Source organism: Cottoperca gobio, chromosome 9, assembly GCF_900634415.1.
Source record: "Cottoperca gobio chromosome 9, fCotGob3.1, whole genome shotgun sequence".
NCBI classification, from domain to species: Eukaryota; Metazoa; Chordata; class Actinopteri; order Perciformes; family Bovichtidae; genus Cottoperca; species Cottoperca gobio.
In genome coordinates, this window is record NC_041363.1 from 60964 (window position 1) to 192500 (window position 131537).

Sequence of the window (131537 nt, forward strand, 5' to 3'; positions counted from 1 at the left end):
GGTCCTAAAGTCCCGCCATGTCGGAGGAAGTCCGTCCTGCAGGAAACGACCACAGCGTTGACACGAAGACTGGAAGAGCTTAATGTAGCTCCGTAACCAGGTCTGAGAGAGACAGGTGGAGAGAGAGACAGGAAGAGTTTAGTGTATCTCTGTAACCAGGTCTGAGAGAGAGAGACAGGTGGTGAGGGAGACATGGAGAGCTTAATGTATCTCTATAACCAGGTCTGAGAGAGAGACAGGTGGAGAGAGAGACAGGGAGAGTTTAGTGTATCTCTGTAACCAGGTCTGAGAGAGAGACAGGTGGAGAGAGAGACAGGAAGAGTTTAATGTATCTCTGTAACCAGGTCTGAGAGAGAGACAGGTGGAGAGAGAGAGACAGGAAGAGTTTAATGTAGCTCCGTAACCAGGTCTGAGAGAGAGAGAGGTGGAGAGGGAGACAGGAAGAGTTTAATGTAGCTCCGTAACCAGGTCTGAGAGAGAGACAGGTGGAGAGGGAGACAGGAAGAGTTTAATGTATCTCTGTAACCAGGTCTGAGAGAGAGACAGGTGGAGAGAGAGACAGGAAGAGTTTAATGTATCTCTGTAACCAGGTCTGAGAGAGAGACAGGTGGAGAGGGAGACAGGAAGAGTTTAGTGTATCTCTGTAACCAGGTCTGAGAGAGAGACAGGTGGAGAGAGAGACAGGAAGAGTTTAGTGTATCTCTGTAACCAGGTCTGAGAGAGAGACAGGTGGAGAGGGAGACAGGAAGTTAGTGTCTCACCATAAAGGACCGTACTACGACGTCTGGCATCTGGGGCAGCTGGTAGTGCAGCAGGGCGGTGGTGGCATGGTCCGTTACCTAGCAACAACACAACTAATCAGAGCGCTGCACACTGAGCTCAGGTGTGCAGGGGTTTGGGGAGGACAGGTGAGTCTTACCTTCTGGAACACCTGGTACTGAGATTTGGTCCAGATGTCCAGCTGAGGGAGACAGACAGACGGGTTACCATGGAGACAGACAGACATCAGGAGTCACCTGTCAGGTGAGTTTGACCTCTGACCTTTCCGTCCTCGTTGTGAATATTCTCGTTGAAACCTCGAACGACGGTTCTGTCAATGAACAGTGAACGCATCACCACGATCGCCTTCAACACCTTCCCCAGGGTCACCTGGGAGGGAGACAGGTGAGAGGATGAGAGGGTGAGACAGGGAGACACCTGTGGTCTGTCTCAACCTCAGAGTCTTGTGATTTATTGTCTGAGTAAACTCCAGATGAGTTTATGTCTCAGTCTGTAGTTTCACGTCTTCTTCATCACATGATGTCACTCAGTAACTTTTGGTCCTTCAGAATAAAACAGACGAAGCATCGTCTGTTTTAGGGCGGGGCTACCTGTGATTGACAGGTCGCCACCGGTCGTCCGTGTTTTAGTCTTTAACTTTAACTCTGTCAGTTTGTCTAAATGCGTTTTATTTAATCACCAGCAGTACAGCAGAGGTCCCGTTGGGTCTGAAAAGCTCGATGGTCATATCAGGAAACATCCTGCCAATCCGAGAGATGACATCATCCACATACCTGAACACAGAACAGAGTATTATAGGTCTATAACAGCAGGTATTACAGCTCTATTACAGCAGGTATTACAGCTCTATAACAGCAGATATTACAGCTCTATAACAGCAGATATTACAGCGCTATTACAGCAGATATTACAGCGCTATTACAGCAGGTATTACAGCTCTATAACAGCAGGTATTACAGCTCTATAACAGCAGGTATTACAGCTCTATTACAGCAGGTATTACAGCTCTATAACAGCAGGTGTTACAGCTCTATTACAGCAGGTGTTACAGCTCTATTACAGCAGGTGTTACAGCAGGTATTACAGCAGGTATTACAGGTCTATAACAGCAGGTATTACAGCTCTATAACAGCAGGTATTACAGCTCTATTACAGCAGGTATTACAGCTCTATAACAGCAGGTATTACAGCTCTATTACAGCAGGTGTTACAGCAGGTATTACAGCACTATAACAGCAGATATCACAGCACTATAACAGCAGATATCACAGCACTATAACAGCAGATATTACAGGTCTATAACAGCATGTATTACAGCTATATTACAGCAAGTATTACAGGTCTATAACAGCAGGTATTACAGGTCTATAACAGCAGGTATTACAGCTCTATAACAGCAGATATCACAGCACTATAACAGCAGGTATCACAGCTCTATAACAGCAGGTATCACAGCTCTATAACAGCAGGTATCACAGCTCTATAACAGCAGGTATCACAGCACTATAACAGCAGGTATCACAGCTCTATAACAGCAGATATCACAGCTCTATAACAGCAGATATCACAGCTCAATTACAGCAGGTATTACAGGTCTATAACAGCAGGTATTACAGGTCTATAACAGCAGATATCACAGCTCTATTACAGCAGGTATTACAGGTCTATAACAGCAGGTATTACAGGTCTATAACTGCAGGTATCACAACTCTATTACAGCAGGTATTACAGCTCTATTACAGCAGGTATTACAGGTCTATAACAGCAGGTATTACAGGTCTATAACAGCAGGTATTACAGCACCATAACAGCAGGTATTACAGCACCATAACAGCAGGTATTACAGGTCTATAACAGCAGGTATTACAGGTCTATAACAGCAGGTATTACAGCACTATAACAGCAGGTATTACAGCTCTATAACAGCAGATATTACAGCACTATAACAGCAGATATCACAGCACTATAACATCAGATATTACAGGTCTATAACTGCAGGTATTACAGCACTATAACAGCAGGTATTACAGCTCTATAACAGCAGGTATCACAGCACTATAACAGCAGGTATCACAGCACTATTACAGCAGGTATTACAGGTCTATAACAGCAGGTATTACAGGTCTATAACAGCAGGTATTACAGGTCTATAACAGCATGTATTACGTCTATAACAGCAGGTATTACAGGTCTATAACAGCAGGTATTACAGGTCTATAACAGCATGTATTACAGCTATATTACAGGTCTATAACAGCAGATATCACAGCACTATAACAGCAGGTATCACAGCTCTATAACAGCAGATATCACAGCTCTATAACAGCAGATATCACAGCTCTATAACAGCAGATATCACAGCTCTATTACAGCAGGTATTACAGGTCTATAACTGCAGGTATCACAACTCTATTACAGCAGGTATCACAGCTCTATTACAGCAGGTATTACAGGTCTATAACAGCAGGTATTACAGGTCTATAACAGCAGGTATTACAGGTCTATAACAGCAGGTATTACAGCACCATAACAGCAGGTATGACAGCACCATAACAGCAGATATTACAGCTCTATTACAGCAGGTATTACAGCGCTATAACTGCAGGTATTACAGCTCTATAACATCAGGTATCACAGCACTATAACAGCAGATATTACAGCTCTATAACAGCAGGTATTACAGCTCTATTACAGCAGGTATTACAGGTCTATAACAGCAGGTATTACAGGTCTATTACAGCAGGTATTACAGCTCTATAACAGCAGGTATTACAGCTCTATTACAGCAGGTATTACAGCTCTATTACAGCAGGTATTACAGCTCTATAACAGCAGGTATTACAGCTCTATTACAGCAGGTGTTACAGCAGGTATTACAGCAGGTGTTACAGCAGGTATTACAGCACTATAACAGCAGATATCACAGCACTATAACATCAGATATTACAGGTATATAACAGCATGTATTACAGCTATATTACAGCAAGTATTACAGGTCTATAACAGCAGGTATTACAGGTCTATAACAGCAGGTATTACAGGTCTATAACAGCATGTATTACAGCTATATTACAGCTCTATAACAGCAGATATCACAGCACTATAACAGCAGGTATCACAGCTCTATAACAGCAGGTATCACAGCTCTATAACAGCAGGTATCACAGCTCTATAACAGCAGGTATCACAGCTCTATAACAGCAGGTATCACAGCTCTATAACAGCAGGTATCACAGCACTATAACAGCAGGTATCACAGGTCTATAACAGCAGGTATCACAGGTCTATAACAGCAGGTATTACAGGTCTATAACAGCAGGTATTACAGGTCTATAACAGCAGGTATTACAGGTCTATAACAGCAGGTATTACAGCACCATAACAGCAGGTATTACAGGTCTATAACAGCAGGTATTACAGGTCTATAACAGCAGGTATTACAGGTCTATAACAGCAGGTATTACAGCACTATAACAGCAGGTATTACAGCTCTATAACAGCAGATATTACAGCACTATAACAGCAGATATCACAGCACTATAACATCAGATATTACAGGTCTATAACAGCAGGTATTACAGCACTATAACAGCAGGTATTACAGCTCTATAACAGCAGGTATCACAGCACTATAACAGCAGGTATCACAGCTCTATTACAGCAGGTATCACAGCTCTATTACAGCAGGTATTACAGCTCTATTACAGCAGGTATTACAGGTCTATAACAGCAGGTATTACAGGTCTATAACAGCAGGTATTACAGGTCTATAACAGCAGGTATTACAGGTCTATAACAGCATGTATTACAGGTCTATAACAGCAGATATCACAGCACTATAACAGCAGGTATCACAGCTCTATAACAGCAGGTATCTCTATAACAGCAGGTATCACAGCTCTATAACAGCAGGTATCACAGCTCTATAACAGCAGATATCACAGCTCTATTACAGCAGGTATTACAGGTCTATAACAGCAGGTATTACAGGTCTATAACTGCAGGTATCACAACTCTATTACAGCAGGTATCACAGCTCTATTACAGCAGGTATTACAGGTCTATAACAGCAGGTATTACAGGTCTATAACAGCAGGTATTACAGCACAATAACAGCAGGTATGACAGCACCATAACAGCAGATATTACAGCTCTATTACAGCAGGTATTACAGCGCTATAACTGCAGGTATTACAGCTCTATAACATCAGGTATCACAGCACTATAACAGCAGATATTACAGCTCTATAACAGCAGGTATTACAGCTCTATAACAGCAGGTATTACAGCTCTATAACAGCAGGTATTACAGCTCTATTACAGCAGGTGTTACAGCAGGTATTACAGCTCTATTACAGCAAGTATTACAGGTCTATTACAGCAGGTATTACAGCTCTATTACAGCAGGTGTTACAGCAGGTATTACAGCTCTATAACAGCAGGTATTACAGGTCTATAACAGCAGGTATTACAGGTCTATAACAGCAGGTATTACAGCTATATTACAGGTCTATAACAGCAGATATCACAGCACTATAACAGCAGGTATCACAGCTCTATAACAGCAGGTATCACAGCACTATAACAGCAGGTATCACTATAACAGCAGGTATCGCAGCACTATAATAGCAGGTATCACAGCACTATAACAGCAGGTATCACTATAACAGCAGGTATCACAGCACTATAACAGCAGGTATCACAGCTCTATAACAGCAGGTATCACAGCTCTATAACAGCAGGTATCGCAGCTCTATAACAGCCGTTATTGTAGCTCTACAACAGCGTTATTATAGCTCTATAACCACAGTTATTATAGCTCTATAACCACAGTTATTACAGCTCTATAACAGCCGTTATTGTAGCTCTATAACCACAGTTATTGTAGCTCTATAACAGCAGGTATTGCAGCTCTATAACAGCACCATAACCGTAGTATTACAGCTCTATAACAGTAGGCATTATTAGATAGTGCAGTACTTACTGAGGAGGAAGGACCAGAGTACTGGGTTGGACTTTGGGTCGTCTCTTGGCTGAAGCTCCCATCTGATTGGCCGATCTTTTGAGTGACTGCTGATTCAACAAACTGGAGGCCAAACCAGCGTGGTACTGCAACTACGCACACACACATTTTACATTGACTTATTAGGTAAATTATCATTGCCATGTGCAATATTCACTTTTACAACTTTTCGTCAACCACTTTGTAGCCTACTTATATTACTTTTATTCAATTTAACTGTTGTATACTCGACACTTTACTTCATATTTTCTGTTGCTGTAACAAGGTGCATTTCTGATTCTACCTTGTTGGACCACTTGTAGGCTTGCAGCAGCTGAGAGTAAAGCGGGGTTTTGTCCTGAACTGGATCCAGACTGAGCAGCCCGCTGTTGTGGAGAGGGTGAGACTCTGAGGGACGACCCACCAGACCGCTGAGACGCTCCAACTCACTGACAGACAGACAGGTGGAGAGAGACAGCGTATTTATGGTGAGACAACAACTGCGTGTGTTTGCTTTATAATATATCTAAATGTGAACACAGTCTGGTGGGACTATGACCCTATACTTTATACTATCTAAAATCAATATAGATTTAAATGTAGTCTGATGGGACTACGAGCCGCAGTATTCTTAAATCGGCAGAAATGTGGCTGCAGTCTGGTGTGGGGAACTCACTTCAGGTCTCTGTTGACTGCCTGCAGGTTGTCCTGGAACTCGGCTATAAACTGCTTCTCGCGACCCTCCAGGGTCTCCCGGTTCTTCATGCCATCCTTCAGAGACTCGAACACGCGGCTCACGCTGGAGCGGAGCGCCTGGATGCCGTTGATGGCGTGAGAGAAAGCGTCCAGATTCACCCCGACATTCACCACGTCCGCCATCTTCTCTGTTTGTCTGCTGCTGCTGGCGCTTACCTATGACGTCACAAGGACTTCGTTTCGATATTATTATAAAAACTTATAAACCAAATGTTCCATGTAAAACATTAACACGTGTTTTATTTCATTGTCTTTAAGGTTATTTTCTTTGATCATGTTGATCATTTAATGTGTTTATATTCGCTTTTTTTCAATATTCATATTCATAAATCATATTCTGTATTTCTAACAATAAAACTTTTAGCAAACATGTGTGACATATTAACAGCTGATCAAGGAAATACATTTGAAATATACAATATATATATACATTTATATTAAATGTACATAATATCTATTTATATACATAATATATATTTAAGTATTAAAATACACAACTTCCACAGTCTCTCTCACACACACACACTCACACACACACACACACACGCACACACGCACACACACACACACAGCCAGAGTTAATTGTTTTTTGTGCTGTTTTTAAATCACATTATTGCGGAACGCTTTGACACTATTGTCCTTGTTACACTCGTTTCAATAAAGCATGAGAGCGAGACAGGCAGACAGACAGACAGACAGGTAGAGAAAGACAGACAGGTAGATAGAGACAGATGGAGGTGGAGTTTAGAGTTTAGGGCGGAGAGAAAGAGTCCGTTGAGCTGTGAGAGGTTTATCTTCAGCAGAGAAAAGAAGAAGAAGAGGGGGAGGAAGGAAGAGCAAGAGAAGAAGCAAAAGATACAGAAGAAGAAGCAAAAGAAGAAGAAGAAGCAAAAGAAGAAGAAGCAAAAAAAGAAGAAGAAGCAGACAGAGGAGTACAGAGAAGAAGACATAAGGACATTGAGTTTTTTATCGTCCGTTTAATCAGCTTATCAAGAATCAACCTGAAGACAAAGACACAACTAACAGGTGAGAAACACTGAGAGACAGACAGGTACAGAGACAGACAGGAGACACCACTCACAGGTGAGAAACACTGAGAGACAGACAGGTACAGAGACAGACATGTAGAGACAGACAGGAGACACCACTAACAGGTGAGGAACAAAGAGAGACAGAAAGGTAGAGACAGACAGGTAAAGAGACAGACAGGAAACACAACTAATAGGTGAGAAACACTGAGAGACAGACAGGTACAGAAACAGACATGTAGAGACAGACAGGAGACACAACTAACAGGTGAGAAACACTGAGAGACAGACGAGTACAGAGACAGACATGTAGAGACAGACAGGAGACACCACTAACAGGTGAGAAACACTGAGAGACGGACAGGTACAGAGACAGACATGTAGAGAAAGACAGGAGACACCACTAACAGGTGAGAAACACTGTGAGACAGACAGGTACATAGACAGACATGTAGAGACAGACAGGAGACACCACTAACAGGTGAGAAACACTGAGAGACAGACAGGTACAGAGACAGACAGGATACACAACTAACAGGTGAGAAACACTGTGAGACAGACAGGTACATAGACAGACATGTAGAGACAGACAGGAGACACCACTAACAGGTGAGAAACAAAGAGAGACAGACAGGTACAGAGACAGACAGGAGACACAATTAATAGGTGAGAAACACTGAGAGACAGACAGGTACAGAGACAGACATGTGAAGTTATTCTGTATTTATGTGCAGTCTGTGTTTTAATAAAGAAAAGAAACAAGAAGTCTCTGAGTCTTAAATTAATTATTTTACAGCAGTCAGACACAAACAGAGGGGGGGGCAGAGAGAGAGACGGGGGAGAGAGAGAGAGAGAGACAAGGGGGCAGAGAGAGAGACGGGGAGAGAGAGAGAGACAGGGGGGGCAGAGAGAAAGACGGGGAGAGAGAGAGAGAGAGAGAGATGGGGGGGTGCAGAGGGGGAAGAGAGAGAGACGGGGGGGAGGGGCAGAGGGGGAAGAGAGAGAGACAGGGGGGAAGAGAGAGAGACGGGGGCAGGGAGAGACAGACAGGTAGAACTCATGCTTGTAAAACATACAAATTATAACTTCAGCAGGAGGAAGATCATGTGATCAAAAGCTCCAGAACAGAGACTAAAAGATCTTTAACATCAGTAAATATTACATTATTGTATTATAATTATTGATGCAGTGTTGAAGCTGGTGAAGCTTATTTACTTAAATATGTAATAATACTTCATTATTTATATTATATGTTGTATTAATAATCTGTAAAGTAAAAAGTAATTTAGCTGGTTTCTGTTGTTGTGCCAGGCCGAGGGGGGGGTGGGCGGAGCCTCTTCAGGACTCAGGTGTAAACCTTCACCCGGTTACCATGGCCACCACAAGATGACCAGCTGTAACTATGACAACGGCCCGTTTGAAGAAGAGCGAGCAGAACTCAACCTGTGGATTAAAACTGTGATGTGACCTCCCGAGGAACTTCCTATCTGACTGTCAGTCCGCCATGCCCGTCCCCCTCCCTCACCTCACCACCCTCCTCCCCCTCCTCCCCCTCTTCCTGCTGCCGGCGGTGGCCTGGTGTCAGGCTGGCGGTCAGTTTGACTTGTGTCGGTCTCTGCGGGGCTCGGAGGCGGGGCCGGGCTGGGAGCTGTACCCCTGTCAGCCTCCACCTGCCAACATGAAGGAGGTGATGCAGATCAGAGTCGACCCCCCCGGCATCACCTGTGGAAACCCTCCGGAGAGATTCTGCACACTGGTCAGTCACACACACACACCTGAACACACAGCTGTACACACCTGAACGCAAGATGATTAAAAGCAGTAATAACAGTGAATAAAGCAGTTTGAGGTTAAACATCAGTTTCTCCTGCACGCTGTTCGGCTGTCGCTAACGTTTGTTCAGCTTCTCTGAGAACTTAAGATCCAGACGTCCGAGGACTAAAATCCTTCATCCTTCAAATATAGAGTTAAAAACACCAGGATGTAGAAAGTGTCTTTAAACTGGATAAAAAGTCAGTTTATGAAGCTTCTGGCTACAAACACAACACTGACGCTGCTCAAAGGGGAGACGACGCCATGGCAGGAGAGAGGAAACGTTACCTTCAGGGACATTACACATGTCTCTGTCTCACTACATATACAACACAGGACTGATGACACCATGACAGGAGAGAGGAAACGTTACCTTCAGGAACATTACACATTTCCCTGTCTCACTACATATGCAACACAGGACTGATGACACCATGACAGGAGAGAGAGGAAACGTTACCTTCAGGAACATTACACATGTCTCTGTCTCACTACATATACAACACAGGACTGATGACACCATGAAAGGAGAGAGAGGAAACGCTACCTTCAGGAACATTACACATTTCTCTGTCTCACTTTTCAGCCATCCCTGTGGAGGTTGGGGGCATTGAACCTGAGTGGGCGATGTTCAAAACCTCTATTGCCGAAGCTGCGGTGATGAGCTGTGGTCTCAAGGTCTTAGGTGCCTCAAGGGGCGGTAACCCTCGAACACCGTGGTGGACCCCGGTGGTCAGGGAAGCCGTCCGACTGAAGAAGGAGTCCTTCCGGGTTATGTTATCCGGGAGGACTCCGGAAACAGTTGCAGGGTATCGAAGGACTAGAAGGGCGGCAGCTTCTGCCGTGTCAGAGGCAAAGCAGCGGGTGTGGGAGAAGTTCGGAGAAGCTATGGAGAAGGACTTTCGGTCGGCACCAAGGTGCTTCTGGAAAACCATCCGGCACCTCAGGAGGGGGAAGCGAGGAACCATCCAAGCTGTGTACAGCAAGGGTGGGACCCTGCTGACTTCAACTGAGAAGGTTATCGGCCGCTGGAAGGAGCACTTTGAGGAACTCCTGAATCCGACTAACACGCCTTCTATGGTTGAGGCAGAGCTGGAAGCTGATGGGGGATCATCGTCAATTTCCCTGATGGAAGTCACTGAGGTAGTCAAACAACTCCACAGTGGCAAAGCCGCAGGGGTTGATGAGATCCGTCCAGAAATGCTGAAGGCTTTGGGTGTTGAGGGGCTGTCTTGGTTGACACGCCTCGTCAACATTGCGTGGAAGTCTGGGACAGGGCCTAGGGGTTGGCAGACTGGGGGGGTGGTTCCCCTATTTAAAAAGGGGGACCAGAGAGTGTGTGCCAACTACAGGGGTATCACACTTCTCAGCCTCCCTGGTAAAGTCTACTCCAAGGTACTGGAAAGGAGGGTTCGGCCGGTAGTCGAACCTCTGATTGAAGAGGAACAATGCGGATTCCGTCCTGGTCGTGGAACAACAGACCAACTCTTTACTCTTGCAAGGATCCTGGAGGGGGCCTGGGAGTACGCCCATCCGGTCTACATGTGTTTTGTGGATCTGGAGAAGGCGTATGACCGGGTCCCCCGGGTGATACTGTGGGAGGTGCTGCGGGAGTATGGGGTGAGGGGGTCACTTTTGAGGGCCATCCAATCCCTGTACGCCCAAAGCGAGAGTTGTGTCCGGATACTCGGCAGTAAGTCGGACTCGCATCCCGTGAATGTTAGCCTCCGCCAGGGCTGCGCTTTATCACCAATCCTGTTCGTGATTTTCATGGATAGGATATCGAGGCGTAGTCGTGGAGGAGAGGGGTTGCAGTTCGGTGACCTGAGGATCTCATCGCTGCTCTTTGCAGATGATGTGGTCCTTATGGCATCATCGGTCTGTGACCTTCAACAGTCACTGGATCGGTTCGCAGCCGAGTGTGAAGCGGTTGGGATGAGGATCAGCACCTCCAAATCTGAGGCCATGGTTCTCAGCAGGAAACCGGTGGATTGCCTACTCCAGGTAGGGAATGAGCCATTACCCCAAGTGAAGGAGTTCAAGTACCTCGGGGTCTTGTTCGTGAGTGAGGGGACAATGGAGCGAGAGATTGGCCGGGGAATCGGAGCAGCGGGGGCGGTATTACAGTCACTTTACCGCACCGTTGTGACGAAAAGAGAGCTGAGCCAGAAGGCAAAGCTCTCAATATACCGGTCGATCTTCGTTCCTACCCTCACCTATGGTCATGAAGGCTGGGTCATGACCGAAAGAACGAGATCACGGGTACAAGCGGCCGAAATGGGTTTTCTCAGACGGGTAGCTGGCGTCTCCCTTAGAGATAGGGTGAGAAGCTCAGCCATCCGTGAGAGACTCGGAGTAGAGCCGCTGCTCCTTTACGTTGAAAGGAGCCAGTTGAGGTGGTTCGGGCATCTAGTAAGGATGCCACCTGGGCGCCTCCCTAGGGAGGTGTTCCAGGCACGTCCAGCTGGGAGGAGACCCCGGGGAAGAACAAGGACTCGGTGGAGAGATTATATCTCCTCACTGGCCTGGGAACGCCTCAGGATCCCCCAGTCGGACCTGGAGGATGTGGCCCGGAGAAGGGAAGATTGGGGTTCCTTGCTGGAGCTGCTGCCCCCGTGACCCGATCCCGGATAAGCGGTAGACGATGGATGGATGGACTACATATACAACACAGGACTGATGACATCATGACAGGAGAGAGAGGAAACGTTACCTTCAGGAACATTACACATTTCTCTGTATCACTACATATACAACACAGGACTGATGACACCATGACAGGAGAGAGGAAACGTTACCTTCAGGAACATTACACATTTCTCTGTCTCACTACATATACAACACAGGACTGATGACACCATGACAGGAGAGAGGAAACGTTACCTCCAGGAACATTACACATTTCTCTGTCTCACTACATATGCAACACAGGACTGATGACACCATGACAGGAGAGAGAGGAAACGTTACCTTCAGGGACATTACACATTTCTCTGTCTCACTACATATACAACACAGGACTGATGACACCATGACAGGAGAGAGAGGAAACGTTACCTTCAGGAACATTACACATTTCTCTGTATCACTACATATACAACACAGGACTGATGACACCATGACAGGAGAGAGAGGAAACGCTACCTTCAGGAACATTACACATTTCTCTGTCTCACTACATATGCAACACAGGACTGATGACACCATGACAGGAGAGAGAGGAAACGTTACCTTCAGGGACATTACACATTTCTCTGTCTCACTACATATACAACACAGGACTGATGACACCATGACAGGAGAGAGAGGAAACGTTACCTTCAGGAACATTACACATTTCTCTGTATCACTACATATACAACACAGGACTGATGACACCATGACAGGAGAGAGAGGAAACGCTACCTTCAGGAACATTACACATTTCTCTGTCTCACTACATATACAACACAGGACTGATGACACCATGACAGGAGAGAGGAAACGTTACCTTCAGGGACATTACACATTTCTCTGTCTCACTACATATACAACACAGGACTGATAACACCATGACAGGAGAGAGAGGAAACGTTACCTTCAGGGACATTACACATTTCTCTGTCTCATTACATATACAACACAGGACTGATGACACCATGACAGGAGAGAGAGGAAACGTTACCTTCAGGAACATTACACATTTCTCAACTCACTAAAGGGAAAGTGGTTTTACACTTTAATGTGAAAATGTTTAATATTATTTGTTTGATTCAGAAAACTACCCTGGCTGTATATTAACAGGCCCTTGGCTCTTCTCTCTGTACTGAGACAGACTGAAGATGCAGTGACTCACTATCGCCTCTACAGGAACATGTAGTTTTAAACCAGGACGAGCGGCGCTAGCTGTTAGCATGCTAACTTCAAATCAATTCAAATGTATTTATATAGCCCAATATCACAAATGACACATTATTCTCAGTGTTTACAGTATGTACATACGACCCCCTCTGTCCTCAGACCCTCACACCACACAAGGAAAAGCTTCCTAAAAGAAACCAACAATTAAAGTGGGAAAAAGTGGAAGAAACTTCAGAGAGAGACTGAGGAGGGATCCCTCTCCCAGGACGCACTGACTGTGATAGATGACGTGTGTACAGAATAAACAACATAGTAAAAATACAAAATCCATGTGACAGAACTGATGGTGTGATCAAATTTATGAAATCCCACCGTCACATTTTTATATATACTGTATATATATATACAGTATATATATATTGTATATATACATATATATATAGATGTATATATAAATATATATATATATAGATATATAATATAATATATAGAATATATAGAAGATATATATATAATATATATATATACATATATATATATATATATATATATATATATATATATAGATATATATATATATATATATATATATATATATATATATATATATATATATATATATATATATATATATATATATATATATATATATATATACTATATATACATATATATATATATATATATATATATATACATATATACATATATATATATATATATATATATACATATATATATATATATATACATACATATATATATATATATATACATATATATATATATATATATATATATATATATATATATAGTATATATACAGTATATACAGCATATATATACAGTATATATATATACGGTATATTCTGCTGATAATGTTAGCTCGTGTTCACCTTTAAAGGAAAGATGATCTCCAACTCGTCTCAGCTTTTAAATGTCAGCTGTGATTTTGTTTCTCGGAGGTCAGCATGTGTTGTCTTATTTCAGAGCGGTGATTAATATTCACACAGAAAGATGAAGTTATTCCTCTCATGGGTCCTGCTGGTTGTCTAATTGTTCCTTCGGGAAGCTCCAGTCTGAATTATTGATAAATGTAACAGAAAAATGTTTGTTAATAATTGATCAGTTAGAAACAAGACAGAAAATAACCATGAAACCTATTTCATAAATATAATTAAAAGCACTTTGTTTTAAGTTTAAAGTCAGTGTTAATCTGTTAAAAGTGTATAAATAAATAACTCCTGGTTAATCAGGACGTGACTGAACATAATACATGTAAAGTATTCAAACACAATCAGATCCATACTTACTCAGTGTGTTGATATAACAACAGCAACGCAATAAAAGTATGTTTATTATATTATAAATATATTTATAATGCGTTATAGAGATGGCCCCGCCCCCTGCTCCCGGGCGCTGTACAGTCTGAACTCACTGTGTGTGTGTGTGTGTGTGTGTGTGTGTGTGTGTCTGTGTATTCAACTGGTGGACTATTTTATACTTGTGACGTCAGAACACGGCGTTGGGTGTTTCCGGTAGCGGCAGTGTAAACATCGGTGGTCGACATACTAAATCATGATTTATTAAATACTGCGATCATTGTGTCATAAATAACACATCATTTTACACCACAAATAGCATTTACTAGCATCAGTACAATCATGTTTATCATTTCGTAGGCCCTTTAAAAGAGGATTCAAAACCCTCCATTTCTATTTTAAAAGTTATATAAACATAAACGTATTTAGCGCATAAAGTTATATATAAACGTGTTTAGAGTATAAAGTTATATAGAAACGTGTTTAGAGTATAATCTACAGTGGTTAGGGGTTGTTGCAGTGTGACAGTTGGCGGCTGCGGTTGAAGATAAAGGTTTAACCTCTAACGCAGATCAGATTAACTTCTCAGTTAATCCTTCACACAGTGCGCAGGATGTTTGGGGGACACTCAGTAAACTACTGAAATCAATAACTGAGCACAGATATTTAACATTTATAGCAGATATAACTCACAGGTTTTATAAGATCACTGACTGTGTGTACATGGACAAAAAATTCAATCTGCTCTTCAACAAACAATATTCCTACTCATCTATTTACACGGCTACTGAACATTAATATTCCCGTTAACTCCCATTAACGTAAGACGCCCCCGTGACGTACGTCCTGCACGCTTTAAATAACATTTCCTCCTTTTAAATTATTATTTTTATTTATAAAGCCGAATATCACTAATTACATATTAACCTAAGGAGGCTTTACAGACTGTACAGCGTACAACTCCCTCTGTCCTTAAAGCCTTGCAGAGGAGAAACAAAGCCTCCCAAAAAACCCTCAATAACAGGGGAATGTTGTCTCAGTGAGAAACCGAGGAGGATCCTCCCCCAGGACAGACTGTAGTAGATGTGCACAGAATAAACTACATAAAAAATACAACAGAGACAACAATGGTACATGATTAAATCAAATAATAGATCAAGATACAGTAAAATATGTTTATAAAGGTATCTATAACTGCACAATACGTTAAACAGCGTTAGCAGCACAAATATAATCATAAAGAACGTTTCTTTCCTCAGAACTTCTGGTGAATGTGTAGTTTGTTCCAGTTTCACACAGCTGTGTGAGCTGTTTAATATAATCACACGTCTGAAGATACTACATTCAACATTATTAGGTTATTGAAATCAATAATAAATAACAAATTATATTTAAAAATATATATTTTAGCACTTTGAAATAAAATGACACCTGCCCTCGTTTGTTTGTTCTTTTGTTCTTTGTTTATTTGTTTGTTTGTTGTTGTCATGCAGGAGAACCCGTACCTGTGCAGCGATGAGTGCGACGCCTCCAGCCCCGACCTGTCTCACCCCCCTCAGTTGATGGGCGACAGGGAGCGGGGGGGGCTCATCACCTACTGGCAGACAGTCACATGGTCTAGGTTTCCTGAGCCCCTATTGGCCAACATCACTCTGTCGTGGAACAAGAGTCTGGAGGTGGTGGATGACATCGTGGTCACCTTCGAGTACGGTCGACCAACCAGCATGGTGCTGGAGAAATCTATGGACAAAGGTGATTGGTCCGTGAGGGGATGTGCGGGGGGGTCAGCCAATCAAACTCCATCCCGGTTCCATTGTAGCGAGCGGATATCCGGCACAGACTTCCTGTTCCCTGCGCCGCTCATTGTTTACGGTCCTATTAGCAACTCCAGGAGTTGAGAGACGACATCGACACAAGAAGCCAGTTTACACTCAGCCAACAGTTTATTTTGATGCTAATAAAAAGTTAATCATCGTCAGACAAGAGCCGATGGGTTCCGCCTCTCTGTTTACCTGCAAGCAACCAAAGCCTGCTCAAACGTGATTGGTCAATAGTCCTCGGACTACAAACGGAAACATGATTCAGCAGCACAGGGCTGCACTAGGACATGCAGTTGCAGTCCATTAATGTTACGTGAGAAAAAAAGACAAAACAAAACAGTATGGAATATAAACAGCAGCAACAAAAATAATCTGTGCAGATAATACGGCCGGTGTTTGTGTTTCAGGTGTGACGTGGCAGCCGTATCAGTACTACGCTGACGACTGTCTGGAGGCATTCGGGATGTCTCCTAAACGGGTCTCTGATTTAGCGCCGAGTAATTTAACCCGGGTCATCTGTACCGAGCAGTACTCGCGCTGGGTCGGAGCAAAGGTGAGTACACTAAAGATGCACAGTGTACAGCGAGGTGTGTACACAGGTGTAAACTATACATACCTGAGTTTATATTGTTATATTTAAATACTTCGACACTCATCACAGGGTGCATGTTGAGTCAAGTAAGCAGAGAAATGTAAACTAATAAATAAGAATATACAGTTAAATAGTTAGCTAACTAAAATTGATGAATGGTTAAAACAGCTAAATGTCCAGATTCTGCCACTAGTAGTACAAACTCCACCAAACCAACCTGAAGGTTGACAGTTTAGCTGCAGAGCTATTGGTTCATAATATTAATATTTATATATGAGCTATATAACAGTCTGTGTTCGACCAATAGGAGGAGAGGGTTGTGGTGTTTGAGGTGCGCGCTCGGTTCGGGGTGTTTGCAGGTCCAAAGTTGATCAACATGGACGCCCTGTACACCCGGATGGAGACCATGAAGGGTCTGAGAGACTTCTTCACCTTCACCAACCTCCGCCTGCGACTCCTCCGACCGGCGCTGGGAGGAACCTACGTCCAGAGAGACAACCTGCTCAAATACTTCTACGCTATTTCTAACATTGATGTACCTGCCAGGTACGCCCATTAACGAGCAGCTACACCCACTAATGAGCAGCTACACCCACTAACCAGCAGCTACGGCACTAACGAATGACCTGTAATGTAACGAGCAGCTTCGCCCACTAAAAAGCAGCTACACCCATTAACCAGCAGCTTTGTTTGAGGAATGTAATGTAAAGCAGAACTTGTGTGTGCTTGTGTGTTTCCTGCAGGTGTAAGTGTAATCTGCATGCGTCTCAGTGTGTGTTACGTGATGCAACGCTGCAGTGTGAATGCGACCACAACACAAGTGGACAGGACTGTCAGCGCTGCAGCCGAGGGTTCGAATCCCGCAGCTGGAGACCGGGATCATACCTGCCGTTGCCGAAAGGCACTGCCAACACCTGTACGTACCTGAACACACACCGCCAACACCCGTACGTACCTGAACACACCGCCAACACCTGTACGTACCTGAACACACCCAACACCTGTACATACCTGAACACCGCCAACACCTGTATGTACCGGAACACACCCAACACCTGTATGTACCTGAACACCCGTATGTATTTCTGTTGTATATTATTCAGGTGAAGCAGCAGAAACGGCAGCCAGTGAGTACTGTTTACCTATTTACCTGTCTGTCTGCTCACCTGTGTGTTTCATTTCATTCCCTCCCCCATCTCTGCTTTCTGGTCAGTTTTGCATCATGGAAAGTACAACTCTTACATATTATTATTTCTTAATTAAACATTCACCTTTCACTGCAACACTAAAGGAAAATTATAAATATAGCCTATCCCTAAACCTTTCACCACATGGGATTAAAAAAAAAACCAAGATTAATAAACAACACAACTTCAACATACATAAATACAATAACAATACAGTAAAATAAAATAAAATACAAAAATATATTATAATAAATATTATTATCTGTTTACCAGGTGAGTTTCAATGTGCTATTTTATATATATATATTTATATCAGGTGGAGTTAAAATTAACGTCAACACTGATTAGTTGTATTACATCATCACATACTCGCTCTGATTGGTCTATCATATGAATGGGTCAGTTAAATATCAGAGTGCATTCTGAGAGGAAGGTCTCAACGTTAATCTGATAACACTAACAGATGGTGTGTGTTTAATCTGTGTCAGTCTGTTTAACCTGCAGGTCACTTAGTCTTAAATCACTATAGAGCCTTTAGACAACAGAGTAATGAGTGCTTCAGAAAACTTTAAAAGCATGATCCCTTTTGTTTTTAGATCCTACAAGATGCAACAGTGATCCAAGTAATAATAGAGTAGGCAATAGAAGAAATAGAAGAATCTGTAACTGAGCTGAATCCACATGACTCTGGAGAAATACAAAGTCTCTATTTAGAAAGTTGATATTGAGCTTCTTAAGCATCTGAAAGTTCATCTTCTTTCTGTAAAAAAATAAAATAATAAATGTGTGAAAATGTGGAAATGTGGATTTGCTCAGCAGTTTGTGGATTTGGTTACAGAAACATTTGAGAGCTTTGAGTCCAGTAAAGCTCTCTGCAGATCAGAACTTACTGTTGAACTACTGATGGCAGCAGTGGGCTCCAAAATAAATTAAGTATGTAAGTTTCTACACACAGGTGTAAATGATGAGTTTACTACAAAAAATATAGATTGTGTTTGGACTGTATGAGTTTCTGGGGGTTTGGGAGGGGGTTCAAGAGGAACAGGTACAGGAGGATGTTAAAAAAAAAAAATAATAATAATAATTATGTTCTTTGTATGTTGCACTTACATTGGTTTGGCTATTTGTAGCTAACGGTTGAATTCGTATTCTATTGTTTCTGTATGTTCTGCACTTAAGAAGTTAAAGTTCATGCAAGATTCTTGCTGTTCGGAGTTGTATCCTCATGATTGTTTGCACTTATTGTCGATTTGGAGAAAAGCGTCAGCTAAATTAACTGTAATGTGATGCAACGTTCAGGATGAGGTTCAGAAGAGGGTGCAGCTAACAAGATATCGCGGTTAATGTCATAGAGTAGTAGTTTTACTGCTGTATGATACCTAATGGTTAATAATACAGTATAAATGAAGAAAACAACTTCTCAAGTACTGTACTCATTTACCTCCAGGCTGTTTTCTGTTCAGAACGAGGTAACTACGCTGCTAAAAAGCGTTCTGTCTGATTGTGACCTTACACAATCCAACAAGAACTTTAAAAAAAATCTGGCTGACTTGTTTATAATGAATTCTTATTGAAGACATATCATTTATATTGGAGTCTGCTGCTGGACCGAGGGTCTGGGTGAGGTTTCTGGGATTCCTCATTTCCCTCTATTCATATTTCAGTCAAATGAAAAGCGTGCAGTGTTTTATTGTCTGCAGAGAGTTCAGTCAGTATCTGTCAAGAACAGAAAGCTGAGATTCACTAAAGAGACGTAACTCTTCTTCTCTGACAGCGGCTGGTGACTCTAACTCAGCAGCAACTGATAGACCGTCTGATGGAGTGACTGACACGACTACTAGTCCCACCCCTACTGATAGTACTACCACTGACAGTATTATAACTACTGACACTACTACGACTGGCGCTACTGTACCTGATGCTACTACCCCTCCTGAGAGTTTTACCACTACTGACCTTACTACAACTACAGACAGTTTTACAACTATATTTATGTATACATTTACTTCTGATGCAGCTTCTACAAGCATAGTGAGTCCAACTGTCACAATTACAGCCAGTACTTCTACTTCCACTGACACATGGAGTACTGCAGAAACAAGTACTAGCAGTTATACTATCACTGACACATGGAGTATTGCAGAAACAAGTACGAGCGGTGATACTACCACTGAAACATGGAGTACTGCAGAAACAGGTACTAGTAGTGATACTACCACTGACACATGGAGTACTGCAGAAACAAGTACTAGCAGTTATACTATTACTGGCACGTGGAGTACTGCAGAAACAAGTACTAATAGGGACACTACTACTGATACATTGAGTGCTGCAGAAACAAGTACTAGCGGTGATACTACCACTGACACATGGAGTACTGCAGAAACAAGTACTAGTAGTGATACTACCACTGACACATGGAGTATTGCAGAAACAGGTACTAGTAGTGATACTACTACTGACACATGGAGTACTGCCGAAACAAGTACTAGCAGTTATACTATTACTGACACATGGAGTACTGCAGAAACAAGTACTAGTTGTGATACTACCACTGTGTTTGACACGGACAGTGTTCTTACTATCACGACTGATACGATTCCCACAACTTACTTCATTAGTAGAAGTGATACTGGGGACTTTCCTGAAGTTGGTGTAGCTTCTACTACTGCACCAGTTGACACTGGTACTACAGTTTTTACTACTGTTAGTACTACCGACTCTGATGCGTTTCCAGACTTTAGCAGTACAGCAGGGCCTTCAGCGGACAAAGCTCTGGAGACAGGAGACGCTCTGTACAAAGATCCCACAACTCCCAGTAACAGTATTAGCCCCTCCAGTCCCACCAGTTACACCAGTACCAACAGCCCCACTATCCCAGGCCGCAGTACTGACTCTGAGGTGTCTATTTCTGACCCAGTGACTCCGCCCTCTGACTCCACTTCCTCACCAGACAACACAGACTTCACCCTCTCTGGGATTAGTACTACGTTACCTGGTGATGGGACAACAACATCAACCGGAGCACCATCAACCACAACAACGATAATCCCAGAAATAACCACAGCCAGTGACAAGGCTTCATCTGGAGGTACTGCATCCACTGGGGTGGCTGGAGATGCTCCACCTACTGCACGAGCAGGAGCTGACAAGACTTCTCCTGATGTACCTCCTCCTGATGTTCCTCTTGATGTACCTCCTGATGTACCTCCTCCTGATGTATCATCGTTTGATGTACCTCCTGATGTATCATCGTTTGATGTACCTCCTGATGTACCACCTCCTGATGTACCTCTTGATGTACCTCCTGATGTACCGCCTTCTGATGTACTACTTCCTGATGAACCACCGTCTGATGTACCTCCTGATGTACCATCTCTTGATGTACCTCCTGATGTATCTCCTGATGTACCGCCTTTTGATGTATCTCTTCCGGATGAACGACCGTCTGATGTATCTCCTGATGTACCACCTCCAAAAGTAACATCTGTTGATGTAGCTCCTGATTTACCTCCTGATTTGGCATCTCTTGATGTACCTCCTCTAGATACTCTTTCTCCAAATGTTTCTCCAGAAGCTCCCTCCTCTGGGACTCCAGATATTCCGATAGATGCACCTCCTCCTGATGTACGTCCTGATGTACCATCTCTTGATGTACCTCCTCCGGATGTTCCTTCTCCGAATGTTCCTCCAGATGAGCCCCCCTCTAGGACTCCAGATATTCTGATAGATGCAGCTCCTCCTGATCTACCACCTCCTGATCTACCTTCTCCTGATCTACCTCCTACAGATGTACCTATTCCTGATATACTTCTTCCGGATATTCCTTCAGAAGCGCCCTCCTCTAGGACTCCAGATATTCTGATAGATGTACCTTTTCCGGATGTTCCTTCTGAAGATGTACCTCCTGCAGATGTACCTCCTTCAGATGTACCTCCTGCGGATGTACCTTCAGGTGATGTACCTTCTCCAGACTTACCAACTCCGGATTTACCCCCTCCCGACGCTCCTGTAGATTCCTTGTTGCCTCCCTCTGTAGGAGGAGGGGATGCTGCACTCGAAACAAGCTCCACCACCATAGAACCGTCTGGCCCAGCTGGTGACTTGGCCCGTGTGGACTTCAGCTTCCCTATCCCTGGACCAGATTCTGGACCGTTGCCTGCCGGTGATCCTGGGAACATTACAGATGACTTCCGTGGATCGTTTGATGTACCTGGATCAAATTCAGTCGAATCTGGACTTGATTCTGTCTCAGCAGAACTAGATGCAGAGGAGGTTGGAAAAGGTGGAATGGAATCACCTTCACCTGAAACCCCTCCACCAGATAGTACAAGGCCTGGTCCAGATTATAGACCGGGTTTTCCTCAAGCAGTAGATCTTTCCACAGCTCGGAGGGAAGGAAAGTCTTCTGGAGAGGATTCAGCTGCCGGTGAACCAGTAGGATATTCCGAGTCAGATGAAAAGAAAGACTCTAAACAAGAGAAGACAGGAGAGCAAAAAGAGGACAAAGGTACAAAATGAGCGACACAAATACAGTGTACAATATGTTTAAGAACACTGGCTAAACATTCAGAGATTTACTTTTACATCTTAGTTGAGTTTGAGTTTTTTTCTTGATCTTAGAAAAAGCAGCTTGACAAAAGAGACGTAAGAAAAAGTACAACTTATATGTTGTCTCCAAAGCCTTTAGCAAAATATTGTGGCATTCCTGAGTGTGAATACATGTGGATGATGAATCACCACAAAAGATAACATGACTTCTATATCACTAAAACATTGTCCATTGTGGTAGATTATTGACATGAAGCAGTTATCATGTCAGTGCACATATTTTCATAAAGGAAATCAGGTCCATCACACTCATTAGGCTCTGCGGTCCGTATTTTTATACATATTTCACACTATTCCTTCTCTGTTAACCTGACAGTCACTGAGGCCGAAGAGGAAACAAAAAAGGAAACAAAATATGGAAGGGAGAAAGATAAAAAAGGCAACGAAAAAAAAGGTACAACGCTGGCTTTAGTAACAACAGTACTAGTATTAGTTTATGTATTAGTATAAGTATTAGTATAAGTATTAGTATTAGTGAAAGTATTATTATTAGTATTATTATTATTATTATTAGTCATAGTATTAGTATTAGTCATAGTATTAGTAGTAGTGCTGGTCTAAGTATTAGTGAAAGTATTAGTGATAGCATTAGTGACAGTATTAGCATTAGTATTATTACTAGTATTTGTATTAGTGATATTATTATTATTATTAGTAGTAGTAATAGTATTAGTCATAGTATTAGTACTAGTATTAGTATTATTACAAGTATTTGTATTAGTGATAGTATTATTATTAGTATTAGTATTAGAGATAGTATTAGTATTAGTGCTAGTATTAGTAGTAGTAGTAGTGCCTGTATTAGTATTATTACTAGTATTAGTATCGCGAGTAGTATTACTATTAGTTACAGTATTAGTATTAGTAGTAGCGCTAGTATTAGTATTATTACTAGTATTAGTATTAGTGATAGTATTGGTATTAGTATTAGTATTAATATCGGTAGTAGTATTAGTATTAGTAGTACTAACAGTACTTCTGATACACAGACCTGTTGGTCTAACCCTGTCTCCCACATAATTATGTTATTACATTATTACATTATTTTTGTTATTTTGTTCCATTAACGTTGTACATTTAAACAAAACAAAGCACAAACGCAGAAACCTACTTGGTTATGTTTTGGCATTAGTTTGATTATTGAAGTAATGTACGTAAATTAAAATTAGTGAACGTTGATGACAATATGAAGTGAAAGATAAGGTCAGTAGCTGAGCACTGATTGGTTAGTGCCTGTTGCCATGGTTACAATCCTGGTTCTGTGTCCAAAGCAACCCAGAAGATTCTGATTCCAGGAGGACCAAAGTTCAGTCAGCTGTCCAAAATCGCCTACGTCACCTTCCAGGGTAAGACCACCTCTGACAAAAGGACCTCTCCCCTGTAAACAGACCACTCTCCTCTAAAGAGACCTTTCCTCTTTACTCCACCTGTCTGTCTGACACCTGTCTGTGTGCTGTATGTTTAATTTCCTCCACACTGTGAAGTGGGCGCTGCTGTGTGAGCGTCATCACACTGATCCGATTGGGCAACGATCAGCAACCAGCATCGGAGCACCAAGGCTTCATCTCCAGGTGTGTGTGTGTGTGTGTTTCTCCCTCAGACTGCGAGTGTAACGCTCACTCTAACCGCTGCAGCTACATCGACTTCATCAACGTGGTCACATGTGTGAGCTGCAAACACAACACACGAGGACAGAGCTGCCAGTTCTGCAGACTGGGACACTACAGGAACACCTCACTGCAGCTGGACCACCAGGACGTGTGTGTGGGTCAGTAACACAGAGACACAGAGAGACAGAGAGATACAGAGCGGCACACACAGAAACACACATACAGAGACACAGAGAGACAGACACAGAGACAGACACACAAAGACACAGACAGAGAGAGACAGCGACAGAGACAGCGAGACAGACACAGAGACAGCGACAGAGAGAGAGAGAGAGAGAGACAGCGACAGAGAGACAGCGACAGAGAGACAGAGAGACAGCGACAGAGAGACAGAGAGACAGCGACAGAGAGAGAGAGACAGCGACAGAGAGAGAGAGAGAGAGACAGCGACAGAGAGAGAGAGAGAGAGACAGCGACAGAGAGAGAGAGAGAGAGAGAGAGACAGACAGAGACAGACAGAGAGATACAGAGCGGCACACACAGAAAGACACACAAAGACATAGAGACAGAGAGACAGACAGAGAGAGAGAGAGACAGAGAGAGAGAGAGAGACAGACACAGACACAGACAGAGAGAGAGACAGACAGAGAGGGACAGCGAACAGAGAGGCAGAGAGACAGACACAGAGAGACAGACAGACAGACAGACAGACAGAGGCTTTGTTGGCTTGAATGTTTCAAGAAAGTGTTGTCAAAACAGAAAAATAACAAAGTGCACAGTATTACTGAATATAACCCCACCCCACCCCAGAGTGCGGCTGCGACCTGCAGCGCAGCGTGTCTCCTCACTGCTCAGACTCCGGTCTCTGTCAGTGTCGAGCTGGAGCCACAGGGCGGCGCTGTGACGCCTGCCTACCTGGATACACCTGGAGAGGAGGTGTCTGCACAGGTACACAGAAGCACCTGATGTTAATGTTTAAATAATATAATTTTAAATGTTATTAATAGCCCCCCCCCCTCCCAGTGAACGTGTGTGACGAGGAGCGCTTGATTTGTCAGAATGGAGGAACCTGTGTTGACCTGCAGCGCTGCATCTGTCCAGACAGCTTCACAGGTAAACACTCACCTGGATGATGTCACAGCTCAGGTGTGTGATGATATCACTAATGATGTCGTTTGTGCAGGTGTGTTCTGTGAGAAGAGAGTCTGTCTGAAGAAGGGCGGTTGCCAGGACGACTCTGAGGGCTCCTCCTCCTCTCTGACATCACACCTGTACCTGCTGACCCTTGGCCTGCTCTGCTCCACCCACTGATGACATCACAGAGGGCTGAACATTAATGATGTCATTACACCTGTTATTTCCTTTAACGTATGGATTTATATAAACAGAAACTTCAGATATTAATGTTTTTATTTTTAATTGCAGTTGTATTTTTGTTTTTTGCTTCGTATACCCTCCGTCCCAAAATGTGCTTTTTATCGGTCAGATGAAGACAAACACTTCCTGTCAGGACACGGATGAAGCTTCTGATTGGACAAACACTTCGAATCATCGGTGTGTCTCCTACTCTCTGATTGGCTGAACGTCTCCCCTCAGCCCTGCGTTCTGATTGGTGAAGACTGGTGACATCATACAGACAAACGGTTACCATGGAGTCACACTGAGTTGTTGTGTTTTTTGTACTTTTTTTTTACAGTTTTTTTGTGTGTTTGTTGTGACTGAAAAGGTTAAAACTGTAATTAATGGAGAGGAAATGCATATAAAGATAAAGACGAGGAAACAGCACCACCTGCTGACAAACTGCAGAATAAACAATACAAATGACATGTTTATGATAATTCAGCTGCAGGAAGTAAAATTTTAAATGTTTAAAATAAATATATATCTGATTTAAAGTAATAAAACTCTTCACCTGTATTCTCTTGTTGTCTCCACGAATTAATAAAGATTTAAACTAATTTCACTTTTATTCACAACTTTTAATTTATTTTATTTGTGTTTTGCTGTAATTTGTGTGTTTTCTTTTTTTAACAATTAGAATAACACATTTATTAAAAATTGTATTTTACCTTCATTGTTGTTATTATGACAAAGTCTGCATGGAGGTTGCCAATGCAAGTAATTAACGTGTAAATAAATACATTTGATAAAAAATAAAAAGATAGTAAATAACATTGTTATTCTGGGGACATTTTATATGGGTGATTCTTCAACTATCGACACTCACTTAACACCAAAAGGAACATACAAAAATTAAATCATAGACCAGTCATTATTTTTAATACATAAAAAGTGACCTTTTATGTGTTGTTCTTGCTGTATATTGTCCCTGGGACTGATTTTGGATATTGAAACCTGCTAAGTTTTGAATTTAATATTGACCTAATATTAATTGTATGTGCAAATGATAGATAAATGGCCATTTTAATGAAATGTATCATGTGTTGTAAGATATATTAGTATCTCATGTCCCTTGGGGTCCCTGTCATTTCCATCACACCATGCAAAATGTGAATTTGGTGAGTTTTTTATAAGGTTTTTAAACTTGGTGATCAACCTCTCTGGGAACCATCACCTTATCGTGGTGGAGAGGTTTGTGTGTCCCTATGAACCTGAGAGCTGTGTTGTCTGGAGCCTAGTGCTCCTGGTAGGGTCTCCCAAGGCAAATTGGTCTCAGGTGAGGGGCCAGACTAATAATGGTTCAAAGACAACTTCATGAAAAAAAGGGAAAGGAAAGGAGAGACCCTGCCCGAAGGAAGCCCGGGGCCCCCGTCTGGAGCCAGGCCCAGAGGGAGGGCCCGACAGCGAGCGCCTGGTGGCTGGGTTTGCCACGGAGCCCGGTCGGGCACAGCCCGAAGAAGCTACGTGGTGCCTCCCATCCATCCATCCTGTGGGCCCACCACTCATGGGAAAAACCACTGGGGTCGGGTGCGCTGTCACACGGGTGGCAGTGATGGTCAGGGACCTCGACGGACCAGACCCGGGCAGCAGAGGCTGGCTCTGGGGACGTGGAACGTCACCTCTCTGTGGGGGAAGGAGCCGGAACTAATGCGGGAGGTGGAGCGCTACCAGTTGGATCTACTTACCTCTACGCACAGTATTGGCTCTGGAACCGTACTTCTGGATAGGGTTAGGGTTAGGGACACAATGTCACCCCATCACAACACATATTTAAACTAAAAATGCATACAAATTGACATAATCACATTAAAAATGTTTTGTAGTTTGGAGAATTGTGCAGTTATAAGTACCATTAATTAATATTTTTTGAAAACACAAGGTATATTAAATATTTTTTCTTTTAAAACAACTTTTTTGTGGTGTGATGGAAGTGATGATTTCCTCTGACTGTTTTAATAAAATCACAGAAATTGTATATTATTTAAAGAAATTCAGCATAGCCACTATCAGGAAGTTTTAATTCACAGAATGTAGAAATATAAACATATCAAAACATTTCTCTAAATACATTTAATTTCTTCTCAAAAGTTCCAGACCAAAATGGTCCGTAGAAATATATTAAAAAGAAACTTAGATTCAGAGAATATAAAAATGTAATAGATTTGTTTAGTAGGTTAAAGAAGCATTCAGATGTTGAATTGCAGTAAAAATATAAAAGCATTATAATCCAAAAATATTTAAAGTAAAAGTCGTCATACTGATATATATATATTATTGTATTATAATTATTGATGAATTAAAGTGTCACGCAATTACTGTATAATAATACATCATCATTTTTTATATTATATATTTGTTCTATTTTGTATAAATAAAGTGAATCTGTAAAGTAACTAATGTTGCACTTTAGTACAAGTTCCACAAACTTGTACTAAAGTGCAGTATTTGAGTAAATGTACTTAATTACTGTCCACTACTCGGTTCAGCAAAATAGAAAAATGATATTAAGTGTATTTATATATCTGTATGAAGCTCATATGTTTATTCACGAGAAACTATTCAGAAAAGAGAAAAAAGCTCAGGGAAGTCAGATGACGTCATCAGAGAGCGTCTCGAGCAACTGATCACCGGAAGCAGCATGAGGCTGTGGTGTCGGACCGGAGCGACCTTGGTGCTCGGAGCGGGACTGGGAGCCGCAGCGAGCCGCCTGCTGAGCGTCAGAGGCGGGGAAGAGGAGGAGCAGAGACCCGAAGGTCTGCCGGAACTACTGAGCAAAATCCCGGTGCTGCCGGTACCGAGAGTGGAGGCGTCCGAGCTGACGGTGAGTGTGTGATGTGTGTGTATATACGTGTGAATTTATATATGCTATGTATTCAGTGTGTTTCGCTGCAGATATAAATATGTGTGTTTCAGCAGGTGAGTCCAGGTGGGTCCGGAGCGCTGATGAAGTATGGCTTCCCTTCATTGGCCAACATCAAGACCAGAGAGTCCTACATCACCTCCTACGACCCGCGCACACGCACTGCATCCTGGGTAATAGAGAGGCTAAACCCCGCCTCCTTGAACGGCCCGTCAGACAGGAAGTACTGCGACTTCAAAGAGGACGACAGGTAGATACAAGACTCTAATTTTTACTGTCTTTTAACCCTTAAACTTTATTTAAACTTTACCCCCCCAGCGTGCACGTCTTCCACCGGTCTACTAACGCTGACTACAGGGGGAGTGGCTTCGACAGAGGTCACCTGGCTGCTGCAGCCAATCACAAGTGGAGCCAGAAAGCCATGGAGGACACCTTCTACCTGAGCAACGTCGCCCCACAGGTACACACACACACACACCCCCAGGTACACACACACACACACACCACTTTAATATAATGGAAAACAGCACATTTCCATATTTGAAGCATTTAAAGACAAAAGTACTTTAAAACAATTTAATGATCAAAATGTATTTACATATAATATATATTGTATTATATGTGTATATGTAAATACATTGATGTTGCGTGTTGTGTGTGTGTGCAGAACCCTAACCTGAACCAGAAAACGTGGAACAATCTGGAGAAACTTTGCCGCTCTCTGACCAAACGTCACCTGAACGTCTACGTCTGCACCGGGCCACTCTACCTGCCCAGGTAACGTCCGATTCTTCTTCTGTGGTGTGTGAGCGCTGTGGCTACAGGGTGACATCGTGTGCGTGTGTGTGTGTACGTTCCAGGCAGGAGGCTGACGGGAAACTTTACGTACGATATCAAGTCTTAGGACGAAACCACGTTGCCGTGCCGACGCACTTCTTCAAGGTGAGTGACAACATACACGGTTACCAACTGAATAAAAACAATGTTCAAAATCCCTAAACTGAAAATATATAAAATATTAATTATATAAAAGAAAATATATAAAAAATGAAATAAATACAATTAATGAAATATACAAAACTAAAGAATAGAAATAAAAATATAACTAAATGTATAAAAAAGGCTTAAGATAAAATAAAGTGTACTGATACTCTAGATATTATAAATGATATTACTGGATCAAGCTTCTTTACATGACATGTCGTTCAGCAGTGAACTAACTCCAGGCAGTCCTGGAGCAGCTTCTTCCTGCAATCTCAAAAGATAAAGAAAGGTTACTGGCAGAGCAGTTATTTACTTCATCTCACAGAACCTATGAGGAGAATAGTTGATGGTTATAATATGAGATCTCTTAATAAACTTCCCCAGTAACCATAGCAGCAGTTATAAAGAAACCTCAGAATGTCGAATTGACCAATCAGAATGGACTATTAAACTCAGCCATAAATAAATAAAAACTATAACTAAACTAAAAGTAGCAGACGCACTCTGAAAACTAACTAAAAGCTGATTGGTCCACCTGTGATGATGAGCTGACAGCTGATTGTTTGTCTCCTCAGGTGTTGATCCTGGAGCAGGCGGAGGGCAGGGGGGTGGAGCTTCGGTCTATGTTTTACCAAATGAACCAATCGATGAGAAGATTCCTCTGGAGCGTTTCCTGGTTCCCATAGAAACCATCGAGAGAGCGGCGGGACTTCAGTTTGTCCCAAACATCATGAAGAGGACGAGCAGCCTGCAGGCCATCACTGCACGATGACTACACTACCCACAATGCACTGCACACAGGAGCAGCTGTGGCTCAGCACGACGAAGTGTCCCTGACTCTGAATGAATGCTAACATGTGTTGTAAAGCACTCTGAGTGATCACAAAGATTGGAACAGCACTTTATAAATGCAGTCCATTAATATTTACATTATTAATAATTGATGCTCGACTCGTCATGTGATCTGTGAAAACTGAAATGTTTCTTATATCTAAACCTGCTTTCATGTTAACTGTACATTAACATATTGATTCATAAATACAATAATTACATTTGGGTTGAGCTCCTGAATAGATCGTGTGCATGTGACGTCACGCTTACGTCCCAACCAGTAATCAGCCATGTTGGACGGCGCCCGTTCACATGTGAGTTGCTGCAACGCTTCGTAATTTTCTTTGTATTTAAACGTCTAAGATTGAAAGAAAATGCCAATCTTGTGCGCAGTGTATAGTTGTGGTCATAACGCTACTCGTGACCCAGAGAAACGGTTCTTTAGATTTCCTACAATCATCAAAAACAACGATCCACAAAAGAGGGATGAGTTGCTGTCTACCGAACGCCGTCAGCTGGTTTAGCAACATAACTCGTGAGGTTTAACAGAAGAAGAAGCACAATTCACCCGTGTGTGTGGCGTCCACTTTATATCTGGTAAGAGCTCATGCTAAAGCTATGTTTTCAATGTTTACGTTAAACATTTGTGCTTATGATATACCCGGACACTGTAAGACCTTACTTCTCCATATCGCTGACTGGTAAATAAGGCACTTTCTTTACATGTGATGCCATTTGCTCTTTTCTTCTGTGCATGTTTTTGTTTGGCTTATTCTTGAGACTACTTCACTTGAGAAAAGCAAAGCACCAATGTGAGAACATGCTTCTCTTACTCCAGCCATACAATCACAGTGTGCGAGGATAACATCGCCGCTCTTCTCACTCACAAACCGCGGCTTGAGCGGTGCATCTCGAGCTCTTTGAGAGTGATCTACACGGGCATGGACGAGCACCCTGTCATCTTTCAGTGGTTTGGTAAGAAGACTACCAACCCAGCCAGAAACAAAGACATTAGAAGCATCTAAGCTCTTGTACGCCTTCATTGGTGCGTTGGTTGCCCACGACGTTTGTAGCACAAGGTAGTTCACAATATCCGGATATTCAATCGGCGGTAATGAATCTAAATCTTGCCTTTGCAGAGGACTCCAGAGAGTCACAATACTTTGAAGAAGTCAGAGTTGTATTGCTGTTGTTCGCTTTAGAAGCCATTGTTGATTTGTATATCATCCAACATGGCGTCGCACGCATACGTCACACAGTTTTGTCACGTGTTTGCACACTATCTATATATACACAAATCTTTTTAATCCAATAAATAATCCTTTCATGAAAATAATGTTTGATTCTATTGTCAAATGTAAGAGTGTTTAACTGTAATCCCTTAATATTTCATCATTATTATTATTATTATTATTAGTCTTAAATGTGATTAAATACATAATGAGCATCTCTTAAAGCTCCATTCAGGTACTCATTATATATATTCTGGTGCTGCTCAGACACAAATCATGACAGTTTTTGATTAGAAAGTTTATAATATCAAACATCCGGACCTTCAAAATAAAAGCCTCAGTAATAATCCACTTCCGGTCAGGATCTCAGTTTGTTCAATTCAGTCCACTGACAGCCTATCAGATTGGAGAAGGGGCGGGGCCCCTTCAGTGCCGTGATTGGCCGGAGGTCAGCTGACTGTTGTCCAGCTCCAGGAAGTCGTCCTGTGAGGACATGATGTCCGACAGCAGGTAGACGCTCTGCTGCGCCTCCTGCTGCTGCGCCTCCTGCTGCTGCGCCTCATCTCTCCTGCACCTCATCAGCTTCTCCTGCAGCAGAGGAGAAAACGCTCAGCTTCAGGAAGTCGATGATCTCTGCAACACAGGAAGTGAAAACAGTTTACCTCGTGATGTTTTATGGACGTGATATTATAAAGTACAGCAATGCAGTACTTACTAACCTCCGTATGATAAGCTGCTCCAGTGAGGAACTCTGGAAACTTTCATTCTGTGGAAACTCTTCTGAACACAAACAGGAGTCACCTTCCTGAAACAAACACAGTTACAGTTACAGACACAGACACAGACACAGACACACACACCCACACACACACACACACACACACACACACACACACACACACACACACACACACACACCACACACACACACACACACCCGACTGTGTCAGCGACTTCGTCCCAGTCGATGTCCGCGACGTCATCCACCTGCATGTTGTACAACCTGACAGACATCGTTATTATTAATAACTTTACTCTTAATAACAGTATTATTACGACTTACAGTGAACTACAGGGAACCCATCACCACCCCATTGTTATCACTAACATTATTATTTAAAAGACATTGATTTCATTATATCTGGTTTATATCCTGTATCGGCCTTTTAAAATAAAGCCGGTCCGCAGGAGTTTTGATCTTACGTGTTGATGAGGAGGATTTTAGCCTCCAGACCTTCAGGACCTCTGTTGAAGGTGCTGCCACCTGAAGACAGCTTCAACTTCAAAAGGGAGTACCTGAGAGACACACTTATTATTATTATTATTATTATTATTATTATAATCGTTATTATCATCATTATCATTCATATTGAAATTATCATCTATATTAATATTATTATTATTATTATTAATGCTGACACTGACCACTTGAGCCGACACTGGCTCCAGGATCGGGTCTTGACCTGCTGGCTGATCACCTTCCAGGGAAGATTGTTTACACAGCTGGTCTCTGCTCAGACCAGAACCTGCAGAACTCTGAGGAACCAGAACATCCAGGTGATCCTTCAGAGCCCCCTTTAACCGGGACACCTCGTCTGAGGACCAGATGCCGTGGCCCACAGCTGGATGACACACACACAAATGTATAAATATAAATACACGTGTATATAAATCTACATATAAATATAATGCCTTAAGGATATAAAAACGTGGATGTCCTACTTTTTTTATGTTAAACACAGACAGTATTGTTATTGTTCTTGGCACAAAACGTCGCTGAAACACATTTTGTAATGACATAATAACTCTGGTGGCATTAACCTTGGCCTCCAGCACCACCGTAAGGAATCTCAACGTTATCTTTGATCAGGTTATGATCCAGAATGCTGCGCCACATGACAAGAACAAGGAAACGGGATCATATTACTCCTGTATTAGCTGCTCTGCACTTGGCTCCCGGGTAAAATACAGAATATAATTCAAAATCCTTCTCCTGACTTACAAATCAATTAATGGTCAGGCTCCAGCATATCTTAAAGATCTCATAGTACCTTATAAACCAACTAGAGCATTAGCGCTCCCAGACTGCAGGGGTTACTTGGGGTTTCTAGAGTCTCTAAGAGTTACAATGGGAGCTCAGAGCCTTCAGCTATCAACTCCTCTCCAGTGACCAGCTCCCAAGTTTATGGTTTCTGGAGGGCAGACACCCTCTCATTACAGGTCATTAGCAGACGCTCTTATCCAGAGCCACTTACATTGAACTAAGTACAGGGACAGTCTCCCTGGAGCAACTCAGGGTTAAGTACCTTGCTCAGGGGCACAATGGTGGCTCACAACCATCTGGTGTTCTGTTTGGAAGCCGTACCACTTGACCATTAGGCCATCACCACCCACCTCTCCACATTTAACCTCTTACAGGGGGGGGGGGGATTTACCTGAAAATACCTACAAACAACACCCAAAGTAAATTGAAAGCTGCTCTTCAACCATTTGTACCAGATGCATGGTTTTGGTCTCATTCAAAAGAGAACTCTCTTATTGTTCTTGCAAAACAGCGAATAATCACTCCACGTGCTTCTGGCACTGAGTAATAGTGGTCTGAATATACTGAATTGGAAGAAAATACACTCCGCCTGAAGTTTGTTGTTGAAAAAGATGTCTGAAGATGGTACAGCTGGTAGGTATGGACTGGAAAACACAATAAAAACATAGCACCATGTGTTATCAAGTTCAGGTTCAAATGTCAGATAAAAGGGATAAAAACTGAACTTATTAGACAGGTTTTTCTAAGAATAACACCAGGCGTTCCCAATTTGGAGATATTATAATATTTATTGATAAAAAGGCTACACGGTACGCGAGTCCCCGGGAGTCTGGGCTGCTGCTGCTGCTGCTGCTTGTAAACAAAAGAAGAGGGCTGGCACTTCCTTATCAAGTTGACACTCATTGGCTATTGATGGCTGTAGATAATGGATGGAAGCTCCGATTGGCTCAAATGAAGTGTCAGTCGAAAGGTCAGAGTTCGGCATCCCGTTAGCAAACATCAAAATAGCGCTAATAGCTTGATACGTGCCGTGTTTAACCAATATCATTGCAAAAATAAACACATCGCACAGCTGATTTCAAAGATTGCAACAGCTTTTATCAATGTGACGATGTTCAAGATCGATATGTTTTACTGGAATCGATCGTGTGGACCTCTGCAGTGAAGCAGGAAGTGTTTTTATAATTATTACAGGATTATGATGAGACTTCAGAGGTGCGTTGGCTCAAAGTTATGGGTTTGCTTGTGAGTTTGCTTGCTTGTGTGAGATGCCTACTGTACTTGCTGTTGTGATTTTGATTTTTCAAAACTAAATAGACGCGACTCTAAGCTTTCGAACGACATGTAGCATTGCGTAACAACTCCATCATGGCGGACTGTAGGGAACACAGGGCAAGATACAGCCTCTCTGAAAATGGATGAAAACGGGTGGACGGCCCCCACCCGTTAAGTGGTTAAGAGCAGGTTGAAGACTTTCCTCTCTGATACACTGCTTACACTACACTTGCACCTATCTCCTCCTCTCCTATAGGAATATATATAAATACATTTGATTTGATTTAAATATAAATGTATATTTATATACAAGAAGCTGGAATTAGAGAATTTAGACTTTTTGTTCTTAATAAATTACTCAAAGCGATTCATCGATTATCAAAATAGTAAAATCGATAATCTTGCATCACAAACTGACAGATGTGTTTTAGTTGTTTATCTGTATGAGTTCAGTTTACATGTTGATCACTGATCAATAAGAATAAATAAATATATGTGAAGCATCTGAGTCAGGAGTGTACCGATGTGGGCGAAGCGCTTCTCTAACGCGCACGTGCTGCGGTCCATCTTCTCAGAGATCTTACTCCAGTCGTTACCGTGAATTTTCTGTAACTTCACCAGAGAGCGAACCTCCTCCTCCGAGAACCTGGAGCACACACACAAGAAGTACGTAAACACACGGAGAGCAAACAGGAAGTACGCAAACACGCGGAGGGTTCGGGTTTCATTTCTGACCTTCCCATGTAGTTCTTGTCGTCAAACATCCTCCTGGCTCTCGTGTAAACCCGATGACATGAACGAGGAACCCCTTCAGCTGGAGAGACAGACAGACAGGGAATAGACTTTATGTGCCTTACGAAAAAGTGGCAACAGCCAGAGGTTTACTCTGCCCTAAATGAAGTCTGTCGCCCTGGCTACAGCTACCTAGAAAAGGCTTGCAGCACTGGTCGTGGTGGCGGCTTAGCAATAATACCAGAAAAGACCTGAAACTGTCCCCCTTGCCTCTGCTTGTACTATCCTCATTTGAATGCCTTGGATATAAATGTAAACCACCCTTCACCCTGACAATACTTCTCATCTACCGGATATCCAAACCCAACTCAGCTTTCATCCCAGAGATGCACGACCTTCTGATTACACTCTGCACTACCTCTGGCAATATTATAATACATGGCGATATAAATATTCACGTTGACACCCCCTCCTGTCACTATGCAGCAGAGTTCCTGCACCTTCTGGACTGCCTCAACCTCATTCAACATGTTGATGTCCCCACACACACTAGGGTACACACACTTGACCTAGTCATCACTAACTCTGCCCCCATCCGTAATCTATCTGTTTACGATCTGGGTGTGTCGGATCACAAGGCCATCACAATGGATCTGCTACTCCTGCTTCCCTACACCAAACCAAAATGTTAAATCCATTTCAGAAATCTGAAAAAAATCAACCCGGACACCACGACCTCGGATCTCCAGCATCTCTCCGCTATAAATCTCACATCAGTCAATGAATCTGTGGACTTTTACAACAAATCTCTGAGCAGTCTCCTGGATCTCCACGCCCCTGTCAAAACCAGAACACCCCCTGGTACACCTGCAAGCTGCAGAAGATGAAGACAGTGGGGCGTGTCCTCGAGCGGCGCCTCAAGGCTTCAGGACTCACTGTTCACAGACAGGCATACCGAGACCACCAAAGGCCTACGCAAAGTCCCTCAGAGACACACGGTCACTTTTCTACTCCAACATCATCAACAATAGTCCTGGCAACTCCACCATAAATCATCTACTCAAACCTTAAACTCCCCTACACCAAGACACCACAGAGGAGCAGTGTGACAATTTCATTGCATTTAAAAAGAAAAAAGAAAAGGTAGATACCATCCGCTCTCTGCCATTCCCGACTGTCATCCCCCAGCCCGGACCTACTGAGCCATCTTAAATTCAATAACCTCTTAAAAAATCTAACTGCAGCATTTGATACCGTTGATCATGACATCCTCCTCCACCGTCTTCACTCCACAATCGGACTCTCTGACTCGGCCCTAAACTGATTCACCTCATATCTCACCGGGAGGACCGAGGAGTCATACCTCTCGGCCATATCTTCAGGAAATACGGTATTCAATTCCACTGTTACGCGGATGACACCCAGCTCTATCTTTCCACCAAGCCCACATCTGCTCTCCCCCCACTTCCCTTTCTGACTGCCTACTGGAAATAGAGGAGAGGGTGTGGTGTTTTATGGTGAGCGCTCGAGTTCGGGGTGTTGCAGGTCCAAAGTTGATCAACATGGACGCCTGTAAACACCCGGATGGGGAGACCATGAAAGCGGTCTGGGAGGAGACTTCTCACCTTCACCAACATTCCGCATGCGACTCCTCCCGACAGGCGCTGAGAGGAGGAACCTACGTCCAGAGAGACAACCTGCTCAAATACTTCGACGCCTATTTTCTAACATTGAGTACCCCTGCCAGTACGCCCCATTAACGAGCAGCAGCTACACACACTATGAGCAGCTTTCCACCCATAACCAGCAGCTACGGCACTAACGACTGACCGGTAATGCTAACGAGACAGCTCTCGCGTCACTGAAAAGCAGCTACACCCATTAACCAGCAGCCTTTGTTTGAGGAATGTAATTGTAAAGCAGAATTGTGTGTCTGCTGTGTGTCCTGCCAGGTGTAAGGGTGTAATTGCATGCGTTTTTCCCCCTTTCAGGGGTGTTACGTGATGCAAAGCTGCAGTGTGAATGCGACCACAACACACGTGGACAGGGACTGCACGCCGCTGACAGCGAGGGTTCGAATCCCGCAGCTGGAGGACCGCGGATCATACCTGCCCGTTGCCGAAAGGCACTGCCAACACCTGTACGTACACGAACACACACCGCCAACCACCCGTACGTACCTGAACACCCGCCACCACCTGTACGGACTGAACACACCCAACACTGTACATACCTGAAACCGCCAACCTGTAGTACAAGGAAACACCAACACCTGTAGTAACTGAACACCGTATGTATTTTGTGTATTATTTTCAGGTTGAAGCAGCAGAAACGGCAGCCAGTGAGTATACTGTTTACCTATTACCTGTCTGTCTGCTCACCTGTGTGTTTCATTTCATTCCCTCCCCCATCTCTGCGTTCTGGTCAGTTTGGCATCATGGAATGACAACTCTACATATTATTATTTCTTAATAAAACTTCACCTTTCGGAGTTCTGCAACATAAAGGAAAATTATTAAATATGCCTATCCTAAACTTTCACCAAGGGATAAAAAAAAAACCAAGATTAATAAAACACAACTTCAACACAAAATACATAACAATACGTTAAATAAAATAAAATACCAAAATATCATTTAATAAATATTATGTATATGTTTACCAGGTGGAGTTTCAATGTGCTATTCAGATATATATATTTATATCAGGTGGAGTTAAAATTAACGTCAACACTGATTATTGTATTACATCATCACATATCGCTCTGATGGGTCTATCATATGATGGAGTCCGTTTCAATATCAGAAGAGAATTCTGAGTGGAAGGTTCTCAACGTTAATCTGAAAGCACAACAGATGGTGTGGTTTAAATTGTGTCGTCTGTTAACCTGCAGTCACTTAGTCTTTAAATCACTATAGGCAATTAGAACAACAGAGCAATGAGTGGCTTCAGAAAAAACTTTAAAAGAATGATCCCTTTGTTTTTAGATTCTACAGATGCAACAGTCGAATCCAAGTAATAATAGAGTAGGCCAAATAGAAGAAATAGAAGAATCTGTAACTGAGCTGAATCCACATGACTTGGAGAAATACAAAGTCTCTATTGTGAAGTTTGATATTGAGCTTCTTAAGCATCTGAAAGTGTCAGCTTCTTATGTAAAAAAATAAAAATAATAAATGTGTGAAAATGTGGAAATGTGGATTGCTCAGCAGTTTGTGGATTGGTTACAGAAACATTTGAGAGCTTGAGTCCAGTAAAGTCTCTGCCAGATCAGCACTTTATGTTTAACTACTGATGGCAGCCAGTGGCATTCCAAACTAAATTAAGTATGTAAGTTTCATTCACCAACAGGTGATAAATGCTGAGCGTTTACTACAAAAAATTATAGATTGTGTTTGGATGGATGAGTTTCTGGGGTTTGGGAGGGGGTTCAAGAGGAACAGGTACAGGCGGATGTTAAAAAAAAAAAATAATAATATATTATGTTCTTGTATGTGGCACCTGACATTGGTTTGGCTATTTGTAGCTAACGGGTGATTCGGTATTCTCTGGTTCTGTAGTTCTGCCACTTAGAGTTAAGTTCATTGCAGTCTCTGATGTTCGGAGTTTGTATCCTTCATGATGTTGCACTTGTCGATTGGAGAAAAGGTCAGGCCACTAAATTAACTGTAATGTGAGGCAACGTTTCAGATGAGGTTCAGAAGAGGGTTTGCAGACTAACAAGATATCGCGGTTAATGCATAGGAGTAGTGTTGTATGCTGTTATGTACCTAATGGTTAATAATACAGTATAAATGAAGAAACCAACTTCTCCAGTACTTGTACTCATTTACCTGCCAGGCTGTTTTCTGCATCAGACCGACGGTAACTACGCCTGCTAAAAAAGCGTTCGTCTGATGTGACCTGACACAATCCAACAAGAATTTTAAAAAAAATCCTGGCTGCTCTGACTTGTTTATAATGAATTCTTATTGAAGACATAGCATTTATATTGGAGTCTGCACTGCGGACGAGGGTACCGGGGGTGAGGTTTTTGGGGATTCCTTATTTCCCTCTAGTCATAGTTCAGGCGAATGGAAAGCGTGCAGTGTTTGAAGTGTCTGCAGAGAGTTTCAGTCAGCTATATGTCAAAGAACAGAAAAGCTGAGATGTCACACTAAAGAGACGTAACGCTTCTCTTCTCGGACAGCGGCTGGTGACTCTAACTCAGCAGGCAACTGAATAGACCGTAGATGAGTGGATGTGGATTGACCAGATACTAGTCCAACCCCTACTGATAGTACTACCACGACAGTATTATAAACTAATGAATACTACGACTGGCGCTACTGTACTGATGTGCTACTACCCCATCCTGAGAGTTTTAAAACTACTGACCCTTACATACTAACTACAGACAGTTTTACAACTATATTTATTGTTATACATTTACTTCTGATGCGCTTTATACAAGCTATAGTGAGTCCAACTGGTCACGAATTACAGACCAGGCTACTTCTACTTCAGACACATGGAGCTACTGCAGAAAAAAAGTTACTAGCAGTTATCTATTTCAATGAACATGGAGGATGGCCCCGAAACAAGTACGAGCGGTGCTACTACCCACTGAAACATGAGATACTGCAGAAAAAACAGGTAACTGTAGTAGTGATACTACCACTGACACAGGGAGTACTGCAGAACAAGTACTCGCCGTTTACTTTACTGGCACGTGGAGTGTACTGCAGAAACAAGTTACTATAGCGGACACTACTATGATTACATGGAGTGCTGACAGAAAACGTACTAGCGGTGATACTACCACAAAGACACATGGAGACTGCAGAAACAAGTACTAGTAGGATACTACCTGACACAGGGAGGATTGGCCGAAAACAGGTACTAGTAGTGATACTGTACTATGACAACATGGAGATGCCGAACCAAGTACTAGCAGTTATCCTATCACTGACACAGGAGTACCTGCCAGGAAAACAGAAACAAGTACTAGTTGTGATACTACAATGTGTATTGACACGCGACAGTGTTCTACTATCACGACTGATACGATTCCCACAATTACTTCATTAGTTAGAGTGAAGTGATATGGGACTTTCTGAAGTTGGTGTAGCTTCTACTACTGCACAGTTGGACACTGGTACTACAGTTTGTAATACTGTTAGTACTACCGAACTAACTTGAGGGTTACAGACTTTAGCAGTACAGAAGGGACTTCAGCGGACAAAGCTCTGGAGACAGGAGACGCTAGTACAAAGATCCCACAACTCCAGTGTAACAGTATTAGCCCCTCAGTCCCACCAGTTAACCAATAGTACCAACAGCCCCACTATCCCCGGGCCGCGTACTGATCTGAGGGTCTATTCTGACCCAGTGACTCCGCCCCGCCCCTCTGACTCCAATTCCTCACCAGACAACACAGACTTAACCCGCTCTGCGGATTAGTACTAGTTACCTGGTGATAGTGATGGGACAACAACAGCACCGGGGAGCACCTATCAACACACAACAACGTAATCCCAGAAATAACCCCAGCCAGTGAACAAGGCTTCCAGTTCTGGAGGTACTGCATTCCACTGGGGTGGTGGAGATGCTCCACCTACTGCAAGAGCAGGACGACTGACAAGACTTCTCCTTGATGTACCTCCTTCATGATTGTTATTAGTGAGTACCCCTGATGTACCTACTCCTGATGTATCATCGTTTGATGTACCATCCTGATGTCAATCATCGTTTGATGTACCCCTGATGTTACCACCTCATGATGTGACCTCTTGATGGAATACTGAGGATTCTAACCGACATTATGATTGTACTACTTCATGATGACCCACGTTCTGATTGTACCTCTGATTGTTACCATCTCTTGATGATACCTCCTGATGTATTATGATGTACCGCCTTCCTTCTTGATGTATCTCTTCAGGATGACGACGTCTGATGTTTCCTGAGTACCACCTCCAAAAGTAACATCTGTTGATGTAGCTCTGATTTACCTCCTGATTGGCATCTCTTGAGGTACCTACTATAGATACTCTTTCTCCAAATGTTTCTCCAGAAGCTTCCCTCCTATGGGACTCGCAGATATATTTCGATAGATGCACTCCTACGGGTTGTACGTCCTATGCATACGCATCTCTTGATGTTACCTACCAGGATGTTCCTTCTCGAATGTTCCTCCAGATTAGCCACCCCCTCAGGACTTCCATGATATCTGATAGATGCAGCTCCTCCGGATTGTCTTACAACCTCCATGATCTACCCTTCTCCGAGCTCACTCCGACAGATGTACCTATTCTGATATACTTCTAAGGATATTCATCAGAAAGCCCCCTCTAGGACTCCAGATATTCTGATAGATGTACCTTTTCGGATGTTCCTTCTGAAGAGTACCTCACTGCAGAGTGTACCTCCTTCAGATGGTATCCTCCTGCGGATGTACCTTACGGTGAAACTGGTACCGTTCTGCCATGACTTACCAGACGGGGGATTTTAGCCCCCATCACGACGCACTCGCTGTAGATTCCTTGTTGCCTTCCCTCTGTAGGAGGAGGGCGGATGCATGACCACTCGAAAAAAAGCTCCACGCAGCCGATAGAAGACAGATCCTGGCCCAGCCTGGTGAATTGCCCGTGTGGACTTCAGAAGCTTATCACCAGCCTGACCAGAGGTTCCTGGGAATCAGTTGCCTGTCCGGTGATCCTGGGAAACATACAAGGTGACTTCCGTCGGATCGTTTTGAGTACCTGATCAAATTAGCGAATATGGACTTGATTCTGCTCCTCAGCGAACTCTAGATTGCCAGAGGCGGTTGGAAAAGCGGGGCGGAATGGAACAACTTCACCTGAAACCACTCACCAGATAGTACAAGGCCTTACTCGGTCCAGATTATAGACGCGCGGTTTTTCCTCAAGCAGTAGATCTTTCACAGCTCGGGAGGGGAAGGAAGTCTTATGGAGCGAGTCTAGATCGCCGGCTGACCAGTAGGCTATTTCCGAGTCAGAGGAAACGAAAGACGGCTAAACAAGAGAAGACAGCCGAGAGCAAAAATGAGGAAAATGAGCTACAAATGAGCGACACAAATACAGCTGGTACGCAATAGTGTTTAAGAACACAACTGGCTAAAAATTCAGAGATTTAGCTTTTACATCTTAGTTGAGTTTGAGTTTGTTCTTGATCTTAGAAAAAGCAGCCGTTTTGACAAAGACGGAGAAGCCAAACCCGTAAGAAAAAAGTGAGCAACTTAGAGTTGTCTCCAAAGCCTTTAGCAAAAGATTGTGGCCATTCCTGAGTGGAAATTTCCATGTGGATGATGAATCACCACAACACAGATAACAATGGAACTTCTATATCACTAAAACATTGTCCATTGTAGGTAGGCTTATTAGATTATTGACATAAAGCGCAAAGTATATCATGTGCAGTGCCCAGACAATTTTCGTAAGCCGAAATATGTCCAGGCACAGTCCATTAGGCTCGCCAGAGTCCGTATTGTTATACAATATTCACACTATCACTTCTCTGGTACCTGACAGTCACCTGAGGCCCGAAGAGGGGGCGAAAAACCAAAAAAACGGAAACAAATATGGAAGGGAGAACGAAAAAAAGGGACAAACGAAAAAAAAGGAGGTACAACGCTGGGCTTTTAGTAACAACAAGTACTAGTATTAGTTGATGTATTAGTATAAAGTTTAGTATAAGTATAGAATTCGTTGGAAAGTAATTATTATTGTAGGGATTAATTATTATTATAGTCATAGTTATTAGTTAGTCATAGTATTAGTGAGTAGTGCTGGTCTAAGTAGATTAGTGTGGAAGTAATTAGTGATCGCATTAGTGACAGTTAGGTTAGCATTAGGACTTATTCCTAGTATTTGTATTAGTGGATATTTGATTATTATTATTCGTAGTAGTAAATAGTCATTAGGTCAAGTATTAGGTTAATAGTATAGTATTATTACCAGTATTTGTATTAGTGGATAGTCTGATTATTAGTATTCGTGATTAGAGATAGTACTGTATTAGTGCTCAGTTTAGTAGTAGTAGTAGGGCCTGTGATTAGTATTATTAGCTAGTAGTAGTATCGCGAGTGATAGTACTACTTAGGGTTACAGTATTAGTATTAGTAAGTAAGCGCTAGATCGTATTATTACTGAGTATTAGATATAGTGATAGCCTATTAGGTGATTAGTATTAGTGATTAAATCGGTAGGCGGAGTAGTATTAGTATTAGTAGCTACTAACAGTAACTTCTGATACACAGACACGTTGGTCTACCCTGTCTCCCACATTAATATGTTATCTACATTATATATTATTTGTGTTTAGTTTGTCTCCCATTAACGTTGTACATTTAAACCGAAAACAAAGCCCAAACGACAGAAACCTACTTGTTCTGTTTTGAGCATTAGTTGATTATGGAAGTAATGTACGTAAATTAAAAAGATAGTAGTGACCGTGATGACACTTATGAAGTGAAAGCTAAGGTCAGTAGACCTGAGAACTGATTGGATTAGTGCCTGGTTGCCATGGTTAGAATCCTGGTGGTCGTAGGTCAAGCAAACAAAAGAGAGAGGCTGCTGCCAGGGAGGACCAAAAGTATTCAGTCAGTGTCCCGAAATGCATACGTCAACTTGCTTCCAGGGTAAGACACCTCTGACAAAAGACTCTCTCCCTGTAAACAGACCACTCTCATCTTAATAGAGACCATTTCCTCTTTTACCTCCACCTGTCTGTCTGACACTCGGTATGTGGGCTGTATGTTTAATTTCCTCCACACTGTGAAGGGGGCGTGCTGTGTGAGCGTCTATCACCCTGATCCGAGTTGGGCAGAGCATCAGCAACCAGCCGAATTCGGAGAAGCAAGGCGTCCATTCCCAGCGTGTGTGTGTGTGGGTGTTTCGCCCTCAGACTGCGAGTGTAACGCTCACATTAAGCCGCGTGCAGCAGCTACATAGAGCTGCATCAACGTATAACGCAAGGTCACATGTGTGAGCTGCTGCAAACACAACACACGAGGACAGAGCTGCTAGTTCGTGCAGACTGAGGCACACTACAGGAACACTCACATGCAGCTGGACACCAGACGGGTGGGTGGGGCGATTAACCAGGAGACACGGAGAGACAGAGAGATTTGAGGATAACGAGAGCGGCAAACACAGAAACACACAAGACAGAGCCCCAGAGAGAAAGACACAGAGGACAGACAACCCAAAGACACAGACAGGAGAGAGACAGCGACCCAGGGGAGACAGCGAGACAGACAAGAGACAGGACAGGAGAGAGACGAGAGAGGAAAGAGAGATGACAGCCCGACAGAAGAGACAGCCGACAGAGGAGGAGAGACAGAGAGCAACGGAGACAGAGAGACAGCGACAGAGAGACAGAGAGACAGCGACCAGAGAGAGAGGAGAACATGAGACAGTAGAGAGAGAGAGAAGAGACGACAGACGAAGAGAGAGAGAGAGCAGACATGCGACAGAGAGAGAGAGGAGAAGAGAGACAGACAGCGACAGAAGCGCAGAGTACAGAAAGGGCACAACAGAAAGAACACACAAAGAAATAGAGACAGAGAGCCAGACAGAGAACGGAGAAGATGAGACCCAGAGAGAGAGAGAGGAGACAGAACAGACACAGACAGAGGAGAGAGACAAGACAGAGGTTGAAGAGGGAAGAGGACAGACGAGCAGAGAGACGACCCCAGAGAGACAAGCAGACAGACAGACAGACAGAGGCTTTGTGTGGCTTGAATGTTTCAAGAAAGTGTTGTCAAAACAGAGAAAATACAAAGTGCACAGTCGCTTACTGAATATAACCCCACCCCCAACCCCAGGAGAATGGCAGGCTGCCCACGACACATGGCGCTCCAAGAGGCAGCGTGTCACGGGCCTCACGGCTCAGACTTCCGGTCTTGTTCAGGTCGTAGATGGGAGCCAATAGGCAGCCAACAGGGCGGCGCACTGTGGACGCCTTCCTGCCTACCTGGATACAACTGGGAGGAGTGTCGGCCCACAGAGTACACAGAAGCAGCCGTTGAACACGATTGGTAATGTTTAAATAATAAATTTTTAAATGTTATTAATAGCCCACCCCCCCCATCCCAGTGAACGTGTGTGACGAGGAGAGCTTGATTGTGTCGAATGGAGGAACCTGTGTGGACTGCAGCGCTGCATCTGTCCAGACAGCTTCACAGGTAACCACTCACCTGGATGATTGTAACAGCTCAGGTGTGTGAGGATATTCATCATGCTGTCGTGTGTGCAGGTGTGTTATGTGAGAAGAGCGTCTGTCTGAAGAAGGGCGTGTTGCCAGGCGACTCTGAGGGTTCCTCTCCTCCTGAATCACCATGTACCTGTGACCCTTGGCACGCTCTGCTCATCCCACTGATGACATCACAGAGGGCTGAACCATTAATGATGTCATTAACACCTTTATTGCCTTTAACGTATGGAGTTTAGATTAAACAAAAAGAAACTTCAGATCATTAAGGTTTTTATTGTTTAACTGCAGTTAGTTGTATTTTGTTTTTTGCTTCGTATACCCTCCGCCCAAAATAGGGCGCTTTTAATCGTGTATCAGATGAAGACAAACAGCGTCTTCATGTCACGGACAAGAGTGGAAGCCTTCTGTATTGGACAAACACTTCGCAATCGTACGTTGTGTACTTCGCCAGAGCTATACGTGGAATTGGAGAATGGCTGAACGTCTCCCCTCAGCTGCGTTAGGATTGTTGAAAAGACTGCAGTGCATCATACAGACAAACGCGTACCATATGGGTCACACGGAGTTGGGGTTGTGTTTTTGGTACTTTTTTTTGTACAGTTTTTTGTTAGTGTTGTTGTGTGACTGAAAAGGTTTAAAATCTGATAATTAATGGAGGGAATGTATCTTAAAGATAAAGACGAGGGAACCGAGCACCACACGATACGCTGACAAACATGGGCCCCAGAAAAACATACAATGCACAGGTTTCTGATAATTTCAGGCGAGCTGCACAGGTAAGTAAAAGTTAAAATGTTTAAAATTAAATATATAATCTGATTTAAAGAAATAAAATCCGTTCACACGGAATTATGATTGTGTGTCTCTCACGAATGTAAATAAAGATTTAAACTAATTTCCACTTTTCTAGTCACAACGTTTTTATTTATTTTATTGTGTTGGTTTGCTGTATTTGGTGTTTCTTTTTTTAACAATTAGAAAATAAAACATTATTAAAAATTGTATGCTTACCTTCATGTTGTATGTATTATGAAAAAGTCTGCAATGGGGTTGCTCCCCATGCAAGTAATTAACGTTTGTAATATAAATTACAATTTGATAGAGAAAAATAAAGAAAGATTAGTACATTAACATGTTATTCTTGGGGACATTTTATATGGGTGACTTCTTCAAATATCGCACTCCACTTAACCCAATAAGGAACATACAAAAAATTAAATCATAGACCAGTAATTATTTTAATACATAAAAAGTGCACCTTATGTGTTGTTCTTGCTGTATATTGTCGCCTGGCCTGATTTTGGATATTGAAAACCTGCCTAAGTTTTGAATTAATATGATCCGTAAGAGTCCTAATATAATGGGTATGTGCAAATGATAGATAAAATGGTCATTTTAATGAAATGACATGTGTTGTCGAGACTATTTAGTATCTCCATGTCCCTTGGGGTCTCCTGTCCTTTCAATCACACCATGACAAAAAAGTGAATTTGAGTGAGTTGTTTATTTTAAGGTTTTTATTTTTAAAACTTGTGGGATCAACCTCTCTGGGAAACCATCACCTTATCGTTGGTGGGAGAGGTTTGGAGGGGGAGTGTCATATGAACGCTGAGAGCCGGGTGGGTGTGGTATGCTAGAAGAGAGTCTAGTGCTCCTGTGGTAGGTGTTACCGCTAAGGCAAATTGGGTCCTAGGTGAGGGCCAAAGACTAATAATGTTCAAAGAAAAACATTCATGGAACGAAAAGGGAAAGGAAAGGAGAGACCTGCCCGAAGGAAGCCCCGAGGGCCCCAGTCTGGAGCCAGGCCCAGAGGGAGGGGCCCGACCGCGAGCGCATGGTGGCTGGGTTTGCACGGAGCTCCCGGTCGGGCACAGCCCGAAGAAGCTACGATCGGTGCCTCCCATCCAGCCATCTGTGGGCCCAACACTAATGGAAAAAAACCACTGGGGTCGGGTGCGAGTTGACCGCGTCACACGAGGTGGCAGTGATGGTCAGGGACCTCGAAGGACCAGACCCGGGCAGCAGAGGCTGGACTCTGGGGACGTGGAACGTCACCTCTCTGCTGGGGGAAGGAGCCGAGAACTATGCGGGAGGTTGGAGCAGCACCGCTGGCTCTTATTACCTTACGCCCACAGTATTGGCTCGGATAACCGACTTTGGTGTGTAGGGTTAGGGACACAATGTCACCCATCACAACAATATTTAAACTAAAAAATGCAACAAATTGACATAATCACATTAAAAGTTTTGTAGTTTGGAGGGAGAATTGTGCCAGTTATAAGTACCAATTAATTAATATTTTTTGTGGAAAACACAAGGATATTAAATATTTTTCTTTTAAAACAATTTTTTGTCGGCTGTGAGGGAAGTGATGATTTCCTATGACTGCTTTTAATAAGAATAACAGAAATTGTATATTATTAAAGAAGATTCCGATAGCACTATCAGGAAGTTTTAATCACAGAATGTAGAAATATAAACATATCAAAACATTTCTCTAAATCATTTACTTTCTTCTCCCAAGTTCCAGCCCAAAATGGTCCGTAGGAAATATATTAAAAAGAAACTTAGATTCAGAGAATATAAAAAGTAATAGTTTGTTTAGTAGGTTTTAAAGAAGAAAGATTCAGATGTTGCAGTGCAGTAAAAATATAAAAGCATTATAATCCAAAAAATATTTAAAGTAAAAGTCGTCATATGATATATATATATTTATTTTTGTATTATATTATTGATGAAATAAAGTGTAACGCAATTACTGTAATAATACATTCATCATTTTTATTATTATATATTTGTTTCTATTTGTATAAATAAAGTGATCTGTTAAAGTATACTAATGTTTTGCACTTAGTACAAGTTCCACAAATTACTAAAGTGCCAGTCTTTGAGTAAATGTACTATAATTACTGTCACTACCTCGGGTTCAGCAAAATAGAAAAAGGATAGTAAGATGTATTTATAGATATGTATGAAGCTCATCTGTTATTACACGAGAAATATTCAGAAAAGAGAAAAAAGCTCAGGGAAGAAGATGAGGGGGGCCGTATCAGAGAGCGTTATCGAGCAATGATCCACCGGAAGAAGATGAGGCTTGTTTGTGGTGTAGGACCGGAGCGACCTTGGTGTCGGAGGCGCGGACTGGGAGCCGACAGCGCGCCGCCTGCGGAGCGTCGCAGGCGGGGAAGAGGAGAGCAGAGACCCGAAGGTCTGCGGAAACTATGAGCCAAAATCCCGGTGATGACGGCTGGAAGGTTAACGAGAGTGGAGGCGTCCGAGCGACGTTGAGTGGTGAGGGTGTTGTATAGACGTGTTGTGAATTTATATATGCTAGGTATTTCAGTGTGTTTCGCTGCAGATATCAATATGTGGTTCAGCAGTGAGTCCAGGTGGGTCCGGAGGCTGATGAAGTATTGGCCTTCCCTTCATTGGCCAACATCAGACCAGGAGAGTACTAAACACCTCCTACGAACCGCGACACACGCCACTTGCATCCTGGGTAATAGAGAGGATAAACCCCGCCTCACTTGAAACGGCCCGTCAGACAGGAGAAAAGTTACTGCGACTTCAAAGAGGCCGACAGGTAGTTACAAGACTTAATTTTTACTGTCTTGTAACCCTTAAAAATCTTTATTAAACTTTACCCCCCCAGCGTGCACGTCTTCCACCGGTTCTAATAACGCTGACTACAGGGGGAGTGGCTGCGACAGAGGTCACCTGGGCTGCTGCAGCCAATCACAAGTGGAGCCAGAAAGCCCATGGAGGACACTTCTCCTGAGCAAGTCGCCCCACAGGTTATACATCACACACACACAACCCCAGGTTACCACACACACACAACACCACTTTAATATAATGGAAAACAGCACATTTCCATATTTGAAGCATTAAAGACAAAAGTACTTTGAAAAAAATTTAATGATCAAAATGTATTTACATATAATCTATATTGTAGTATATGTGATATGTAAATACCAGTGATGTAGCGTGTTGTGTGTGTGTGCAGAACCCTAACCTGAACCAGAGAAAACGTCTGGTGGAACAATCTGGAGAAACTGTGCGCTCTCTGACCCAAGTCACCTGAACTCGACGTTGCACCGGGCCACTCTACCTGCCCAGTAACGTCGATTCTTATTCTGTGGTGTGTATGAGCACGCTTGGCTACAGGGTGACTCGTGATGCGTGTGTTGTGTGTACGTTCAGGAGAGGCTGACGGGAAACTTTACGTACGATATCAAGTCTTAGGCCGACCACGTTGCCGATGCCGACGCAATTCTTAAGGTGAGTGACAACATACACGCGTTACCAACGAATAAAAACAATGTTCTTCAAATCCTAAACTGAAAATATATAAAAAATATTATTATATAAAAGAAAATATATAAAAAATGAAATAATAAATACAATTCATGAAATATACAAAATTAAAGAATAGAAATAAAAATATAAATACAACGGTATAAAAAAGGCTCTAAGATAAAATAAAAGTGTACTGATACTCTAGATATTATAAATGATATATGGATCAAGCTTTCTTTACATGACATGTCGCGTCCGCACGTGAAATAAATCCAGGCAGTCTGGAGCAGACGTTTCTTCCGGCAATCTCAAAAGATAAAGAAAGGTTACTGGCAGAGCATTATTTACTATCTCACAGAACCTATGAGGAGAATAGTTGGATGTTATAATATGAGATCTCTTAATAAACTTCCCCAGATAACCATCAGAAAAGCAGTTTAAAGAAACCTAGAATGTCGAATGACCAATCAGATGGACTATTAAACCAGCCATATAAAAATAAAAACTATAACGAAGCTAAAAGTAGCAGACGCCACTCTGAAAACTAACTAAAAGCTGATTAGTCCACCCTGTGATGATTGAGCTAAGCTATTGTTTGTCTCCTCAGGTGTTGATCCGGAAGCAGCGGAGGGCGGGGAGGTGGAGCTTCGCCCGTCCTATGTGTACCAAATGAACCAATCGATGAGAAGATTAGTTGGAGCGTTTCCTGGTTCCCATAGAAACCATCGAGAGAGCGGCGCGAGGACTGCAGTTTGTCCCAAACATTCATGAAGAGGACGAGCAGCATTGCCGGCATCACTGCCACGATGACTACACTTACCCACAAGCACTGCACCACAAGGAGCGCTTGTGGCCCATCAGACACGACGAAGTGTTTCCCTGACTCTGAATGGAATGCTAACATGTGTGGAAAGCACTCTGAGTGATCCAAAGATTGGAACAGCACTTTATAAATGCAGTCCATTCAATTTACATTTCTTTATAATTGATGCGCGATCGCATTGTGATCGTGAAAACTGAAATGTTTTATATCTAAACTGCTTTCTGTTAACTGTACATTAACATATTGATTCATAATACAAATATTACATTTGGGTTAGCTCTGAATAGATAGGTGCATGTGACGTCACGCTTAAGTCCAACCAGTAAACTCAAGCCATGTTGGACGGCGCCCGTTCAATGTGATGTTGCTTTGCATTGCAATGCACAACGCTTAGTAATTTTCTTTGTAGTTGTTTAACGTTAAGATTGAAAGAAAAGGAAAATGCCAATCTTGTGCGACAGTGATAAGTTTGTGGTCATAACGCTACTCGTGACCCAGAGAAACGGTCTTTACGATTTCTCAAGTCATCAAAAAACAACGATCACAAAATGAGGGATGAGTTGCTTGTCTACCGAACGCCGTCAGCTGGTAGCAAACATAACTCGTGAGGGTTTTTTTTAACAGAAGAAGAAGACACAATTCCACCGGTGGTGGAGTCCACTTATATCTGGTAAGAGCATCATGCTAAAGCATTATGTTTTCAATGTTACGTAAACATTTGTGCCTTATGATTATACCCGCGACACCTGTAAGACCTTACTTTCCATATCGCTGACTGAGTAAATAAGGCAACTTTCCTTACATGTGATGCCATTGCTTTTCTTCGTGGCATGTTTTTGTTTGGCTATTCTTGAGACTATTCACTTGAGAGCAAAGCACCAAGGTGGAAGAAACATGCTTCTCTTACTCCAGCCATACAATCACAGTGTGCGGCAGGAACATCGCCCGCTCTTTCACTCACAAACCGCGGCTGAGCGTGCATCTCGAGCCTTTGAGAGGATCTACACGGGCATGGAAGAGCACCCTGTCATCTTTCAGTGGTTTGAGTAAGAAAAGACTACCAACCAGCAGAAACAAGACTTAGAAGCATCTAGTCTTGTACGCCTTAATTGGTGCGATTGGTGACCACGAACGTTGTTAGAACAAGGTAGTTCACAAATCCGGATTATTCAACGGCGGTAATGAATCTAAATCTTGCCTTGACAGAGGACTACAGAGAGTCACAATATTTGAAGAAGTCAGAGTTGTATTGGTTTGTTTCGCTTTAGAAGCCATTGGTGATTGTAACATCCACATGGCGTCGCACGCAGACGTCACACAGTTTTGTCACGTGTTTGCACACTATCTATATATTACACAAATATATTTTAATCCAATAAATAATCCTTTCATGAAAATTAATGTTTGATTATATTGTCAAATTAAGAGTGGTTTAACTGTAATCCTGAATATTTATCATTATTATTCTTATTATTATTAGTCTTAAATGAGATTGAAATACATACTGAGCTCTCTTAAAGCTCCATTTCAGGACTTCATTAAAGATATTCTGTGCTGCTCAACACAAATATGACAGTTTTGATTAGAAAGTTTATAATATCAACATCCGGACCTTCAAATAAAAGCTCAGTAAAATCCAATTCCGGTCCAGGATCTCGTTTGTTCAATTTCATCCACTGAACAGGCTATCAGATTGGAGAAGGGGCGGGCCCTGTCAGGGCGTTGATTGGCAGGAGGTAAGCGGTCCGGTTTGTCCAGCTCCAGGAAGTCGTCCTGTGAGAGACATGATGTCCGAAAGCAGGTAGACGCATGCTGCGCCTCCTGCCTGCTTGCCGAATACTGACATGCTGCCGCATCAATCTCCTCATGCACCTCATCAGCTTCGCTGACAGCAGAGGAGAAAAAACGCCTCGTTCAGGAAGTCGATGATCCTGCAACACAGGAAGTGAGAAAACAGTTTACCTCGTGATGTTTTATGGAAGTGATATTATAACGTACAGAATGCAGTACTACCAACCTCCGTATGATTAGATGCTCAGTGAGGAACTCTGGAAACTTCAGTCTGTGGAACTCTTCTGAACAAAAACAGGCAGTCACCGTCCTGAAACAAACACAAGTGAAAGCTATACCAGACACAGACACAGACAACAAGACACAGGACACACACCACACACACACACACACACACACACACACACACACACACACACACACACACACACACACACACACCCGACGATGTCAGAGACTTCGTTAACAGTCGATTGGTCGCGACGTTAATCCACCTCATGTTGTACCACCTGACAGACATCGTTAGTATTCATAACTTTACTCTTTAATTAACAGTATTATTACGACTTACAGTGAACTACAGGGAAACCCATCACCACCCATGTCTATCACTAACATTATTATTTCTAAAAGACAGTGATTTCATTATATCGGTTTAGATCCTGTATCGGCCTTTTTAAAATAAAGCCGGTCCGCCAGGCGAGTTTTGATCTACGTGTGGATTGAGGAGGATTTTAGCATCCAGACTTTCAGCTCCCCCCCTCACCCCCCCCCCCTGGACCTCTTTGAGGTGTGCACCTGTACAGACAGCTTCAACTTCAAAAGGGAGTACAGAGAGACACACATATTATTATTATGAATGTATTAGATACTTATAATCGTTATGATCATCATTATCATTCATATTGAAATTATCATGCTATATTAATGTATATGAGTATTAGTAATGCTGACACTGACCACTTGAGCCGACACTGCTCCAGGATCGGGTCTTGACCGTGCTGGCTGATCACCTTCCAGGAAGATTTGTTACACAGTGGTCTCTGCTCAGACCAGAAACTGCCGAACTATGAGGGACCCAGAAACATCCATGTGATCCTTCAGCGCCCCTTTAACCGGGAAACCTCGTATGAGGGGACAGATGCCGTGGCCCACAGCGGATGCACACACACAAATGCTTATAAATATAAATAACGTTTATATAAATATACCATTATAAATATATAAATGCCACTTAAGGATATAAAAAGTGGATGTCCTACTTTTTTTAGATTAAACACAGACAGTATTTTATGTTCTTGGCACAAAACGTCGTGAAACACATTTGGTAATGAGCATAATAACTCTGGGGGCTTAACTTGGCCTCCAGCACCACCGTAAGGAATCTCAAACGTTATCTTGATCAGGTTATTATTATCCCAGATGCTGGACGCACATGACACGAACAAGGAACGGGATCATCTACTCTGTATTACGCTGCTCTGGCACTGGCTCCTGGGTAAAATAGAATATAAGTCAAAATCCTTCTCTGACTTACAAATCAATTAAGGGTCAGGCTCCAGCATATCTAAAGATCTCATACGTACCTTATAAACCAATAGAGCATTAGCGCTCCCAGATGCCAGGGGTTACTGTGGTTTCTAGAGTCTCTAAGAGTTTACAATGGGAGATAGAGCCTTCAGCTATCAACTCTCTCCAGTTGACAAGTCCAAGTTTGGTTCTGAGGGCAGACACCTATATTGACAGGTCATTAGCAGACGCTTTATCCAGAGCCACTACATTGAACCTAAGTACAGGGACAGTTCCCTGGAGCAACTCAGGGTTAAGTACTGCTCAGGGGACATGGTGGCTCCAACCATCTGGGTTCTGTTTGGAAGCCGTACCACTTGACCATTAGGCCATCACACCCTACATCTCCACATTGAACATCTACAGGGGGGGGGGGGATTACCTGAAAATACCTACAGACAACACCAAAGTAAATGAAGCCTGCTCTTCAACCAGTTGTTACCAGATGATACATGGTTTGGGTCTATTCAAAAGAGAGAAACTTCTTATGTTTGCAAAAAACAGCGAAATAATCACTTCCACGTTGCTTCTGGCACTGAGTAATAGTGGTAGAATATACTAAATTGGAAGAAAATACACTCGATGAAGTTTGTTGTTGAAAAGATTTGTCTGAAGATAGGTACAAGCTGGTAGGTATGGACTGGAAAACACAAAAAAACATAGCACCAGGTGTATCAAGCTCAGGTTTTCACATGTCAGATAAAAGGGATAAAAAACTTGAACTTAGTAGACAGGGTTTTTCTAAGAATAACACCAGGCGTTCCAATTGCGAGATATTATAATATTATTGATAAAAAGGCTACACGGTACGCGAAGTCCCCGCGAGTCTGGGTGCTTGCTGCTGCTCCCTGCTTCGTAAACAAACGAAGAGGGATGGCACCTTCCTTATCAAAGTTGCACTCATGGGCTTATGATGGTGCCATGATAAATGGATGGAAGCTCCGATTGGATCAAATTTGGAAGTTGTCAGTCGAAAGGTCAGAGTTCGGCATCCGTTAAGCAAACATCAAAATAGCGACGGCAGTGTAAACATCGGTGGTCGACATACTAAATCATGATTTATTAAATACTGCGATCATTGTGTCATAAATAACACATCATTTTACACCACAAATAGCATTTACTAGCATCAGTACAATCATGTTTATCATTTCGTAGGCCCTTTAAAAGAGGATTCAAAACCCTCCATTTCTATTTTAAAAGTTATATAAACATAAACGTATTTAGCGCATAAAGTTATATATAAACGTGTTTAGAGTATAAAGTTATATAGAAACGTGTTTAGAGTATAATCTACAGTGGTTAGGGGTTGTTGCAGTGTGACAGTTGGCGGCTGCGGTTGAAGATAAAGGTTTAACCTCTAACGCAGATCAGATTAACTTCTCAGTTAATCCTTCACACAGTGCGCAGGATGTTTGGGGGACACTCAGTAAACTACTGAAATCAATAACTGAGCACAGATATTTAACATTTATAGCAGATATAACTCACAGGTTTTATAAGATCACTGACTGTGTGTACATGGACAAAAAATTCAATCTGCTCTTCAACAAACAATATTCCTACTCATCTATTTACACGGCTACTGAACATTAATATTCCCGTTAACTCCCATTAACGTAAGACGCCCCCGTGACGTACGTCCTGCACGCTTTAAATAACATTTCCTCCTTTTAAATTATTATTTTTATTTATAAAGCCGAATATCACTAATTACATATTAACCTAAGGAGGCTTTACAGACTGTACAGCGTACAACTCCCTCTGTCCTTAAAGCCTTGCAGAGGAGAAACAAAGCCTCCCAAAAAACCCTCAATAACAGGGGAATGTTGTCTCAGTGAGAAACCGAGGAGGATCTCCCCCAGGACAGACTGTAGTAGATGTGCACAGAATAAACTACATAAAAAATACAACAGAGACAACAATGGTACATGATTAAATCAAATAATAGATCAAGATACAGTAAAATATGTTTATAAAGGTATCTATAACTGCACAATACGTTAAACACGTTAGCAGCACAAATATAATCATAAAGAACGTTTCTTTCCTCAGAACTTCTGGTGAATGTGTAGTTTGTTCCAGTTTCACACAGCTGTGTGAGCTGTTTAATATAATCACACGTCTGAAGATACTACATTCAACATTATTAGGTTATTGAAATCAATAATAAATAACAAATTATATTTAAAAATATATATTTTAGCACTTTGAAATAAAATGACACCTGCCCTCGTTTGTTTGTTCTTTTGTTCTTTGTTTATTGTTTGTTTGTTGTTGTCATGCAGGAGAACCCGTACCTGTGCAGCGATGAGTGCGACGCCTCCAGCCCCGACCTGTCTCACCCCCTCAGTTGATGGGCGACAGGGAGCGGGGGGGGTCATCACCTACTGGCAGACAGTCACATGGTCTAGGTTTCCTGAGCCCCTATTGGCCAACATCACTCTGTCGTGGAACAAGAGTCTGGAGGTGGTGGATGACATCGTGGTCACCTTCGAGTACGGTCGACCAACCAGCATGGTGCTGGAGAAATCTATGGACAAAGGTGATTGGTCCGTGAGGGGATGTGCGGGGGGGTCAGCCAATCAAACTCCATCCCGGTTCCATTGTAGCGAGCGGATATCCGGCACAGACTTCCTGTTCCCTGCGCCGCTCATTGTTTACGGTCCTATTAGCAACTCCAGGAGTTGAGAGACGACATCGACACAAGAAGCCAGTTTACACTCAGCCAACAGTTTATTTTGATGCTAATAAAAAGTTAATCATCGTCAGACAAGAGCCGATGGGTTCCGCCTCTCTGTTACCTGCAAGCAACCAAAGCCTGCTCAAACGTGATTGGTCAATAGTCCTCGGACTACAAACGGAAACATGATTCAGCAGCACAGGGCTGCACTAGGACATGCAGTTGCAGTCCATTAATGTTACGTGAGAAAAAAAGACAAAACAAAACAGTATGGAATATAAACAGCAGCAACAAAAATAATCTGTGCAGATAATACGGCCGGTGTTTGTGTTTCAGGTGTGACGTGGCAGCCGTATCAGTACTACGCTGACGACTGTCTGGAGGCATTCGGGATGTCTCCTAAACGGGTCTCTGATTTAGCGCCGAGTATTTAACCCGGGTCATCTGTACCGAGCAGTACTCGCGCTGGGTCGGAGCAAAGGTGAGTACACTAAAGATGCACAGTGTACAGCGAGGTGTGTACACAGGTGTAAACTATACATACCTGAGTTTATATGTTATATTTAAATACTTCGACACTCATCACAGGGTGCATGTTGAGTCAAGTAAGCAGAGAATGTAAATTAATAATAAGAATATACAGTTAAATAGTTAGCTAACTAAAATTGATGAATGGTAAAACAGCTAAATGTCCAGATTCTGCCACTAGTAGTACAAACTCCACCAAACCAACCTGAAGGTTGACAGTTTAGCTGCAGAGCTATTGGTTCATAATATTAATATTTATATATGAGCTATATAACAGTCTGTGTTCGACCAATAGGAGGAGAGGGTTGTGGTGTTTGAGGTGCGCGCTCGGTTCGGGTGTTTGCAGGTCCAAAGTTGATCAACATGGACGCCCTGTACACCCGGATGGAGACCATGAAGGGTCTGAGAGACTTCTTCACCTTCACCAACCTCCGCCTGCGACTCCTCCGACCGGCGCTGGGAGGAACCTACGTCCAGAGAGACAACCTGCTCAAATACTTCTACGCTATTTCTAACATTGATGTACCTGCCAGGTACGCCCATTAACGAGCAGCTACACCCACTAATGAGCAGCTACACCCACTAACCAGCAGCTACGGCACTAACGAATGACCTGTAATGTAACGAGCAGCTTCGCCCACTAAAAAGCAGCTACACCCATTAACCAGCAGCTTTGTTTGAGGAATGTAATGTAAAGCAGAACTTGTGTGTGCTTGGTGTGTTTCCTGCAGGTGTAAGTGTAATCTGCATGCGTCTCAGTGTGTGTTACGTGATGCAACGCTGCAGTGTGAATGCGACCACAACACAAGTGGACAGGACTGTCAGCGCTGCAGCCGAGGGTTCGAATCCCGCAGCTGGAGACCGGGATCATACCTGCCGTTGCCGAAAGGCACTGCCAACACCTGTACGTACCTGAACACACACCGCCAACACCCGTACGTACCTGAACACACCGCCAACACCTGTACGTACCTGAACACACCCAACACCTGTACATACCTGAACACCGCCAACACCTGTATGTACCGGAACACACCCAACACCTGTATGTACCTGAACACCCGTATGTATTTCTGTTGTATATTATTCAGGTGAAGCAGCAGAAACGGCAGCCAGTGAGTACTGTTTACCTATTTACCTGTCTGTCTGCTCACCTGTGTGTTTCATTTCATTCCCTCCCCCATCTCTGCTTTCTGGTCAGTTTTGCATCATGGAAAGTACAACTCTTACATATTATTATTTCTTAATTAACATTCACCTTTCACTGCAACACTAAAGGAAAATTATAAATATAGCCTATCCCTAAACCTTTCACCACATGGGATTAAAAAAAAAACCAAGATTAATAAACAACACAACTTCAACATACATAAATACAATAACAATACAGTAAAATAAAATAAAATACAAAAATATATTATAATAAATATTATTATCTGTTTACCAGGTGAGTTTCAATGTGCTATTTTATATATATATATTTATATCAGGTGGAGTTAAAATTAACGTCAACACTGATTAGTTGTATTACATCATCACATACTCGCTCTGATTGGTCTATCATATGAATGGGTCAGTTAAATATCAGAGTGCATTCTGGGAGGAAGGTCTCAACGTTAATCTGATAACACTAACAGATGGTGTGTGTTTAATCTGTGTCAGTCTGTTTAACCTGCAGGTCACTTAGTCTTAAATCACTATAGAGCCTTTAGACAACAGAGTAATGAGTGCTTCAGAAACTTTAAAAGCATGATCCCTTTTGTTTTTAGATCCTACAAGATGCAACAGTGATCCAAGTAATAATAGAGTAGGCAATAGAAGAAATAGAAGAATCTGTAACTGAGCTGAATCCACATGACTCTGGAGAAATACAAAGTCTCTATTTAGAAAGTTGATATTGAGCTTCTTAAGCATCTGAAAGTTCATCTTCTTTCTGTAAAAAAATAAAATAATAAATGTGTGAAAATGTGGAAATGTGGATTTGCTCAGCAGTTTGTGGATTTGGTTACAGAAACATTTGAGAGCTTTGAGTCCAGTAAAGCTCTCTGCAGATCAGAACTTACTGTTGAACTACTGATGGCAGCAGTGGGCTCCAAAATAAATTAAGTATGTAAGTTTCTACACACAGGTGTAAATGATGAGTTTACTACAAAAATATAGATTGTGTTTGGACTGTATGAGTTTCTGGGGGTTTGGGAGGGGGTTCAAGAGGAACAGGTACAGGAGGATGTTAAAAAAAAAAAAAATAATAATAATAATTATGTTCTTTGTATGTTGCACTTACATTGGTTTGGCTATTTGTAGCTAACGGTTGAATTCGTATTCTATTGTTTCTGTATGTTCTGCACTTAAGAAGTTAAAGTTCATGCAAGATTCTTGCTGTTCGGAGTTGTATCCTCATGATTGTTTTGCACTTATTGTCGATTTGGAGAAAAGCGTCAGCTAAATTAACTGTAATGTGATGCAACGTTCAGGATGAGGTTCAGAAGAGGGTGTGCAGCTAACAAGATATCGCGGTTTAATGTCATAGAGTAGTAGTTTTACTGCTGTATGATACCTAATGGTTAATAATACAGTATAAATGAAGAAAACAACTTCTCAAGTACTGTACTCATTTACCTCCAGGCTGTTTTCTGTTCAGAACGAGGTAACTACGCTGCTAAAAAGCGTTCTGTCTGATTGTGACCTTACACAATCCAACAAGAACTTTAAAAAAATCTGGCTGACTTGTTTATAATGAATTCTTATTGAAGACATATCATTTATATTGGAGTCTGCTGCTGGACCGAGGGTCTGGGTGAGGTTTCTGGGATTCCTCATTTCCCTCTATTCATATTTCAGTCAAATGAAAAGCGTGCAGTGTTTTATTGTCTGCAGAGAGTTCAGTCAGTATCTGTCAAGAACAGAAAGCTGAGATTCACTAAAGAGACGTAACTCTTCTTCTCTGACAGCGGCTGGTGACTCTAACTCAGCAGCAACTGATAGACCGTCTGATGGAGTGACTGACACGACTACTAGTCCCACCCCTACTGATAGTACTACCACTGACAGTATTATAACTACTGACACTACTACGACTGGCGCTACTGTACCTGATGCTACTACCCCTCCTGAGAGTTTTACCACTACTGACCTTACTACAACTACAGACAGTTTTACAACTATATTTATGTATACATTTACTTCTGATGCAGCTTCTACAAGCATAGTGAGTCCAACTGTCACAATTACAGCCAGTACTTCTACTTCCACTGACACATGGAGTACTGCAGAAACAAGTACTAGCAGTTATACTATCACTGACACATGGAGTATTGCAGAAACAAGTACGAGCGGTGATACTACCACTGAAACATGGAGTACTGCAGAAGAAACAGGTACTAGTAGTGATACTACCACTGACACATGGAGTACTGCAGAAACAAGTACTAGCAGTATACTATTACTGGCACGTGGAGTACTGCAGAAACAAGTACTAATAGGGACACTACTACTGATACATTGAGTGCTGCAGAAACAAGTACTAGCGGTGATACTACCACTGACACATGGAGTACTGCAGAAACAAGTACTAGTAGTGATACTACCACTGACACATGGAGTATTGCAGAAACAGGTACTAGTAGTGATACTACTACTGACACATGGAGTACTGCCGAAACAAGTACTAGCAGTTATACTATTACTGACACATGGAGTACTGCAGAAACAAGTACTAGTTGTGATACTACCCACTGTGTTTGACACGGACAGTGTTCTTACTATCACGACTGATACGATTCCCACAACTTACTTCATTAGTAGAAGTGATACTGGGGACTTTCCTGAAGTTGGTGTAGCTTCTACTACTGCACCAGTTGACACTGGTACTACAGTTTTTACTACTGTTAGTACTACCGACTCTGATGCGTTTCCAGACTTTAGCAGTACAGCAGGGCCTTCAGCGGACAAAGCTCTGGAGACAGGAGACGCTCTGTACAAAGATCCCACAACTCCCAGTAACAGTATTAGCCCCTCCAGTCCCACCAGTTACACCAGTACCAACAGCCCCACTATCCAGGCCGGCAGTACTGACTCTGAGGTGTCTATTTCTGACCCAGTGACTCCGCCCTCTGACTCCACTTCCTCACCAGACAACACAGACTTCACCCTCTCTGGGATTAGTACTACGTTACCTGGTGATGGGACAACAACATCAACCGGAGCACCATCAACCACAACAACGATAATCCCAGAAATAACCACAGCCAGTGACAAGGCTTCATCTGGAGGTACTGCATCCACTGGGGTGGCTGGAGATGCTCCACCTACTGCACGAGCAGGAGCTGACAAGACTTCTCCTGATGTACCTCCTCCTGATGTTCCTCTTGATGTACCTCCTGATGTACCTCCTCCTGATGTATCATCGTTTGATGTACCTCCTGATGTATCATCGTTTGATGTACCTCCTGATGTACCACCTCCTGATGTACCTCTTGATGTACCTCCTGATGTACCGCCTTCTGATGTACTACTTCCTGATGAACCACCGTCTGATGTACCTCCTGATGTACCATCTCTTGATGTACCTCCTGATGTATCTCCTGATGTACCGCCTTTTGATGTATCTCTTCCGGATGAACGACCGTCTGATGTATCTCCTGATGTACCACCTCCAAAAGTAACATCTGTTGATGTAGCTCCTGATTTACCTCCTGATTTGGCATCTCTTGATGTACCTCCTCTAGATACTCTTTCTCCAAATGTTTCTCCAGAAGCTCCCTCCTCTGGGACTCCAGATATTCCGATAGATGCACCTCCTCCTGATGTACGTCCTGATGTACCATCTCTTGATGTACCTCCTCCGGATGTTCCTTCTCCGAATGTTCCTCCAGATGAGCCCCCCTCTAGGACTCCAGATATTCTGATAGATGCAGCTCCTCCTGATCTACCACCTCCTGATCTACCTTCTCCTGATCTACCTCCTACAGATGTACCTATTCCTGATATACTTCTTCCGGATATTCCTTCAGAAGCGCCCTCCTCTAGGACTCCAGATATTCTGATAGATGTACCTTTTCCGGATGTTCCTTCTGAAGATGTACCTCCTGCAGATGTACCTCCTTCAGATGTACCTCCTGCGGATGTACCTTCAGGTGATGTACCTTCTCCAGACTTACCAACTCCGGATTTACCCCCTCCCGACGCTCCTGTAGATTCCTTGTTGCCTCCCTCTGTAGGAGGAGGGGATGCTGCACTCGAAACAAGCTCCACCACCATAGAACCGTCTGGCCCAGCTGGTGACTTGGCCCGTGTGGACTTCAGCTTCCCTATCCCTGGACCAGATTCTGGACCGTTGCCTGCCGGTGATCCTGGGAACATTACAGATGACTTCCGTGGATCGTTTGATGTACCTGGATCAAATTCAGTCGAATCTGGACTTGATTCTGTCTCAGCAGAACTAGATGCAGAGGAGGTTGGAAAAGGTGGAATGGAATCACCTTCACCTGAAACCCCTCCACCAGATAGTACAAGGCCTGGTCCAGATTATAGACCGGGTTTTCCTCAAGCAGTAGATCTTTCCACAGCTCGGAGGGAAGGAAAGTCTTCTGGAGAGGATTCAGCTGCCGGTGAACCAGTAGGATATTCCGAGTCAGATGAAAAGAAAGACTCTAAACAAGAGAAGACAGGAGAGCAAAAAGAGGACAAAGGTACAAAATGAGCGACACAAATACAGTGTACAATATGTTTAAGAACACTGGCTAAACATTCAGAGATTTACTTTTACATCTTAGTTGAGTTTGAGTTTTTTTCTTGATCTTAGAAAAAGCAGCTTGACAAAAGAGACGTAAGAAAAAGTACAACTTATATGTTGTCTCCAAAGCCTTTAGCAAAATATTGTGGCATTCCTGAGTGTGAATACATGTGGATGATGAATCACCACAAAAGATAACATGACTTCTATATCACTAAAACATTGTCCATTGTGGTAGATTATTGACATGAAGCAGTTATCATGTCAGTGCACATATTTTCATAAAGGAAATCAGGTCCATCACACTCATTAGGCTCTGCGGTCCGTATTTTTATACATATTTCACACTATTCCTTCTCTGTTAACCTGACAGTCACTGAGGCCGAAGAGGAAACAAAAAAGGAAACAAAATATGGAAGGGAGAAAGATAAAAAAGGCAACGAAAAAAAAGGTACAACGCTGGCTTTAGTAACAACAGTACTAGTATTAGTTTATGTATTAGTATAAGTATTAGTATAAGTATTAGTATTAGTGAAAGTATTATTATTAGTATTATTATTATTATTATTAGTCATAGTATTAGTATTAGTCATAGTATTAGTAGTAGTGCTGGTCTAAGTATTAGTGAAAGTATTAGTGATAGCATTAGTGACAGTATTAGCATTAGTATTATTACTAGTATTTGTATTAGTGATATTATTATTATTATTAGTAGTAGTAATAGTATTAGTCATAGTATTAGTACTAGTATTAGTATTATTACAAGTATTTGTATTAGTGATAGTATTATTATTAGTATTAGTATTAGAGATAGTATTAGTATTAGTGCTAGTATTAGTAGTAGTAGTAGTGCCTGTATTAGTATTATTACTAGTATTAGTATCGCGAGTAGTATTACTATTAGTTACAGTATTAGTATTAGTAGTAGCGCTAGTATTAGTATTATTACTAGTATTAGTATTAGTGATAGTATTGGTATTAGTATTAGTATTAATATCGGTAGTAGTATTAGTATTAGTAGTACTAACAGTACTTCTGATACACAGACCTGTTGGTCTAACCCTGTCTCCCACATAATTATGTTATTACATTATTACATTATTTTTGTTATTTTGTTCCATTAACGTTGTACATTTAAACAAAACAAAGCACAAACGCAGAAACCTACTTGGTTATGTTTTGGCATTAGTTTGATTATTGAAGTAATGTACGTAAATTAAAATTAGTGAACGTTGATGACAATATGAAGTGAAAGATAAGGTCAGTAGCTGAGCACTGATTGGTTAGTGCCTGTTGCCATGGTTACAATCCTGGTTCTGTGTCCAAAGCAACCCAGAAGATTCTGATTCCAGGAGGACCAAAGTTCAGTCAGCTGTCCAAAATCGCCTACGTCACCTTCCAGGGTAAGACCACCTCTGACAAAAGGACCTCTCCCCTGTAAACAGACCACTCTCCTCTAAAGAGACCTTTCCTCTTTACTCCACCTGTCTGTCTGACACCTGTCTGTGTGCTGTATGTTTAATTTCCTCCACACTGTGAAGTGGGCGCTGCTGTGTGAGCGTCATCACACTGATCCGATTGGGCAACGATCAGCAACCAGCATCGGAGCACCAAGGCTTCATCTCCAGGTGTGTGTGTGTGTGTGTTTCTCCCTCAGACTGCGAGTGTAACGCTCACTCTAACCGCTGCAGCTACATCGACTTCATCAACGTGGTCACATGTGTGAGCTGCAAACACAACACACGAGGACAGAGCTGCCAGTTCTGCAGACTGGGACACTACAGGAACACCTCACTGCAGCTGGACCACCAGGACGTGTGTGTGGGTCAGTAACACAGAGACACAGAGAGACAGAGAGATACAGAGCGGCACACACAGAAACACACATACAGAGACACAGAGAGACAGACACAGAGACAGACACACAAAGACACAGACAGAGAGAGACAGCGACAGAGACAGCGAGACAGACACAGAGACAGCGACAGAGAGAGAGAGAGAGAGAGACAGCGACAGAGAGACAGCGACAGAGAGACAGAGAGACAGCGACAGAGAGACAGAGAGACAGCGACAGAGAGAGAGAGACAGCGACAGAGAGAGAGAGAGAGAGACAGCGACAGAGAGAGAGAGAGAGACAGCGACAGAGAGAGAGAGAGAGAGAGAGAGAGACAGACAGAGACAGACAGAGAGATACAGAGCGGCACACACAGAAAGACACACAAAGACATAGAGACAGAGAGACAGACAGAGAGAGAGAGAGACAGAGAGAGAGAGAGAGACAGACACAGACACAGACAGAGAGAGAGACAGACAGAGAGGGACAGCAACAGAGAGGCAGAGAGACAGACACAGAGAGACAGACAGACAGACAGACAGACAGAGGCTTTGTTGGCTTGAATGTTTCAAGAAAGTGTTGTCAAAACAGAAAAATAACAAAGTGCACAGTATTACTGAATATAACCCCACCCCACCCCAGAGTGCGGCTGCGACCTGCAGCGCAGCGTGTCTCCTCACTGCTCAGACTCCGGTCTCTGTCAGTGTCGAGCTGGAGCCACAGGGCGGCGCTGTGACGCCTGCCTACCTGGATACACCTGGAGAGGAGGTGTCTGCACAGGTACACAGAAGCACCTGATGTTAATGTTTAAATAATATAATTTTAAATGTTATTAATAGCCCCCCCCCCCTCCCAGTGAACGTGTGTGACGAGGAGCGCTTGATTTGTCAGAATGGAGGAACCTGTGTTGACCTGCAGCGCTGCATCTGTCCAGACAGCTTCACAGGTAAACACTCACCTGGATGATGTCACAGCTCAGGTGTGTGATGATATCACTAATGATGTCGTTTGTGCAGGTGTGTTCTGTGAGAAGAGAGTCTGTCTGAAGAAGGGCGGTTGCCAGGACGACTCTGAGGGCTCCTCCTCCTCTCTGACATCACACCTGTACCTGCTGACCCTTGGCCTGCTCTGCTCCACCCACTGATGACATCACAGAGGGCTGAACATTAATGATGTCATTACACCTGTTATTTCCTTTAACGTATGGATTTATATAAACAGAAACTTCAGATATTAATGTTTTTATTTTTAATTGCAGTTGTATTTTTGTTTTTTGCTTCGTATACCCTCCGTCCCAAAATGTGCTTTTTATCGGTCAGATGAAGACAAACACTTCCTGTCAGGACACGGATGAAGCTTCTGATTGGACAAACACTTCGAATCATCGGTGTGTCTCCTACTCTCTGATTGGCTGAACGTCTCCCCTCAGCCCTGCGTTCTGATTGGTGAAGACTGGTGACATCATACAGACAAACGGTTACCATGGAGTCACACTGAGTTGTTGTGTTTTTTGTACTTTTTTTTTACAGTTTTTTTGTGTGTTTGTTGTGACTGAAAAGGTTAAAACTGTAATTAATGGAGAGGAAATGCATATAAAGATAAAGACGAGGAAACAGCACCACCTGCTGACAAACTGCAGAATAAACAATACAAATGACATGTTTATGATAATTCAGCTGCAGGAAGTAAAATTTTAAATGTTTAAAATAAATATATATCTGATTTAAAGTAATAAAACTCTTCACCTGTATTCTCTTGTTGTCTCCACGAATTAATAAAGATTTAAACTAATTTCACTTTTATTCACAACTTTTAATTTATTTTATTTGTGTTTTGCTGTAATTTGTGTGTTTTCTTTTTTTAACAATTAGAATAACACATTTATTAAAATTGTATTTTACCTTCATTGTTGTTATTATGACAAAGTCTGCATGGAGGTTGCCAATGCAAGTAATTAACGTGTAAATAAATACATTTGATAAAAATAAAAAGATAGTAAATAACATTGTTATTCTGGGGACATTTTATATGGGTGATTCTTCAACTATCGACACTCACTTAACACCAAAAGGAACATACAAAAATTAAATCATAGACCAGTCATTATTTTTAATACATAAAAAGTGACCTTTTATGTGTTGTTCTTGCTGTATATTGTCCCTGGGACTGATTTTGGATATTGAAACCTGCTAAGTTTTGAATTTAATATTGACCTAATATTAATTGTATGTGCAAATGATAGATAAATGGCCATTTTAATGAAATGTATCATGTGTTGTAAGATATATTAGTATCTCATGTCCCTTGGGGTCCCTGTCATTTCCATCACACCATGCAAAATGTGAATTTGGTGAGTTTTTTATAAGGTTTTTAAACTTGGTGATCAACCTCTCTGGGAACCATCACCTTATCGTGGTGGAGAGGTTTGTGTGTCCCTATGAACCTGAGAGCTGTGTTGTCTGGAGCCTAGTGCTCCTGGTAGGGTCTCCCAAGGCAAATTGGTCTCAGGTGAGGGGCCAGACTAATAATGGTTCAAAGACAACTTCATGAAAAAAAGGGAAAGGAAAGGAGAGACCCTGCCCGAAGGAAGCCCGGGGCCCCCGTCTGGAGCCAGGCCCAGAGGGAGGGCCCGACAGCGAGCGCCTGGTGGCTGGGTTTGCCACGGAGCCCGGTCGGGCACAGCCCGAAGAAGCTACGTGGTGCCTCCCATCCATCCATCCTGTGGGCCCACCACTCATGGGAAAAACCACTGGGGTCGGGTGCGCTGTCACACGGGTGGCAGTGATGGTCAGGGACCTCGACGGACCAGACCCGGGCAGCAGAGGCTGGCTCTGGGGACGTGGAACGTCACCTCTCTGTGGGGGAAGGAGCCGGAACTAATGCGGGAGGTGGAGCGCTACCAGTTGGATCTACTTACCTCTACGCACAGTATTGGCTCTGGAACCGTACTTCTGGATAGGGTTAGGGTTAGGGACACAATGTCACCCCATCACAACACATATTTAAACTAAAAATGCATACAAATTGACATAATCACATTAAAAATGTTTTGTAGTTTGGAGAATTGTGCAGTTATAAGTACCATTAATTAATATTTTTTGAAAACACAAGGTATATTAAATATTTTTTCTTTTAAAACAACTTTTTTGTGGTGTGATGGAAGTGATGATTTCCTCTGACTGTTTTAATAAAATCACAGAAATTGTATATTATTTAAAGAAATTCAGCATAGCCACTATCAGGAAGTTTTAATTCACAGAATGTAGAAATATAAACATATCAAAACATTTCTCTAAATACATTTAATTTCTTCTCAAAAGTTCCAGACCAAAATGGTCCGTAGAAATATATTAAAAAGAAACTTAGATTCAGAGAATATAAAAATGTAATAGATTTGTTTAGTAGGTTAAAGAAGCATTCAGATGTTGAATTGCAGTAAAAATATAAAAGCATTATAATCCAAAAATATTTAAAGTAAAAGTCGTCATACTGATATATATATATTATTGTATTATAATTATTGATGAATTAAAGTGTCACGCAATTACTGTATAATAATACATCATCATTTTTTATATTATATATTTGTTCTATTTTGTATAAATAAAGTGAATCTGTAAAGTAACTAATGTTGCACTTTAGTACAAGTTCCACAAACTTGTACTAAAGTGCAGTATTTGAGTAAATGTACTTAATTACTGTCCACTACTCGGTTCAGCAAAATAGAAAAATGATATTAAGTGTATTTATATATCTGTATGAAGCTCATATGTTTATTCACGAGAAACTATTCAGAAAAGAGAAAAAAGCTCAGGGAAGTCAGATGACGTCATCAGAGAGCGTCTCGAGCAACTGATCACCGGAAGCAGCATGAGGCTGTGGTGTCGGACCGGAGCGACCTTGGTGCTCGGAGCGGGACTGGGAGCCGCAGCGAGCCGCCTGCTGAGCGTCAGAGGCGGGGAAGAGGAGGAGCAGAGACCCGAAGGTCTGCCGGAACTACTGAGCAAAATCCCGGTGCTGCCGGTACCGAGAGTGGAGGCGTCCGAGCTGACGGTGAGTGTGTGATGTGTGTGTATATACGTGTGAATTTATATATGCTATGTATTCAGTGTGTTTCGCTGCAGATATAAATATGTGTGTTTCAGCAGGTGAGTCCAGGTGGGTCCGGAGCGCTGATGAAGTATGGCTTCCCTTCATTGGCCAACATCAAGACCAGAGAGTCCTACATCACCTCCTACGACCCGCGCACACGCACTGCATCCTGGGTAATAGAGAGGCTAAACCCCGCCTCCTTGAACGGCCCGTCAGACAGGAAGTACTGCGACTTCAAAGAGGACGACAGGTAGATACAAGACTCTAATTTTTACTGTCTTTTAACCCTTAAACTTTATTTAAACTTTACCCCCCCAGCGTGCACGTCTTCCACCGGTCTACTAACGCTGACTACAGGGGGAGTGGCTTCGACAGAGGTCACCTGGCTGCTGCAGCCAATCACAAGTGGAGCCAGAAAGCCATGGAGGACACCTTCTACCTGAGCAACGTCGCCCCACAGGTACACACACACACACACCCCCAGGTACACACACACACACACACCACTTTAATATAATGGAAAACAGCACATTTCCATATTTGAAGCATTTAAAGACAAAAGTACTTTAAAACAATTTAATGATCAAAATGTATTTACATATAATATATATTGTATTATATGTGTATATGTAAATACATTGATGTTGCGTGTTGTGTGTGTGTGCAGAACCCTAACCTGAACCAGAAAACGTGGAACAATCTGGAGAAACTTTGCCGCTCTCTGACCAAACGTCACCTGAACGTCTACGTCTGCACCGGGCCACTCTACCTGCCCAGGTAACGTCCGATTCTTCTTCTGTGGTGTGTGAGCGCTGTGGCTACAGGGTGACATCGTGTGCGTGTGTGTGTGTACGTTCCAGGCAGGAGGCTGACGGGAAACTTTACGTACGATATCAAGTCTTAGGACGAAACCACGTTGCCGTGCCGACGCACTTCTTCAAGGTGAGTGACAACATACACGGTTACCAACTGAATAAAAACAATGTTCAAAATCCCTAAACTGAAAATATATAAAATATTAATTATATAAAAGAAAATATATAAAAAATGAAATAAATACAATTAATGAAATATACAAAACTAAAGAATAGAAATAAAAATATAACTAAATGTATAAAAAAGGCTTAAGATAAAATAAAGTGTACTGATACTCTAGATATTATAAATGATATTACTGGATCAAGCTTCTTTACATGACATGTCGTTCAGCAGTGAACTAACTCCAGGCAGTCCTGGAGCAGCTTCTTCCTGCAATCTCAAAAGATAAAGAAAGGTTACTGGCAGAGCAGTTATTTACTTCATCTCACAGAACCTATGAGGAGAATAGTTGATGGTTATAATATGAGATCTCTTAATAAACTTCCCCAGTAACCATAGCAGCAGTTATAAAGAAACCTCAGAATGTCGAATTGACCAATCAGAATGGACTATTAAACTCAGCCATAAATAAATAAAAACTATAACTAAACTAAAAGTAGCAGACGCACTCTGAAAACTAACTAAAAGCTGATTGGTCCACCTGTGATGATGAGCTGACAGCTGATTGTTTGTCTCCTCAGGTGTTGATCCTGGAGCAGGCGGAGGGCAGGGGGGTGGAGCTTCGGTCCTATGTTTTACCAAATGAACCAATCGATGAGAAGATTCCTCTGGAGCGTTTCCTGGTTCCCATAGAAACCATCGAGAGAGCGGCGGGACTTCAGTTTGTCCCAAACATCATGAAGAGGACGAGCAGCCTGCAGGCCATCACTGCACGATGACTACACTACCCACAATGCACTGCACACAGGAGCAGCTGTGGCTCAGCACGACGAAGTGTCCCTGACTCTGAATGAATGCTAACATGTGTTGTAAAGCACTCTGAGTGATCACAAAGATTGGAACAGCACTTTATAAATGCAGTCCATTAATATTTACATTATTAATAATTGATGCTCGACTCGTCATGTGATCTGTGAAAACTGAAATGTTTCTTATATCTAAACCTGCTTTCATGTTAACTGTACATTAACATATTGATTCATAAATACAATAATTACATTTGGGTTGAGCTCCTGAATAGATCGTGTGCATGTGACGTCACGCTTACGTCCCAACCAGTAAATCAGCCATGTTGGACGGCGCCCGTTCACATGTGAGTTGCTGCAACGCTTCGTAATTTTCTTTGTATTTAAACGTCTAAGATTGAAAGAAAATGCCAATCTTGTGCGCAGTGTATAGTTGTGGTCATAACGCTACTCGTGACCCAGAGAAACGGTTCTTTAGATTTCCTACAATCATCAAAAACAACGATCCACAAAAGAGGGATGAGTTGCTGTCTACCGAACGCCGTCAGCTGGTTTAGCAACATAACTCGTGAGGGTTTAACAGAAGAAGAAGCACAATTCACCCGTGTGTGTGGCGTCCACTTTATATCTGGTAAGAGCTCATGCTAAAGCTATGTTTTCAATGTTTACGTTAAACATTTGTGCTTATGATATACCCGGACACTGTAAGACCTTACTTCTCCATATCGCTGACTGGTAAATAAGGCACTTTCTTTACATGTGATGCCATTTGCTCTTTTCTTCTGTGCATGTTTTTGTTTGGCTTATTCTTGAGACTACTTCACTTGAGAAAAGCAAAGCACCAATGTGAGAACATGCTTCTCTTACTCCAGCCATACAATCACAGTGTGCGAGGATAACATCGCCGCTCTTCTCACTCACAAACCGCGGCTTGAGCGGTGCATCTCGAGCTCTTTGAGAGTGATCTACACGGGCATGGACGAGCACCCTGTCATCTTTCAGTGGTTTGGTAAGAAGACTACCAACCCAGCCAGAAACAAAGACATTAGAAGCATCTAAGCTCTTGTACGCCTTCATTGGTGCGTTGGTTGCCCACGACGTTTGTAGCACAAGGTAGTTCACAATATCCGGATATTCAATCGGCGGTAATGAATCTAAATCTTGCCTTTGCAGAGGACTCCAGAGAGTCACAATACTTTGAAGAAGTCAGAGTTGTATTGCTGTTGTTCGCTTTAGAAGCCATTGTTGATTTGTATATCATCCAACATGGCGTCGCACGCATACGTCACACAGTTTTGTCACGTGTTTGCACACTATCTATATATACACAAATCTTTTTAATCCAATAAATAATCCTTTCATGAAAATAATGTTTGATTCTATTGTCAAATGTAAGAGTGTTTAACTGTAATCCCTTAATATTTCATCATTATTATTATTATTATTATTAGTCTTAAATGTGATTAAATACATAATGAGCATCTCTTAAAGCTCCATTCAGGTACTCATTATATATATTCTGGTGCTGCTCAGACACAAATCATGACAGTTTTTGATTAGAAAGTTTATAATATCAAACATCCGGACCTTCAAAATAAAAGCCTCAGTAATAATCCACTTCCGGTCAGGATCTCAGTTTGTTCAATTCAGTCCACTGACAGCCTATCAGATTGGAGAAGGGGCGGGGCCCCTTCAGTGCCGTGATTGGCCGGAGGTCAGCTGACTGTTGTCCAGCTCCAGGAAGTCGTCCTGTGAGGACATGATGTCCGACAGCAGGTAGACGCTCTGCTGCGCCTCCTGCTGCTGCGCCTCCTGCTGCTGCGCCTCATCTCTCCTGCACCTCATCAGCTTCTCCTGCAGCAGAGGAGAAACGCTCAGCTTCAGGAAGTCGATGATCTCTGCAACACAGGAAGTGAAAACAGTTTACCTCGTGATGTTTTATGGACGTGATATTATAAAGTACAGCAATGCAGTACTTACTAACCTCCGTATGATAAGCTGCTCCAGTGAGGAACTCTGGAAACTTTCATTCTGTGGAAACTCTTCTGAACACAAACAGGAGTCACCTTCCTGAAACAAACACAGTTACAGTTACAGACACAGACACAGACACAGACACACACACACACACACACACACACACACACACACACACACACACACACACACACACACACACACACACACACACACACACACCCGACTGTGTCAGCGACTTCGTCCCAGTCGATGTCCGCGACGTCATCCACCTGCATGTTGTACAACCTGACAGACATCGTTATTATTAATAACTTTACTCTTAATAACAGTATTATTACGACTTACAGTGAACTACAGGGAACCCATCACCACCCCATTGTTATCACTAACATTATTATTTAAAAGACATTGATTTCATTATATCTGGTTTATATCCTGTATCGGCCTTTTAAAATAAAGCCGGTCCGCAGGAGTTTTGATCTTACGTGTTGATGAGGAGGATTTTAGCCTCCAGACCTTCAGGACCTCTGTTGAAGGTGCTGCCACCTGAAGACAGCTTCAACTTCAAAAGGGAGTACCTGAGAGACACACTTATTATTATTATTATTATTATTATTATTATAATCGTTATTATCATCATTATCATTCATATTGAAATTATCATCTATATTAATATTATTATTATTATTATTAATGCTGACACTGACCACTTGAGCCGACACTGGCTCCAGGATCGGGTCTTGACCTGCTGGCTGATCACCTTCCAGGGAAGATTGTTACACAGCTGGTCTCTGCTCAGACCAGAACCTGCAGAACTCTGAGGAACCAGAACATCCAGGTGATCCTTCAGAGCCCCCTTTAACCGGGACACCTCGTCTGAGGACCAGATGCCGTGGCCCACAGCTGGATGACACACACACAAATGTATAAATATAAATACACGTGTATATAAATCTACATATAAATATAAATGCCTTAAGGATATAAAAACGTGGATGTCCTACTTTTTTTATGTTAAACACAGACAGTTATTGTTATTGTTCTTGGCACAAAACGTCGCTGAAACACATTTTGTAATGACATAATAACTCTGGATGGCATTAACTTGGCCTCCAGCACCACCGTAAGGAATCTCAACGTTATCTTTGATCAGGTTATGATCCAGAATGCTGCGCCACATGACAAGAACAAGGAAACGGGATCATATTACTCCTGTATTAGCTGCTCTGCACTGGCTCCCGGTAAAATACAGAATATAATTCAAAATCCTTCTCCTGACTTACAAATCAATTAATGGTCAGGCTCCAGCATATCTTAAAGATCTCATAGTACCTTATAAACCAACTAGAGCATTACGCTCCCAGACTGCAGGGTTACTTGTGGTTTCTAGAGTCTCTAAGAGTACAATGGGAGCTCAGAGCCTTCAGCTATCAAGCTCCTCTCCAGTGGAACCAGCTCCCAAGTTTGTGTTCTGGAGGCAGACACCCTCTCATTACAGGTCATTTAGCAGACGCTCTTATCCAGAGCCACTTACATTGAACTAAGTACAGGGACAGTCTCCCTGGAGCAACTCAGGGTTAAGTACCTTGCTCAGGGGCACAATGGTGGCTCACAACCATCTGGTGTTCTGTTTGGAAGCCGTACCACTTGACCATTAGGCCATCACCACCCACCTCTCCACATTTAACCTCTTACAGGGGGGGGGGGGATTTACCTGAAAATACCTACAAACAACACCCAAAGTAAATTGAAAGCTGCTCTTCAACCATTTGTACCAGATGCATGGTTTTGGTCTCATTCAAAAGAGAACTCTCTTATTGTTCTTGCAAAACAGCGAATAATCACTCCACGTGCTTCTGGCACTGAGTAATAGTGGTCTGAATATACTGAATTGGAAGAAAATACACTCCGCCTGAAGTTTGTTGTTGAAAAAGATGTCTGAAGATGGTACAGCTGGTAGGTATGGACTGGAAAACACAATAAAAACATAGCACCATGTGTTATCAAGTTCAGGTTCAAATGTCAGATAAAAGGGATAAAAACTGAACTTATTAGACAGGTTTTTCTAAGAATAACACCAGGCGTTCCCAATTTGGAGATATTATAATATTTATTGATAAAAAGGCTACACGGTACGCGAGTCCCCGGGAGTCTGGGCTGCTGCTGCTGCTGCTGCTTGTAAACAAAAGAAGAGGGCTGGCACTTCCTTATCAAGTTGACACTCATTGGCTATTGATGGCTGTAGATAATGGATGGAAGCTCCGATTGGCTCAAATGAAGTGTCAGTCGAAAGGTCAGAGTTCGGCATCCCGTTAGCAAACATCAAAATAGCGCTAATAGCTTGATACGTGCCGTGTTTAACCAATATCATTGCAAAAATAAACACATCGCACAGCTGATTTCAAAGATTGCAACAGCTTTTATCAATGTGACGATGTTCAAGATGGATATATTTTTACTGGAAACGATCGTGTGGACCTCTGCAATGAACCAGGAAGTGTTTTTTGATTATTATTAATGATTACAGGACAATGATGAGACTTCAGAGGTGAGTTGGCTCAAAGTTATGGGTTTGATTGTGAGTTTGCTTGCTTGTGTGAGATGCCTACTGTACTTGCTGTTGTGATTTTGATTTTTCAAAACTAAATAGACGCGACTCTAAGCTTTCGAACGACATGTAGCATTGCGTAACAACTCCATCATGGCGGACTGTAGGGAACACAGGGCAAGATACAGCCTCTCTGAAAATGGATGAAAACGGGTGGACGGCCCCCACCCGTTAAGTGGTTAAGAGCAGGTTGAAGACTTTCCTCTCTGATACACTGCTTACACTACACTTGCACCTATCTCCTCCTCTCCTATAGGAATATATATAAATACATTTGATTTGATTTAAATATAAATGTATATTTATATACAAGAAGCTGGAATTAGAGAATTTAGACTTTTTGTTCTTAATAAATTACTCAAAGCGATTCATCGATTATCAAAATAGTAAAATCGATAATCTTGCATCACAAACTGACAGATGTGTTTTAGTTGTTTATCTGTATGAGTTCAGTTTACATGTTGATCACTGATCAATAAGAATAAATAAATATATGTGAAGCATCTGAGTCAGGAGTGTACCGATGTGGGCGAAGCGCTTCTCTAACGCGCACGTGCTGCGGTCCATCTTCTCAGAGATCTTACTCCAGTCGTTACCGTGAATTTTCTGTAACTTCACCAGAGAGCGAACCTCCTCCTCCGAGAACCTGGAGCACACACACAAGAAGTACGTAAACACACGGAGAGCAAACAGGAAGTACGCAAACACGCGGAGGGTTCGGGTTTCATTTCTGACCTTCCCATGTAGTTCTTGTCGTCAAACATCCTCCTGGCTCTCGTGTAAACCCGATGACATGAACGAGGAACCCCTTCAGCTGGAGAGACAGACAGACAGGGAATAGACTTTATGTGCCTTACGAAAAAGTGGCAACAGCCAGAGGTTTACTCTGCCCTAAATGAAGTCTGTCGCCCTGGCTACAGCTACCTAGAAAAGGCTTGCAGCACTGGTCGTGGTGGCGGCTTAGCAATAATACCAGAAAAGACCTGAAACTGTCCCCCTTGCCTCTGCTTGTACTATCCTCATTTGAATGCCTTGGATATAAATGTAAACCACCCTTCACCCTGACAATACTTCTCATCTACCGGATATCCAAACCCAACTCAGCTTTCATCCCAGAGATGCACGACCTTCTGATTACACTCTGCACTACCTCTGGCAATATTATAATACATGGCGATATAAATATTCACGTTGACACCCCCTCCTGTCACTATGCAGCAGAGTTCCTGCACCTTCTGGACTGCCTCAACCTCATTCAACATGTTGATGTCCCCACACACACTAGGGTACACACACTTGACCTAGTCATCACTAACTCTGCCCCCATCCGTAATCTATCTGTTTACGATCTGGGTGTGTCGGATCACAAGGCCATCACAATGGATCTGCTACTCCTGCTTCCCTACACCAAACCAAAATGTTAAATCCATTTCAGAAATCTGAAAAAAATCAACCCGGACACCACGACCTCGGATCTCCAGCATCTCTCCGCTATAAATCTCACATCAGTCAATGAATCTGTGGACTTTTACAACAAATCTCTGAGCAGTCTCCTGGATCTCCACGCCCCTGTCAAAACCAGAACACCCCCTGGTACACCTGCAAGCTGCAGAAGATGAAGACAGTGGGGCGTGTCCTCGAGCGGCGCCTCAAGGCTTCAGGACTCACTGTTCACAGACAGGCATACCGAGACCACCAAAGGCCTACGCAAAGTCCCTCAGAGACACACGGTCACTTTTCTACTCCAACATCATCAACAATAGTCCTGGCAACTCCACCATAAATCATCTACTCAAACCTTAAACTCCCCTACACCAAGACACCACAGAGGAGCAGTGTGACAATTTCATTGCATTTAAAAAGAAAAAAGAAAAGGTAGATACCATCCGCTCTCTGCCATTCCCGACTGTCATCCCCCAGCCCGGACCTACTGAGCCATCTTAAATTCAATAACCTCTTAAAAAATCTAACTGCAGCATTTGATACCGTTGATCATGACATCCTCCTCCACCGTCTTCACTCCACAATCGGACTCTCTGACTCGGCCCTAAACTGATTCACCTCATATCTCACCGGGAGGACCGAGGAGTCATACCTCTCGGCCATATCTTCAGGAAATACGGTATTCAATTCCACTGTTACGCGGATGACACCCAGCTCTATCTTTCCACCAAGCCCACATCTGCTCTCCCCCCACTTCCCTTTCTGACTGCCTACTGGAAATCAAATCCTGGTTCTCATCCAACTTTCTCAAACTTAACAGTGATAAAACCGAGGTTCTTCTAGTTGGCTCCAAGTACACTCACCAAACACTCGGCCAAAGCTTATAAATTATCCCTTACCATTGATAACTCCACAGTCCCCCCCCTCCCTCCAAGTAAAGAGCCTGGGTGTCATTCTCGACAGCAACCTATCTTTTGAAACTCACATAAACAACATCACTCAGTCTGCCTACTTCCACCTCCGCAACATTAATTGTCTCCGCCTGTCACTCACACCCAACACCACCGCCATTCTCATCCACGCCCTTGTTACATCTCATATAGATTATTGCAACTCCATCCTCTCTGGCCTTCCTCACAAATCTCTACGTAAACTCCAACTGGTCCAAAATTCATCACCAGAACTCCTTCCATAGACCACATCACTCCGGTTCTTCAACAACTCCATTGGCTCCCAGTTAAATACCGTATTGATTTTAAAATTCTGCTCCTCACCTTCAAAGGCCCTTCACAATCTTGCACTTTTATACCTCTCTGAGCTCCTTCACACCTACACTCCCTCTCGCTCTCTCCGATTTTCCTCTGCCTCCCAACTCACTATTTCCTCTTCCCGCCTGATCACCATGGGTCCCAGAGCCTTCAGCCACTCTGCCCCCCGTCTCTGGAACTCTCTCCCGCTAAACATCCGCAACATTTCTTCCCTCCCCGCATTCAAGTCTGGTTTAAAAACTCATCTTTTTAAATGAGCATATTCTTAATAATTTCTCATTTGTTAACTGATTGTTGTTTTTAAGTTTTATTTTTGTCTGTTCTCAGTTTTTGTTTTTTGTTCTGTTCTGTTTGTGAATGACTGTTTACATGATGAAGATGTTTGTTTACATGAAGATGTTTGTTTACATGATGAATGTTTGTTTACATGATGAATATGTTTGTTTACATAATGAAGATGTTTGTTTACATGATGAATGTTTGTTTACATGATGAATATGTTTGTTTACATAATGAAGATGTTTGTTTATATAATGAATGTTTGTTTACATGAAGATGTCTGTTTACATAATGAAGATGTTTGTTTACATGATGAAGATGTTTGTTCACACGATGAAGATGTTTGTTTACACGATGAAGATGTTTGTTTACATGATGAAGATGTTTGTTTACATGATGAAGATGTTTGTTTACATGATGAATGTTTGTTTACATGATGAAGATGTTTGTTTACATGATGAATGTTTGTATACATAATGAAGATGTTTGTTTACATAATGAAGATGTTTGTTTACATAATGAAGATGTTTGTTTACATGATGAAGATGTTTGTTTACATGATGAATATGTTTGTTTACATGATGAAGATGTTTGTTTACATGATGAAGATGTTTGTTTACATGATGAATATGTTTGTTTACATGATGAAGATGTTTGTTTGCATAATGAAGATGTTTGTTTCCATGATGAATATGTTTGTTTACATGATGAAGATGTTTGTTTACATAATGAAGATGTTTGTTCACATTATGTTTGTTTACATGATGAAGATGTTTGTTTACATAATGAAGATGTTTGTTTACCTAATGAATATGTTTGTTTACACGATGAAGATGTTAGTTTACATAATGAAGATGTTTCTTTACATGATGTTTGTTTACATGATGAATATGTTTGTTTACATGATGAAGATGTTTGTTTGCATAATGAAGATGTTTGTTTCCATGATGAATATGTTTGTTTACATGATGAAGATGTTTGTTTACATAATGAAGATGTTTGTTCACATTATGTTTGTTTACATGATGAAGATGTTTGTTTACATAATGAAGATGTTTGTTTACCTAATGAATATGTTTGTTTACACGATGAAGATGTTAGTTTACATAATGAAGATGTTTCTTTACATGATGTTTGTTTACATGATGAAGATATTTGTTTACATGATGAAGATGTTTGTTTACATGATGAAGATGTTTGTTTACATGATGAATGTTTGTTTACACGATGATGAATGTTTGTTTACATGATGAAGATGTTTGTTTACATGATGAAGATGTTCGTTTACATGATGAAGATGTTCGTTTACATGATGTTTGTTTACATGATGAAGATGTTTGTTTACATAATGAAGATGTTTGTTTACATAATGAAGATGTTTGTTTACATGATGTTTGCTTACATGATGAAGATGTTTGTTTACATGATGAAGATGTTTGTTTACATGATGTTTGTTTACATGATGAAGATGTTTGTTTACATGATGTTTGTTTACATGATGTTTGTTTACATAATGAAGATGTTTGTTTATATAATGATGATGTTTGTTTACATAATGAATGTTTGTTTACATGATGAATATGTTTGTTTGCATAATGAAGATGTTTGTTTACATAATGAATATGTTTGTTTACATAATGAAGATGTTTGTTTACATGATGAAGATGTTTGTTTATATGATGAATATGTTTGTTTACATGATGAAGATGTTTGTTTACATGATGAAGATGTTTGTTTACATGATGAAGATGTTTGTTTATACACGATGAAGATGTTTGTTTACATGATGAGGATGTTTGTGTTTGTTTGTTTACGTACCAATTCTCAACAGGAAGTGATGTCTTGCTCTCAGCTTCTTGATATCCACCTCCTGGTCTTTGTACCTCTTCGGGAACAGAAGCAGATTGGCTGAGCTGATGCTGGTCAGAGCCAGGAAGTCGGCCATGTTCTCTCTGATTCGCTGATTCTCCTGCTGAGAGCAGCGGCCCGAGCGCAGAGACACGCCTGAGGAACGATAGACGTTAGCAGTATTAGTACCTGTTGTTTGCAGTATTAGTACCTGGTGTTTGCAGTATTAGTACCTTGCTGTTTGAAGTTCTTGAAGCGCTGCAGGTCGTATCTCAGCAGTTTGCTGATCTGATCAGCTGATTTATTTTTGAGGTCTGGAACAAACTCCTGCAGCTCCTCCAATAACGCCCAGTTCACCCTGACAACACAGGAAATACATCTGTAATACTGTGTTCTGATTGGACCAGAGAAACACTGCTGAGCTCTGATTGGACCAGAGAAACACTGCTGAGCTCTGATTGGACCAGAGAAACACTGCTGAGCTCTGATTAGACCAGAGAAATAATGCCGAGCTCTGATTGGATTGCAGTGAATCTTATCCTCAGACAACATGTTCATATAATAATAATAATAATAATAATAATAACAATAACAACAACTCACTCTTCTTCTGCTGCTGCTGTGTTGGTCGGACTCTTCTTCACGCCTCCTCCTGTCGTCTTCTTCTTCTTCTTCTCTCCCGGAGTTTCTCCTTCCTTTGATAGAACTTCCTCCACACTCCAATCTTTCTTCTTCTTCTTCTTCTTCTTCTTCAGCCTGGAAACGTCTGTTGTTACCGTGGCGATGCTCTCCTTGCTTAGCCCTTTCTTGTGTTTTTTCGTCTTCTTCTTCTTTTCTGTCTCGCTGGTTTCTACGACGACCTCCTGCGTCTTTTTTCTCTTCTTCTTCTCCTGGCTGCTGGCAGCAGCAGCAGGACTGACCACCTCCTGCTCCTCACGCTTCTTCTTCTTCTTGCTCTTGTTCTTGTTCTTCTCTACTCTCTCAGGTGTGTTAATGTCGACAGGTGAAGGACATTCCTCCATTTCTGACCTCCTCCTCTTCTGAGGGGAGGGGCACTCTGCAGGAGGAGGTGGAGGAGCCTTTATCAGTTCGTTGTTGCTGTAAAACAGGAATCAAACTTCTGGTTTAGATTCAAGAGTTGAAGCCGTATTTTAGACACCTAAAACAACCAATCTCAGTTTAAGTGTAAACTATATTTAGAATTTAGAATGTTTCCGTCTTTACCATGCTGTCAGACAGCCTTCTAACGGAGCCACCAGGGTCCATTGACAAAAACAGTAATTTAACCTCAGTAATTCAACACAGGAGTGTTGTGAGTTAGTTTGTGTTATCGTGAGACTTTGGTGAATCCAAAATAACCAAAATTCTCAAAATATTCAAACATACAACCTCACATAAACATCTCTTATTTAACTTTAGCTCCAGGAACAGCTAGGTCTCTCTTTAGCTGCATGCTAAACAACAGACACTGTAAGAGAACATAACAAGAGCAGAACACATCCGGGAACCTTCCTCTAACCCTTTAAACACGGACCAGATCTACTGTAACATCTTTTCATGTTTTTATTTTATGATTTATTTGTAATGTCTGTAATAACTTACCGCCTAAACCGTCCTCTGAGCCTGCACGCGGGGGGAAGGCCGCACGCTGCTTGTTTACTTCCTGATAGTCATCCGCGCATGCGCAGGGCGCCTCGAAGAGCAAGCGGTGCAGAGGTCTCACTCTGACTGATTATGTCTGTCTGCCTCATTCACTCACAATCTTTACATGACGCTACACAGACATAATATAATAGCTCTTACAGCCTAACCCCCCCCCCCCCACAAGCGGACTTTATATTTTACATGATTTCTTTTTGTGAGAAAGAATATTTGTATTCAAAGTTTAGTTTGTGTTCATTACAAATTAAACTCTTCAGACATTTCCAAAGAAAAACACATTTGTCCAGTACATCAAAGTAATTTATAAAAGTGTTTAAACTCTCCATCTGAAATAAAAACAGACTCTGATATTTGTTAAATAGATTTAAAAATTCAGTCACATGTTACAATATGTTAAAACTTCATCAAAAGTTCAGATTTCTACTGATGTTATTACTGTTTAAAATCAGAAACTACAGGACACAAGGGTTAGATAACACCAGGACCTGGACCTGGTTCCGGTCTAGAACCGGTTCCGGTCTGGACCTGGTTCAGGTATGGACCTGGTTCCGGATGTTTACTGTCATCACGATCAGTTTCCACATCGTCTGAATCCTGTAGTACAAAAACATCCAAAATGTCCTGAAGACGAGATCCAAACTCTGAGTCTGAGTTCAACACAGTAACTGTAGTCTTTACATAACAAACACCTTCAGACTCTTCAACCTACGTCCACATGCACATTAATACTCCTCTATTATTCTGAATAGGACAATATTCTGAATTAGATTTGGGTCATGTAAACAGATTATTCTGTTTGGATATTCTGATTCAGGCCTTATTATGTTGTCTGTCAACAGGATTACAGAAAAACGTCTGATCGGATTTAATGAAACTTGGTGGAATGGTGCAGTACGGGCTGAGGAAGAACATGTTACATTTTGGAGTGGATCTGAAACGGGACGGTACATGAATGTTTAACTTTCTTTAACATTGTGAGATAGAGCATTTGTGCTGCATTCATTCGGTGCCGGAATAATCAGAAAAATTATTTCCCGGATATGATGATGAACGACCCCTCAAGTCTGAACAACAACTCTGTAACATCAACGTGTTCTTTAAAACATAAAATACACAATTCTTTGTAACGTCCATGTTGTTTCCACTTTACGACTTAAAGCTCATGAACACACCAAAGAGGAAGAACGACTTCCCAACTCTGGAGAAGGGACCATCCGAGGAGCACCTGAATGCACCGTTCGCCTGGCGGAGGTCTGCGTTCTCCCAGTGATAATATCGTTCTGAATGCAGCATCTTCTGATGAAGACTTGTGTGATTTGCTGATATTATTCGGGTTTTAGGAACTTTCTTTGGACACGTTTACAGCACGTTCACTGAATGAGGCTCAGTTCGTGCAGCACGGCCTCTGTTTACAGCTCTGTGTATCGGACGCAAACCAAAAGAAAAGAAGCAGAAACACACCCAACATTTAAACTTTATCAAAGACTTGGATATCAACAGGTTTTTGTATGTGAATAAATATCGCAAAGCTGACCTTTTCAAGAAGTCATTTGAAGGAATGAAAGAGGGAGGAAGTCAAACTATGCTGGAAAACTTGAAATATCCTATGTTGACACGTAAACAGATTAGTAGGAATATTGTCTTTTTTAGAATAAGGGCAGAAACGGGAATATTTTGTGCATGTAAAGGTAGTCAATGATGCTGAAGATGGGGGGAGGAGCCAGCTGTGTGTGTGTTGGTGTGTGCGTCGTCCTCAGGGTGAGTCAGCAAGCAGCGAGGCTCTCTGCTCATCCATCCGCCTGGACTGAACCCTGTGAATCAAAGTGAAGAAATCCTCCTGACCTACAGGAACCCCACCAACACCATCTTCCACATCAGGCAGGGAACACCTCTGGTCCTCCATCCTGTCAGACTACAGGCACACAGTGAGACAGACAGACACAGTGAGACAGGCAGGTGGGGAGGAAGACAAGATAAAAGTTTGTGTACCCTGTTCCCGTTGGTACCCTGTGTCTTGTTCTTTCTTGTAACTTGTTCCTTGTTCCTGCAAGTTTCTACCCCTTTGCCTTGAACTCTCTCCTATATCTTCCTGTACCCTGTTCCTTCTTGAACATTGTTCCTTCATCTTCTTGTACCCTGTTCCCTTCCAGAACCTTGCTTCTAGTACTTCCTGTACCCTGTTCATTCTTGCACCATTTTCCCTGTACCTCCCTGTAACCTCTCTAACATCTTCCTGTACCCTTTTCCTTCTTGTACCCTTTTCCTCCTATTAACCCTCTGCATGTGTGTCTGATACAGTGAAGACAAACATCAATATATACATTTCCCTATACACTCAGTGAATGCAGGATATTTTCATATGACATGCTAGTACCTGGTAGTGTATCAGCATGTAGTAAAAGTCCAGACTTGGCAGGGTGTGCTGGTCGGAGCTACAGGCCCCACAAACTGCAACCGGTCCTGGGTCAGGCAGCAGGCTGAGGCTGGCTCTCTGGTCGTCCAGTCTCTGACCCTGACACTCCAGGATCAGGTCCAACAAGGCCTCTGGCTCTTCTTGCTGGCTGTTCCTACACTACAGCAACAACAGAGGGACCAGCCGTAACTTATTAAACGTAATTTGTGGATCCACAGGGCAGTGTTTAAAATATGTGGTTCTTTGATAAAAAAATCAAAGGTTCAAGGAGCCTGTGGACATAAAAACTTAAGGAGAGAAGTGAATTACACCTGAAGATACTCAATGTTCTCCTGGATCCATTCTTCATACATTTTTTAGGGCTGTCGAATTAACGCATTAATTTCGATTAATTAATCACAGAAAAAATAACGCGTTAAAAATATTAACGCAGATTAATCGCGCTCCTAGATGCCCCTGACTTTTGGTCCGACAGCACGGAGCACGGAGCTCTGACAGCACCCGTCCCCTGCGCCCGTCGCCCCATCGCACGGAGCTCAGAAAGCACGGAGCACGGAGCTCTGACAGCCCCCCCGTTGCACGGAGCTCTCACAGCAAATATTGTTATATGCGATTAATCGCGATGAATTAATCACAAAGCTTGTAATTAATTAGATTAATTTTTTTAATCGCTTGACATCCCTAATATTTTTACATGTATAATTTAGTTATACTGAGTGTCAATACTGTAATTATAATATGGTTGTCGAGTGGTTCAGCAAGGGTCCAAGGACAGAAGGTGTTGTATACTTTTCAGATTATAAAACAAGTTTTTGATTTGTGTTCTATATAAGTAAAGTTGGCTTGACTTGACTTTAAACCACTCTGGATCAATGTGGGAAGAATGGGGGAGGTTTCCTGTTAGCAGCAGGTGACAGTTACCTTGCTCCTGGTAGTCCAAGAGCTCAGAGCGGAGGCGAGGCTCTGACCTCGCGGCCTGGTGGAGCTGTGGCTGCCTTCAGCCCCGGACACAGGAGATATCAGACCTCCGAGGGTCCTGAGGGTCCTGAGGGGGGAGGAGGAGGTCCTGCTGCTGACTGCTAAGGCAGGCTGGGGAACATCGCTGGTGTTTCGGCCCGGTCTGGCCTCCAGACTGCCATTATTGTGGGGGGATGGAGAACATTTGGGCGCTGTCCCCCTGATCCTCCCATTCTGATGACCAGGTGAAGACAGGGTGGGAGGAGGTAAGCCTGAGAGTTTTTTTTCAGCCATGATGTAGCTTTGGAGGTGTGGGTGGGGATAAAACTCACTGCTGTCATCAGTGGGGGGGGCTAAATCTGGTCAGGAAGAGAACAGGAAGTGAGATACAGATTACATCAGAGGATGTGGGTCTTTGAATTCAAGGATTTCAGGGATTACAGAACATGGCAGTAAAAAAACTGGATATATACAGTGCGTCTTAACTCAGATGCATGGTTGACAAAACAATCTCACTTTAGGATCTATTCATTAGCTGTTTGTCCCATTATGTATGTTGTTACTTCAAGGCTGGATTACTGCAACTCATTGTTATCAGGTTGTTCCAAAAAGTTGCTTAAGACTCTTCAGTTGATCCAAAATGCAGCGGCACGTGTATTGACTAGAAAAAGGAAACGGGATCATATTACTCCTGTATTAGCTGCTCTGCACTGGCTCCCGGTAAAATACAGAATAGAATTCAAAATCCTTCTCCTGACTTACAAAGCAATTAATGGTCAGGCTCCAGCATATCTTAAAGATCTCATAGTACCTTATAAACCAACTAGAGCATTACGCTCCCAGACTGCAGGGTTACTTGTGGTTCCTAGAGTCTCTAAGAGTACAATGGGAGCCAGAGCCTTCAGCTATCAAGCTCCTCTCCAGTGGAACCAGCTTCCAATTTGTGTTCGGGAGGCAGACACCCTCTCCACATTTAAGAGCAGGCTAAAGACTTTCCTTTTTGATAAAGCTTATAGTTAGGGCTGGATCAGCCCCTAGTTATGCTGCTATAGGCTCCTCCCCTCCCTCTCCCCTTTTCTCCCTCTCTATCTGTATGCATTTATGTAAATGTATGTTACTAACTCATCATCCGGGGCATCATCCCCGTAGTTTCTGTGTCTCATATGGCAGGTTGCCACTGATAAAGTTTACGTCAGGATCAGGAATCGTGGCTGCGCCTGCTGCCCTGGTCCTGCTGGACACCGGGAAGCCTTTTTGACATTATCCTGGATTCATCCAAACTTTCTCTTTTTCACACAACATCATTTCTGTCAAATGTTGTATTTGTACTATGTTGTTTATCCTGTACACACGACATCTATTGCACGTCTGTCCGTCCTGGGAGAGGGATCCCTCCTCAGTCTCTCCCTGAGGTTTCTTCCATTTTCCCCCTTAAATTATGGGGTTTCTTTTAGGAAGTTTTTCCTTGTGCGATGCAAGGATCTATGGACAGAGGGTCTAAGGACAGAGGGTGTCGTATCCTGTACAGTCTGTAAAGCACACTGAGACAAATGTATAATTTGTGATATTGGGCTATATAAATAAATTTGATTTGATTTGATGTATGATCTTCCTCAGCAGATGGAGTTTATCAGTCCTAAATTGTAACAGACAAGAAGAACATCTACAGTTCAACCGCTGAGGAAAGTCATGTGATGCTGGATATTTAGGCGATATGTGCATCCCAGTGTCAGTGCCAAGTATGCAGTACAGAGTTCTGTTGATGTGCTTTCTCAGCCGTTTCTATTTGTGTGCTTTAGGGATGTCACGATATACGATACTTTGATATCAAGCCAATGCCATAATTCTGAAAACGTGTTGAAATCTGAAGCAGAGCTAGCTAATGTTAGCTTTTAACTGTTAGCTGTTAGCAGCCGGTGAACAGAGGTTCCATAGAGTTACATTATGGTGTGTTTAGGCTCTCTTCAGTAAAAATTAGTACTGGTTGAAGGTAAATATAACGTTATCATGATGTATTCAATGTAATCTTGTAAAATGTAGCCTTTGGTGAGAAAGTTGAATAAATCCAGATGTTTGAAGATGTTTTCAATATAAAACAGATATTAGATGAACTCTGAGCTGTTGAACCTCCTGACAGAAGTCTGAAGTAATACAGGAAGTTGACTTCATGGAGTTAGTGTTTGTTGTTACTTTTTTGTGTAGTAGTATTTTTGACAGTGAGATGTTTTTGCTAGTCAAACGATCTTTCCTGCCATACTAAAACTTAAGAAATGTCTCAGCTAGTATAAAGACTTTAGTCATTAGGCAATGTAAACAGGAAGTCAGCATCACAAGCTTAGAACAACTCCCATGAATTAAGTATTTATTAAACTAAAGTACCAATCCTGTAAACGTAGGTTTTATTTGGTTTATCTACTGAAACACGACAAAACTTTGTGTTTCAAAGTGAGTTTACAGCTCCAGGTAAAGTGTGACAGTTATTACATCATTTACAGTCAAATGTAAACGTACATCATTCAGCTGTCATCACATTGAAATCTAAATTTTTGTTATGACACATTAAACAAATGAATTCAATTTATAATGTTTCGTGTTGTTCCTGGATTTATTTAATGTTTGTTCTCTTTACTTAAAGCAAACAATGAGCATGTACAGTGACTTATAATGACTTTAAAATGCACTTAAACAGTGATAATAATGCATTAAAGACAAAGTATTTGAGAAAGTCTAGTACTTATACAAATACAATGATGTGTATATTTATGTTTTTAAGACACATTTGTATTTTATTTTTATTATTGTTCTGCACGCTGAAAAATGATCTCAATAAAAAAAATGTTTTAAACTTATATTCGGTTTTTAGGACTACAGATGACGACTGTCACTGTTAAAAAATGCATGAAAAAAATATTTATGAAACGTCTGTTAATGTTTTTCAAAAGTGTGTTAGAAAAGAGAAAAATGATAAACTGCGAGAAAGACTGTGGAGTTTAGTTTCGTTTAAGAGGACCGGCTTCATTCACTTCCAGCAGAAGTAGGTCAGGAACAAAACAAAGAGTGTCTAATCACATTTACAACACAAAGACACACACACACACACACACACACTCACACACTCACACACAGCACCACCTGGTGGCCGTCAGAGGAAACACAGCTCCAACAATAACAGAATAATTATTATCCTGTTGGAACAAAGTATCATCTTTTAAAGTTTCTGTTTAAACTCACAACTTAAAGTGACCAAAAGACAACAAACAGCTGAACAGGAATTTTGAACAAACTTCAGTTTAAATAAAGTTTTAGTTCCTTCACCTCAACATCACGTCTTCTTCTTTCTGCTTGTTTCCTCTGAAACTTTCCTCTTGTTTCAGTTCTGCAGCCTCGTCTAGATTGATTCTCCACCGAATGAAGCCTCTCATCGGCTGCTCGACACACACACACACACACACACACACATGCGCGCACACACACACACGCACACACACACACACACACACACACACACACACACAGTGACACAATGAAAGAGAAAGAGAGGACAAACTCCCCCTTTGGGCTTACATCACGGTTGCCATAGTAACCAAAGAGAGACTTCCAAATTCTGCCTCCCTCACACACACACACACTCGCACGCACACACAAACACACACCGAGATATACACACACACAAACGCACACACATACACACACACACAAACACAAAAACACACACACACGAACGCACACACACACACAAACAAACACACATTCCTGCATTGTTATATCCATTCAGTTGAACCCAGAGAATGCTGCTCTTCTGATGTGGGCCTCACACAATGACACACACACACACACGTCCAACTGTGTCTCAGACTTGAACAGAGAAAGTATAAAGAGTTAAAGTATAAAGAGTTAAAGTATAAAGTATAAAGAGTTTAAAGTATAAAGAGTTAAAGTATAAAGAGTTAAGTATAAAGTATAAAGAGTTAAAGTATAAAGAGTTAAAGTATAAAGAGTTAAAGTATAAAGTGTTAAAGTTATAAAGAGTTAAAGTATAAAGACTTAAAGTATAAAGACTTAAAGTATAAAGAGTTAAAGTATAAAGACTTAAAGTATAAAGTGGTTAAAGTATAAAGACTTAAAGTATAAAGAGTTAACGTAGACTAAAGTGTTAAAGTATAAAGTTAAAGTGTAAAGAGTTAAAGTATAAAGTATAAAGAGTTAAAGTATAAAGACTTAAAGTATAAAGTGTTAAAGTATAAAGACTTAAAGTATAAAAAGTTAAAGTATAAAGTGTTAAAGTATAAAGTATAAAGTGTTAAAGTATAAAGTTTAAAGAATAAAGAGTTAAAGTATAAAGAGTTAAAGAGTTAAAGTATAAAGTATTAAAGTATAAAGAGTTAAAGTATAAAGAGTAAAAGTATAAAGTATTAAAGTATAAAGAGTTAAAGTATAAAGAGTTAAAGTATAAAGTTAAAGTATAAAGTGTTAAAGTATAAAGTTAAAGTGTAAAGAGTTAAAGTATAAAGTGTTAAAGTATAAAGTTTTAAAGAATAAAGAGTTAAAGTATAAAGAGTAAAAGTATAAAGTATAAAAGTATAAAGAGTTAAAGTATAAAGAGTTAAAGTATAAAGTTAAAGTATAAAGTTAAAGTATAAAGAGTTAAAGTATAAAGTTAAAGTATAAAGTTAAAGTATAAGTTAAAGTATAAAGTGTTAAAGTATAAAGTTAAAGTGTAAAGAGTTAAAGTATAAAGTATAAAGAGTTAAAGTATAAAGTTAAAGTATAAAGTGTTAAAGTATAAAGTATAAAGTTAAAGTGTAAAGAGTTAAAGTATAAAGTATAAAGAGTTAAAGTATAAAGTATAAAGTGTTAAAGTATAAAGTTAAAGTGTAAAGAGTTAAAGTATAAAGTATAAAGAGTTAAAGTATAAAGTGTAAAGAATAATAAGATTTAAAGTATAAAGTATAAAGTGTTAAAGTATAAAGTATAAAGTGTTAAAGTATAAAGTTAAAGTGTAAAGAGTTAAAGTATAAAGTATAAAGTGTTAAAGTATAAAGTTAAAGTGTAAAGAGTTAAAGTATAAAGTATAAAGTGTTAAAGTATAAAGTTTAAAGAATAATAAGATTTAAAGTATAAAGTGTTAAAGTATAAAGAGTTAAAGTATAAGAGTTAAAGTATAAAGAGTTAAAGTATAAAGTTTTAAAGTATAAAGTTTTAAAGTATAAAGAGTTAAAGTATAAAGTATTAAAGTATAAAGAGTTAAATTATAAAGCGTTAAAGTATAAAGTGTTAAAGTATAAAATATAAAGAGTTAAATTATAAAGAGTTAAAGTATAAAGAGTAAAATTATAAAGAGTTAAAGTATAAAGTGTTAAAGTATAAAGTGTTAAAGTATAAAGTTTAAAGAATAATAAGATTTAAAGTATAAATTGTTAAAGTATAAAGAGTTAAAGTATAAAGAGTTAAATTATAAAGTGTTAAAGAATAAAGATTAAAAGTATAAAGAGTTAAAGTATAAAGTATAAAGTGTTAAAGTATAAAGTATAAAGAGTTAAAGTATAAAGAGTTAAGTATAAAGAGTTAAAGTATAAAGTATAAAGAGTTAAAGTATAAAGAGTTAAAGTATAAAGAGTTAAAGTATAAAGAGTTAAAGTATAAAGTGTTAAAGTATAAAGAGTTAAAGTATAAAGAGTTAAAGTATAAAGTATAAAGTGTTAAAGTATAAAGTATAAAGAGTTAAAGTATAAAGAGTTAAAGTATAAAGTATAAAGAGTTAAAGTATAAAGAGTTAAAGTATAAAGAGTTAAAGTATAAAGTGTTAAAGTATAAAGAGTTAAAGTATAAAGAGTTAAAGTATAAAGTATAAAGAGTTAAAGTATAAAGTATAAAGAGTTAAAGTATAAAGAGTTAAATTATAAAGAGTTAAAGTATAAAGTGTTAAAGAATAAAGATTAAAAGTATAAAGAGTTAAAGTATAAAGAGTAAAAGTGTAAAGAGTTAAAGTATAAAGTGTTAAAGTATAAAGAGTAAAAGTATAAAGAGTTAAAGTATAAAGAGTTAAAGTATAAAGTGTTAAAGTATAAAGTGTTAAAGTATAAAGTATAAAGTGTTAAAGTATAAAGAGTTAAAGTATAAAGTATAAAGAGTTAAAGTATAAAGAGTTAAAGAGTAAAGTATAAAGAGTTAAAGTATAATAAGAGTTAAAGTATAAAGAGTTAAAGTATAAAGAGTTAAAGTATAAAGTATAAAGAGTTAAAGTATAAAGTATAAAGAGTTAAAGTATAAAGAGTTAAAGTATAAAGAGTTAAAGTATAAAGAGTTAAAGTATAAAGTATAAAGAGTTAAAGTATAAAGAGTTAAAGTGAAAAGTATAAAGATATAAAGTATAAAGTATAAAGAGTTAAAGTATAAAGTATAAAGAGTTAAAGTATAAAGAGTTAAAGTATAAAGTATAAAGAGTTAAAGTATAAAGTATAAAGAGTTAAAGTATAAAGTATAAAGAGTTAAAGTATAAAGTATAAAGAGTTAAAGTATAAAGAGTTAAAGTATTCAGTGTTAAAATATAAAGTATAAAGTATAAAGAGTTAAAGTATAAAGTGTTAAAGTATAAAGTGTTAAAGTATAAAGAGTTAAAGTATAAAGTGTGTTAAAGTATAAAGTGTAAAAGTGTAAAGTATTAAAGTATAAAGAATTAAAGTATAAAGTGTTAAAGTATAAAGTGTTAAAGTGTAAAGTATTAAAGTATAAAGAGTTAAAGTATAAAGTGTTAAAGTATAAAGTATAAAGAGTTAAAGTATAAAGAGTTAAAGTATAAAGAGTTAAAGTATAAAGTATAAAGTATTATAGTATAAATTGTAAAAGTATAAAGAGTTAAAGTATAAAGTATAAAGTATTATAGTATAAATTGTTAAAGTGTAAAGAGTTAAAGAGTTAAAGAGTTAAAGTATAAAGTGTTAAAGTATAAAGTATAAAGAGTTAAAGTATAAAGAGTTAAAGTATAAAGAGTTAAAGTATAAAGTATAAAGTATTATAGTATAAATTGTTAAAGTGTAAAGAGTTAAAGAGTTAAAGAGTTAAAGTATAAAGTGTTAAAGTATAAAGTATAAAGAGTAAAAGTATAAAGAGTTAAAGTATAAAGTATAAAGAGTTAAAGTATAAAGAGTTAAAGTATAAAGTATAAAGAGTAAAGTATAAAGAGTTAAAGTATAAAGTATAAAGAGTTAAAGTATAAAGAGTTAAAGTATAAAGTATAAAGAGTTAAAGTATAAAGAGTTAAAGTGAAAAGTATAAAGATATAAAGTATATTCTTGATCACATCGGCTAATTACCTGTCATCTATCTAAACCTATACTTGTACTTCCTAAGCACTTACAACTCTCTCCTTATCCTCCTTCTCTTAGCGACTCTCGCTAAATCCTCAATTCTTTATGCTCCGTTCGGCTCTGCTAACGTTAGCTGCTGCAGCTCGGCAGCTAGCGATGGTATCTTCCTCTTCTGCTCTCTCCTGCTCGGTGTGTTTCATGTTTAGCTATTGCTCGGCCTCCTTTAGTGATAATGGTACGTGTATTAAATGTAGTTTATACGCAGGGTTGGAGGCGAGTTTTAGAGGGATAGATGAGCGGCTCCGCACCATGGCTAGTCAGCGGTTAGCAAGTGTAGCTGTTAGCAAACCCCCTATAGTCGGTGCGGGTTTATCTGAAAGTGCTGTGACTAAATTTAAGGAAGTGATTCCATCAGCACTTAATTTAATACCAGGACTCAATATCAATATAACAGAGGACTCCAATGCTAACTTTAGTCCCTCCCAAATTAATCATCTTGTTGATAGCGCTGCAGCCTCACTGCGAATAACACTCGACTCTGTCGCTCCTCTAAAGAAGAAGATCATAAAACAGAAAAAGAAAGCTCCATGGCTTAATTTACAAATCCGCAAACTAAAACAAAAGTCGAGAAATCTTGAAAGTAAATGGCGTTCCACTAAGTTGGAAGAATCTCGTTTAGTCTGGTTAGATCATCTTAAAACGTATAAGAAGGCTCTCCGTAATGCCAGAGCAGCTTATTACTCTTCCTTAATTGAAGAACATAAGAACAACCCCAGGTTTCTGTTCAGCACTGAGGCTGACAAAGAGCCACAGCTCTACAGAGCCTTCTGTTCCTATATCGCTCAGTAGTGACAACTTCATGAGTTTCTTTAACGATAAAATTATAATTATTAGAGACAAAATTAATCTCCTCCTGACCTCAATTGGTAATGACTTAACTTCAACTGTTGGAATTTTAAAAACATCTGTAACTCCTGAAATATATCTAGACTGTTTTACTCCAATCAACCTTAACCAACTAACTTCAACAATCTCATCGTCTAAACCATCAACCTGTCTTTTAGACCCGATTCCAACTAAACTGTTTAAAGAAGTTTTACCCTTAATTAACACTTCGTTATTAAATATGATCAACCTGTCTCTATTATCTGGCTACGTACCAAAATCCTTTAAAGTAGCTGTAATAAAACCACTTCTTAAAAAGCCTAGTCTTGATCCAGAGGTTTTAGCCAACTATAGGCCGATATCTAACCTTCCCTTTCTCGCTAAGATCCTTGAGAAAGCAGTCGCAAAACAGTTGTGTGACTTTTCACATAATAATAGTTTATTTGAGGTTTTTCAATCTGGATTTAGAGTTCATCATAGCACAGAGACGGCACTGGTGAAAGTTACCAATGACCTTCTATTGGCATCAGACAAAGGACTTGTCTCTGTTCTTGTCTTGTTAGACCTCAGTGCTGCTTTCGACACTGTTAATCAGGACATTCTACTACAGAGACTGGAACATTGTGTTGGCATAAAAGAAACCGCACTAAGCTGGTTCAAGTCCTATTTATCTGAGCGATCTCAATTTGTACTTGTTAACGATAAATCCTCCATGACAGCCAAAGTCAGTCTTGGAGTTCCGCAGGGTCCTGTACTTGGACCGATTCTATTCACCTTATATATGCTTCCTTTGGGCAATATTATAAGGAACCACTCTATAAACTTTCATTGTTATGCGGATGATACCCAATTATATCTATCAATTAAACCAGATGAAACCAATCAATTGGCTAAACTTCAAGCCTTAAGGACATAAAAACTTGGATGTCTAGCAACTTTTTGATGTTAAACACAGACAAAACTGAAGTTATTATACTTGGCCCTAAATGCCTCCGAAACGCATTTTCTAATGACATAGAAGCTCTGGATGGCATTAACTTGGCCTCCAGCTGTAAGGAATCTTGGCGTCATCTTTGATCAAGATCTGTCATTTAACTCTCACATAAAACAAATCTCAAGGACTGCCTTCTTTCATCTACGGAACATTGCAAAAGTAAGACACATCCTGTCTCAAAATGATGCAGAAAAACTAGTCCATGCATTTGTTACTTCAAGGCTGGATTACTGCAACTCATTGTTATCAGGTTGTCCCAATAAGTCGCTTAAGACTCTTCAGCTGTTCCAAAATGCAGCGGCACGTGTATTGACAAGAACAAGGAAACGGGATCATATTACTCCTGTATTAGCTGCACTGCACTGGCTCCCGGTAAAATACAGAATAGAATTCAAAATCCTTCTCCTGACTTACAAATCAATTAATGGTCAGGCTCCAGCATATTTTAAAGATCTCATAGTAACTTATAAACCAACTAGAGCATTACGCTCCCAGACTGCAGGGTTACTTGTGGTTCCTAGAGTCTCTAAGAGTACAATGGGAGCCAGAGCCTTCAGCTATCAAGCTCCTCTCCAGTGGAACCAGCTTCCAGTTTGTGTTCGGGAGGCAGACACCCTCCCCACATTTAAGAGTAGGCTAAAGACTTTCCTTTTTGATAAAGCTTATAGTTAGGGCTGGCTCAGGTTTGCCCTGGATCAGCCCCTAGTTATGCTGCTATAGGCTTAGACTGCCGGGGGACACCTCCCTGCTCTCTTCCTTCCCTACCTCTCTCCTCCCCTCCCTCTCTTCTTCTCCCTCTCTATCTGTATGCATTTATGTAAATGTATGTTACTAACTCACCATCCGGGGTATCATCCCCGGAGTGTCTGTCTCTCATTTAGCAGGTTGCCACTGATAAAGTTTACGTCAGGATCATGAATCGTGACAGCGCCTGCTGACCTGGTCCTGCTGGACACCGGGAAGCCTTATTAACATTTTCCTGGATTCATCCAAACTTTCTCTTTTTCAACACAACATAATTTCTGTCAAATGTTGTATTTGTACTATGTTGTTTATCCTGTACACACGACATCTATTGCACGTCTGTCCGTCCTGGGAGAGGGATCCCTCCTCAGTTGCTCTCCCTGAGGTTTCTTACATTTTTCCCTTTTTCTTTTAGGAAGTTTTTCCTTGTGCGATGCGAGGGTCTAAGGACAGAGGGTGTTGTAACCGGTACAGTCTGTAAAGCACACTGAGATAAATGTATAATTTGTGATATTGGGCTATACAAATAAATTTGATTTGATTTGATACAAGAATTGCAGCCCAAAGTGCTTCACAGCAAAAACATAACAATTAGTACAAGATTAGATAGAATAAGAGCATTTACAGTACTATAATCACAGTGATCATGTAAATGAGTCTGAAGTACCATTATAAAAATAGCAGAATTAAAATAGTATAAAATAGAAGATAAATGTAAAAAGGCATAAAAACTGAGGAGATACATTTCATACCCAAACTCATCTCAATATTTAAAATATGTTCTAAATGTGAAACCTGCAAGATATCTGACATTTACTGTAAATCTGTATTAAAATATTTGTATTATTATTGTGATAATGTGTTGTTCCTTGAAATATTTAATTGTTCTTGTTTCTTAAACTTTCAGAATGATTTGTTTGTTTGTTTATTAGCAGGATGTCTAACAGTGGATGAGTTTTTGATTCAAATACAGACTGTGAAAAATGTTTTTCTCTAAAACATGAAATAAATACAATACAATCAAAGTTTGGAAAACACATCTTTATTATTAGATTAGATTATACTATACTATCTTACAAAGATGGTACTTTAGGAAGAGTATTTCTGTTTTAAAATGTACCAGATATACGAGATATACTGTTGTAGATGAAAGTGAAGCAGGTCTGGACTCCGTCACCATCACTGTTATTTACAGCCTGAAGGCATTATGGGTAATCACTGCCCTTATCACAGCAGGAATGTTAAGGGACACTTTCCATAAGTGAGTCTGCAGGAGAGACACACACACAAACACACACACACACACACACACACACACACACACACACACACACACACACACACACACGTTGTGTTAATGTTCATAACACTGGTTGTGTACTGTCTAGAAGTTTGGAAATGTTTTTATTCTTTAACAACAATTTAATGAACTTATTAGAGTTGCTGGATATTTTTGTTCACACATTATTCACATATTTTCTGTAGACTACATAAAATGGTTCCTGTTGGCTCCTGCAGGTCTGCCTGACGGACAGTTTATCTTCTCTTCTTATCATCTCTTCAAGTGTTTCTATTCCCGTTTTCTTCCATCTTTGGTCTCTCTCCTCTCTCGCTCCCCCGGCCGTTATAAAACTCCTCCGTGTCCGTCCCTGTGCGTCCTCTCTGCAGCAGCATGGCTCCGAAGAAGGTGGAAGCGAAGAAGCCTGAGGTGAAGAAGGTGGAGGCGAAGAAGGAGGAGCCTCCTCCACCTCCCAAAGCCGTGGAGCCGGAGTCCAAAACCCCCGAGGTGGACCTGAAGAGCATCGTGGTGGAATTCACCGCCGACCAGGTGGAGGAGTTCAGAGACGCCTTCACGCTGTTCGACGAGACGCCCGCCGGCGAGATGAAGATCACTTTCGCTCAGTGCGGAGACGTCATGCGGGCGCTGGGACACAACCCCACCAACGACGAGGTGCTGAAGCTACTGGGCCGGCCGAAGGCGGAGGAGCTGCACTCCAAGCTGCTGGACTTCGACAGCTTCCTGCCCATGCTGCAACACGTGGCGCGCTCCAAGGAGCAGGGCACCTTCGAGGACTTCGTGGAGGGGCTGCGGGTCTTCGACAAGGAGGGCAACGGCACGGTGATGGGCGCCGAGCTACGGCACGTGCTGTCCACGCTGGGGGAGAAGATGACAGAGCACGAGGTGGACCGGCTCATGGTGGGACAGGAGGACGCCAACGGGCTAATTAACTACACCGAGTTCGTCAAGCACATCCTGGCCGGGTAAAAACCTGCAACGGTTCTTCTGCCGGCCCGGGTTAGTGTTCTTCTGGTTGTCTCCACTCTCTCTGAATAAAACCTCTGCAGTGTTTCTCAGTTATGAACTTTGTTTGTTTTTAAATAAACTCTGATCTGCTTCTTCTTGGAGTTCCTGCAGATTCATTTATGTTATATTTTTTACTGTTAAAAGGAAACTAAACATCAGTTTCTCTTCATGTTTCCTTGAACTCCTAAATTAAACTTCTCTCCTGTCTCCACGGTTTTAACAACAAAACTTGAAAAGCATCAGTTTAGGGGGGGGGGGGGGTCAGTTGTAAATGTGTATGTGAGGGTGTAGTGAAGAAAATAAACGTGCATGAATTACAGGATTTCTTTATAATTACATTATTAAAGACAAATATTAAGCAGTAATTCAAGCTTCACATAAAGCCGAAACATCGTTATTGTGTTAAACAGTTTATAGATCCACGTTAACATTAACATCATTAGTTACTGTCACTTCAATCTGCTGCTCGTAGTTAACATCATGTCCAAAATCTTTCTGCACAATCACTTCATTAAAAGAAATAAACAAATAAAAACTGGCTGATGATTTACAAGATTTATAAAAAGTGTGTTTACTTTAGATTTAAGATTAATATTATACATTACTAGATTAGATAATGCATTACTAAAGAAGCAGCTGCTTTTCACTTTCCTGCTGAAACTAAAGAAGAAGATCTTAAAGTTTTAATGCTGATGTTTAAAGTGTGAATAAAACAAACAGTTTCTGATGTTGTGTTCAGATAAATAAATTGAAGGATTATTCTGTTAAACCTGCACAAATAAAAGACAAAGAAATCCTCAAATCCCCTCTGCTGCCAAGCTAATGGTGTCTCGCTTCTCCGGAGATATTTAATACATATTTAAATTAATATGCAAAAGAATAATGAAAGAACAAAAGAAAAATAAGGTTATTATATAAACAAATAAAAACATTATTTCTGCAAAAAAAAGGTCAAACTGCGCTCGACAGCAGAACTTTCTTGCTTTTTTATAAACCAAAGTGATTATAATTCATCCTGAAGGAAACATGAAGCACATTTCATCACAAACTATCTGATCGTAAACTCGTCGGGAACATGAAGGATGACATATTTTAGTCTCCATCGAAAAATGAGTGATTATTTATGTTTACTGGAGATTCTCATGTTCAAATAAATGAAGGTTAAAATATGACTAAAGTAAAACCCAAACAAACTACACAGGATAAATAATACTAAAGCGTCTATTTAGAAATATAAAGTTATTCAAAGATTAAAAACTTAACGGTGGAAATATCCTGACTATAGATAGTACATTTCCCAGAATGCAACGGGGTAGTTTTTTTCATTGATCAGCTCTCGGAGCTGATGGACAGCCAATCTGATGATGGTTGGCCCTTTCTCTTCCTCGCTCATGATTGGCCGATAGGTAAAAACCCAGCTCCGCTCTGATTGGATGACTCAGTGGCTGTCAGTGTGTTTTGATTGGCCAGCTGGGCGTAAAGGCGGGACCTGATGAATCGTGGGTAACTGTCCGTCTCCATCAGGTCAAAAATCTGATCCTGGGCCAGCTGGAAAAGGGCGGGGTTAACGCCAAGACGCAGGCTCTGATTGGTCGATTCTCTGACAGATGAGTCCACGTTGACCTGGAGACAGAGAGCAGCGGGCCACATGACCAATCTTTAGACCAATCAGAGGACAGGCAGGGGTTTGTGTGGAGAGTCATTCGATTGGTTTTGAGAAAATAAAATAGAATGTAAAAAAAGATTTTCAGTTTTGTACTATTACAACAAAATTGTCTCCTCTACTAATTTGTGTTTCCCAGACCGTTTGTGTTTATACATCAACATCTACACAAACTTAAAACCAATTCTGTTTTATTTCTACAGTAAACAGGCTTTGTTCTGACCCTACCTGTCTTGCTGCGTTGGTAGAAATGAACTCATCGTAGATTTTCACAGCTCTGGCGGCCATCTTGCTGAGTGGGCGTGTCCTCTTGAATCTCTCCACAGCCAACCAGAAGTCCAAGTTCTCCTCGCTGAACTCTGACCTCAGGAAGTGACGGAACACCGCCAGACCATCTGACCAATGAGAAGAGAGCAAGGAGACCGTTCAGCCAATAGAGACAGACAGTCGTCACATAGAGACAAACAGGAAGTGGTGTGTCTTACACTGGTTGGTCAGCAAAGCCTCCAGACTCTCCGCCCATCTCAGCACCTCCGTTGTAGACGGTCTGAAAAACGAAACAAACGCACCTCAGACACTGGAACCAGTAGCACTGAGTGCGGCAACATGCAGTGAACTGCGAGTCCCAAGATGGTGAACATAACAAAAAGTTCAGTCAATGGTCGCCACCATGGCTACGTAGCTGAAGGAGACGGGAGAACAAACTTGTGAAAATGGCGGCCAATGAAAATGCAGCGGTTGCTTCGGGGAAGTTTTAATAAAATTATCAAGTGAGAAAACAAGCCGGCAGATATTTTGAGTTGAGACAAATGTTGGCGGCAATGCAAAAAAAAAGGCTTTCTACGGAAAGGATCAGAATATACAGCACAAAGTAATGATACCGTGTAGAGTGTGGTCTCATCTACATACCTCAGCTGACCCAGGGTCAGGATAAGGGCACTGCTTCAACTAGTCAAAACCGAAACTGGCTTCAATTAGTTTCGGCCATTATCTGCTAGGCGCAGCCCCACTGCCTCCTACAGCTGGGTGTTCTTCACACACTGAACACTTCACACGGTGAAGTACACAGTACGATTCCAAGCCATTGCAATAAGGAACAGTAAAACAATGCAGTATTTTTCCATTACACAGAGGGACCTCGTCAGAAGGACCTGCAGGAACCAGCAAGAACCAGCAGGAACCAGCAGGATCCAGCAGGAACCAGCAGGATCCAGCTTAACTTTGGTTGTGAGGGTCCTCGTCAGTACGACAGTGTTCCTACCTGTTGTTTCTCAGAGCTTTCTCCAAACTGTTGCCATGGACACAGGTACTGTTTTTCCGCCGCTGTAGAAACAGCAGTCGGCTCCGAACGTCCACGGCTCTGAGGAGGCGACCAACAGAGCGACAGGAGGTCAGACGGAAATAAACATAATAATAAAACATCAAAAAACATCATAAACATCATAAATCAGTTTTAACATCATAAAACTGTGAAACCAACGATTAGTATAGTGCTGTGAGGTCGGCCATATTTGTTGTCAACTTGTTGCTCTTTGTACCCTCGATGTGTCAGTAGAACAAAATGGCCGAAAGCTCGTACACTAATCAAGTTTTCTTTCTTCACGGGCTGCGTCTGAAATTGCATGCTATGCACTGCATACCCGATATGTGTGCTGTCACTCACTATACTTAATTAACAGTAATATGTATCTTTTTGGACGCACCAAGCTTTATTTACCACGTCACTTCATGAGAGCCTAATTGCCGGTTGGAGACGCATAACCATGGAAATATCGGAAATATTATGCAACTCACTATTAGTTTTATACAAAGAAAATTCACATATAGTTTTAGTGCACAGTGTAATGGTACAGTGTGTGTGTGTGTGTGTGTGTGTGTGTGTGTGTGTGTGTGTGTGTGTGTGTGTGTGTGTGTGTGTACATACAGACTCTTAGTCTTCTTTCTCAGGTGAAGGTTTCTGAACTCGGCATCCTGAACAATCAAAACAACAACTGTCACACTTTATTGCTCTTTATTGGTCTCTGCTGGTCCGTACTGGTCTCTGCTCCTCTCTGCTGGTCTGTACTGGTCTCTGCTGGTCTGTACTCGTCTCTGCTGGACTATACTGGCCTCTGCTCTTCTTTGCTGCTCTCTACTGCTCTCTGCTAGTCTTTACTAGTCTCTGCTGGTCTGTACTGATCTGAACTGGTCTCTGCTCCTCTCTGCTGGTCTTTACTGGTCTCTGCTGGCCTGTACTGGTTTCTACTGCTCTCTGTTGGTCTGTACTGGTCTCTGCTCCTCTCTGCTGCTCTCTACTGCTCTCTGCTGGTCTTTACTGGTCTCTGCTCCTCTCCGCTGCTCTCTACTGCTCTCTGCTGGTCTTTACTAGTCTCTGCTGGTCTGTACTGGTCTGTACTGATCTCCGCTACTCTCTACTCGTTTCTGTTGGTCTGTCCTGCTCTCTGCTGGTCTTTACTGGTCTCTGCTGGTCTGTGTTGTTCTCTGATGGTCTGTACTGCTCTCTGCTGCTCTCTGCTGGTCTGTACTGGTCTATCTTGCTCTCTGCTGCTCTGTTCTGGTCTCTACTGGTCTGCTGGTCTGTTCGGGTCTCTACTGGTCTGCTGGTATGTACCTTGGTGCCGTTGAGCAGCAGCAGCATTTGGTGCAGAGACCCCCCCTCTCTGGTCAGCTGTTTCCTCAGGGTGTGGACGGAGGGGGGGCGGGGGACGGGTTCTCTGCAGAGGTCGAGGTCGGAGGTTGCGGCGCGGGTGAGTCGGTGGATGGTGCTGTCAGACAGGAATCTGGGCGAACGAGGTTCTTGCAGCAGAGAGCCCTCCGAGAGAGAGCGACGCAGAACTGAAAGTAGAACATAAAGACACAAAATTATTCTTCAAGTCAAGTTTCTGTTTTCATTTGTCTTTAACAGAGAATATTTCTGCATTCAGTGATTTCACTTCGACTCCTTTCAATATTAACAGTTTTCAGAGTCTACACTTCAGGTTTAACTGATATTGTATTTCAGTTTTAACTTTTGAGATGCCACTTATTTATTTCAGCTGATATTTCTTGATCAGTTCATAGTTTTCACTTTGATTTTCAGTAACTTCACTTCTACTTCCATTAATCATCATTTCAATTCCTTTCGGTAATTGTATTTCAACTGCCACTGATACCTTCTTATTAAGTAACATTAATACTGCTTAAATCTCTTAATATTGAGTGATTAAACGTAAAACTTAACGCCAACACTTGAAATCCTTTCAGGTTTCCCTTTTATTGACACTTCAAATCAACACTTTAACTTCCGCTTCAACTGCTTTCAGATGTGCAGCCTTTCAGACTGACCTGCAGGTCTGTAGGTGGAGGTTAACTCCTCAGCACCTCCTCTCTCCTCCTCCCACTCCTCTTTCTTTATGTTGAAGTGGAGGGGGCCTCCCATACTCTCGGATGTTTCAGAGGCACTCTCCCCCTCCCCCTGCTGCCGCTCCTCCCCCTCCTCCATCGTCTCCCTCCTTCCCTTCCTCCTCTCCTCCTCCTCCTCTGCTCCTCCTCTCTCCTTCCAGACTGCAGTCCTCTGGGTAGAGCAGGAGGGGGGAGGGGGTGGGAGGGGTTGAGGTGTGGCGGGGAAGGTCCTGGAGGGAGGTGAGGAGGAGGTGTGGGGGGGGGGAGAGGAGAAAAGAGAACTAGGGGGGTAAAGAGAGGGGGAGGCGGGTGTGAGGGGGTCACAGAGGGAGGAGTAGGGGGAGGAGGGGCGATAGAGGAGGTCAGACTGAGCAAGAGAGAGGAGGCCGAATTCTGAGGGGAGGTCTGAGAGCTGTGGGGGGAAGGTTAGAGGTCAGGTGAACATTCAAATGTGTTGCAAATATTAATAGAATGTTTTAGAATTTTTTTCACACTTCAGTGTTTTCTAATGACAACGATATAAAAACACACAGGTGAGCTTGTTTTCTCCCACAGAGTGTCCCCGGTGGGCGGCGCTAACCTGGTGTCGTACCTGGTGACTGTGTCCCGTCTCCGTGGTGACCAGCTTCAGCTGTATGTTGTCATGGAAACAGAGACGGACTCTGAGCTTTTGCTCGACGCTGAAAGACTCGAGACTGAAGAGACAACGCCAGCAGCCCCGAGAGCTCAACAGGAAGTAGATCTGCAGGGGCGCAGACGCCACTGCACAAACAACAATACACACTGTAATACACACTATAATGCGCAGTAATACACACAAAACACAACAATAACAACAACAATATTAGCAACAACAATACACAACAACAATATACACACACAACAACAATACACAACAACACACACAACAACAACATTAACAACAACAATTCACACCACAACAACAACACACACCACAACAACACACCCTACAACAACAACATTAACAACAACAATTCACACCACAACAACAACACACACCACAACAACACACCCCACATCAACAATACACAACAACAACACACACCACAACAATACAAACCACAACAACAATACACAACACACACAACAACAATACACAACAACAATACACACCACAACAATACAAACCACAACAACAATACACAAAAACAATACACACCACAACAATACAAACCACAACAACAATACACAACACACCACAACAACAATACACAGCAACATTAACAACAACAACAACACACACAACAACAACAATACACAATAACAACACACACCACAACAACAACAATACACAGCAATATTAACAACAACAACACACACAACAACAACACTAGCCAGTCCCCATGGTACAGTTGAGTCAGTAACTTGATTAATATCAATGTTTGTTTGTTAATAAATAATAAATAATTAAAAATCAACGATCATGAACATTAAAATATTTATCTGAAGTTTCATGTAAACTATATGAAATACTGCAAGTTACATCAAATAATTAAAGTTCCACGTATCCACCAGGCTCTGTGTGTGTGTGTGTGTGTGTGTGTGTGTGTGTGTGTGTTTGAGTGCGTGCATGTGTGTGTACCCTCTCTGAGCTGCAGTGTGTTCAGGTACAGGGGACTCTGCAGGACGTTGCAGCGACCGACTTCATCCTCTCTTGTGAACAGCAGCAAGTCGCTGTAGATCAACACAGTCACCTGCAACACACACACACACACACACACACACACACACACACACACACACACACACACACAGTCCTGGTTCATCTGAACTGTTTTCTATCAGTCAGCTTCTAAATGTTTGTTTCACAATGCATTATGGGTATTGTGGTCCCAGCCCAAGGTGACTTCCACACACAGGTCCCAGTAAATTCCTGTGTTCAATTTTCACACAGACGTGGTGGTGCATGTCAGAGGAACCAGCAGGGGGCGCTGATGCCACACTAGCACAACAGCCATGAAACCCAACACAAGAAGAAGACGGGCCCGAATGTATGTGTACAGGAACATGGTGGCGAAGAGCCGATGTTTTTGTGTTTAATATTCAATACTTCCTGTTTATTGGTGATCTACTTGAATCAGAAACATGCGTCATCAGGAGTCATGCTCATTTCAGGGACTTAAATAAAGTAATTCAGGACTTTTTCTCAGATATATTTGATGTTTAAACAGAGTTTATAAATATCTTCTTGATATCACTGTGACCTCTGACCGCTGCTGACTTCCTGCTCTACGATTGCAGACACGCGTCTCAGCTTCACTTTTACTGAAAACTAAAGCAGCAGATTCCCATAAACAGTGTGTGTGTCTGGGTGTATGTGTGTGTGTGTGTGTGTGTGTGTGTGTGTGTGTGTGTGTGTGTGAGGTCGTCGTGTCCTTCATTAATGTCAATAACAATCAATAACTTCTCTTGTATCTGCAGCCATGTGAGCAGAGTAAACTGTCTGAAATCATTTTGTCACGTCTTGATTCGTCCCGTCTGGAGAGCAGCAGTAAATAATTTAATGAAAAACTGAGCTGGGGGGGATATTCAGATCATATATTATAAAATTCTAAGATTTTTTCTAGAAATGTTTATTACTCCTGTATTAGCTGCTCTGCACTGGCTCCTGGTAACATCCAGAATATAATTCAAAATCCTTCTCCTGACTTACAAAGCAATTAATTAATTAAGGCTCCAGCTTATCTTAAAGATCTCATAGTACCTTATAACCCAACTAGAGCATTGCATACACTGGGAGCCAGAGCCTTCAGCTATCAAGCTGTGAAACACAAACTGGGAGAGTTTGTGTTCAGGAGGCAGACACCCTCTTCACATTTAAGAGCAGGCTAAAGATTTTCCTCTCTGATAAAGCTTATAGTTAGGGCTGGCTCAGGCTTACCCTAACTATAGGGCATGTCTGTCCGTCCTGGGAGAGGGATCCCTCCTCAGCGTCTCCCTGAGGTTTAGAACATTTCCCCCATTAAATGTGTCTGTAAAACCCACGGGGGCATGGGTGTAATTTGTGATATTGGGCTATACAAATGAAAGTTGATTGATTGACTACAATGGTAGTAGTACACAGTAGTACAGTAGTATATTTAGAGTATATTTAGAGTATATTTGCAGTATATTTACCTTTGCAGGCAGCAGGTCGGCCTGGTGGAGAATCATCTCCTCTGACATCAGCAGAGTTCTGTCAGGACTGCACAGATCCAAAGGCTGAAAACAACAACAACAACAACAACAACAACATGAAGACAGGGGTTCCTCAAATCTAACGTTATGGGTTCTGTTCTGGGCTCTGACCTGCACGAAGACGGGGAAAATCAGGGTTTTGGGCGCCGGGCTGACGTAGGTCCCGTACGCGGAGCAGGGCAGATGTGATTGGACGATGGTGCAGTTCTGGTAGTTGCCGTAGTTACCAGGCGCGGCAGATGAAGAGGAGGTGGGGGGGGGCGGGGGAAGCGTGGAGGTGCAGCCGGGGAACGGGCGGGGGGAGGAGGGTCGAGGGTCGTGGAGCACGTTCTGACCTCTGCTGGGGTGAGTCTGGTACAGACGGCCTGCTGGGTGAAAATCAACATATTAGTATTATTCATTGTTTTTATATTATTCACTGTTTTTATATTATTCATTGTTTTTATATTATTCACTGTTTTTATATTATTCATTGTTTTTATATTATTCACTGTTTTTATATTATTCACTGTTTTTATATTATTCATTGTTTTTATATTATTCACTGTTTTTATATTATTCACTGTTTTTATATTATTCACTGTTTTTATATTATTCATTGTTTTTATATTATTCTTACTTTTTATATCATTCACTGTTTTTATATTATTCATTGTTTTTATATTATTCACAGTTTTTATATTATTCACTGTTTTTATATTATTCATTGTTTTTATATTATTCACTGTTTTTATATTATTCATTGTTTTTATATTATTCACTGTTTTTATATTATTCACTGTTTTTATATTATTCATTGTTTTTATATTATTCACTGTTTTTATATTATTCACTGTTTTCATATCATTCGTTGTTTTTATATTATTCATTGTTTTTATATTATTCACTGTTTTTATATTATTCATTGTTTTTATATCATTCGTTGTTTTTATATTATTCACTGTTTTCATATCATTCGTTGTTTTTATATTATTCATTGTTTTTATATTATTCTTACTTTTTATATCATTCATTGTTTTTATATTATTCATTGTTTTTATATTATTCACTGTTTTTATATTATTCACTGTTTTTATATTATTCATTGTTTTTATATTATTCACTGTTTTTATATTATTCTTACTTTTTATATCATTCACTGTTTTTATATTATTCATTGTTTTTATATTATTCACAGTTTTTATATTATTCACTGTTTTTATATTATTCATTGTTTTTATATTATTCACTGTTTTTATATTATTCTTACTTTTTATATCATTCACTGTTTTTATATTATTCATTGTTTTTATATTATTCACAGTTTTTATATTATTCACTGTTTTTATATTATTCATTGTTTTTATATTATTCACTGTTTTTATATTATTCACTGTTTTTATATTATTCATTGTTTTTATATTATTCACTGTTTTTATATTATTCATTGTTTTTATATTATTCATTGTTTTTATATTATTCATTGTTTTTATATTATTCACTGTTTTCATATTATTCATTGTTTTTATATTATTCATTGTTTTTATATTATTCATTGTTTTTATATTATTCACTGTTTTTATATTATTCATTATTTTTATATCATTCGTTGTTTTTATATTATTCATTGTTTTTATATTATTCATTGTTTTTATATTATTCATTGTTTTTATATTATTCATTGTTTTTATATCATTCACTGTTTTTATATTATTCATTGTTTTTATATCATTCGTTGTTTTTATATTATTCATTGTTTTTATATTATTCATTGTTTGTATATTATTCATTGTTTTTATATTATTCATTGTTTTTATATTATTCACTGTTTTTATATTATTCATAAGTGGTGTAAGTAAAAGTCTTACCGATCGCTCCGTCCTGGTAAACCGGCTGCAACAGCTGAAACACAGACGAATGTTTTATTATCTCAACATTTATTCACCGTTTCTCCTTCAACCCTCCCACGCAGGTGTTATTCACCAGTACAGAGAGAAATCTCAACAATGTAACTGGTTATAGTTGTATAATATCGGATTTAAGTTACAATAAAATATTATTTTACAGAGCATTCTGGTCTTTTACAATAAGGAAGGCAATGTGGAGGTGGTGGGAGACAAGCTGTCCTCTCTATTGGACAACATAGGATTAGGGTTAATTTCACAACACTGAACAGTAAAAGCATTTCATGCACGCACTTTTCTGTTATTTTATATCCGCTACTGATACATTCACTTCCTGTTCCTCTTTTATTCTCAGCCTGTCTTCAGGTTCTGTGCACGCGGCCCTGCAGGCTCAAGGACTTTGTGGGGATTTATGTTTGAGTCAGCAGAAACATCAGTAATGTTGTATTTCTGAAAGTCCGGTTCAGGTGGTTCTGGACATACTTTGAGACACCTGTAGGCCCCGAAGTACACCCCGCCCCCCACACTCACCTGTCCTCCTGGATTGACAGGTGACAGTATGATGTAGTTGTCTCCATATGATGCGGTCACGTGGGTACCCTTCAGCGCGGCGGTGCGCGACGAGTACTCCTGCTCCTCCTGCTCCTCCTTCCTGTCCCTCCAGAGCGAGCCCAGAGCCCCGAGGCTGGACCGGACTCCTGACCCCTGACTTCGGCGGCGGCCATGTTTACTGTGGGCGGGGTGAGGCAGCAGCTTCCTGCCTGTTGTCTAGGAGACATTCGCTCACTTTAAGGTCCTGTACGTAACTTTTAACGTATGTATAATGTTATCTATTTGTATCGCCAATGTGTGAATCTAAACCAGCCTGTGGACTGACTTCTACGAGAAGGACTCAGGACGAAAAAACGAATACTGTCTATCACATTACAAACAAAAAAACATTCTGCTAAATTCTGCAGATTTTCAATATAGATCACCGCTGAAAACTGTTAAAAATTAGCAGATTCTGTTTGGTGTTAAGACAAACAGTTACAAGGCAGGGGAAAACTAGCTTACTGTAAGATGAGCTACGATAAGGTTAACCAGCTAACTGTAATTTAGCTAAACTAAAGTGAGCCAGCTAGGTGTTAGTTAGCTATGCTGCAGCGACCTGGCATTGGTTGCTTCATAAAGTTAGCTGATAACGTAATTAGTTAGGATTATGGAGCCGAAGATCCAAATAAAATAAAGGAACATTACGGATAGTAAAGTGATTATAAATATGAGATATGACCGTAACGTCACTGTTTTAGCCAATGCCCAGGATGCTGACTGCAGTTCCCTTAATGGCCATGGTCATTAATAACAAGGTTCCCTGAACGTTACACCGTACACCTTTAACATCAGTGCTTCCTGTTTCAGGTGAGACTCACCTGGTTGTGAGTTTGTGGGCGGAGCAAAGCTTCACATCCTGACCGGAGCTCAGGTAACCCTCTCCAGACCACCAGCACGATCTGAGAGGAACAACTCCTACACACACACACAAACACACGCACACACAGACACACACAGACACACACACACAGACACACACATATATACAGACACACACATATATACAGACACACACACACACACACGTATATACAGACACACACACACACACACATATATACAGACACACACATATATACAGACACACACACACACACAACAATGAAGTGAAAATGAAATTCAATCAAACGTTGATTAAAAGAAAGTTAAAAAAATTGAGAATTAAACAAAGTAAATAAAGTGAAGAATTCTCTAACTATCTAAATATTTTGTCTGTTTGTTGGTTTTAAATGTCAACACGACTGTTTTTTCCATATGAAGATCAAACAAAATTTTAAGTAAACAGGAAGTAGGTGAGAGTCTGAGGGGCGGGGCTACCTGATGGCGTGGGCGAGGTCGACACATTTCCAGGTTTCTACAGGAAGTCCATTGAGCTGCAGGACCGAGTCGCCCTGACGGAGACCAGACTGATGAGCCGGACCGCCTGCAGACAGAACGTTGGGTTCATTACACATGTTTGCACTTACGTGTGAGTGTAAAGCGTTGAAACAGCTGAACTCAGTCAATCGTTTCTCTTGAGGTGTAAAAAATGTTGATGCTAAACTGAAACTCGTTTGTATAATAAGTTATGAGGAACATTGAAGTCACATGATCACATGCTTCTAAGATATAGTTATACTGTCAGCAGGAAACATGAACTAAAACATAACTTCACGTTGTAAATACCAGCTGATGGAGACTCAAAATTACCTTCTCATGAAACTGTGTTTCTATGTGTTTCTCCGTGTTTCTACTTGTTTCTATGTAGGTATTTATATATTTAAATGTTTTCACCGGGGTCAACAGCCTGGACTCTGACCGGACAGTCGGAGCAGATCGTGAATCCAAAACCGTCTTTACCTCGAACAACGCTCACCTGGAGACACACAGACACATCAATATATATAAATATATATATATACATGTACTTATATACTTTATACATCCATTATCCTGTGGCTGGTGATACATTCAGGATCATAAATCTGGAGACGTGGCGGTGAAACTTTCCATCACAGAAGTTTAACGTTTGTCTTTATTGAGGTAAAGCTCCTTATCGACACGTGATCAACACTATAGGTATATTATTTATATATATTAGATTTATTATTTATATATATATTGTGTTTATCATTTATATATACAAACTCCACAAGTTTCAATCAAGCAGCAACCTCCAAGCCGCAAAAACAGAAACTGCAGTTCCTTTAATGGCCACCGAGAAGCAACAAAAAACAGAGCTCAAGGTTCTCCTGCAGGGGCGCTCTCATGTGTCTCCTGCAGGAGGCGCTCTGTTTTTTGTCCTGCAGGGGACGCTCTCTTGTGTCTCCTGCAGGAGGCGCTCTCTTGTGTCTCCTGCAGGAGGCGCTCTCTTGTGTCTCCTGCAGGGGGCGCTCTCTTATGCAGAGCTGCATGTCTCTGTCTCCTGCAGCCGTCTGTTGCCATGACTCTCTACACACAGACTCCAGGAAAGGTCGCCTCCTCCTGAGAACTTTCTACACACAAAGGAAGTTAAATCTCCCTGAGTGCAGACTGACAGGCTGATATTAAAAACAGTGAGGGGGTGGAGGTTTTTAAAGAGAACGGAGACTCTCAGTGTTTGAGTTTCTCTGCAGGATCAGTGAGTTCGCATGTCCACAGCTGAAGGACAGGAAGCACAGGGACATCAGTGTTAATTGAGAAATCAGTCGCAAAACAGTTGTGTGATCTTTTACATAATAATAGTTTATTTGAGGTTTTTCAATCTGGATTTAGAGTTCATCATAGCACAGAGATGTCACTGGTGAAAGTTACCAATTACCTTCTATTGGCATCAGACAAAGGACTTGTCTCTGTTCTTGTCTTGTTAGACTTCAGTGCTGCTTTCCACACTGTTGATCAGGACATTCTACTACAGAGACTGGAACATTGTGTTGGCATAAAAGGAAATCAAATCAAATCAAATCAAATCAAATGTACTTATATAGCCCAATATCACAAATTATACATTTGTCTACAGACTGTAAAGGATACGACCCCCTCTGTCCATAGATCCTTGCATCGCACAAGGAAAAACTTCCTAAAAGAAACCCCATAATTAAAGGGGAAAAATGGAAGAAACCTCAGGGAGAGCAACTGAGGAGGGATCCCTCTCCCAGGACGGACAGACGTGCAATAGACGTCGTGTGTACATGATAAACAACATAGTACAAATACAACATTTGACAGAAAATGATGTTGTGTTGAAAAAGAGAAAGTTTGGATGAATCCAGGATTATGTCAAAAAGACTTCCCGGTGTCCAGCAGGACCAGGGCAGCAGGCGCAGCCACGATTCCTGATCCTGACAATGGGAGCCAGAGCCTTCAGCTATCAAGCTCCTCTCCAGTGGAACCAGCTTCCAGTTTGTGTTCGGGAGGCAGACACACGCTCCAAATTTAAGAGTAGGCTAAAGACTTTCCTTTTTGATAAAGCTTATAGTTAGGGCTGGCTAAGGTTTGCCCTGGATCAGCCCCTAGTTATGCTGCTATAGGCTTAGACTGCCGGGGGACACCTCCCTGCTCTCTTCCTTCCCTTCCTCTCTCCTCCCCTCCCTCTCTTCTTCTCTCTCTCTATCTGTATGCATTTATGTAAATGTATGTTACTAACTCATCATCCGGGGCATCATCCCCAGAGTGTCTGTGTCTCATGTGGCAGGTTGACACTGATAAAGTTTACGTCAGGATCAGGAATCGTGGCTGCGCCTGCTGCCCTGGTCCTGCTGGACACCGGGAAGCCTTATTGACATTATCCTGGATTCATCCAAACTTTCTCTTTTTCACACAACATCATTTCTGTCAAATGTTGTATTTGTACTATGTTGTTTATCCTGTACACACAACATCTATTGCACGTCTGTCCGTCCTGGGAGAGGGATCCCTCCTCAGTCTCTCCCTGAGGTTTCTTCCATTTTTCCCCCTTTAATTATGGGGTTTCTTTTAGGAAGTTTTTCCTTGTGCGATGCGAGGGTCTAAGGACAGAGGGTCTAAAGACAGAGGGTCTGAGGACAGAGGGTCTAAGGACAGACGGTGTAAGGACAGAGGGTCTAAGGACAGAGGGTCTAAGAACAGAGGGTCTAAGGACAGAGAGTCTAAGGACAGAGGGTGTAAGGACAGAGGGTCTAAGGACAGAGGGTCTAAGGACAGAGGGTCTGAGGACAGAGGGTGTCGTATCCTGTACAGTCTGTAAAGCACACTGAGACAAATGTGTCATTTGTGATATTGGGCTATATAAATACATTTGATTTGATTTAAAATCATGTAATTAAAATTATTATATTTATATTTATATTTTAATTTATGTTTTTTTTGTCTGTCCTTTGTAGAGGACATCGGGTCCAAATTATACAAAACAGCAGCCTAGTGATCCATCACTGGATGAATTTAGTCCGGTCTCCATGCACCATTCTGGGCTTTTTGAGTATGGTGAGCAGCCCTGCTGCTCCATCACTGGTTGAAAAGTCTAGGATGTCCTCAGTGAGGTGCAATTGAATTCAATACAGTTGCATGTACAAGCTCAGAGTAAGGGACCAAAAACAAATGTGCACCACAGAGGACAAAAGTGAATGGGTGGGTCTCATCAGGATATAAATACTTATATTAATACTAATAATAATACTACTTATTTTAATAGTTATTTTAATACTAATTTTAATACTAATTTTAATACATATATTATTATTATTGTTATTATTATTATTAATAAGAATAATATTCATACTAATGTTAATACTTATTTTAATACATGTAGTAATACTAATATTATTCTTATATCAATCTTAGTATTAATACTTAATTACTACTTATATTAATACTTAATACAAAAACACGAGCAGCAGTGAGTGACACTGGGTGTCTTTGCCCTGTGTTTCACCTCTTCGGCAGAACACTGAGGAGAGGCCTGGAGGCAAAACTCAGGGCTGAAAACTCTTCAGCTTTAAAGAGAAAAGAGATTTGACATAAAGACAAAGAAGTGAAGAATAAAGTGTGTTTGAACAGCAGAGAGTGTGTGTATCAGGGAAACATGGAGCCTGTTCAAACACACACACACACACACACACACACACTCACTCACTCACACACTTACACACACTCACACTTACACACACTCACACTTACACACACTTACACACACAAACACACGCACACACACACAAACACGTGCTTTCTCTCTCCTGTCAGATCCAGTTTTTCAGTAAAACCATCCCGCTGTAATCTGTGTGAATTATTGATCGACCTGCCACAAACACAAAGTTGTGAAGTGCAGCCGCTTTATTAATTAATCACACACACACACACACACACACACACACACACACACACACACACACACACACACACACACACAGGAAACTCTGGAGGTTTCAACAGGTAATTACATCACACTGCGCAACCAATCTGAAGAGACGTGATGTTAGTGAACCTCCGTCACACCAGACTCCATTCAAAAAACTGCTAATTTAAACAAAGAAAACTTATTGTTGCATTTGCCCAACACTAATCTCAAATACACTTTAATTCCAATCCCTACTGAACTCCACCCTTCTATTCTGCCAGATTATCAAAGACTACTGAAATATTTAAATGTAATGACTTTTAGAAAACGTCTTCAAAGTAAAGAAGTTCTGAGAGAGCTGCTGATATTAAAGAAGATTTACTGAATATTAAACAGCTTGAAGCTTTAACTAATTTTAATTGCAGAAAGAACGTTTAAAGAAGAGTCCGTTATGAACAGAACCAGAACATCATATAAAACCTGTGAACCGGTCTTTCATAATCAGGGCACTCAGACCTGCGGCAGATTCTGTCCGATGCAGACGCGACACAGACGGTGGATCGTGTGCATGACAGCAGATCAGACCTCCATCTGTCCCTCCAGGAGAGCCGGACCAGAACCAGGAGCCGGTCTGACCCACACCTGACCCAGAACCAGAAAACAAGATCTACTCCAAATCCAGTTATAGAGACAGATCCAGATAGAAGGTAACTCGAATCCACATTCAACCCAGAACCAAGTGTGAACCAGATTTACAGAATATCCCAGGTCCAGATGTAGAAGTAGATTTACTCCAGATTCAGACTTCAGTATTCCAGGTCAAAACTACAAGTCTGGTCCAGATCTACAGAACGAAAGTGTGAGAGGAGGAATAGCCAACTGGATGTGAGAGACCAGTGGTTGTGTGTGTGTGTGTGTGTGTGTGTGTGTGTGTGTGTGTGTGTGTGTGTGTGTGTGGGGAACCGACAGTCAGAAGAATAGCAGGAAACACACACTCAGACTCACAAAAACACTGGATGTATCCCTGCGATAAGACACACACTTCCTGAACACACACACAAACACACACACACACACACACACTCTTGTGACGTTCCATCCAAATGAAGTTGCAGCTTTAACACAACGTCAACATCAATGTACGATTCAAATGAAAGTTTAGTTTCAAATGTGACGTTCTCGTAAAGTGAATAAATGCTGACGTACATGAAGCGACTTCAACGATAAATCTTTTTACTTTTAATGGTTTCACTGCGTCTCTCCACCAACCAGCTGATAACCAACAACAACACCTTATACTTTATACTGGTCTGCTACAGTTAACTCTGCAGTCTGATGGAAACCTGGTTACTAACTATAGAAGGGAACGTTAGTTCATGTAAAGCAGCCCCTTGATATCTGGATATATCTTGTACTCTATGTGGGTTTTTACCAAAACTCCACAGATCTTAGTGGAGTCGACGGGTAATATTCTCTGTATTTACCTACATACTTAAGTTTGGTAATTACCCAATAATATACTGTAATGTAGCGTATCTTTATCAGGTACATACAGTAAAAGGAAGGTTACTGTCTAATGAAGCAGCAGCAGGTCAAACTGAGAGCTCATGCTATAAACATCATGTCTGAAATGTGCAGCAGACGCTCATGTTTCTATCTTTGTGAGGACCGACCAGCTTTATTTGCTTTATTTACAGCTGTTTATCTCGGCACTCCTCACATGTCCGTCTGAGGGGTCAGAACCAGGTTCTGGTTCATGGTTTGCGGATGAGGTTCAGCAGTACAAACGTGCTGCATGTATACGTAGTATAAACCGTGTGAACAGCAGGAGAAGCTTCACTCTATAATTCATCATATGTGAATCTTTGATGAGTCTTTAAAGAAAAAACGTCCAACACAGAACAAACACATCTTCGGACTATAATAACAGGATATAATACCAGGTTATAATACAATATAATACAAATAAATAAAGGTAAGTCCCAAATAAGGAAAGATAAGTCCAGAATAAGTCATAGGTGAAAACCGCCAAGTCAGGACCAATAAATACTCTGTCACGTCCAGAACGAAGACCAATAAGTCCAAAGTCAAGTACAGGAGTACAGGTCCAACTTCATCTGTTTAACGACACTATTGCCGATGTCCATGTAGTTTTATGTGTGGGGGGGAGGTTGACTCACTGTCAGTCGCTGCGTGTTGCCGCCGTCTCTGGTGGGCTGACGCTGGCTGCTGCTGCTGATGCTGTACAGCGTTGAGATGTAGCTGCTGTTGTTACTTTGGGCCGGACCAGAGCAGTAGATGGTGTTGATGAGGTTGAGGCTGTGGGGGGGGCAACCTGAGGTCAGGCTGTGGTTTGTCAGGTCTTTGAGTCCAGCGGGGTTTTTGATGCGGTTCAGGTTGGCGTTGGTGCGGTTCAGGTCAGTATATGGAACGGAGTCCGGCGTCCTCCTGAGGTCTGCTGCTAACAAATAACCACCGTCATCATCGTCATCACCTGCTGCATCGTCCCAAGACCACGCAGTGTTCTTCCAGAACATCCTGACTGTCCTCAGACCGGGACAGACAGACAGACAGACAGACAGACAGACAGACAGACAGACGGGGGCTTCTGTGTCAGTTAAACCTACAGCTAACGACTCACACGCTGACAAAAATGTTTTGAGCGGACTGACACTCATAGGATGTGTCGCCTAATCAGCTGGTTTAATCAACAGATCTGTAAACTTCTCCACAGAGATAAGCTCACAAGTGTCTTGGAAATAAGTAATTCAGCATGACAAAAAATGACGACCAAGAACACGGACAGCAGCATTAAAACTGAACTCTCCTGTTTCTTCACTCGAGTCTCTGAACACAAGGCGTCACAAACAAACAAACAAACAGACAGATGTCATTAAAGAACGTCAGCTACTCAGATCCTGAACCATCAACCTACAGATCTCAAACCAGACAATCAAAGTTCCTACATGATGCTCTGCACTCAAAAACAACAAACCAGTTTAAATCAAACTGAAAATACTGAAAGTCAGACTCCATGACACGCCATGTGGAGCTAAACAGTGAGAAGTACTGCAGACGAATACTACAGTACTTCAGATACTACGAGTTCTGCTGCTGCAGAAAGACGAAATAAACAAACAAATGCTTGTCTTCTTCTCCTCCCTCTTCCGTCTCGTCTCTCCCTCTGGTCTGACAAGTCGACTGAGAGTCAGATCTCCGTGTGGGAGAGCGAGGGGGGGGGGGGTTTGCTCTGAGATAGATGGGGGGTAGGAGGTATTGTGAGGGTCACATCGTTACCGGGCAGCTCCTCATCACCATGGCGAAAGTGTGGACCCCCGGGGAGAGAGTCAGGTCTAATTTATATCTGCTGACACCCCCATCACACTATAAATATAACATATAGGTTTACATATGGGCCAGTGTGTGTGTGTGTGTGTGTGTGTGTGTGTGTGTGTGTGTGTGTGTGTCTCCTGAGGGCTTCTGTCTGAGCTATAACATGTTATCCTGTGTGTGTCAGCAGCTGCACACATTTGATCTGTGGAGACTTAAAGGATGAGTCCTCACTCCTCTCCTCGGTCAGGCCGGTCCTGAGACTAGGGGCCGGTCCTGAGACTAGGGGTCGGTCCTGGGACTAGGAGAATATCCTAGGACTAGGAGCATGTCCTGGGACTAGAGGCCGGTCCTGGGACTAGGAGCATATCCTAGGACTAAGAGCATATCCTGGGACTAAAGGTCGGTCCTGGGACTAGGAGCATATCCTAGGACTGGGAGCATGTCCTGGGACTAGGGGCCGGTCCTGGGACTAGGAGCATGTCCTGGGCTAGAGGCCGGTCCTGGGACTAGGGGTCGGTCCTGGGACTAGGAGCATGTCCTGGGACTAGGGGCCGGTCCTGGGACTAGGAGCATGTCCTAGGCCTATAGGCCGGTCCTGGGACTAGGAGCATATCCTAGGACTGGGAGCATGTCCTCGTACTAGGGGCCGGTCCTGGGACTAGGAGCATATCCTAGGACTGGGAGCATGTGCTGAGACTAGGGGCCATTCCCGGGAATAGGAGCATGTCCTGGGCTAGAGGCCGGTCCTGGGACTAGGGGTCGGTCCTGGGACTAGGAGCATGTCCTAGGACTAGGAGCATGTCCTGGGACGAGGGGCCGGTCCTGGGACTAGGAGCATGTCCTAGGACTAGAGGCCGGTCCTGGGACTAGGAGCATATCCTAGGACTAGGAGCATATCCTGGGACTAAAGGTCGGTCCTGGGACTAGGAGCATATCCTAGGACTGGGAACATGTCCTGGGACTAGGGGCCGGTCCTGGGACTAGGAGCATGTCCTGGGCTAGAGGCCGGTCCTGGGACTAGGGGTCGGTCCTGGGACTAGGAGCATATCCTGGGACTAGGGGCCGGTCCTGGGACTAGGAGCATGTCCTAGGCCTAGAGGCCGGTCCTGGGACTAGGAGCATATCCTAGGACTGGGAGCATGTCCTCGGACTAGGGGCCGGTCCTGGGACTAGGAGCATATCCTAGGACTGGGAGCATGTGCTGGGACTAGGGGCCGTTCCCGGGAATAGGAGCATGTCCTGGGCTAGAGGCCGGTCCTGGGACTAGGGGTCGGTCCTGGGACTAGGAGCATGTCCTAGGACTAGGAGCATGTCCTGGGACGAGGGGCCGGTCCTGGGACTAGGAGCATGTCCTAGGACTAGAGGCCGGTCCTGGGACTAGGAGCATATCCTAGGACTAGGAGCATATCCTGGGACTAAAGGTCGGTCCTGGGACTAGGAGCATATCCTAGGACTGGGAACATGTCCTGGGACTAGGGGCCGGTCCTGGGACTAGGAGCATGTCCTGGGCTAGAGGCCGGTCCTGGGACTAGGGGTCGGTCCTGGGACTAGGAGCATGTCCTAGGACTAGGAGCATGTCCTGGGACGAGGGGCCGGTCCTGGGACTAGGAGCATGTCCTAGGACTAGAGGCCGGTCCTGGGACTAGGAGCATATCCTAGGACTAGGAGCATATCCTGGGACTAAAGGTCGGTCCTGGGACTAGGAGCATATCCTAGGACTGGGAACATGTCCTGGGACTAGGGGCCGGTCCTGGGACTAGGAGCATGTCCTGGGCTAGAGGCCGGTCCTGGGACTAGGGGTCGGTCCTGGGACTAGGAGCATATCCTGGGACTAGGGGCCGGTCCTGGGACTAGGAGCATGTCCTAGGCCTAGAGGCCGGTCCTGGGACTAGGAGCATATCCTAGGACTGGGAGCATGTCCTCGGACTAGGGGCCGGTCCTGGGACTAGGAGCATATCCTAGGACTGGGAGCATGTGCTGGGACTAGGGGCCGTTCCCGGGAATAGGAGCATGTCCTGGGCTAGAGGCCGGTCCTGGGACTAGGGGTCGGTCCTGGGACTAGGAGCATGTCCTAGGACTAGGAGCATGTCCTGGGACGAGGGGCCGGTCCTGGGACTAGGAGCATGTCCTAGGACTAGAGGCCGGTCCTGGGACTAGAAGCATATCCTAGGACTAGGAGCATGTCCTGGGACTAGAGGTCGGTCCTGGGACTAGGAGCATATCCTAGGAATGGGAGCATGTCCTGGGACTAGGGGCCGGTCCTGGGAATAGGAGCATGTCCTGGGCTAGAGGCCGGTCCCTGGACTAGGAGCATATCCTGGGACTAGAGGCCGGTCCTGGGACTAGGAGCATGTCCTAGGACTGGGAGCATGTCCAGGGACTAGGGGCCGGTCCTGGGACTAGGAGCATGTCCTAGGACTAGAGGCCGGTCCTGGGACTAGGAGCATGTTTTTGGACTAGAGGCCGGTCCTGGGACTAGGAGCATATCCTAAGACTAGGAGCATGTCCTAGGACTAGAGGCCGGTCCTGGGACTAGGAGCATGTCCTGGGAATAGAGGCCGGTCCTGGGACTAAAAGCATATCCTAGGACTAGGAGCATGTACTGGGACTAGAGGTCTTTCCTGGGACTAGGAGCATATCCTAGGACTGGGAGCATGTCCTGAGACTAGAGGCCGGTCCTAGGACTAGGAGCATATCCTAGGACTAGGAGCATGTCCTGGGACTAGAGGCCGGTCCTGGGACTAGGAGCATATCCTAGGACAAGGAGCATGTCCTGGGACTAAAGGTCGGTCCTGGGACTAGGAGCATATCCTAGGACTGGGAGCAAGTCCTGGGACTAGGGGCCGGTCCCGGGACTAGGAGCAAGTCCTGGGCTAGAGGCCGGTCCTGGGACTAGGGGTCGGTCCTGGGACTACGAGCATGTCCTAGGACTAGGAGCATGTCCTGGGACTAGGGGCTGGTCCTGGGACTAGGAGCATGTCCTAGAACTGGGAGCATGTCCAGGGACTAGGAGCATGTCCTGAGACTATGGGCCGGTCCTGAGACTAGGGGCCGGTCCTGGAACTAGGAGCATGTCCTAGGACTAGGAGCATGTCCTGGCACTAGGGGCCTGTCCTGGGACTAGGAGCATGTCCTAGGACTAGAGGCCGGTCCTGGGACTAGGAGCATGTTTTAGGACTAGAGGCCGGTCCTGGGACTAGGAGCATATCCTAGGACTAGGAGCATGTCCTGGGAATAGAGGCCGGTCCTGGGACTAGGAGCATGTCCTGGGAATAGAGGCCGGTCCTGGGAATAGGAGCATATCCTAGGACTAGGAGCATGTCCTGGGACTAGAGGTCTGTCCTGGGACTAGGAGCATATCCTAGGACTGGGAGCATGTCCTGAGACTAGAGGCCGGTCCTGGGATTAGGAGCATATCCTAGGACTAGGAGCATGTCCTGGGACTAGAGGCCGGTCCTGGGACTAGGAGCATATCCTAGGACTAGGAGCATGTCCTGAGATTAAAGGTCGGTCCTGGGACTAGGAGAATATCCTAGGACTGGGAGCATGTCCTGGGACTAAAGGCCGGTCCTGGGACTAGGAGCATATCCTAGGACTAGGAGCATGTCCTGGGACTAGGGGCCGGTCCTGGGACTAGGAGCATGTCCTGGGCTAGAGGCCGGTCCTGGGACTAGGGGTCGGTCCCGGGACTAGGAGCATGTCCTGGGCTAGAGGCCGGTCCTGGGACTAGGGGTCGGTCCTGGGACTAGAAGCATGTCCTGGGACTAGGGGCCGGTCCTGGGACTAGGAGCATGTCCTAGGCCTAGAGGCCGGTCCTGGGACTAGGAGCATGTCCTAGGACTGGGAGCATGTCCTCGGACTAGGGGCCGGTCCTGGCACTAGGAGCATGTCCTAGGACTGGGAGCATGTCCTCGGACTAGGGGCCGGTCCTGGCACTAGGAGCATGTCCTGAGACTATAGGCCGGTCCTGGGACTAGGAGCATGTCCTAGGACTAGGAGCATGTTCTGGGACTAGGAGCATATCCTAGGACTGGGAGCATGTCCTGGGACTAGAGGCCGGTCCTGGGACTAGGATTATGTCCTAGGACTGGGAGCATGTCCTGGGACTAGGGGCCGGTACTGGGACTAGGAGCATGTCCTAGGCCTAGGAGCATGTCCTGGGACTAAAGGTCGGTCCTGGGACTAGGATAATATCCTAGGACTGGGAGCATGTCCTGGGACTAGGGGCCGGTCCTGGGACTAGGAGCATGTCCTGGGCTACAAGCCGGTCCAGGGACTAGGGGTCGGTCCTGGGACTAGGAGCATGTCCTAGGACTAGGAACATGTCCTGGGACTAGGGGCTGGTCCTGGGACTAGGAGCATGTCCTAGGACTAGAGGCCGGTCCTGGGACTAGGAGCATGTCCTAGGACTAGGAGCATGTTCTGGGACTAGGAGCATGTCCTAGGACTGGGAGCATGTCCTCGGACTAGGGGCCGGTCCTGGCACTAGGAGCATGTCCTAGGACTGGGAGCATGTCCTCGGACTAAGGGCCGGTCCTGGAACTAGGAGCATGTCCTGAGACTATAGGCCGGTCCTGGGACTAGGAGCATGTCCTAGGACTAGGAGCATGTCCTGGGACTAGGAGCATGTCCTAGGACTGGGAGCATGTCCTCGGACTAGGGGCCGGTCCTGGCACTAGGAGCATGTCCTGGGACTAGAGGCCGGTCCTGGGACTAGGAGCATGTCCTAGGACTAGGAGCATGTCCTGGGACTAAAGGTCGGTCCTGGGACTAGGAGCATATCCTAGGACTGGGAGCAAGTCCTGGGATTAGGGGCCGGTCCCGGGACTAGGAGCATGTCCTGGGCTAGAGGCCGGTCCTGGGACTAGGGGTCGGTCCTGGGACTACGAGCATGTCCTAGGACTAGGAGCATGTCCTGGGACTAGGGGCTGGTCCTGGGACTAGGAGCATGTCCTAGGACTGGGAGCATGTCCAGGGACTAGGGGCCGGTCCTGGGACTAGGAGCATGTCCTGAGACTAGGGGCCGGTCCTGAGACTAGGGGCCGGTCCTGGAACTAGGAGCATGTCCTAGGACTAGGAGCATGTCCTGGCACTAGGGGCCTGTCCTGGGACTAGGAGCATGTCCTAGGACTAGAGGCCGGTCCTGGGACTAGGAGCATGTTTTAGGACTAGAGGCCGGTCCTGGGACTAGGAGCATATCCTAGGACTAGGAGCATGTCCTGGGAATAGAGGCCGGTCCTGGGACTAGGAGCATGTCCTGGGAATAGAGGCCGGTCCTGGGAATAGGAGCATATCCTAGGACTAGGAGCATGTCCTGGGACTAGAGGTCTGTCCTGGGACTAGGAGCATATCCTAGGACTGGGAGCATGTCCTGAGACTAGAGGCCGGTCCTGGGACTAGGAGCATATCCTAGGACTAGGAGCATGTCCTGAGACTAAAGGTCGGTCCTGGGACTAGGAGAATATCCTAGGACTGGGAGCATGTCCTGGGACTAGAGGCCGGTCCTGGGACTAGGAGCATATCCTAGGACTGGGAGCAAGTCCTGGGATTAGGGGCCGGTCCCGGGACTAGGAGCATGTCCTGGGCTAGAGGCCGGTCCTGGGACTAGGGGTCGGTCCTGGGACTACGAGCATGTCCTAGGACTAGGAGCATGTCCTGGGACTAGGGGCTGGTCCTGGGACTAGGAGCATGTCCTAGGACTGGGAGCATGTCCAGGGACTAGGGGCCGGTCCTGGGACTAGGAGCATGTCCTGAGACTAGGGGCCGGTCCTGAGACTAGGGGCCGGTCCTGGAACTAGGAGCATGTCCTAGGACTAGGAGCATGTCCTGGCACTAGGGGCCTGTCCTGGGACTAGGAGCATGTCCTAGGACTAGAGGCCGGTCCTGGGACTAGGAGCATGTTTTAGGACTAGAGGCCGGTCCTGGGACTAGGAGCATATCCTAGGACTAGGAGCATGTCCTGGGAATAGAGGCCGGTCCTGGGACTAGGAGCATGTCCTGGGAATAGAGGCCGGTCCTGGGAATAGGAGCATATCCTAGGACTAGGAGCATGTCCTGGGACTAGAGGTCTGTCCTGGGACTAGGAGCATATCCTAGGACTGGGAGCATGTCCTGAGACTAGAGGCCGGTCCTGGGACTAGGAGCATATCCTAGGACTAGGAGCATATCCTGGGACTAAAGGTCGGTCCTGGGACTAGGAGCATGTCCTAGGACTGGGAGCATGTCCTCGGACTAGGGGCCGGTCCTGGCAATAGGAGCATGTCCTGGGACTAGAGGCCGGTCCTGGGACTAGGAGCATATCCTAGGACTAGGAGCATGTCCTGGGACTAGAGGCTGGTCCTGGGACTAGGAGCATATCCTAGGACTAGGAGCATGTCCTGGGACTAGAGGTCTGTCCTGGGACTAGGAGCATATCCTAGGACTGGGAGCATGTCCTGAGACTAGAGGCCGGTCCTGGGACTAGGAGCATATCCTAGGACTAGGAGCATGTCCTGAGACTAAAGGTCGGTCCTGGGACTAGGAGAATATCCTAGGACTGGGAGCATGTCCTGGGACTAGAGGCCGGTCCTGGGACTAGGAGCATATCCTAGGACTAGGAGCATATCCTGGGACTAAAGGTCGGTCCTGGGACTAGGAGCATATCCTAGGACTGGGAGCATGTCTTGGGACTAGGGGCCGGTCCTGGGACCAGGAGCATGTCCTGGGCTAGAGGCCGGTCCTGGGACTAGGGGTCGGTCCTGGGACTAGGAGCATGTCCTGGGCTAGAGGCCGGTCCTGGGACTAGGAGCATGTCCTGGGACTAGAGGCCGGTCCTGGGAATAGGAGCATATCCTAGGACTAGGAGCATGTCCTGGGACTAGAGGTCGGTCCTTGGACTAGGAGCATATCCTAGGACTGGGAGCATGTCCTGGGACTAGGGGCCGATCCCTGGACTAGGAGCATGTCCTGGAACTAGAGGCCGGTCCTGGGACTAGGAGCATGTCCTAGGACTGGGAGCATGTCCTCGGACTAGGGGCCGGTCCTGGCACTAGGAGCATGTCCTAGGACTGGGAGCATGTCCTCGGACTAGGGGCCGGTCCTGGCACTAGGAGCATGTCCTGAGACTATAGGCCGGTCCTGGGACTAGGAGCATGTCCTAGGACTAGGAGCATGTTCTGGGACTAGGAGCATATCCTAGGACTGGGAGCATGTCCTGGGACTATAGGCCGGTCCTGGGACTAGGAGCATGTCCTAGGACTAGGAGCATGTTCTGGGACTTGGAGCATATCCTAGGACTGGGAGCATGTCCTGGGACTAGGGGCCGGTACTGGGACTAGGAGCATGTCCTAGGACTAGGAGCATGTCCTGAGACTATAGGCCGGTCCTGGGACTAGGAGCATGTCCTAGGACTAGGAGCATGTTCTGGGACTAGGAGCATATCCTAGCACTAGGAGCATGTCCTGGGACTAGAGGCCGGTCCTGGGACTAGGATTATGTCCTAGGACTGGGAGCATGTCCTGGGACTAGGGGCCGGTACTGGGACTAGGAGCATGTCCTAGGACTAGGATCATGTCCTGGGACTAGGAGCATGTCCTGGGACTAGTTGCGAAATATATTAAAAACACTTGAGCGGCCGCATTCGCACGAGTAACAATTTATCAAGAACGATTAGTTCTACGAAACATCAGAAGTGAAAAATATCACAAAATTATTATACTAATTAAGATCTTACACAAAAAGCACCAGACCAAGGAAAGCAGCTAATTCTCCCACCAGCTGATTAATTGATTTTTGGTCAATGGATAAATCCTTTGACTGACTGAGGTGAGATCACATCTGGACCTCCCTCCAGCCAATCAGAGCGGAGGATTCTTCTCTGCCTGCCGATTGGTATAAACTGACCTGAGAGGACAAGACGAGAGATCCAATCCCAAAACTCATACAGCCAATCACCTGTCTGCATCTGGGGGGGGGGCAACATGTTACTGTGTGTATTATATATTTATATTAGAAAATAAAAATATTATAATATAAACTCACTGACCTGATGAACACTGAAACCAACAACCTGCTGAGGAAGAGCCCGTCACTGATACGCCTGAGACACAAACACACACACAAACACACACACACAAACACACACACACACAAACACACACACACACACACACACACACACACACATATAAAATATCAATGAACTGAAATGATTCTAAAGGAGCTGTGTCTCGTTCTAGTGGTTTGTATTCAAAGTTAATTTGCATTGAATTTTTTTGTTTGCGTCTGTGTGTGTGTCTTTGTGTCTGTGTCTCTTTGCGTCTGTGTGTGTGAGTCTGTGTGTGTGTGTGTGTGTGAGTCTGTGTGTGAGTGTGTCTGTGTTTTAGTCTGTGTTTGTGTGTGTGTGTCTTTGTGTCTGTTTGCACCTGTGTGTATCTGTGTGTGTGTGTGTGTGTCACTGTGTGTGTGTCTGTGTGTGTTTGTGTGTCCGTGTCTGTGTGTGTGTGTCTGTGTGTGTTTGTGTGTTCGTGTCTGTGTGTGTTTGTGTCTGTGTGTTTGTGCGTGTCTGTGTCTGTGTTTGTGTGTGTGCTTTTATGTCTGTGTGTGTGTGTGCCTTTGTGCGTGTTTGAGTCTGTGTGTGTGTGTCTGTGCGTGTGTTTGTGTGTGTCTGTCTGTGTGTGTGTGAGTTTGTCTGTGGGTGTGTGTGCCTTTGTGTCTGTTTGCGTCTGTGTGTGTGTGTGTGTGTGTGTGTGTGTCTGTCTGTGTGTGTGTGAGTCTTTGTGTCTGTTTGTGCCAATGTGTGTCTATGTGTTTGTGTGTGTGTGTGTCTGTGTGTGTCTGTGTGTGTGTCCGTGTTTGTGCCAGTGTGTGTGTGTGTGTCTGTGTGTGTTTTTATGCCTGTGTGTGGGTGTGTGTGTGTGTGTGTGTCTGTGTGTTTGTGTGTCTGTTTGTGTGTCCGTGTCTGTGTGTGTTTGTGTCTGTGTGTGTGTCTTTATGTCTGTTTGTGTGCGTGTGTCTGTGTGTGTTTTTATGCCTTTGTGTGTGTGTGTGTGTGTGTGTCTGTGTGTTTGTGTGTCTGTGTGTGTTTGTGTGTCCGTGTCTGTGTGTGTTTGTGTCTGTGTGTGTGTCTTTGTGTCTGTTTGTGTGTGTGTGTCTGTGTGTGTTTTTATACCTGTGTGTGTGTGTGTGTGTGTGTGTCTGTGTGTTTGTGTGTCTGTGTGTGTATGTGCGTGTCTGTCTGTGTTTGTGCGTGTGTTTGTGTGTGTGTGTATGTGTATGTCTTTGTCTGTGTGTGTGTGTGTGTGTGTGTGAGTCTGTGTGTGTGTCTGTGTGTGTGCAGGTGTGTGTGTGTGTGTGTGTGTGTGTGTGTGTGTGTGTCTGTGTCTGTGTCTGTGTGTTTTTATGCCTGTGTGTGTGTGTGTGTGTGTGTGTGTGTGTGTGTGTGTGTGTGTGTGTCTCACAGTATGAACTTCTGCTTGTATTCGGGGTTGTTGTTGTTCAGGACAGTCTGTGTTTTCATCTTGATGCTGAGGTCAGAGGTCACCGCCAGCTACACACACACACACACACACACACACACCACACACACACACACACACACACACACAGAAATAAAAGCATGCACAGACATAAAAGTATTAAACCTCCAGGATCTACAGACAGAAGGAGTCACATGACCTCTGGGATTTTCCCATTAGCCCTCTTGCCTCGTGGACTGCAGATGAGAAACAAACTGTCAATAAAGTCTCTGTGAAATATACCTCTACTACCCCCTGCTGGCTGCCTGAGGTAGTGTCCACATCAAACTCACTCATTACTGTAACGTAATCTGATTATTGTAATCAACTGTCAGACTATTGATCAGGTTATTAATCAGACCGTGTAAATAAAGGACCTGATTGGCTGCTGTATAGCTCACTGTGAATGGTGAGTTGTCCCGCCTCTGCAGTGATTGACAGATGCAGTTGACCTATAGAGAGAGATTACTCACTTTACATTACATTATAATACTTTACATATATATTTATTCATAAATGAATAAGAACTCCATCCTGGATTCTTTGTGTCCATCAGACAGAGTAACATTATTATAGTAATCTTGGTAAATTAAATGATAATCAAGATATCAGGTCACAGATTACTGACGTCAACTCATGACGTGTTAATAAACCAGTTATTATCTGTGGTGATTAAATATTAATGTGTGCAGATCATTATGGTCTGTTTCTGACGGTACCGCGGCCTCGGACCTCAGACCACTGGATCCTGTCCTGGAGTCTCTCGTTAAACTCTCATTGTTGATAAGGTTAAAATACTGTTGTTCCCAATGAAGTCTGTTGAGGAGAACATATTAATGTATGTTTTGTATGGTAATAATAAATACAATTATTATGTATTCACTTTGAAAATGAGCGTGTGCACCCGGGTGATCCCTGCGGAGATATTTGTGAGTGAATGCAGAACGAGGTAGGAACGAAGATCGACCGGTAAATTGAGAGCTTTACCTTCTGGCTCAGCTCTCTTTTCGTCACAACGGTGCGGTAAAGTGACTGTAATACGGCCCCCGCTGCTCCGATTCTCCGGCCAATCAAAACAAGACCCCGTGGTACTTGAACTCCTTCACTTGGGGTAAAGGCTCATTCCCTACCCCGAGCAGGCAATCCACCGGTTTCCTGCTGAGAGCCATGACCTCAGATTTGGAGGTGCTGATCCTCATCCCAACCGCTTCACACTCGGCTGCGACCCGATCCAGTGACTGTTGAAGGTCACAGACCGATGATGCCATAAGGACCACATCATCTGCAAAGAGCAGCGATGAGATCCCCAGGCCACCGAACTACAACCCCTCTCCTCCACGACTACGCCTCGATATCCTATCCATGAAAATCACGAACAGGATTGGTGATAAAGCGCAGCCCTGGCGGAGACCAACATTCACTGGGAACGAGTACGACTTACTGCCGAGTATCCGGACACAACTCTCGCTTTGGGCGTACAGGGATTGGATGGCCCTCAGAAGTGACCCCCTCACCCCATACTCCCGCAGCACCTTCCACAGTATCACCCTGGGGTCATACGCCTTCTCCAGATCCACAAAACACATGTAGACCGGATGGGCGTACTCCCAGGCCCCCTCCAGGATCCTTGCGAGAGTGAAGAGTTGGTCCGTTGTTCCACGACCAGGACGGAATCCGCATTGTTCCTCTTCAATCAAAGGTTCGACTACCGGCCAAACCCTCCTTTCCAGTACCTTGGAATAGACTTTACCAGGGAGGCTGAGAAGTGTGATACCCCTGTCGTTGACACACACTCTCTGGTCCCCCTTTTTAAATAGGGGAACCACCACCCCGGTCTGGTAACCCCTAGGCACTGTCCCAGACTTCCACGCAATGTTGACGAGGCGTGTCAACCAAGACAGCCCCTCAACACCCAAAGCCTTCAGCATTTCTGGACGGATCTCGTCAACCCCTGCGGCTTTGCCACTGTGGAGTTGTTTGACTACCTCAGTGAGGGCGTGTTAGTCGGATTCAGGAGTTCGTCAAAGTGCTCCTTCCACCGGCCGTAAACCTTCTCAGTCAAAGTCAGCAGGGTCCCACCCTTGCTGTACACAGCTTGGATGGTTCCTCGCTTCCCCCTCCTGAAGTGCCGGTTGGTTTTCCAGAAGCACCTTGGTGCCGACCGAAAGTCTTTCTCCATAGCTTCTCCGAACTTCTCCCACACCCGCTGCTTTGCCTCTGACAAGGCAGAAGCTGCCGCCCTTCTAGTCCTTTGGTACCCTGCAACTGTTTCGGGAGTCCTCCCGGATAACATAACCCGGAAGGACTCCTTCAGTCGAACGGCTTCCCTGACCACCGGGGTCCACCACAGTGTTCGAGGGTTACCGCCCCTTGAGGCACCTAAGACCTTGAGACCACAGCTCATCACCGCAGCTTCAGCAATAGAGGTTTTGAACATCGCCGACTCAGGTTCAATGCCCCCAACCTCCACAGGGATGTCTGAAAAGCTCCGCCGGAGGTGTGAGTTAAAAATGCCCAGGACAGGGGCTTCCTCCAGACGTTCCCAGTTCACCCGCACTACCCGTTTGGGTTTACCAGGTCTGTCCAGAGTCTTCCCCCACCCCTTGATCCAACTCACCAAAACATACGGCCTCAGATCAGATGATACGATTACAAAATCGATCATTGACCTTTGGTCTAGGGTGCTCTGGTACCACGTGCACTTATGAGCATCCTTATGTTCGAACATGGTGTTTGTTATGGCCATTCCATGACTAGCACAGAAGTCCAACAACAAACGACCGTTCGGGTTTAGATCAGGGAGGCCCTTCCTCCCAATCACGCCTCTCCAGGTGTCTCCATCGTTTCCCACGTGTGCGTTGAAGTCTCCCAGCAAGACTACGGAGTCCCCTACTGGAGCCCCCTGCAGGGCTCCATTCAGGGTCTCCAAGAAGGCCGAATACTCCGAACTGCGGTTTGGGGCATAGGCGCAAACAACAGTCAGAGTTTTCCCCCCATAACCCGAAGGCGTAGGGAGGCAACCCTCTCGTCCACCGGGGTAAACTCCAACGTAGCGGCGCTCAGCCGGGGGCTAGTGAGTATCCCCACCCACGCCCGACGTCTCATACCTTGGGCAACTCCGGAGAAGAATAGAGTCCAACCCCTATCCAGGAGTACGGTTCCAGAGCAAAGAGGTAAGCCCCACCAGATCCAACTGGTAGCATTCCACCTCCCGCACTAGTTCCGGCTCCTTCCCCCAAAGAGAGGTGACGTTCCGCGTCCCCAGAGCCAGCCTCTGCTGTCCGGGTCTGCCCGTGTGACAGCGCACCTGACCCCAGCGGTTTTTCCCATGAGTGGTGAGCCCACAGGATGGATGGATAGGAGGCACCACTTAGCTTCTTCGGGCTGTGCCTGACCGGGCTCCGTGGCAAACCCGGCCACCAGGCGCTCGCTGTCGGGCCTCCTTCTGGGCCTGGCTCCAGACGGGGGCCCCGGGCTTTCTCCGGGCAGGTTCTCTCCTTTCCTTTCCCTTTTTTTCATGAAGTTGTTTTTGAACCATTCTTAGTCTGGCCCCTCTCCTGAGACCAATTTGCCTTGGGAGACCCTACCAGGAGCACTAGGCTCCAGACAACACAGCTCTCAGGTTCATAGGGACACACAAACCTCTCCAGCATGATAAGGTGATGGTTCCCAGAGAGAACTTTTAAAAGTGACTTTTTAAAATAAACCTTCAGCTCGTCTGACTGAACTTCATGTTTCTGAGTTTAAATGTTTTCTTTAAAGGAAGTTTGATTAGGGTTAGGGTTAAAATAAAATAATAATAATAATCTAATTTAACGTATCAAAGCCGTTTCAGCTCATCATGGAGCTTTACTAACTTCCCTTCGCTCACTTTCTTCTTTCTCTTCCTGCTGTTTGTGTTTCTCACATTTTTCCCTCTGAAGGAAAAGATTTAAAACCAGAATCAGATTTTAACTCGTCACATTAAACCAAACACACAAGCTTGTTTCCTGTCTGCACTTTCACAATAAAAGCTTTTTGTATTTACCAGCAACATGAAGTGGCTGTTTACTGTTTCACAGAATGTTCTTATTTATTGTTCCTGAAACTTCTGTTTGTGTAAAAGAGAAACTGAACTCTATTAAAAGATCAAATTTAATGAACGTGATGTCATTTATTATTATATATATATATGTGTGTGTGTGTGTTACATGATAATGTGGACTATAGTGTGTAGCACTATATACTTCAGTAATGTTTTAGATGCAGTATTTTTACAAAAGTATCTTTATCAACCAGAATAATATCACATAATAATAACAATTAGTTATTAATTGTTTGATTGGGTGTCCTGAAAGGCGCCTCTAAATAAAATGTATTATTATTATTACTATTATTATTATATAATAACGACTGGAACCTGAAAGTCTTAAATTCTGAGTTTTCTGACTGGAGTTTGGTTTGTTGCTGTGGATATATATATATATATATATATATATATATATATATATATATATATATATATATATATATATATATATATATAGATAGATATATATATATATATATATATATATATATATATATATATATCTATATCTATATAGATATATAGATATATAGATATATAGATAGATAGATAGATAGATATATTTATCTATATAGATATATAGATAGATAGATAGATAGAGATCTATATAGATAGATGGAGATCTATATAGATATATATATATATCTATCTATCTATCTATATATCTATCTAGCTAGATAGATAGATATATATATATCTATATAGATAGATAGATAGATAGAGATCTATATAGATAGATGGAGATCTATATAGATATATCTATCTATCTATATAGATATATATATATCTATCTATATAGATATATCTATCTATATAGATCTCCATCTATCTATCTATATAGATATATATCTACAGTATATCTCAAAAGTGAGTACACCCTTTAGAT

At 42.5% G+C, this 131537-nt stretch overlaps 9 protein-coding genes, 1 long non-coding RNA gene and 1 pseudogene across 31 annotated transcripts in view; 5 read left to right on the forward strand and 6 right to left on the reverse strand.

Moving 5' to 3' along the window:
• med27 (mediator complex subunit 27) overlaps positions 1 to 6990 on the reverse strand; it is a 7119-nt gene extending 129 nt beyond the window's left edge. The window contains exons 1-8 of one of the 3 annotated variants that reach the window (XM_029439447.1): positions 6459 to 6990; positions 6087 to 6231; positions 5765 to 5895; positions 1460 to 1553; positions 1042 to 1149; positions 920 to 961; positions 762 to 839; positions 1 to 102 (exon numbers count right to left, since the gene is read on the reverse strand). The exon at positions 1 to 102 is cut by the window's left edge and continues 129 nt beyond it. In XM_029439447.1, coding sequence (XP_029295307.1) covers positions 1 to 102; positions 762 to 839; positions 920 to 961; positions 1042 to 1149; positions 1460 to 1553; positions 5765 to 5895; positions 6087 to 6231; positions 6459 to 6661 — 903 coding nt within the window. In that variant the 5' untranslated portion in view covers positions 6662 to 6990. The other 2 variants (XM_029439448.1, XM_029439449.1) reach the window with 2 other exon arrangements.
• A 370-nt stretch (positions 6991 to 7360) lies between these two features.
• On the forward strand, positions 7361 to 26318 carry LOC115013273 (netrin-G2-like). 14 transcript variants are annotated; one of them, XM_029439432.1, is made up of 14 exons: positions 7361 to 7564; positions 8878 to 9322; positions 16034 to 16292; positions 16768 to 16913; positions 17260 to 17498; positions 17696 to 17928; positions 18056 to 18079; positions 19914 to 22649; positions 23067 to 23144; positions 24022 to 24096; positions 24351 to 24518; positions 25171 to 25308; positions 25384 to 25473; positions 25544 to 26318. In XM_029439432.1, the coding sequence occupies exons 2-14, from the start codon at positions 9071 to 9073 to the stop codon at positions 25669 to 25671; spliced, it is 4566 nt and encodes a 1521-aa protein (XP_029295292.1). In that variant the 5' UTR covers positions 7361 to 7564; positions 8878 to 9070; the 3' UTR covers positions 25672 to 26318. The 14 variants fall into 14 exon arrangements, with proteins under 14 accessions (XP_029295292.1, XP_029295299.1, XP_029295294.1 ...); XM_029439439.1 differs by having other exon boundaries at positions 21060 to 22649; XM_029439434.1 differs by having other exon boundaries at positions 17696 to 17868.
• On the reverse strand, positions 12006 to 14662 carry LOC115013276 (uncharacterized). The gene is made up of 3 exons (XR_003832784.1): positions 14532 to 14662; positions 14115 to 14297; positions 12006 to 12054 (listed from the first exon to the last, which is right to left on the reverse strand). It is a non-coding gene; the product is annotated as an uncharacterized LOC115013276 (long non-coding RNA).
• Positions 26319 to 28368: 2050 nt separating the features above from the next.
• On the forward strand, positions 28369 to 30661 carry LOC115013492 (endonuclease G, mitochondrial-like). Its single transcript, XM_029439833.1, is given in 7 exon segments — positions 28369 to 28582; positions 28678 to 28871; positions 28940 to 29081; positions 29289 to 29398; positions 29482 to 29563; positions 30181 to 30223; positions 30226 to 30661. Coding segments are annotated over 7 exon segments (906 nt in total). The 5' UTR covers positions 28369 to 28399; the 3' UTR covers positions 30378 to 30661.
• Positions 30662 to 31720: 1059 nt separating this feature from the next.
• On the reverse strand, positions 31721 to 35751 carry LOC115013421 (transcription termination factor 1-like). Its single transcript, XM_029439719.1, has 7 exons — positions 35723 to 35751; positions 35509 to 35633; positions 33094 to 33178; positions 32872 to 32964; positions 32606 to 32671; positions 32388 to 32473; positions 31721 to 32256 (listed from the first exon to the last, which is right to left on the reverse strand). Exons 1-7 carry the CDS (start codon positions 35749 to 35751, stop codon positions 32228 to 32230), a joined length of 513 nt encoding a protein of 170 aa, XP_029295579.1. The 3' UTR covers positions 31721 to 32227.
• Positions 35752 to 56701: 20950 nt separating this feature from the next.
• LOC115013428 (mucin-2-like) lies at positions 56702 to 66989 on the forward strand (annotated as a pseudogene).
• A 2028-nt stretch (positions 66990 to 69017) lies between these two features.
• LOC115013458 (endonuclease G, mitochondrial-like) lies at positions 69018 to 71331 on the forward strand. 2 transcript variants are annotated; one of them, XM_029439782.1, is made up of 6 exons: positions 69018 to 69251; positions 69344 to 69540; positions 69609 to 69750; positions 69958 to 70067; positions 70151 to 70232; positions 70850 to 71331. In XM_029439782.1, exons 1-6 carry the CDS (start codon positions 69069 to 69071, stop codon positions 71045 to 71047), a joined length of 912 nt encoding a protein of 303 aa, XP_029295642.1. In that variant the 5' UTR covers positions 69018 to 69068; the 3' UTR covers positions 71048 to 71331. The 2 variants fall into 2 exon arrangements, with proteins under 2 accessions (XP_029295642.1, XP_029295643.1); XM_029439783.1 differs by having other exon boundaries at positions 69031 to 69251; positions 69347 to 69540.
• Positions 71332 to 72392: 1061 nt separating this feature from the next.
• Positions 72393 to 82260, reverse strand: LOC115013782 (transcription termination factor 1-like). The gene is made up of 11 exons (XM_029440285.1): positions 82103 to 82260; positions 81104 to 81598; positions 80734 to 80858; positions 80471 to 80656; positions 76398 to 76476; positions 76184 to 76308; positions 73762 to 73957; positions 73540 to 73632; positions 73274 to 73339; positions 73059 to 73144; positions 72393 to 72972 (listed from the first exon to the last, which is right to left on the reverse strand). The coding sequence occupies exons 2-11, from the start codon at positions 81520 to 81522 to the stop codon at positions 72767 to 72769; spliced, it is 1581 nt and encodes a 526-aa protein (XP_029296145.1). The 5' UTR covers positions 81523 to 81598; positions 82103 to 82260; the 3' UTR covers positions 72393 to 72766.
• A 184-nt stretch (positions 82261 to 82444) lies between these two features.
• Positions 82445 to 89015, reverse strand: LOC115013783 (uncharacterized). The gene is made up of 4 exons (XM_029440286.1): positions 88848 to 89015; positions 85497 to 85891; positions 84537 to 84734; positions 82445 to 84074 (listed from the first exon to the last, which is right to left on the reverse strand). The coding sequence occupies exons 2-4, from the start codon at positions 85824 to 85826 to the stop codon at positions 83916 to 83918; spliced, it is 687 nt and encodes a 228-aa protein (XP_029296146.1). The 5' UTR covers positions 85827 to 85891; positions 88848 to 89015; the 3' UTR covers positions 82445 to 83915.
• Positions 89016 to 97061: 8046 nt separating this feature from the next.
• Positions 97062 to 97728, forward strand: LOC115013407 (myosin light chain 1, cardiac muscle-like). 2 transcript variants are annotated; one of them, XM_029439696.1, is made up of 2 exons: positions 97135 to 97149; positions 97192 to 97728. In XM_029439696.1, exons 1-2 carry the CDS (start codon positions 97135 to 97137, stop codon positions 97726 to 97728), a joined length of 552 nt encoding a protein of 183 aa, XP_029295556.1. The 2 variants fall into 2 exon arrangements, with proteins under 2 accessions (XP_029295555.1, XP_029295556.1); XM_029439695.1 differs by having other exon boundaries at positions 97062 to 97728.
• Positions 97729 to 98077: 349 nt separating this feature from the next.
• On the reverse strand, positions 98078 to 114620 carry LOC115013871 (regulator of G-protein signaling 3-like). 5 transcript variants are annotated; one of them, XM_029440422.1, is made up of 17 exons: positions 114272 to 114620; positions 110260 to 110341; positions 109804 to 109909; positions 109305 to 109401; positions 108424 to 108660; positions 107857 to 107890; positions 106121 to 106377; positions 105950 to 106033; positions 104415 to 104526; positions 103392 to 103573; positions 102755 to 103223; positions 102042 to 102265; positions 101355 to 101401; positions 100692 to 100790; positions 99916 to 99977; positions 99659 to 99825; positions 98078 to 99390 (listed from the first exon to the last, which is right to left on the reverse strand). In XM_029440422.1, the coding sequence occupies exons 1-17, from the start codon at positions 114323 to 114325 to the stop codon at positions 99157 to 99159; spliced, it is 2547 nt and encodes an 848-aa protein (XP_029296282.1). In that variant the 5' UTR covers positions 114326 to 114620; the 3' UTR covers positions 98078 to 99156. The 5 variants fall into 5 exon arrangements, with proteins under 5 accessions (XP_029296282.1, XP_029296283.1, XP_029296280.1 ...); XM_029440423.1 differs by lacking the exon at positions 114272 to 114620 and having other exon boundaries at positions 103404 to 103573; positions 106121 to 106374; positions 110260 to 111248; XM_029440420.1 differs by lacking the exon at positions 114272 to 114620 and having other exon boundaries at positions 106121 to 106374; positions 110260 to 111248.
• Between the last annotated feature and the right edge of the window lie 16917 nt (positions 114621 to 131537).

Bases quoted from the DNA above. Each gene is read 5' to 3' on its own strand.
- LOC115013407 (XM_029439695.1), top strand. From the start codon at position 97,135: ATGGCTCCGAAGAAGGTGGAAGCGAAGAAGCCTGAGGTGAAGAAGGTG.
- LOC115013783 (XM_029440286.1), bottom strand. From the start codon at position 85,826: ATGGCTGAAAAAAAACTCTCAGGCTTACCTCCTCCCACCCTGTCTTCA. The intron at 84,735-85,496 runs GTAACTGTCACC...TTGTTGCTGTAG, and splicing joins CTTGGACTACCAGGAGCAAG to TGTAGGAACAGCCAGCAAGA. The intron at 84,075-84,536 runs GTACTAGCATGT...GTGTGCCTGTAG, and splicing joins ACATGCTGATACACTACCAG to TCTGACAGGATGGAGGACCA.
- LOC115013273 (XM_029439432.1), top strand. From the start codon at position 9,071: ATGCCCGTCCCCCTCCCTCACCTCACCACCCTCCTCCCCCTCCTCCCC. The intron at 17,929-18,055 runs GTACGTACCTGA...TATATTATTCAG, and splicing joins TGAACACACCGCCAACACCT to GTGAAGCAGCAGAAACGGCA. The intron at 23,145-24,021 runs GTACAACGCTGG...CTGTGTCCAAAG, and splicing joins AAAAGGCAACGAAAAAAAAG to CAACCCAGAAGATTCTGATT.
- LOC115013782 (XM_029440285.1), bottom strand. From the start codon at position 81,522: ATGGAGGAATGTCCTTCACCTGTCGACATTAACACACCTGAGAGAGTA. The intron at 80,859-81,103 runs GTGAGTTGTTGT...CTGTGTTGTCAG, and splicing joins ACAGCAGCAGCAGAAGAAGA to GGTGAACTGGGCGTTATTGG. The intron at 80,657-80,733 runs GTACTAATACTG...ATCGTTCCTCAG, and splicing joins CAAGAACTTCAAACAGCAAG to GCGTGTCTCTGCGCTCGGGC.
- LOC115013458 (XM_029439782.1), top strand. From the start codon at position 69,069: ATGAGGCTGTGGTGTCGGACCGGAGCGACCTTGGTGCTCGGAGCGGGA. The intron at 69,541-69,608 runs GTAGATACAAGA...TTACCCCCCCAG, and splicing joins GACTTCAAAGAGGACGACAG to CGTGCACGTCTTCCACCGGT. The intron at 70,233-70,849 runs GTGAGTGACAAC...TTGTCTCCTCAG, and splicing joins TGCCGACGCACTTCTTCAAG to GTGTTGATCCTGGAGCAGGC.
- LOC115013871 (XM_029440419.1), bottom strand. From the start codon at position 110,410: ATGTATAAAGTATATAAGTACATGTATATATATATATTTATATATATT. The intron at 107,891-108,423 runs GTGAGTGTGGGG...TCTGTGTTTCAG, and splicing joins CTGTCAATCCAGGAGGACAG to CTGTTGCAGCCGGTTTACCA. The intron at 99,391-99,658 runs GTAGGGTCAGAA...CTCTGTCTCCAG, and splicing joins CTACCAACGCAGCAAGACAG to GTCAACGTGGACTCATCTGT.
- LOC115013421 (XM_029439719.1), bottom strand. From the start codon at position 35,751: ATGTTTGACGACAAGAACTACATGGGAAG. The intron at 32,672-32,871 runs GTAAGATCAAAA...GATGTCTGTCAG, and splicing joins AAAATCCTCCTCATCAACAC to GTTGTACAACATGCAGGTGG. The intron at 32,257-32,387 runs GTTAGTAAGTAC...CCTCTGCTGCAG, and splicing joins GAGCAGCTTATCATACGGAG to GAGAAGCTGATGAGGTGCAG.